At 43.0% G+C, this 144,179-nt stretch overlaps 1 protein-coding gene and 1 non-coding gene across 2 annotated transcripts; one reads left to right on the forward strand and one right to left on the reverse strand.

Annotated features, from left to right (window-relative positions):
- Positions 1-14,404: 14,404 nt before the first annotated feature.
- On the forward strand, positions 14,405-99,181 carry lrp5 (low density lipoprotein receptor-related protein 5). Its single transcript, XM_034196256.1, has 29 exons — positions 14,405-14,699; positions 29,598-29,798; positions 29,909-30,125; positions 35,838-35,906; positions 36,076-36,204; positions 40,544-40,740; positions 40,903-41,034; positions 45,787-45,875; positions 45,950-46,168; positions 46,333-46,421; positions 46,680-46,851; positions 70,637-70,853; positions 70,936-71,089; positions 72,637-72,772; positions 72,985-73,229; positions 75,459-75,643; positions 78,974-79,122; positions 79,624-79,801; positions 81,181-81,377; positions 82,965-83,170; positions 83,278-83,468; positions 85,048-85,257; positions 85,379-85,504; positions 85,900-86,136; positions 92,898-93,008; positions 93,106-93,339; positions 95,109-95,251; positions 95,384-95,481; positions 95,876-99,181. The coding sequence occupies exons 1-29, from the start codon at positions 14,621-14,623 to the stop codon at positions 96,198-96,200; spliced, it is 4,935 nt and encodes a 1,644-aa protein (XP_034052147.1). The 5' UTR covers positions 14,405-14,620; the 3' UTR covers positions 96,201-99,181.
- A 7,904-nt stretch (positions 99,182-107,085) lies between these two features.
- Positions 107,086-107,157, reverse strand: trnap-ugg. The gene has a single exon. It is a non-coding gene; the product is annotated as a tRNA-Pro (tRNA).
- Between the last annotated feature and the right edge of the window lie 37,022 nt (positions 107,158-144,179).

The raw sequence follows: 144,179 nt of genomic DNA on the forward strand, positions 1-144,179 counted from the left end.
TCATCAGACCATGGTAAAGTGGCGTTCATTGTGTCCCATTTAACGGGAAGAGCTGCAGCCTGGGCTACTGCAGAATGGTCCAGAGACACAGAACTATGTTACTCATTACCCGACTTCACAGACACTATGAGTCGTATTTTTGACCATTCATCACCTGCAACAGAAGCCAGCCGAAGACTACTCCAGATGCGGCAGCATAAGCGCCAGGTGGTGGATTATGCTATCGAGTTTCGCACGGCAGCAGCGGACAGCGGGTGGAATATTCCGGCTCTTCGCGACGCTTTTCTGACTGGATTATCAGATCCAATCAAGGACCAGCTGGCTCCCCTGGAGGTACCCCGGGACCTGGAATCTCTCATCGCCGTTTCCATCCGGATCGACAACCGTCTTCGGGAAAGAGAGAGAGAATGTCGACGCAGCCGTGACGGATATCCCAGTTTCCAGGGCTTTTCTCCACGAGCCTTTCCACCAGAGGAGGTTTTCCAGCCAGCGGATTCGGTCCGTTGGAGGACAGCACCTCCGCCTGATGCAGATAAACCCATGCAGTTGAGAAGGACCAGGCTTTCCATGGAGGAGAGACAGCGCCGGCTACGAGAAGGGTGTTGTTTCTACTGTGGCCAGCCGGGTCACCAACTCGCGTCATGTCCGGGAAAAGAGCAAGTTTACCAGCCAAGAGGAGGGCGCTGGTGAGCAAGTTTCCCACAGACTTCCCTCCTCGTCCAGTACATTTTTATTAATGATCAGGTCATTACCCAAGGAGTGCTAATAGACTCAGGAGCGGAGTCAAACAGCTTGGTATAAAGACTGTTCCTCTATCTTCCCCCATTAACGCCAGTGCTTTAGACGGACGTTTGTTGTTTACAGTCACCCACTGCACAGAACCTATCCAGATCACTGTAAATAATGACCACACTGAAGTTATGCAGTTTCACATTTTTGAATCGGCTCAGCATCCGATTATTTTGGTTTTTCCGTGGTTAAAAATCCACAACCCACACATTGACTGGCGCTCAGCAAACATTAAGGAGTGGGGAGAGGATTGCATTAACAGGTGTAAACATTCACACTCTGTTAAAGCACCAACAGACCCTAGTAGGATCGTCATAGATCACCCAGACTATCCTGACCTACAGAAAGTACTGTCATGTTATCATGATCTAAAGCAGGGGTGCCCAACCTTTTTTGAACCGAGAGCTACTTTTAAAGTTGCCAGTCTGCCGAGATCTACCAGTCCAAATAGAGAGGCGTAGCCATTACTGACAGCCTACTACCAGGTAAATACACACTTCTACTTGTATACAACTGACCTTTGTACGATGAATACTTCATAAAATACTGCAGATCCTTTATCTTACCTCTTTCTAATCTACACACATACTAGTATCTAACTGAAGTTACACAACAGTGTTGTTGATACAGAGTTGGAGTTTATTCACACGTCACTACAGTGGGTAATGTTTTCAAGAAACATTGGACAGTGCTGCCACATATGACACAGGGAAAAAAGAAAAGACTCTGAACCCTTTCTTTGCCATTATATAAAAATAGTGTTGCTACAAAAGTATAAATTAGGCTTACTAATAAGACAACTCAGATCTGAAGCTCCACAGGAATCTGCTGCAACAGTGCAATAAAAAAGACAAAAAAAATGTGTTGCATTCCATCCATCCATCTTCTCCCGCTTATCCGTGGTCGGGTCGCGGGGGTAGCAGTTCCAGCAGAGAGCCCCAAACTTTCTTTTCCCTGGCGACATCAACCAGCTCTGACTGGGGGATCCCAAGGCGCTCCCAGGCCAGCGAAGAGATATAATCCCTCCACCTGGTCCTAGGTCTACCCCTTGGTCTCTTCCCAGCTGGACGTGCCTGGAACACCTCCCTAGGGAGGCGCCCAGGTGGCATCCTAACTAGGTGCCCGAACCACCTCAACTGGCTCCTTTCGACGCGAAGGAGGAGCGGCTCAACTCCGAGTCCCTCCCTGATGACCGAACTTCTCACCTTATCCCTAAGGGAGACACCAGCCACCCTGCGGAGAAAACCCATCTCGGCCGCTTGTATCCGCATGTATCCGCATGTATCCGCTTGTTGCATTTTAGTAGATTATAAAAGGAAATGCCTTTAAAATAGGATGCAAGCAACACTAGTTTATTAACCTGAATTGATGATATAATCAATTTAAGTTTGCATTCTTATACCATTTTGTACAATAATTATAATGAATAAGTTCAAACAAACTAAAACTTACAGCTGATTAATAACGATATCTAACTTGAGCCTCCAGGAATGCTTCTTTCACAACTTCACCGTCTTTGAAAGACTTCATGTGTTTCTCAAGAACGTGACTGACACGTTAAGATGCTATGCCTATGGTAGCAGCCTTGCCTGGTGAAAATGGACTGCTGTGCATTTAGCTGTCCTTTCAGGCCCCTCCCCTTTTGGGAGCGTAGGGCAGAATCAGGAGGGAATTCCTTCTCGTAGCGTTTGTGCACTGTTTTGAAATGCCGCTCCTAAATTACCCTTCTTCGATAAAGCCACGCTCGCATTGCAGATGAGACAGATGGACTTTGAATTGGAATAGATACAAAAATAATCATCCTCCCACTCGGAGTGAAAATTATATATTTTGGGCTTTTTTGCTTCTGCCGTAATTGCGGTCTTGTGTGTGTGCGGACTGTCACTCCTGTTGACACGGACAACGTCAGCGAAATAATGCCCACTGCCCACCAGCAACGCCCCCACACATGGGGTTCAAGTGCATTATTCTGGCACGGGAAGATTTTGTTATAGGACATTAACGATAAAACAGAATATTGTTGTTCTATTTTTAGACACATCTCGCCATTCACTGGGAATCTCCCCGCGATCGACCGGTCGATCGTGATCGACTGGTTGGGCACCCCTGATCTAAAGGAAGCCTTTAACAAATAAAAAGCCATGTCGTTACCTCCTCACCGACCTTTTGATTGCCCCATTAATCTCTTACCGGGGGCTCCCATTCCCAAGGGAAAACTATTCGATCTCAAGGCCAGAGAGAGCGGCAATGGACGACTACATTTCCTCTTCTCTTAAATCAGGGATTACCCGTCCTTCATCTTCCCCAGCTGGAGCGGGGTTTTTCTTCGTAGGAAAAAAGGACGGTTCTCTGAGACTTTGCATAGACTACAGCCCTCTTAATGACATTACGGTGAAAAACCGCTATCCTCTGCCACTCATGTCCTCTGCTTTCAAGCTACTTCAGACTGCCAAGATTTTTACCAAGCTGGACTTAAGAAATGCATATCACTTGGTTAGAATAAGGGAAGGGGATGAGTGGAAAACAGGATTTAACACTCAGAGCGGTCACTATGAATACCTTGTGATGCCTTTTGGACTGTGTAATGCACCGGCTGTGTTTCAGGGTTTTGTGAATGAGGTTTTGCGGGAATTTTTGAATGTTTCTGTGTTTGTGTACCTTGATGACATTTTGATTTTCTCACCAGACTCTAAGTCCCATGTTCACCATGTCCGTGAGGTTCTGCAGAAACTACTCGAAAATCAATTATATGTCAAGGCAGAGAAGTGTGAGTTTCACGTAGAAAAGGTGGCCTTTCTAGGATATATAATCTCACCAAACCAGATGCAGATGGAACCTGCTAAAGTCAGTGCAGTTTCCAAGTGGCCAACACCAGACTCCAGGAAGAAGGTTCAGCAGTTCTTAGGGTTTGCAAACTTCTACAGAAAGTTTATAATAAACTTCAGTTCTGTAGCTGCTCCTCTGCATGTTCTGACTTCTTCCAAAGTTCCCTTCAAGTGGACTCCCCAGGCTGACTGCGCTTTCCAGCTCCTCAGGGAGAGGTTCACCACAGCTCCCATTCTCACCATTCCGTATCCCCAGCGCCAGTTTGTGGTCGAGGTTGATGCTTCCAATGAGGGAATTGGAGGTATTTTGTCCCAAAAAATCCTTGAAGGACAACAGGATACACCCATGTGCCTTCCTGTCGCGGAAGCTGACGACGGCAGAGAAGAACTACGATATGGGAAATAAGGAACTGTTAGCTGTAAAAGCTGCTCTTGAGGAATGGAGACACTGGTTGGAGGGGGCAGAACAGCCGTTCTTAGTTTGGACAAACCATAAGAACCTGGAGTATATCAGAAAGGCTAAACGCCTCAACTCTCGGCAGGCCAGGTGGACTCTATTTTTCAGTAGGTTCAACTTCACTCTCTCTTTCCGCCCCGGATCTCAGAATCAGAAGCCTGATGCCTTGTCTCGCCTTTTCGAACCAGAACCCTTTTCTGTAGAGCCCAAGACCATCCTTCCATTAAACCGTATGGTCGGAGCTTTTCCTGGCAACTAGAGTTGGACACCCTCTGGAGTCTAAGGGTATTTTCTCGATTTTTAGATGTTTTCTTAAATCACCTTTTAAATGTATTTCTTCTAACATGGCACCCATGTGTTACATATCAAAATGTTCAGGACAATCTCTAGTATTGCTATATATGCAAATTACTCACCTTAGAGCACTGTTTGATGAGATAAGTAGCTCAAAAGCTTAAAATTTGACATCCGATTTTCGGAAAATCTTCAAAACTTTTGTGAAAACACAAATTTACTCATGTGATCGAATTGTTTTGGTGTTTTAGATTTGGTTACCAAAGTCTTAGGATCACAAAAGCAGTGAAATATTTGAATTACACTGTATATAAATGTGTTATTCATGTCTAAAATGAAAAAAAGTTAAATTCGAATTTTGAGTAAAATAGGTGTTTATCACTCAACTTTCACCACAGCAGGGACTGAGATACATTAGGACTGAATAATGACTTCATAATACATAACAAGGTTCATGTGATGTGTACAAATACAAATTGAGCATTCAACCTTTTTTTTCAACCAACAATTTATTATAAATGTTTTTTTCAACCAACTATTTATATAAATATAAGAAACTGGAAAATCTAACTATTTACAATATTGAACATCAGAACTTTCAACCAACTATTCATTATAAATGTCAAGACAGTGTCAAGGTCTTTGTCTGTCTTCCAAGACAGTTGGTCTGGCTGCTGTGAAGATGGGGGTGATGGTGCATGGGCTGCTGTGTAGGTGGGGGGTACAAGTCCTCCACGAGACCTCCTTGCTGGCTGGGTTGAAGGTGATGGCTGTGGTGGAGCCTTTGTGCTGAGGTGTATCTTGACCTGGTGGCAGCCGCAGATGGAGGTGGAGGCAGCTGTAGTGATGCTGGTCTGCTGGTCCTTGGTGGTGATGGCTCTGGTGAAGGCCCTTGAGCCACGGTAGATCTTGACCTGGGGTCCGGCACAGATGGATGTTCTGGCTGCTGGATAAACGCCGCCTGTGGGCCACTAGGCCCAGGCAGCTGCGAAACATCTCTGTAAAACAAATTAAAACGTAGGACAATAATTACAACTAATTTCATTGAAATAAAGTTCAAGTAAAATGTTGCTCAAGCACAAATAACAATGCACACATAAAAAGAAAGTTTGGGAGGTTGGAGGAGTCTCTCTCTCTCTCTCTCTCTCTCTCTATCTCTCTCTCTCTCTCTCTCTCTCTCTCTCTCTCTCTCTCTCTCTCTCTCTCTCTCTCTCTCTCTCTCTCTCTCTCTCTCTCTCTCTCTCTCTCTCTCTCTCTGTCTCTCTCTCTCTCTCTCTCACTCACACACACACACACACACACACACACACACACACACACACACACATATTTCCAGTTACTTTACATTCAGTATAAAATCACAGACACACATAGGCTACATCTGATTACAAAGTCTCATCTGTACAGAACAGTATGATAAAATAATCGATGGCAAACACATGTCACTGTAAATGTCTCCGTTGTGGGACGAATAAATGATTAATTTAATCCTCTACACATGTAATCTCACTTTTACACACCAAAATAACGTTAACACAGAGTAAACGTTTGCTAATGGAGAGTCTATTTTGTCCAATAAAAAGTTCATGACTATCGATAAATAATATATATCAATATTGTTCATTTTCGCGGTATTCCCCACACATTGCCAGTACACTATTACTGTAATATTTACACTTACCCATGCCCAAATGGATCCTTGTTGTTGTCTTTGTATTCTTGTTCTTCGGAAGAGTCGAAGACTTCAGGTTCTGAGGCTCTATCTTCACTGCTGCTAGCGAAAAAAATCTCTAGCGAAATCGGCAACTGCAAAGTTTTTTTTAGCCATTTTCTCTGGCTCTCTCTCTCTCCTCAAAGACGTAAACTGATGGGAGACACGTGGTTTATGTTTTGTTTACTTGGTGGGTAGGTCCTTAGTGATTTCTCGATGTCCATTGGTCATTTCAGACCATGATGGCTGTATGGTTTCCTTGACGGACACACGAATCCACCAATCCACAGTGTAAAGTCAAGCTGCTTTGAGCGGCCATATTGGCTGCTGTGCCCTGGTTACAGTCTCACAGGAGATACCGCTGGAAAGCTACTCTTCCAGCGATTACGCAGATATCTGAATCATATTTCTACTCCTTATAATCGGAAATATATGATTAAATACGTAAAATTATGCGCACCTGTATGCGCCGGCGCGTCCACCGACTCCAGAGGGTTAAACAGGCTAACACATTAAACCCAGTACCTAGCAAGTGTCCAAACCACCTGCTCTTTGTTCCTGTGTCTCTCCACTCCAAGGTCATCCACTGGGCCCACACGTCGGTGATCTCGTGCCACCCTGGAGTTAAAAGGACTATGTACAGGATTAAGCAGCGTTTCTGGTGGCCAGCCATGAAGAAGGATGTGCAGGAGTACGTAGCGGCTTGTCCGGTGTGTGCCTGCAATAAAACCTCGTCCCAGGTCAAGATGGGTTTGCTCCAACCACTGCCGATTCCTCAACGTCCCTGGTCACATATATCTATGGACTTTGTGACAGGTCTCCCCTTGTACAGAGGCAAAACTACGGTTCTGACAGTGGTGGACCGGTTCTCCAAGATGGTTCATTTCATTCCGCTAACCAAGATCCCCTCTGCCAAGAGTACCGCAGAGGTCATGATGAACCAGATATTCAGGATCCACGGATTTCCAAATGACATTGTTTCCGACAGGGGTCCACAATTCATTTCAGCCTTCTGGAAGGAGTTTTGCAGACTCATAGGCGCTACTGTCAGCTTGTCTTCAGGTTACCACCCTCAATCAAATGGACAGTCGGAGCACCTGAATCAGGAACTGGAGACTACACTACGCTGTCTCGTTTTGCAGAACCAGACCAACTGGAGCGACCACCTCACTTGGGTGGAGTTTGCCCACAATACTCTTCCCACGGCGGCCACAGGCAGGGGCGGACTGGGACTAAAATTCAGCCCTGGAAACTGACCCAGTCCGGCCACATGAAATGTCAAATGTTAGAAATCCGCTGTTTATTATTTAAAGTTTTACGTCCGATTCGCTCCTTTTTTCATCTCAGTACACAGCTCCAGTTTGGGCATTGGCCTGTCATCAGATTTCATTTTTAGTTGCTGCTGTAGCGGAAGTTTAGTCAAATTATTTTTGATGAAATACTCCACCCTCCATAATTGCAATTGCTTCAGTTGCATGCTACTTTGTAAGGGCAGTGATGACAGTTACAGTACGAACTGAAGTTGATGCGATTTGGTTGGATTGTGAGGCATGACGTGAGCCTCATCTGATTGGTCAATCCCTCCATTTTTTTTCACCAAGGGAAGCCAATTTCGGCTGGCCTCCTCTCACAACAGAGAGTGCAATCTACTGTTTCACCATAACATCTAGAGGGGCGCTGTTTCACTCTTTGTAAAATACTCAATGAGAATGGGGGAGAGACGGGCCGGCAGCATAATTACCGAAACTAAACGAAGTGTTTTTATGTATTTATTAATATTATAACTACAATACAAAAAAACAGGGGAAGCCTGGCATCCCTTGGCCTCCAGGAGAAAACGCCACTGAGTTCAAGGGATAATTCTCACCCACCTCTTGCTCTTGCCCTGCACTTGTATACGTGCCAGTTGAGCTGGTTCTTCCACCAGCTCAACTCTGTCTCTCATCATGAACGCAGGAGGCTGGCTGTATATCTGAACTCGCGCCCTCATCACTCTCTTCATCATCTTGCACTTGTTCTAAGCTGCTGCTGCTGATAGTGCTTGTAGCTGCGCTGCTGCCAAAAAGGTCTGTCAATTTGCCACATTTATATGCTTCACCTGTGAGTGACTTCATCTTTTTTTCTCTTGCCTTCTCGGCCCACCTTTTTCTTTTCGTTTTCTTTGATTTTTAACCATGTTTTTTCATCTCCCTGTCTGCCGTGGCGTCTAATCCCTTCTCTTCATGTGGCCGGTCTTTTTTCTTCTTCGTGTGTGATTATTTGACATAAAAACCACACAACTGCATTAGCGGCCGCTGTCGCCCTCTGTCGGCTGTCAGCGCAATTTAAATGATGACGTTAAACCTTTTTTTTTTTGTAAGTGCCGGCCGTCAACGCCGCTTGACGACCGGCCGTTCTGTGGTTCTCCAGATTCTACAGATGGCCAGTCCGCCCCTGGCCACAGGTCTCTCGCCTTTCCATTGTGCCAATGGTTATCAACCGCCGCTGTTCTCAACCGACGAAGGGGAAGTTACGGTACCATCAGCTCACGCCTTGATTAGACGCTGTCGCCGAGTTTGGGCTGGAGCTCGCCAATCTCTGCTTCGAAGTTCGACTCGGATGAAGGCTGTAGCAGACGTCCTGGGCGTCAGGAGTCGGCCCTAGAGGGGGGGTACTGTTGTGCACCGTCAAAAGTGCTAGTCAATCATGTTTCATGTTTATTTTGTATTGTTTTTCACTTCCTGTTTTTGTTTTTGTCACGTCTCATTTCAGGTCCCTTAACTCCCTTTCCTAATGTGTTCTCCCGTCCTCATCAGTATCAGCCCCGCCCCTGATTGTGTTCACCTGTGTCTTGTTGTTGAGTGTTTAAATTCCCCAGTCTCTCTGCGTTCAGTGTCAGTTCGTCTTGTCCTGTCCTCATGACAGAGCTATGCTCTTCAGCTCGTTTTGATTCAAAGCCTATATTGGCTCCTGAAACTTATTATAAGTTTAGTTCCTCACGTTGTGAGTGATTTTCTGTTTTGCCTTGCTCAAACCTTTTTTGTCATCTCTTAAGAGTGATCTTCTTTTGTTACCTTTTTTTGTGCAAATAAAGTATCTTAATTGTACTTTACCTTTGGCTCCCGGGTCGTGCATTTGAGTCCTTATCCTTGTGTAACCAAGTTCATAACACACTGAAACTCTTGTTAAGTTTCTCCATCGTTGTGTACAAACCAAAACGCGGGCTTTTTCTTGTTGTTCAGGAGTTGATCTGTCTCTGCCCCTGCCCCCGCCTCGACGTAAGCGTGATGTATGTGGTGCTTTTGCTCTGGCCGGACAATTTTTTGGTGCTTGAAACGAACCGGATTCCGGAGCTAAGAGGCTGCTCCGCTGCGGTGTGAAGAGGAAAACCCGGTGCTTTTCAAGCTCCAGCTCCGAACTGGCCCTGAAACACTGTTGGTGTGAATGAGGTAAAAGTGTGGACTATTAGCTGAGGTGCCAGTTTGGCATTGCCAATGTTTTCTTGAGCAAGGCACTGAACCCCTTCCTGCTCCCTTGTGATAAAGATGGCAGTTCTGATATCTCTCCGTTAAAATGCATGTGTTTTATGCATGTGTGCAGGGCCGCCCCTCCCTACAGGCCAATCACGCAGGCTGCATGGGGCCCCGCCTTGCGCAGGGGGCCCCGCCCAGAGGGCCTCAGCTGCTTTGCGCAGTTCTCCGCGCACCCCCGGCTGACACGCGAGAGTGAGAGGTGACAAGGGGAGCACGTCTGTAACCCGACACCGTTGCAATGAATCGACATCTGACCAATAACGGCTTTGATACGGCCACTAGTGCAGGTGAAGAGATGTCGGTGAAAAGACAGTAGGCTTGTTTGAGACGCGTTGCGGCTCGCCTCGAAAGTAGACGAGAATAGCCGATCGCAGCTGGGGGAGGTCTCAAAAAGCTCACCTGAAGTCGGACAGCTCGGAGTCGGCTTCGTCTTCTTCTTCTTCTCTCGGTTATTTGACGGATTGCAAACAACTTTAAGGTGCATACCGCCACCTCCGGAGTCGGCTTGACTCGGTTTACATTTATAAAGAATGCACACATGTGTTTAATCGTTAATGTCAGATATGTACTAAGTAAATACATTTGTTCCTGCTCAAGATTAGATTCTACTTCATTGGTATTGCACATATTACAGGTACTGAGACAACAAAATGCAGTTTAGCTTCTAGCCAGGTGCAACAAGCAATAAAGTGAAAAGTAATGTACACAATAGACAGAATAAAATATAGAATGAATTGAATGATGAATAAACAGTGAGGGGTATGAATACACTAGATATCAGCCTGTGAGCAGTATGAACAGTGTGTATGAATATGCTAAGATATATAAAGTATGAAAACGGTAAGCAGTGCAAGTATAGTATAAAAATATAGATATTAATTTCATGATGATAAACATTGTGGAACAATGATGAACAATTTGAATGGAAGTGGCGTCGTAAAACTGACACAAAACAACAACAAACTTTTGCCGAGCCAATTGGAGAGTTTCATCAGCAGCACGTGGAAAAAACCACCAATGAGCGCTTAGCTCGAGATACCAGCGAGTCGTTTCCCATCAAGCATTTCGCTTCCGCAGCCCGTGGAGAGGAACTGCGCCGCCTCGCCGCGCCTCGCTCTCAAGGCTGCGGGCGTCTTTGTCCCGCGAGATTTCAACGTCTCATGTAGGCGAGCCTCCAGAGCAAGTCGGACAAAAATGACTAACCATCATGCAACGCACGAGCAAGACGTTGATCAAAATTGCGCAGGTCTGCGCAGGTCTCGCTTGTCTCAAACAAGCCTAGTTTCAGTCCGGCGCAAGCTAGAGGGGAAACAAACAAAACTTGAAGAAACTAGAGCATCACTCGAAGGTGGGTTATTGTCAAATGTACAACTTGCGAATGTTGTATAAGTCAAATTGCCAATTGCCATATTAAAACAGTAGCTGCAATTCACGACATGAAGAAGGCAGTCTCTGCATAGCATATAGGCCATGGGTCGGCAACAGGCGGCCCGCGGGCCATTGTTGGCCCGCCAGCAATAATATTTGGCCCGTAATTTTGAGAATCAAAAATAAAATATATATATATTTTTTTAAATTAAATTATTTATTTTGTTACAACATAGGACCAGAGAGTCGCACACATGGCAAATGTGTGGTTGTGGGTAACCAGGTCAATTAAAGTACTTATTTAACTATTAAATACATTGAGTTTGAGTAAAATACTTGGTTACTGATTAATTTAGGTTATAATATATTAAATTGCAAAGCAAAACATGCTGTAATTGATTTATTTTGTCCTTTGATATTTTTTAAAGGTTTTCAACCTGAAAGAATCCTAATGTGTCCTTGAAAAGTTGAAATAAAGAAAAGGAAAAAGGATTCTCTGTTGCCCCTCAAGCCTCTCAAATGTGGGCAAACACTCAAATAAATGCCAAAAACCCAGAGAACTAATCAGAATATGTTAAATACAGTAACACTGCTACCTAGTTAATAACTCTACTTTACTCAGTGGAGGCTCGTCCATCGAGGAAAGGGAGGACCATCCTCCCTAAAATCTCAGAGAAAAATCAACTTTGAAGAGAACAATAACTACACCTCAATTTAAAAGATAAGTCTGTTAAAATACAGATAATAGCCCTGGCTTTGGGACTGAAATGGGGCTAGAGAGGACGAGCCTCCCTTTGGGCGGGTCTAGCCAGAGGCTCTGGATTGGGCGCCTATTGAACCAATCAGCGGATCTGACTGCGCATCAGAGTGTTGATGGGGACGGTTATCAGCGATATCAGCGTTCTTTCTGAACCGAGGAACAGGGGCGCTGCGCCCTCTTACCAAAATCAATTCCTTGAATTAGGCTTTGATTATGTTCTGGCCCGCCATCTTGTGGCTCAGCAAAAAATTGGCCCAAGGCCAAACTTACTTGCCTACCCCTGATATAGGCTAATGGAGATGCAGTTATTTCCAGCATTCTTTATTTACCATTCATTCAAGTATGTGATGCCTTTTATCTGCTAATGTACAGGAGGAAGAGTGATAAACTGTCTGTCTAGTTGGCTTACATAACAGTTAAAGTTTACAGCCTAAAAACATGGAGCATTTTTTCCCCTTTTATTCATTTTTATGTCAATTTGCACATTTCATGGTGATGCTCAGCCTCCCCTTAACTCCTAACAGTCATCATCATGGTGATGCTCAGCCTCTCCCCTTAACTGCTAACAGTCATCATCATGGTGATGCTCAGCCTCTCCCCTTAACTCCTAACAGTCATCATCATGGTGATGCTCAGCCTCCCCTTAACTCCTAACAGTCATCATCATGGTGATGCTCAGCCTCTCCCCTTAACTGCTAACAGTCATCATCATGGTGATGCTCAGCCTCTCCCCTTAACTCCTAACAGTCATCATCATGTCAACCACAACACAGAGAAATACTGATAGGAATGTGTGTGTAGTTGTTGATACATTGCTGACAGAGGGAACTACATTTGAATACAGATTTAAGAAATATCAGTTTTTGAGCATGTCATAAGCATGTTTTGTCTTGACTATACAACTATATTATAATAAAATAATATAGTATTTATATTATTGAATTGATTATGATTATTATTATTAGAAGTTGTTTATTTGCATTAATTATATTTTAATCTTTTTGAGGCTAGTATTTGGCAGGAAATGCAGACGTATTCACCTGTAAACGCATACTGAACGACATACATGCACAACCATTTACCTCACTGCATAAAAAAGTGTTGATAATAATAATAAACAGGAATTATATTTGCAAAGTAGCCTACTTTGTTTCCAAAAAAAAATGTTTTCACTCCTGTCGGTTGGGGGGGGGGGGGGGGCCTCATCTCACAATGTCGCTTGGGGCCCCAAGTTGGCCAGGGGCGGCCCTGCATGTGTGTTTTCAATGGTGTGCATTTGTACTATGAAATGGATGGACTAACGGAGTGGATCACTGAATGTTCCCTATAGGGATTGATACAGTGGATTCTTCTTATACCACACCCATGCATTTACAAAGACGTAGCTTTTTAGAATGTCATATTTATTTTATATTATTATCTGACATAAGATACCTATGTTAATAATTGTAGCTCCATCCAATGTCTGCATTCATTTAATTGAATTGTTGGAAATGTTTTGAAGATTAAAAGATCTAAATATGTAGGTTTGATAGTGAGAAGTTGATTCACCCTTTTTTTTGTGGTCATATCTGAGGTTTTGTTGGATATTGCTGCTCAGCTCTCCCTTCACACAGTTGGGGTTTGCCTTTCAAACAAAATATGTTGAAGTTATTAACTAGATTTTGAACTGCTCTACAAGACAGGGCGTTATGGATCACTTATACAATTAGGCAAGTTTATTTAAGGCAAGGCAATTCAAGTGCTTTACAAAAATGAGAAGCATTAAAGTCAATTAGTTAAATGACCACAAACAATTTGCCCTACAATGCTCCCTTGTTGGTAACCCTGTTGGACAGAGCATCCTGTCCTCATCATGGCTTTGTTCAGAGTTATGCCATCATTTGAGGCTTCTTCACTATGAGGAAACGACTTTAGAGATACATGCTGTGAGTAACCAATATTCTTCAGTAAGAGCACATCATTAATACACATTGAAGACAAAGAGGATACATTCCTCTTGTACAGACTGTTTGACACTCCGTATGGTGATTGGGTCTTATCAGCAGGAAATCAAATCTACAAAGATAGCTTCTTGCATTCTCGGACATCTTTATTTCTGCGCAAAGTTTTCTCACTGGGTTATTAAACAATGTCCCCCACAAGACTGCATTTGCTAACTCTGTTTCTTCTCTTCTAAGGTGACGTTGTTCTGACTTACACAATACACAAAAACATGTAATTGATATTTATTTGCATTGCATTTGGTATCAAGGTATTCCAAAAGTAAACTATAATAATCAGGTAATATGACTTTAATGATATGATACTTAGACGAGGTTACTGAATATATTTTTAAAGATGTAATTGTAAAGAAATACATTTTAAAGTAACCCCCCCCCAAACCTGTACACACAAATATATTGAGATGTATAGGCTATATAGAAATAATATTAACAATTGAATTGTTGTTTCATTATAGACATGAACAATCACCAATTGAGCTATTTCTTACGAGGGCCCGGCAACGTTTTTTCTAAAGAACAGCCTATCTTTTACATCAAATACACAGATGTAACATTAACACAAAAGTCAATTTAGCAAAATAATAAAAATCTGGGTGCCTCGTGTTGGATGACGTCACACCACGTCCGCCTGCCCTTTTCTCTTCGTGCGCGAGCTCGACAGTCCAAAGTATAAAGTAGCGCGAGCGCATTAACGGGAAAAAAAGTATAGTCGACAGAGAGGAGCTCACACACTCACACACACAAACACACACACACACACACGCACACGCACACACGCACACTCTCATGCATGCAGACCAGACACGTATCTGCTTCCACAGAGGAACACCGGCCGATGTGTGAACACAAGCTTTACAACTTAATTAAGGAGTAAATATCCGAAAATGGAGCGGGAGCTATGGATTTAACGCGAAGGGGACTTGAAATGGGCGGTCTGATGCTGCTGCTGTGGAGCTGCCTGCTGTTGGCGGTTGACGGTACGTTGACTTATTGTTCACAACATGGATCCTCAGGGAACAAGGACAATTGATAAGAACATAGTAGTAAACTCAACATGCAGCCCTGAGTTGTCTGTGTGTGCTCCGCTCCCTGTAATGGTCCCCACAATGAGACGAACTCGCTGTGATTCCTTGTCTGGAAGTTGAGGTTTTTATGTCCCAAGGGTACAACAACACAATGAAAGTGTCTGAACTGTGCGTCGGTGCGTGCGGCACACTGGAGGATAACCCCGGTGTAACTAAAGTGTTCCTCATGCTTTGTACAACATTTGTAGATACACACTTAATGTGTCGGGGCATAAATGAAGTTTGGAGGCAGCCTGGGCTATTTTCTCGGGCCTCGGCAGCTCCAGCCATTCCTGCTCGGTGTCGGGTGTCACGCAGACGTTCTGCTTTGATAGGGGAAAAGAAGCCGGAATGTCTTATTGGCAAAGAAAAGGCTGCTGGACTCGCTACATATGTCCTCCTTTTGGGTCTAGGTCTTTATAAGCCTTACTTTCTCCACTGTCGGGTTTGTGGTCCTAATATTTAATCTCAAAGTGCCCAGCCAGAGGCGGGGCTTAGCTTCCTCTCTTATGGATGCGAGGCTTTTCATCAAGTCTTAAGGCTAGAATCAGAATTTTGAGGGACTTGTACTTTACTTGACTATTTTAATCGTTTCCTACTTTATACTTCTACCTCACTACAATTCAGAGGTATATCGTGTACTTAAACTTCACTACAGTAATGTAATACCTTTAGTTACTTTAGAAGAAGTACTTGTATAAAAGTAGAGGTGCCAGAGTGTAAGAATACTCTGTTAAGTCCTGCATTCAAAAGGTTTCTCAAGTAAAAGTACAACAGTATTACCATCAAAATATACTTAAAGTAACAACATTACATGTACTCTTTATGCAGATTGGCCCTTTTCAGAATAATATATGATATGTTTTATAATGATTGATCATGAAAGTGTTCTCAAAGCTGGTAAAGGTGCAGCTAGTTTGAATGACTTTGTAGACTGCAGGGTAGCTGGTGGATTGACCTCCTAATTGTAGGGCGAGTAGTTTCCAATGCTATTCCCTCAGTTAACTGTCAGCATTGTATCAGTGTGAAGTCAGTCTTCTTCATCGTGCACATCAGTAGTCTGATGAAACATCAGTTTGACGCCACTCATATCTGTAATATGCAAAGCATTTTACAGAGTCTGCTGGCTGAGTATTCTATTCAATGTATTTTACTCACAAACAGTATACAAATATAAGTACAATCATAAGCCATAGGGAAGATATTTGAAGTGGGACACCCCAATAAGTGATATGAAGCTTTAGAAAAGCAATACAAAGTACAAATGTATAATAGAGAAACATTACTAGCTAAAAAAAATACCTAACAAAACTTATAACCCAAAAAATGTAAGTTCGACCTTGTTAATTATGGTGTGTGTAAATTATTTGAAAAAAACTAACAAAGGAAATGTATAGTGTGCCCACGTGAGCTGCTGTAGCACCCAAACACACATGAAGACATTTGTATAGAAAGAAACACTCTAAGACATAATCAATACACACATCACTTTCTGTCAGGGGTGTACCAACACCGTAGGCCTGGGTGATGGGTTCTCATTTTTAAAAGGAACAATTGGAAAAGTCCTTTCTCCTTTTCATAGCCTTTGCCATTAGATGAGGAATCTCAGTTTTCTGCAGACACAAGTGGGAAAACTGCATCGTACTGAAAGTTGTCACTGAATGCATGCTCAGTTTCTTAAAGTTGTTCATTTAGATGGCTGCTTTTGCTTTTATTTTGAGGATATTTGTGTTTTTATCATTTTGCATAATATCCTACAGAAAGTGACTGCCATATTTTCCCTCTATTGTTAAACATGTTTTGAATAAGAACATCACGTCCAATGATGAAAGGCATGTATCACACTTCTGATGTTACTCACTGAATAACAGTATTATAGCCGGTAGGGTATCGTTAAGGTTTTAACGGTACTACTACTTTGATCGATACCGCTTATCGGTCCGGTCCTTTAACGGTTCTCTCATCGGTTCTTTTGAAAAGGTAAACTAACTAAACAAATTGTGAACAAAACTAACATTGCTTTTTATTTAAATAAAATAAATAATATTTCACATCAAAAGAAACAACAATGTTTTAACAAATCGTATTAAATAATCTGATGACAGAATTGTAAACAGAATAGCTGAAACTTTAACAAAATAAAGAGTAACTCTGTTTCCTTTAATCATTAATAACCCATGTTTGTATCATTGAGTTAACTCTGTGTGTTGCTGCTAGCATACATAACACCTGACGTGGAAACGTTACTCGTGGATGGGGCTACAGAGCTGCTAGAAAGACGGTCGAACCCGGTGCATTCCTCCGTCTGAATGTGGAGCACTTTTGATAAATGTTTAGACAAATTGCTCGTGTTACCGCACGATATTGGTTTTTTGAAACCGATACCGATAACTTCCTGCTTCTCAAGACCAATACCGATAACCGATAATAATATAATATATATATATTAGGGGTGTAACGGTTCACAAACATTTCGGTTCGGTACGTACCTCGGTTTTTAGGTCTCGGTTCGGTACGTTTTTGGTACAGCAGAAAAAATTATCACAAAACATAACATATTTCTTTAAAATGATTATTAAACTGTGAATAATGTATTCACTCAAATAAATACAAAATATAATAAAATAAACATTAAGGTGCAGCATTTCGATGAACTGAAATAATCTGTATTTGAACTGTACTGTACTAGCACCTAAGCAGCCAGTTTGACATTAGGACTTGCTTGTCATTGTATTTTCATGTTTTTTTAAAGAACAATTAACTTGTCCACATTGCTTGCTGAAAGGGCAGATCTGCTGGCACTAACAATGTCTCCTGCTGTGGAGAACACCCTCTCGCTAGGGACAGAGGTAGCAGATACAGCCAGGTAGCGCTTTGCTAACATGGCAACATAAGGATATTTGGCGTCTGTAATAGCTTTGGCTCGGTCTGAACTCTCTGCGAGTGGTGGAGGCTTACATGCTAGCGGGAGTTGGGTTTGCACTTCAGTCTTTTTTCTTTTGGTACCGGTGATATTCACGTTCGGGTGATGCCTTTTCAAGAGTGTGCAAGTTTGATGTATTGCAAGCCGCGTAACCAATGTTAGTTGAACAATGCCGACAAACAGCTTTGGTTCGGTCCACCTGTCTTTGTCCGTCATCCTTGTACGTAACTGCGAAACCAAAATGTTCCCAAACCGGAGACTTCAATGATGCTGGAGGATTTTCAGCTCAACTTTATCTGCGTTCGCCATTTCGACAGTTCCTCAAATTACTGACTACATTTGAACGCATCCCTGTGACCAGCTCTCATAGTATGCCTCTCGTCCAATGAAATGACTTGCTCGCTCTATGACGCGTTGAACCCAATGTGAGCAAATTACTCTGAATGCTGCGACGCAGCACCTGAGATTACTTCCAAGAAGATGTTCACGTTCTCAATTTTTTACGTTTAACGTTATATTCGTTCGGTACACTTCGGTACACACGTGTACCGAACCGAAGGGCCCGTACCGAATAATTTCGGTACGGGTACGTGTACCGTTACACCCCTAATATATATATATTAAATGTACCTGTAGTTTTTGCACACCTGGTTAAATGATGAACTAGCCGGCTGAATCCTTTATCTTCGACGAGGGAGAAGGGCTGGTCGTCAAGCGCCATCATTTCTATGATGAAGTTAGAGATCGTTTTAGCCCTGGGGTCGTCTCTGGCAATCTTCTTGCCTTTTTCAAAAGCCTCGTCGATAGGTAAAAGCCCCGGTGCCTTTGCAGCTGGCTTTGGATTCACCGCTAGTTTAGCAGCGCAGGCGTCTTCGTACGCTTTTAACACACCATCGTAGCGATGGCGATGTTTCAGGTGACTAATCAGGTTGGAAGTATTATAGCTCGTTGCCTTTTTCCCTCCTCGTGGAACTTCTGCATTTGTTAATACAAATAGCAAGCGAACTATCTAACTCTGAAACTTTGAAATAGTCCCATACCACCGACGACATGTTTGTTTACTGTCCTGGCTTCACGGCCGCACACCATTTACGTCACAGCCAGGCATGAGTTAGGGAGCGCTGGATTTGTGAAAAACTCCCCTCTTCCTAAACCACTAATACCACAGTACTGGCAAAACGGGAGGAGCCGAGTGAAAAACAAGCGCCCCTCATCCCAATCCACCCACACCGCAGTATGTTTTTCTTTTTTTTTACCCAAAAAATATATTGTATACTATCGGGGCTATTAATACTTTTATCGGGTTTATCGGGATGACGTCATAATTCCTAATATCGGACCGATAATTATCGGGCCGATAATTATCGTGCACCACTAGTTACCGCCCTTACATGATAAACTCTTATTGCACTTTTGGCAACGAGCATTGTCCACATCGAGACGGGTAAAGTTTAACTAGGAATGCTCCGATCGATATCGGCCGATACTCACTCTCTGCCGATCGATCGGTGCTCTCTAAAAATGCCGATCGCATGACGTAAAATGATGACGTAAAATACATGACCCTTTTCTCTGTGCGCGGCAAAACAAGCTCGCCAAAATGGCTTCACCAGTCTGGCAGTATTTTAAGGTGTCCGAAAAAGACAATAAAATAGCGGTATGCAACGTTACTGGATCAGTGAGCTGCATGAGACGAGGCTGTCAGGAGAGAGAGGGAAATATTTCTCCCGTGTTATTATCCAAGGTGAATGTAAACTTGAATAATGTACTTCATCTGAATGTAATAATTATGTTGGTTGTTGTTTGTGGAAGCGCCAGTGAATGAGCCCCATTAACTGAGTTTTAAACATCACTTTAAGTGGAAGATCCCCATAGGCCCCGCCCACTCGATCAGATCGGTATCGGCCGATATTGATTTCGGCGATCGGCCCCAAAATTGGCGATCGGAGCATCCATTAACCACACCTCGGAGCGCTTCTCTCCGCCGTGTGTGTGTGTGTTGCATGCATGTAGCAGAGCGTGTGTGTGTTGCATGCATGTAGCAGAGCGTGTGTGTGTGTGTGTTGCATGCATGTAGCAGAGTGTGTGTGTGTTGTATGCATGTAGCAGAGCGTGTGTGTGTGTGTGTGTGTGTGTTGCATGCATGTAGCAGAGTGTGTGTGTGTGTGTGTGTTGCATGCATGTAGCAGAGCGTGTGTGTGTGTGTTGCATGCATGTAGCAGAGTGTGTGTGTGTGTGTTGCATGCATGTAGCAGAGCATGTGTGTGCTGCATGCATGTAGCAGAGTGTGTGTGTGTGTGTGTTGCATGCATGTAGCAGAGCGTGTGTGTGTGTGTTGCATGCATGTAGCAGAGTGTGTGTGTGTGTGTTGCATGCATGTAGCAGAGCGTGTGTGTGTGTGTTGCATGCATGTAGCAGAGTGTGTGTGTGTGTGTTGCATGCATGTAGCAGAGCGTGTGTGTGTGTGTGTGTGTGTGTGTTGCATGCATGTAGCAGAGTGTGTGTGTGTGTGTTGCATGCATGTAGCAGAGCGTGTGTGTGTGTGTGTGTGCTGCATGCATGTAGCAGAGCATGTGTGTAAACTGCCCCGCCCCCTCGAACACAGACAGGAGAGAGATCTCTCGTCTGGATTGGAAAGATCGAAAATTACAAAAAATAATCATAGATGCATTTTGCAGTCCTTTTGCATATTACAAACGGAGTTGGCGACACTAAAACTGCAATATAATGTTTGTGTAGCATAATATATATGACATGTTTTAGATGTCTCCAGTAGCAATAAAAAGACCGATAACGTCGGAGCTTAACGGTACCACTGTCTTTAATAATTCAGCCCCGGGGCCCGTTTAATACCGGGGCTCGGTACCCATCCCTAATAGCCAATAAACCTATAAAGTGCCACAACAAACTTCAACCCTATGTCTCTTATCATTCAAACTTTGTCAGTTTTCAATGATTTACAAAGCATCATTGGCTACTATTTACAATGGTACTAGTGAACTCAGTCCAACCTCCATTCCCTCTTCAAAACAGTATGACTCAGATGAACTTTAAATCAAGTCAAGTTAGTTTTATTTAAATAGTTAAATATCACAAACCACAAATGTCTTTCTGCATTATGTCGTGTGCACCAACAAGTAAATCACAGTACACACAAACAGGACCACAACATGATTTATACAATGTACACACAGGCATACAAACTGGATGGGAGGACATCAAGCTACTTTCAGAAACTCCAGGCACTTCTATATAAGCACGGGGACTGAGGCCCCTAAAAAAGGAGGTGGCCCTAACTACAAAGCACCCCAATGTTTTGTCATTATTTAATATCCCGGTTTAATGTTGTATGAAATGCCCGGCTGTTGACATCTTGTCCAAATTTGGTGACTTTTTAATAATTATTTCCAGAGAATACTGTACAAGGCAGACACTAGATAAGCCTACATTTTCACTATATTTGGGTTTTGCAAGAAGAGATAAATAACTAATTTTGCATTTACATTTTTATACAACTATCCAATTCAGAAAGTAGACATAATACAGTAACGAGAAAACATGTTTTTTGTTTTGTTCTACATCGGGTAGGGGTATATCAAAAACTAAAGCCTTTTTTCTGGATTTGTTCCTCTACTATATTGCCATGACAACAGGCAGCAAAGCTTGATAGCTCTGTTTGATCATAGGGATCATGACAATTCCAATGTTTGTCTGTCTAATCAGTTAATGCTTAAGTTTGACCCAAACCGGGCGTGCGCAGGAAACGGGCCCTGCATGAACCAGTGGAAGTGAAGTCCTGCGTTTGGCACTGAGGTGACCACATGGACACACACTTCACACCCACTGGCCAAACATACCAAAGAAGTGACAGTACATGGCAAGACAAACTTCACAGGAGTGTGTGTGAGCGTATGTGTGTGCTTGTGTTTGTGGGCCATCTAAGCTAATTTACAGATGGCCCTGAGCCCAATAGAGATTGCCCTGAAAAATGCGCGCGGACGAAATGACGCACGAAGGGTTTGGGGGCCTCCCCCTAGAACATTTAGATGTTTGCAGGTCTTAGATGCCGTCTGGTGCATTCTCTAGACTGAATTATAAGATGAACACCACCATATTATATTGTTCAATTTCAATTTGATTCTTCATTTCACTTGTTTGTTTGTTCTTGTTTGTGTTTGCTTGCTTGCATGCCCTGCATAGCTATAAGAAATACTTAAGTTGTTGGTCAAGACACTTTCCATCTGATGAAGGCAAATGCCTTCCCAGATGTAAAAAAGTAGAAAACATTACATTCAGTTATAACTGCCAAAACAAACATTATTTCCACTATTATGGCCCCTGTTCAAAATGTTTGTAATGTTATCTACTGTAAGTTGGTCGAACGAATGCCTCCTCATCCGGAAGCTGACCGAGCAGCAGTCGAGAGGAGCCGAGCGCATCCGCGAAGCACACAAAATGGCGACGTCAGAGTTCCTGTTAGCCGGCAAATCTAAATCTCTTCGGTCAAAATAATTTCCCTTTAGCGCAATACCGCTTCAGTTGCGCCACTTATGTGACAGACAAGAAGAGTATGTGACAGACAAGAATAGTCAATTCTAATGTCTAACACTTAATGTGGAGAAAGAGATGTCCTGTGTGGGTTGATTGTGCGTTGATCTGTTGGTAATGCCTCGGGGTTCCGGTGGGCATGTAAACAAATGCATAATGCTGCGCTATACTTTGTGGCCTCACCCGGTTGCATAGCGACACTTATTGTTTAGGTGTCTTTTAATAAGCAGGTAGTCATATCATTAGCTAGAACTAGCTGGATCTGATCGATATGGACATAAACGCGAGTGAAGTCTAATCTGACGGGAGAGAGATCAGCTGCTGCTGACGAGTCGACACGCAGCTCTGCATGATCACATGCAGCGGTGAGCGGACAAAACACTAACACACACTTCAGGTTAGAATATCACACGTAGCTATTTTAATGACCTCTCAAACTACCTAAACTAGTTACAGATATGTTTAGTTTCACTGTCGGGTCACTCATCACTGATCCACGAGCTGCATGATACTGGCATAATAGATTGCCCGATCGGGCAACCAGCAGGTGAGGCTTCATTGCCCGAGCTAAACACTAGATGGCCCCGGGCCATCGGGCAGTCCTTAATGTTGAGCCCTGTATTATCAGCAAAATGTAAAAGTAAAATGACTCTTTTCACATCATTATACTATTATAGAATATTATATAACATGCTTTGTTGTATCACTAAGTACATGTAGGAGCATTTTAATATTGTAGTTTGTCAGTGTCGATCCAATGTAAGTACATTTTTGGAATTGATTAGTACAGTACTGCATCTTATCATAAAAGTATATCATGTTTTTTTAAGTTAACAGTCACTATAAACTGTGTTAAATACACATAAGAGTAAAAAGTGTAATATTTGACTGTTTTGGAGTAGAAGTAAAAAGTAGCATAAAATGAAAATACTCAAGTTCAGTATAATAAAGTGTAAAAAAAGTACTTAATTCACTACTTAAAGGTGGGGTAGGTAAGTTTGAAACCGGCTCGAGATACACTTTTTGTTATATTCCATGGAATGCTCTTAACATCCCGATAGCAATGAATATCTGAAGTGCTTTGACAATAAATCCATAAAAAACATCATCTCTGGAAGCCGTAGCGCTGTAAAAAGCACGACCAATCATCTGAGCCGGCTAAAGTAACTGGACGGCCTACCTGCCTGTGAGCCTTCCATCTGGGCACAAACTTACCTCGTGCCCTCATTGGTTATGTGCGCGTTCTTGTGTGTTGGAGGAGGGGCTCTGTAAGGAAGGGGCAGATTTTTTCCGGTTGTGTACTTTCGAGCGCACTCGAGCTGGTTTCTCCAAAATGACCTACCCCACCTTTAAGCAAATAAGTAAAAGTATACATCCATGGTCAGAAGTAGCATTATAAAGATGAAGTGAACGTGTAACACTGATGAAGTAAAGTAGCAGCCATTAACACATTTGAGTAAATGGTAGAAAAAGTGTATATTGCATACAATTCATTGTCTCTTTAACGATGGCGTTCGAGTCTGAGGCCGTGAAGTAGCAGCCAGTAATAACAACAATACATGATGGAATAAAGTACACTCTGCCCTTGTGCAAACATGTCATTTACCCGATCTTCCTCACTACTATCTCCTTTGACCAACATCCGGAACATGACATCACCTGGTGGAAATAAATCAGTTGACTGTGCCTCTGTCTGCTCGTGCTTCAAAGAGACAGGTCACCTGAGTGTTTCTGTGTTGTCGGGCAGCGATACATTCGGACATATTTTCTTCATTACTAAAAAGTATTGAGGATTGATTCCCAGCTCCACTAACTTCTTTTTGGGTGGGGGATCTTCTATTTGGGTGGGCGGGCCGCACAAAAACACTGTTAGCCCAGCCAACCTGAGTATTCTCTCTTTCCACTGCTGGGAACAGCCAATAGGTGATGTCCACACTCTGCACTATATGGACCAGTGCATTCAGTGCATTCAGGCTGCATGCACTGAGGCTGTTCTTTTGTCTGCGTGGAGGCACACTCCACACTCAACACAACAGGGCGAGACCTGCCGGAGGTCGACTGAGAACAGAGCAGCTCTTAGCACTTTCTACCCATTTAGATTTTTTATTCATTAGGAAATGTAGTAATACGTCTACAGCCTTGTTTCGACACCTGTCGCTGTTTTACCTTTCATAGAAGTTTGCTTATAAATTCAAGTCTAAAATTGGGAGAAATCTTTTTTTGTGTCGTCAACAGCAACGGTTGAGATTTGATAGATAACAAAATGCACGCAAATGTTGTTGGTAAGCTCAGGAAAATAAATTGGGCAAATGTGAGGGGCTGAAGGGGGGAGGAGAGATTTGGTGACTGAGCTCAGGAGAAAAAAAGGAGTGAGAACAATATGAATATTTGTTCCTGTTACTCTGGTGTGAACCTCCAGTACGTAGTGCGCTTTAGATTTGATACTAACCTGATGGGAAGAGGACAGAAGGAGAAGAACAAGACAGGTTTCAAATCCAAACACACTGAGGGAGAGGAAAGAGAAGGAGAGAGGCAGGACAAAGGGAGGAATGGGACTGGGGGAGCAGAGGTGGAAGAGAGAGGAAGTCTGTGGCAATCTACCTTGATTTCTCTAGGGCCCCCCCCCACACACACACACACACGGGCTGCATACACATGCTCCCTGCGCCCGTCCAACACATTTTTCTTGTCCCAACTGGGGAGGTGTGAAGAAAATCTCTTCCTTCCTTGCAACCTCCACACACACACACACAACACACACACACACACACACACACACACACACGCACACACACACACACACGCACAGAGTTCTGTTAAGATGGACTCTGATAAGATGTAAAGCGAGGGAGCCTGCTGGCTTACTCCAAGCAGAACAAAGCAGGAGGATTGGTGTGTGTGTGTGTGTGTGTGTGTGTGTGTGTGTGTGTGTGTGTGTGTGTGTGTGTGTGTGTGTGTGTGTGTGTGTGTGTGTGTGTGTGTGTGTGTGTGTGTGTGTGTGCGCAGAAAGGGGTGCAGCAGTGCATTGCCTATGCTTTAGAAACTTCTTTTGGGACCCTTCTTTCTTTTCAAGCTGCCACCTCAGTAGGCTACAACCTCCTCCCCCCAAACACACGCACACACACACACACACACACACACACACGCACGCACGCGCACACACACACACACAGAGGCTGAAGGAGCGTCTCCCCCCCTCGTACTTCGATTGTTAATCCCATTGACATACTCAGATGTAGTTTTTTGGTCTCTTCCTTTGTGTTGTGTTGCACCGATGTACTGACACACACACACACACACACACACACACACACACACACACACACACACACACACACACACACACACACACACACACACACACACACACACACACACACCACACACACACACACACACACACACACACACACACACACACACACACACACACACACACACACACACACACACACACACACACACACACACACACACAACACAGTGCCAGGTGCAGTGATGTCATCTGTCTTCACTTAACAACATGTAATAGCAGTTGGTATGTTTAGCTGAAATATTTTGCGTATTTTCTATTTATTATATCTATTTAACAACCAATAGACCAATTGGTTAGAATAACAATTAGATGTAGTAATTACTTTTGTTTTGATAAGTCACGAACAGGAAGTTAAAAGGCCAGTTGTTTAAATGAAAAACCTTTCTCAGACCAACTCCAACACTTGTATGATTGACCTGTCTGCTGAAGTAATGCCTTTTCATCCAGACATTCATATACACCATTTAGTATTACATGAATGTTTTGTGTGTCTTTTTTCATAGTTGGGTTGAAGTACATTTATGAAGAAAGAAGACAAAGTTACATTTTTAAAACCACTATTTGACACATTTGCTTACATGTTGTAAGAGCTTGGTAGGGTTTTGGTCAATGCTGTTGGCTTGGCATGTGGGTTTCATTTATCTCTCTATGCTTTCATTTGTTATATATTAAAGTGGCAGATAGGGCTGTACCCGAATATTTGTTCGTTGGAGTACTATTCGGGTTTCAATTTCGTTATTCGGATATCGTTTTTTTTATCGCACTGCGGCTGCCAAATTGAATTGATTGAAATCTCCAATATCAACGTAAGAGCTTGTGCCTCTTCGGGGGGTGCTAACACTTAACCATAAACGTTATCGTTTACTTTCTCCGTCTTTATATGTAGATATGACTTTTTCTCCGTTAATCTCCGTCACGTTGTTTCCATAGCAACAACAACTTCCTGTCAACAGCGCTAACTCTCCTTCAAAATAAAAGCATGTCCACACAAAATAGGAAGCCAAGCCAAATTACACTTAAGACATATATGACATACAACTGCAACGAAAGTAACAAACACAATGCAATATCCTTTTCAATTTCAGAGAACACAAATTGGGTTATTTACAAATAACTATAAAACAACATTACTGTAGAATAACAAAATGAATGCTGTGAATAAACCGAAATACACGCGTTGAAGCGGTTCGCTGCTGATTACTACCGTGTGTGTGTGTGTGTGTTGCCGCGCCACTACCGAATATCCGGAGCCCGAAAAATGGTATTTGGGACAGCCCTAGTGGCAGAACTGGTACCAGACTTGAGCCGTGTTTGAAGGGGTTTTTCTCATACAGAAAATCAACGTAAAGGCAAACATGTCAAATTGCCTGCACATTTATGTTGGGAAGTCATGTCCTAAAGTTCTGGTATAATCCTTTTCTTGTGGAACAAACATGTGTATGTATTCCATGAGTTAGGGCTGCTCGATTATGGCAAAAATCATAATCTCGATTATTTGGGTCAATAATTGATATCACGATTATTACATGACATGTCAGACGCTTTTATCCAAAGCGACTAACATTCAGTACTGTGGGCAATCCCCACAGGAGCAGTTTGGGGTGAAGTGTCTCAGGGACACAACGACTGCAGTGGGGTTTGAACCTGTGACCACCTGATCCGAAAACCAACACACAACCCACTGCACCACACGCCTCCTATTAAAAACGGCTATCAATTTATTGGAGAAAAAAAATGTGAACAGTGTGTTTTTAACAGTTGATTACCCTGAACTTTAAGTATAATTCAACTGAAAAACCAATAAAAAACAAATGTATTTGAAAATAAAAATAAAAATAATCGTTTTATTTCGATTACGTTGTTTTCGTAATCGTTGCAAGCCATAATCGTAATTGTGATTAAAATACGAGGAATTGAGCAGCCCTACCCTGAGTGCAATGTTTGGATCCAGCATGCAGTGGGGCTCTTCCTCTCTGTCACCAGGAAACCCAGCTGGCCCGAGGAGGTTAGCCAGCAGCACTAATCCACAGTGGAGCGTCTCTGTTAGGCCAGAGGTGACCTCAAGGGCCCCCCAATGTGTGCTCTGCCCCTCTCTCTGATATCCTGACATTTATTTTTGATATGTGTCAGTTCCTATGGACTTTTGATCTGTTCATAGATCAGCCTTTTCATTCGTTTTTTATAGCTGCATGATTGTGAAGTCACATTGCTGCGATCATGTTAGCTTCATAGATGGAACTTACCTCTATAGTGCCTGTGTTCAATGAATGTTTTCTTGTACGAACAAAACCAAAACATACAGCACAGTAAGACCTATACAAACTGCTTATTGAAATGTGTAAGTCAACTATTTGAAACCAAGTAGTTTAAAAATTAGACATTTTCTTTCTGTCGACTAGTTGATCATATGTGTTCCAGTAGTGAGGAACTCTACTGGAGGGATGAACAGTATGTCAATACATTCAAATAAAGAAATGACATTTGAATTTGAATTCAATGAGGTAGAGTGTGAGTACAACATAAACAAATAGTTTAGGGTCATATAAAGAGTATAGGAGAGTGGAATCTGGTTCTAAAAAGAAACTGGAGGGTTATAGCTGTTGGCAGGACATCTCGTCTGCATCGGTCCCTGTAACAGCAGAGCTGAATCAGTGTTAGAAAAGTAGCTCTGCTGTTTGTCCCGTAGCTGGTGGTAGTCCGGATTATCCATCATATCTATCCGTTCATTCCATTTTTCTCCTCTCCACAACAACTCCAAAAGTGTCCGCTTTGCAGCCTTTGACCAGCCTAGTCAACTCCACAAAATCCTCCTCCTCCCGTTCATCACATATACACTGCACAATCCCTTTTTTATTGTCCAATCAATGATTCATGAATTCAATGTTATGTTTGAATGACCTGGTGTTGTTTTAGGACAGCATCACACAGACAGAGGCCGTGTGTCTTAATGCTGGGATTACAGTAGACATGTTGTGCCAAACCACAGCGCAGCAGCTCTGCCACCCTGCCAGGCCAAAACCACAAGCCTCCCCAGAGGCTCTGCTCTGTGTGACAGCTACACACACACACGCACACACACACGCACAGTAATCTGCGCTCTGACATATACATACTCTGCAGGCGTTCTGTTCGGGTTCACATTCTTGCTTTCGTACCATGTTGATTAGTGAACTTTAACATTTCCTATACGTGTCGTCCAACTTTTTTGGGGAAAGTTTATGAAGCATTCTAGGACAGAAATATTATTGTAAAACTTGTTTGTGCATACAAAATGTATTTTTCTCTTTTCGCTGCTGATTGTTGCCAGATGGCAAACATGTTAGAGGTTTTATGTTTTTGAGCTTTGTTCTTGGGATGTACTGTCCAACTTTTACTGTTCTTTTACTGTTGCTACAACACGAACAGCTTTAGGGTCAGCAGGTCATGCTGTGTTGTCTAAAGGGGCTTCAGGGGAAATGGAAATGCTGGTTCCCTTCACTGTGGCTGATGCATACATAGTTTTCTTCTAATACTACAGTGTTGTTTTGTACACTGCCATGTTTGTTTGTGAGATGCAGCCTTAGTAATGTAACAGACATGATAGGCTTTTAAGCTGTCTCACCATATATTCAAAAACAAGCTGAGATAAAGATAACAACAGTAACACAGTCCAATACTCCAAACAAATCATTCATTTGCCCCTGAGGTAAATAAAGGAAACACATTAAACACAAGACAAATAATCCATTTCCTTCATAGCTTTAATAAAGCCATCCTCATAAGATTAAAGTTAGGAATGTCATCGTTGTTCAGAAACTGTAAAGAGTGCGGTGAAAACCTCTTTAAATAGCTCATCTTTTATCAAGCAGGGTAAAAGTGTCCTTCCTTTCAGCCACTGGGGAAATTCCAAAGTTTTCCATGAACGGGCCATACACAAACATTCAAAAGCCCTCTAGATGAGAATTTGAAACGCATACTTTGGGGTTAAGGAAACGTTTATATATATGAGTGTGTTACTTGATCCTCTTTTTAATCTCTTTTTCAGGCTCACCTCTCCTCCTGTTTGCCAACCGGCGTGACGTGCGATTGGTCGATGCGGAGGGCGTGCGGGGTGAGTCGGCCATCGTTGTTAGTGACCTCGAGGATGCAGCAGCGGTGGACTTCCTGTATTCCGAGGGCCTGATATTTTGGACAGATGTCAGTGAAGAGGCCATCAAACAGACGCACTGGAATCAGTCATCGAACTGTAAGACTACATCCTGCGTGTTGTGTTGATTCTGCTGCTTAATGAAGATTTACTCACAAAGGCCAGCCCTTCCTGTTACATTCTCACTCTGTGTGTGTTTTGTGTTGCAGCCCTCAAAGAGGCTCTGGGAACTGGGCAGACTGTGGTGGTGTCGGGGCTGGACAGTCCTGATGGGCTGGCCTGCGACTGGTTGGGTAGAAAGCTCTATTGGACAGACTCGGAGACCAATCGTATCGAAGTGGCCAACCTGGACGGCACCTCAAGGAAGGTCCTGTTCTGGATGGACTTGGACCAGCCCAGGGCAATCGCTCTGAACCCCGCTCAACGGTAACACCTTTGACATAAAGATAAAGACAAAGGACCTGTTAAGCCCGAGAGACCCCGGTACCGGGGCCTTCCCGCAACATCTTGCAGGAAACAGTGTCTGAGGGCATGTTCATTTAATAAACTATGAATGTTTTATATCCATGTAACGAGAAGAAACTCATCTAACTGATCATTTTTATTTTTGAGCTAACGCTGAGCCTCTGAATTAGCAACGGGCGAAAAATGCTAGCAGATGACTGCACCGAAACTAGTGTTGCACGGTGTACCGATACTTGAAAGGTACCGCGATACCCTGCTGTTTAAAACATTACGATTCCTCCGTTTCATTAGTATCGGTACTTTAAGAATGACGGGGAAAAGTACTCCGGTGAGAAAGCGCTGTTTTAATCCCTCCCCTCTCAAGCACGCTCTAAGTGCCTCCCCTCTCGTGCACGTGCTAGCTGCCAGAGCATGTGAGAAAACGAGAAGCATGGCTGCAAGTGGGAGTGCAACTGCCGCTGCGCCTCGGCTTGTTGACAAAAAAGACGCCAGAAGCGAAATTAGGAAGTATTTTAGCAATATCTCTGACAGTGAGGGCAAGCCTACGGACACCACGAGGCCTGTCTGTGAGACATGTTTTAGATCCCTGCAAACCAAGGGAGCCAACACATCAGACTTGGCTAAGCACCCGCCGACCGGCATCCAGAGCTGTTTAAAGAATTTAAAGACAGACAGGTTAGCGAATGTGATAGATAACATAATTACATCATGCTCAAGCCCATGCCCTCAAATCTAAGTCAAACAAGTGTAATTTATGTTGTGACAAACGAACGTTTTAGTAGTTTGACGAGGCAATTAATGGCAATGATAACTGTCTAATACGGCTATCTTTTTAGCTAACTTACCAATGTGGCTAACATCTGCAATGTACATTTGGTCAATAATTATTTATATTATATTACTGTACTATTACATGTTAATAAAATATAAAGTTAACTATCAAAGAAATCACATAAACTCAAGTATAAAGAAGAGACCATGTTGTAAGAAAACACTTAACAGATAAACTACAATTTTATTGATCACGAAAATAATAAAATAAAAGTATTGAAAAAGAATCGGAATCGCAATTCTTGACTTGGTATCGGTATCGAAACCAAAACGTTGGTATCGTGACAACACTAACCGAAACTCACTCATAAAACCTTATTATTTATCCATTCTGCCCATCCAACCCATCGATCTGATCGTGAGATGACACAGAATCGATGGGTACATACATTATCACTCAATGATACAAACTCGCGACTTTATAAACAAAAACAGACATCAAAACATGTGGCGCTAGGTAGCTAGAAACGCTAACATGGCTCACCTGTGTCGTAGCCTGGTCAAAAGTGGTCTTCAATGGCATTAAAACGATAAAAACGCTGCTGAAGTTAATCCATAGGTTAATCCAATGTGTCTGTGTCCCTTTGAAATGATTTCTGATAATCCATAAGCAATAAACCCTGCTTTTCCGTTTCCAGATGTCAGACCTAGAGACAGCTTCACTCTGGTGCAAAACTGGATGCGCAAAGCCCCCACCTTTTTGTTTTACCGTGTGTGTGTGGGAAAATCCCCCTTCGATTCTATTGGCTCTGACGGTCAGAAAGAGATGTCAATCAGCAAAATCGACAAAGGGGGGCCATAGATATGGAAAATCCACCCAAATGACCCCAGAAGTGGGGTTTTTTGCTAAATCTCTCTAAAAAGGTCAAATGTCACTTGTTTTGCATCAATCTTGATACAGGGTACTTATTATATGTTGTACTTTGGATTACTAAGGCTTTTAGTCTACTAACCCATCATCCAAAGTTAGTTTTCACTGTAAGTAAAAAAGAATTTTTGGACGGACACTATAATTTACAGTTTTTAACTATGTTCAATCTGAATTTTCTTTAAAATAAAAAACATCTATATTGATTCTGACTTTTCTACATCCAATTCACAGGTTTATCATTACTTTGAGAAAAAAGATTATTAATTTACCACTTTTAGAAGGGAAGATATGGTCATTTGTTCTGGGAATGTCATTTTCGAGCCTGAGACCTGAAAAACAGGTTAATGAGGTGTCTTTAGAAGTGTCCCTTAGATTGTTTATTAAAGGAAAAGTCACTTTCTTTAGCACCTCTTGTATGTTTTTAAGAGACTAACAGAGAAAACATCTTCCAAGTCTTTAAATGAAAGTCTTAAAATATATTAGCAGCACAGTTTAAACAATGTCCCAGGCAGCGTGGCACACCTGAGCTGGAGTACCAGGGTGCAATAAGAGTAACCCCCTGATCCCACCGGAAGCGTCTGCGCTGCGGCTGCGCCGCGCTGCGACCTCCTCCTGCATCCTAACCCACCAGGCGCGTTTCAAAACGTTGCGGAAGCGGAGCGTTGTGTGTGCAGCCTCGCAGTTGTTGGATGAACATTCCACTTCCTGCCTGCGCCGCGTCAAAAATAGGATTCATCCTATATTTTAGAAATTCCTTGCGGTGAGGAGCTTCTGGGACGCTTCGAGCCGTGGCGCAGCGCGGCGCAGCGTGTCTGGTGGAATAGCACCCATTGACTAGAGTGGCCGCGATCGCTAAAAACGCCGCAGCCGCAGCGCAACGCAGCGCAGCGCAACGCAACGCAGCGCAGCGCAATGCAGCGCAGACGCTCCTGGTGGGATTAGGGGGTAAGATATGAGTATGATCAAAGCCGATGGTTGAAGAGAAGGCCTGCTCTGCACCCTGTCCTGTCTCCATGGTTTCACCTCACACTGACCTCCCTCTTCTCTTACACACTACTTGATGGCTCAGCAAAGCCTGCTCCTCAGACGGTAGATCTACTGTTGTGGGTTTATTGAGTCCTGTTGGAATACAGTACAGCAGAGTGACTTATGATTGTGTTTTAACAAATGTGTGTGTTGGTTTGGGGTACAGTAGTCTCCAACCACGATTCTGAACTGAAACCAGAGGTTCAATGAGTCCACAGACCTAAGTTCAGGCTACATGTACTGCAAACTTTCCTTCGACTACATTAAACACTGTCTTTTTCCTGTATTACTCAAGCTTTATGTATCCATCATACTGTAAACAGACTGAATACCATGTCAGCTCCGGTAACATTTGGACTCCATAGCTTACATGTCTATAGATTACGATAACCACTGGGTGTGTCTGTGTTTGGAGTTGTTGACATATCTGTTGGTCATACTGTAACTGAACCTCAGTGGGTGCAGGGAGAAAGGAGAACAAATAAAGTTACTTTCAGAGCCCTGACAAATTTGGATATGACTTTTGGTAAGCTTGAGAATAGCATACAATTAGTTTAACAAGCTTGTATCAAGGCCCTGACACACCAAGCAGTCACCAGAGGACTCGCCGACGCCGGCTGTTGCGTCGCGTGTTCTCCTGCGTCTTGGCCATGTGTCGCACGGGAACACACCGCAAAGACTTCAGTGCGTGAGTGGCAATAACTCTCCTTACCAGCAGGCGGCGGTAGTGTGTATTTGTCATTCAAAATAGGCAACAACCGGAAGACAGAGAAGAAGAACAGACTGCGTGATATAAACAAACAACAAATAGCGTGTGCGTTCCATTTTCCCTCTCGTCCATCTAAAACATGTTTCGTGCGGCGCTGGAGCTATCAGCCATTGCCGTGTTACTTGTGGAAGACATTCTCAAGCAACAGTCTCTCAAGAAGCGGAAGAGCAGGTCTTCGTTTCCGTCATTCCAGAACGCCATGATGAGATGAAAATGAATATCAGTCTGTGTGTGCCTTCTTAAATCGTTTGTTTACGTCCCTCACTTCCGTTTCGCTTCTCATGCACTGATTCGCTAGCTGAACAGCCAATCAGAGTGATTGTTTGGTCAGGCAGTCCAAATAAGGCGTGTCACAGCCGCCGGTGCGGGACACACCAAATTGAGTTTGGGCGACAGGACACGCTTCGTCTTCCGACTTACGAAAACGGCCTGGTGTGTCAGGGCCTTTAGATGTATAAAATAGGTCAGTGGTATATGGAATTAAATCATCGGCTTAAAGATGAACATGACAAGGAACAGTGGCAACAATGATATTATACAGTGAAGCCAGGTCAAAAACATGCATCTTCTGATATAAGTCAAAATTATTATTTTGTTTAGGTCTTTTACTTATGAAATGCATTATAACCCATTTCTTAAAATGCATTATTATACTCATTGTAGATGTTAACATATTTAAACAGATAAATGTTACCCAAACAAGGCTTGGAAATTAAACATTTGTCAAATTGAATAAATGAGTGAGAAGAAAATGACATGACATTTAACAGAAACAGAAATGGAGAGTAAAACAATAACATTTGACATGGAAACCATGAAAAAAGAAAAGAAAACCGGGGGCAAAATGCAACATCTTGCAAGAAACAGTGTCTGAGGGCTTCTTAACATTGAACAAACTATGAATGTGTCATACTTAACGGGAAGAAACTCAGCTATCAGACACACAAGGGTAATATCAAGCCTCTGAATCAGCCCTCACCGCAGCTAAGGCAAACCCAGACAACACACAACTTAGCTTTACGGAGCCAAAAACGGCAAAAACGTTTGCTGTGTTTCTGATCAAAAGTTGTGTTCAAGGGCATTAAAACGCTGCTGAAGGTTAATCCAATGTGTCTGTGTCACTTTGAAATGATTACTGATAATCCATCATAAGATTTAGGTCAAAAACGGAGATTTCTTATCAAGCTGCTATTAGAGCTACAACCCAGCTTCCGGTTTTGGGCATTCTGGCTGTGCGTCACTCATTCACCTGGGGCGGTGGTGGCGAAGTCGATAGGGATTTGGCTTGGCAACTGGAAGGTCACCAGTTCAAGTCCCGGCAAGACCAAGTGCTACCGAGGTGTCCCTGAGCAAGGCACCGTTCCCCACACTGGGTGTTCACACTAGGATGGGTCAAATGCAGAGAAACAATTTCCCCACGAGGGATTAATAAAAGTCCATCTCTCTAATGTTTAGATGGATTTGAGGAACTTCCCCTCTATTCTATTGGTTCAAAACAGGTGTCAATCATCAAAATCAACACACACACGCCTCGTTGGAGATTTTTCTTTTTCCATTTTTTTCTTCCTGGTATCTTCCTGGTCATAGTGACGTAACGCTGCGGAGCTCCGCACACACACTCACTCACTCAGCCTTATCACACAAACACACGCTCGGAGCTCAGGCTGAGTTCCGCGCTGTCTCACAGGCCCCACGCAGCAACCAGGAAACGACACCAGTAATCCAGCTCACACTGTCCGCTCCTCGAGCCCCACTGGGCGGAGCAGCGAGCCCCACAACGTCCCGCCAACACGACACCCAGACCCCACGCAGCATTCTCATCTGTTTGTCATTACTGGTGTCATTTTCTGGTTGCAAATGCCATTGTAACACATAAACACTGATGTTCAGCTGTAACGGTGGTGGACTCATCAGAACAGAGTGGGCGAGCTAACAAATCAGAGCACAGTGGGCTCATAGGGAGGGGGGGCGGGGCAGGAGCAGGAGCTCCAACAAGGTGTGTAGGACAGAGAGTGAATACACATACTTTACAGAGATGCTGTATGAGAAACCAATGTCATTTTGGAACATTGAACAATGTAAATCTATTCTAGTAGACCTCAACAATGGAATTATGATCAGTAGAAATGGCCATGTCATGGGACCTTTAAACTATTTCCTCTCTGTTTCCCTACAGGTACATGTATTGGACAGACTGGGGAGAGGAGCCGAGGATAGAGCGAGCCGGAATGGACGGCAGCAACAGGTACTGAACCTTTTAAAGCCCTGAACCAAGCCAACTGAACACAGTTATACGTTTAAAGTAGAGTATCCCCAGTGCAGCCAGAATTATAGAAGCAGTAACAATTCTACAAGAACATCACAAAATGAAAGCAGCAATGGAATGACCTTTTTATGTCCTCTGTCTCCAACAGGAAAGTGATTGTGGTGACGGAGATATACTGGCCCAACGGTCTGACCATAGATCTGGTGGAACAGAAGCTGTACTGGGCAGACGCCAAACTCAGCTTCATTCACAGAGCCAACTTGGATGGATCTGCACGGTAAGGCCCTGCGCGTGTGTGCGTGTGTGTGTGTGTGTGTGGCAGAGTCCTGCACGGGTCTGATTTTCAAGACCCACTCCCGTGACGTGCAATACCGAACCCGTCACCCGCACATATTGCCAATTAGTTCCGCAAACCGACCCGTCGGCACAAAATCCGCAAACCGACCCGAACCCGCATATCATGATCAGTGAAAACATGCAATTATGAACACACGCAGTTGCGTATTTGGTTCAAAAAGCGTGGGATGTTGGTTATTTCCTCCATCTAGGATGACACCAAAAGCCTCCCAGACGTTGGATTTCGCTCTTGAGGAAGCGCTCAGCAGCAGATTGATGCGCTGCAGAGGTTATGATTATGTGCGGTCCCGAGGGGGAGAGGTCTGAGGATTTAAACATTAAACTAAATTATTATTATTTTAATATATTTATTATGCAACACCCGCGACCCGACCCGCATCTTCTTTGTTTTACCCAGAACCGAACCCGGATTTTTTTTCACTCTTTTTGCGGGTCACCCGTCGGGTACCCGACCCGATGCAGGACTCTGGTGGGAGGGTGAATATAGTTGCAAAATGACTTCAGTTCAAGTACCACAATGGACTGCGTACAGAGAGTGGACTGGTACCTTGAGAGGAGACCATTTTTACCCAGGGGCCTGCCGAGGTGTTGTAATCCTAATGTAAATGATTTTTCCTTAGTATGATTATAATGAATTTCCTCCAATATTTTAAAGTTAAGGTTACCTAAACTTATTTTAGGGTCTGGCTGGCTTTAGCTCAGGAGGTATATGGTTGCCTCAAATTGAAGGGTCGGTGGTTCGATCCCCAGCATCCTAGTGCAATATGCAGGAAAAAATGTATTTGTAGACGAACAATGACTTGTATCTACATAGCGCCTACAAACAAATAATGAAATAAAAAATGGGGGAAAATAGTCGGAAGCGGGGTTTTTTTTTTGTATACGTCGCTGGGAGGAGGCTCTGTCCACTGCCCTGCCAAAGAGGAACTATGTTTTCCATAAACATGAATGATGTCATCCAATACTGTTAGAGCATGTAACAGTTAAGGTGTCATTGTCACTGCTGTACTGTTGTCCAGAGGAAAACACAGACATTTCAGAAGAGGAGCTGTGTTGATGACATTTACTTTAACTTTGGATTGCTTTGTTTCCGGCCTCTCTGGGTCAGGTTTTGCTGCAACTAACTTGCTCTCTATTAATAGCTACTATTAATGGACAAACTTACATTGCCTTTTTGATTACGATGGAAATAAAATGAACTTGAGTTGTTACCGTTTAATAATACTTTTTCAGGATCCACTATTGAAACTTTAGCGGAGATCAGCCAAAAGGTTTTCACCCTGTTTAACTTCTTTCCAACAGAGAAAGGGAGGGGAAGAGAAAAAAATCTGTACTGACAGAATGAAAGAAAAATAGAGAGGGAGTGAGAGAGTTGTCCAACACAAACAGAGCTGTGGTATGGAGGCCCCAGTCAAAACACACACACACACAGCAACACACTCCCTTAGCGTCCCTCTAACAGCACAATCTTTCCTTCTTTCCTTTATTGGACTTCTTTCTTCATATGTTCTCATTCTCTGTGACTATGTTTCGACCTAGTAACATTGGAGTTGTGACTTTTAGCTGAAATGACTTTCAGTTGGTTGAGATATTTGACTGAGGTGTTATTTGACTAGAATAATGTAAAGGGGCAAATTCTTCTTTGCTGGTTATTATAACTGTAAGAGCTGATCACACTGTCTTTTATATACTGCCACTAGCAGGACATTTGTTTGCTTGTCTCCTGTCTTCTTTTAATTGTTCAATTGTCAGCTGTCAACTAAGTTCCCAAAAATAGTATTAAAGGGGCCCTATTATGCTCATTTTCAGGTTCAAATGTGTTTAGTGCCTCCACTGAGACATGTTTCATGCTTTAATGTTCAAAAAGGAGAAACTCCCTCTGAAGGGAACTCTGGGATTTTAGCCTCTGCAGACCATTAACATGCACAGAAAGAGGAAACACCAAATATCATGATAGGGCCTCTTTAAAACAGAACGTTTCTACACTTTATGTTTTATTCACCCTCTTATTATTTAACCAGTCTGCAACACACATTGTAAAAAAACCATGCCTCTGCCTTCTTAGAAACGTGCTAGTCTAGCGTTATGTTCTACCTGAAGGTAATATGCTCAGTTGTAACAATGTGGTGTAGAGGTTGAAATCCAAACCAAACTTAAGGGGAAATGCTTTACGCTGTTGAAATAATGCGGTATGCTCAGCCAGCAGCTTATTCCTATGACAGCAGCACATTCATTCTCCCTCTTATTACTTGATTCTGAGAAAAGCTTTATTTTATGTAACCATGGCACTCATTGTTCAGCCAAGATGTGTTCAAGTACGTTAGGAAGATCTGATATTCTTGGACAGAAGCTGCTCATAGAGTCACGTAAGAGACCTGTGCACATGCAGCTCAGGCAATACATACGTTTCTCATAGCTTTCAAATTATACTCATTTGCCATTTTTCCAATTAATTTGCACAAACACGTTCACACACACCAACATCTGAACAGAGCTTTGAAATCTGGAGATGTTTAAATTTGCTCTTTCTTTTTTTCCTTTAACCACTGCTGGCAGCCTTCTCTGCTTTAACAGCACACGCACTCACGCACGCACGCACGCACGCACGCACGCACGCACGCACGCACGCACGCACGCACGCACGCACACACACACACACACACACACACACACACACACACACACACACACACACACACACACACACACACACACCCCACACACACACACAGGGCTAAAAGGATGATTGATGAAAGCCAGTTTCTAGTGTGTTGATATTCTAAATACAAAACTCCTTTGATCCGGTGCCTAACTGCCTTTGTGTGAGTGCATTTTCCTGTAAGTGATTCTAACGTGTGTTTTAGGGAAAGAAACACTCTCCTGAGCCAATCTGTGACTTGCTCCGACCGACACTTCTCTAGAAGTCATGTCTTTGTAGTAGTTTGGCCCCAAGAATCAAGAGGGGGCATACCTTTTCCAGTCAGCATGATATTATAAATGTGTTCATAATAAAAGTAATAAAAGAAGTTGACGTCCACATTGCAGGAATGTGGTGTAGATAATCTGGGTCCCAGGGCAAGGATTCTTTTCCTCCACTATAGTTTGACTTATACAGAATACATCTCAAGATGATCTGCCAAGAGCTCTTTTCACTTAAATGACCGTATTGCCCTTCTCTAGTCGGACACATTTGACCTCTTCTTAGCTACACTGCTGATGAGGAAAAATCCTCTGTTTGTTGTTCAAATTCTTTAGTTGTTTAATGGGCTATCATGAAAATTGCATTAAAGGAGTTAATGCTGGGGCTTCAAACCTTTATTTAATCCAGAACAAAGCCAACAATAGTGCTGAAAAAGCTGTCATATACCGTCTTGCATGGTGTCTGGTTTCATACAATGTTGCCGATATTCTTCTGTCTTAATTTCACGCAAAGGTCTTGGGTGACAGCTGCTTGTGTTTTGATAACTTTTGGTTAAGTTAATTTATGGTATAATTAGGGTATTGACAAGAGCATCATTTTTGTCTCACAACTTTATAGTTGTTTTATACCCAGCGCGAGGTGGGTTGGGTGCTGAAGCTAATCTTGTGTTTAGGCTGCACCATTTGGGTATTGGTTTAGTCATGATATTATTGCGTTGTCGTACAGCTAACCTTAGTGCCAAAGGGTGTTTGTGTTAAGCTTAAGCTGGTTACTGCATCTGGTCTTCCAAAACACATTGGTGGGCGAGCATGTGCATCTGTGGGTTTGAGGAATAGGGTTAGGCCCTCTGTCGACTGAAAACAATTCATGATCGATCAAGTAATAATACAATTACTGTCCAATTCAAATTGATGGCATATGTTGAGTGTGTAAAAGTACAATTAATGGAACAAATTGCATGTAAATACAAATAATGGGTAATAACATTGGTGAAGCAAGCAAGAGTGAGTTTTTTAAATGTTCTAACAAAAAAACCCAGCCCAATGTGGCCATTTCTAGCTACAGTAGCAGCACCAGCTCCAGAAGTTGCTAAATCAGTTGGCAACTGATGATGCAATTGAACGTAAAAGATGAACTTGGCTAATGGAACTGAATGAAGCAAGTAGACGTACTTACCATCCTGAATAAATAACACAGATATATGTGTTTTTTTGTCCAAGCATTTGATTTATTGAACACATAATATAAAAACGTATACCAGACTTCCTTTCTATGGCAGACAAGTAGCATTTCTAAACACAAAACACTAACCTTCCTCTGGTTCTTTTTGTTCCTGCAGTGAGACTGTGGTGGAGGGCACCCTGACCCACCCTTTTGCCCTGACACTGTCTGAGGAGACCTTATACTGGACCGACTGGCAGACCCGCTCCATCCACGCCTGCAACAAAAACAGTGGAGATAAAACTAGAGAGATCCTCAGTGGGATCTACTCTCCGATGGACATCCAGGTCCTGGAGGCCTACCGGCAGCCTAACAGTAAGTGAATTGTGATCAATAAGATCAATATACCATCAGGCCTTTATATGAAAGTGGTATCATTGTTCTGTGGTGATTGATACATAATGAGACATTAGCTACATGAGCTAATCCTATGTTCTCCTTCACTTGTCCCTCTCTGTCTCTGATGTGTGACTGCAGTCCTGACTCCCTGCAGTGACAGTAATGGAGGCTGTAGTCATCTCTGCCTGCTCTCTCCAGTGCAGCCTTTCTACAGCTGTGCCTGCCCCACTGGAGTCCAGCTTAAACCAGATGGGAAGACATGCAAACCAGGTAGGGGTCTTCTTTCATCAGCCACTGGTAGCCCTTGTGAGAGGGCACTGCTAACAGTTTCTTATTGTCATTATTCATTTGTTTGTACGGATATTAAGGCTATGATTATTTGTCAATGAAGTTATAACTTACAAATGTTGAAAACAAAGGCTCAAAAGGATTTGATAAGTATGTGAGATATACAAAATACAAATAAACAAATGTGTGCAACACAACGTGTGTCGCATTCTGACAACCCGTAACAGCTGCCTAGCACTTCTGCTTTATGGCATACGGTGTGTTTTGGTTTTTATAACAGGTGTCAGGTGTAATTAATAAATACACAACGACACTAACAGAAGATCCATCATAGAGAAAAATACCCCATCTATAGATATGCTGCTAGAAATGATAGCAACAAGTACCTACTGATTCAAAGCATTTCTTGTGAACAATTAATATGGCAAAAGTAGTCCCGGTTTATGTTCCGCAACATTGAGTTTTATATAATGTGTGATCCTATTCTTCCATTAAATAATAAATAATACAAGTATTATTCCGTTTTATGGCTCTAAATCTTGTTATTGATTAGTCAGAATGGCTACAGTAACTCGGCTAACATCATCCATGTAATACGAGAAAAACTTCACATTATACAATCCTTTATTTACATGTTAACTTAAACTGAACATCTATGGGGAAACATGCATTAGGGGACATTACTGGTGTGACAATTATACAGAGGTTACCACTTTAAGGGTGCCATTAGGAAACGCTGATGGAGCAAGAGCAGCACTGCTATCCCTCAAGCAGTCAGAAAAATGTGCTGAACTATAGTAGCATACTGTGAGCCGCCACTCTGCAGAACAGTATAAAGTTGTCTTGCAATTCAATCTAGTTGTTGGTAAAGCAGACTGGTTCTTAACTGAAAACTAGCCCCGGAACGGACTAGAATAGCCGCTTTCACACCAAGTACTTTGCCGTACTTAGTGCCGGCACTTAGTACCCCCATGGAACTTAGTACAGATCGCGTTCACACCGGAATAAGTTCCCAGAGGGAAGATTACGCAAATGAAGCCGCTGACGTCAATTCTTCTTCTTCTGCTTTGGGTTTACTGGCAGGCCGCAAACAACTTCACGGCGTATACTGCCGCCCGAAGTCCCCGGCCGGAAGTCCCCGGAGTTGGGGACTGACTTCAGTAGAAGCTGCTGGGACTCCCAGCAGCTTCTACTGAAGCCTTCCGAGTAAATCGCCAGAACGCCGACACCTCCTCATCTCCACCGCTCCCATGTTTTATTTTGTGTTTGTGTTTGTGTTTTATAAGTTAGTCTCTCTGCGTTTGTGCGCGGGGCTAATGCTAATAATGCTAATGCCAGCAAATACAATGGCAGAGTTTTACGGGCCGTGGTTTGCAATTCGCCCAGCCAATCAGAAATTGGTACTTTTTTCTCCCCGGGATAGTACCACCTCTCTAGCAGGCACTAAACATGGGGGTAAAAGTTCTCGGAACTAAGTACTCTTTTTGGTGTGAACGCAAAATTCCAGGCACTAATGGAACTAAACAGGAAAAGTACGGGGAAAAGTACTCCGGTGTGAAAGTGCCTAATTAATGGAACTGATTTCAGTGGATAGAGGTATTACAAATGTTAAACAACTAAAGCTCAAAAGGATTGATAAGGGGGTGAGATGGTTAGAATTGATACATTCTATTTAAACCCAGCCATATCCGTTTTTGTCTTTGGTGAGTCATGTAGTGATACAGCATGGAGTGTATCAGCTTGAGAACAAGTAAGAGTGACCTCTTTGCTAGCAGAGTGGGACACTAACTGACCAGCCGCCATGTTGATTCCCACGATTCTAAAACAATAGAGCCTTATTCTGCGAAAACACAACAGTGTGTTCGAGTGCGTCTGTCTGCTAGGCTGTGTTATGTGAATGTATTACATTTGAATGAAACATGCCAGCCAATCACTTAGCCACCGTTGACAATAAAAAACAACAATGCTCTATTGTGTCAGCAGCTTGTGTGTGTCAGAGTGTGTGTGTGTGAGTCTTTGTGTCCGTGCTCCTAATTTGTTTTGCTTGGCTGGTTAAATTGAAGGCGTTTGTTATTACGCTGGCAGCAGAGCGTGAGCGTTTGTGTGTGTGCGTGTGACTGTTTGTCAGGGGTCCCTAAGTGTCTCAGAATGAAGTGAAGCGAAGAGGAGAGGGGAATCACAGATGCTTTCCCTCCTTCCTTTTCATTCTTTCCCTTCATTTATCCCCCCTGGCCTCTGTCATTTATGTAAGGATGGAACAACTTTCTGTGTCAAATCTGATTGGTGCCAAGGCTGAGAGATGCCAGAATTGGATTGGTTGGGAAAGAGCAGCTGGAAAAGAGAGGGAGAACATTTACAGGATTTGGAGAACTATGTGTTGTTGATATCTGAGCTATCTGACATTAGTGTAGATATTTAGATTATGTACTATAGCGTTAGGTTAGGGTTATAATGTTCTGTAGCGGAGACTTTTAAAGTGTCCCAATTATGCTTTTTGGGTTGCAATTTTTGCTGAAACGCCTCCAGTGGACTCCTATGTTTACTTCTCTAACATTATGACATCACTATGTAGCACTTGAGCTTTGATTGGCTAGCGCTTGCTTCAACACATTGTACGTGATAGGTCTGATTGTGTGGTTTCAGACAGAGGGTGAAAGAGGTGCTGCAGCACAGGCAGAATGAGAAAATGAAGAGCTTTTTGAACATTAAAGCATGGAGACATGTCACAGTAGAGACACTACATACAAATATGAACCTGAAAGTCAGCATAATAGGGCCCCTTTAACTACAGATATTTTACATTTTGAATAGATCTACTTGAACTGTCAGTATTATTACTTTACAGTCGAATCTTTGGCTTAAGGTGTACTGATCAGAAACGTGGGCCAAAGACAGGAAAGAAGGCAGTTCAGGGAATAGAAAGCGAGAGACACACTTTAAACTGCTTTCAATGCGAGCTCTGCAGAGTCAGAGGTGTGAGAGAAAAAGACAAACTTTAATTGTCTCCCGTGAGGTTAGTTTGGCTCTTGTTTATATCTGGACCAACAGCCAGAACACAGTGCAGGCTCCCTCAGGACAGCAGAGCCCTTTGTTTCCAGGCCGGAAGGAGCAAAGAAGAGAGAAGCGAAAATACTAAATCTATGTTTCTCACCACAGATAGAGACATCTTTTTTTTCTCTTTGACTTTATTTGTCTGTAGGAAATCATTATTGGGGTATATCGCTCTATTTTCTTTAGCTAGGATGTGGAGAAACTAAGTATATTCAGGTAAGTCTTGTACTGTACTGTACCATGCTCTGCTTGAAGTTAATGTTTTCATAAACCTATATACTTCTATTTCACTATATATTACCAGGAAGCACTTTAGACTCCAGTACATTTATGTCACCGCTGCAGTTACTACTTAGCTTTAATATTAATCTCTTATTACAACACATGATAAGCTCATAAAATACATATTCTTGTTAAAGAATGTCAAAACATGTCAGATGTCTATGAGTTGTGGGCTGTTCCACCAAAGTGGTCGTATTATGCTAAATGTCACAAATAAAGCAGAGATGAGGGAATGAAACCAGATTCTGAATGAAACCACTCCCATTGCTCCCTGGGCGTTGTACAATAGCTGCCCATTGCTCCTGGGTAGGATGGGTTCAAAGCAGAGAACACATGTCACTGTGTGTGCTCTGCATGTGTGACCATTAAAGAGGGTTTCATCCCTCCCTATTCTTCTTAATAGCTCTGAAATATTGTACAATATCCCAATGGAAGTAATAATGTCTGCTGTTAGTGGAGTTCATAATGATACCGCAAAACGTTCTACTTTCCTCACATTCAGATATCTGTATATAATGTAGTGAAAACTAGCTAGGCTGCTCTAACTGTAGCACGTCAGAATTGGCATCTAATAATGTGGTGCGTCTTTGACTGCTCATTACTTTATTCTACTTTTACTTGAAGGGAAGTGAGTTAACATGTGTATTGATACTTGAACTTTAAACACAATTTAGACATGTAAAGTATGGTGTCGTTTAATCGTGGGTGTGTTTGTTGTTGTTGTTGTTAAAAGACCTTTTCTTAGACTCGTTCATTTTGGTTTCTAAGCCCACGATACAACTGCATATTTCCATAAAAGCGCTACACTTAGACCTCCTGATTGAGAGCTGGGAAGCAGTCCATTCAGTCAGTCTGTGTGTAGTACTAATGTTAGCTCCAAAACCTAAGTGCACGGCTGTCAACAACATCATTAGGGGTCATTAGTCTGATATTAAGACCTTATTAGACATGACTTACGGTACCAGCAATTTGTCATTCAAACCATGAGAAACACAAGTACATTTCCTTAATTAAAAATAGGAGGGACCTTATAAAATGATTTGTTTTGTTTTAATTCTAAAATTCAAAAATGTAACTAAATATGTTTGGAAATATCCCATATCAAGCCTGGGGCCCATTTCCACGTGTCATCCTTTCTGTCTCACCTTTTCAGTTCGGTCTCTATAATGAAGGCGCTGGAGACCCAGCCAAATCATCTTTAAAAAAACAAAAAAGAAATGTGTTTTTTAATGGCTCAAATTGTACACTGTGCGAGTGTTCATATCAGTCAATCCAACTGCCTCAGAGCTGAATTTACTTCAGCACAAACCCTCCTGTGACCAATTTTGACTGCAAATAAGTGCAGCTTAGAATCAATATGAACTGACTGTTAACAACGAATCAAACGTGTCTGTTGTTCAGGAGCAGAGCAGGTTCTGCTGCTGGCTCGAAGGACGGACCTCCGGAGGATCTCACTGGACCTGCCCGACTTCACTGACATAGTGCTACAGGTAAGCCCACACACAACCGCACATACGCACACACTCTCTTTCAGGTATTTATCATTGTTCCTCTGCTCATGCAGGTCGATGACATTCGCCATGCCATAGCTATAGACTATGACCCAGTTGAGGGTTACGTCTATTGGACGGATGATGAGGTTCGGGCCATCCGCCGATCCAACATTGACGGCAGCAATGCCATGATGCTGGTTACCACGGAGATCAACCACCCAGATGGCATTGCTGTTGACTGGGTGGCCAGAAACCTGTACTGGACTGACACCGGCACTGACCGGATCGAGGTACATCTTTACACAACAACAGTTCCACCAGTTATATTAATCTTAAAACCAGTGTTTAAGCAACATATCAATATCTACAATACAGCTGTTCGACCACATTATTCCTGTGTATGTATATGCATAGGTCTCCATTCAGGACTAACGGGTTTAATGTGGCATTTCAGGTAACCAGGCTGAATGGAACGTCTCGGAAAATTCTGATTTCTGAGAATCTGGATGAACCCAGAGCCATCGTCCTGGACCCCGTCAATGGGTAGGGTTAGCCTCTGTTTATGCATGGGGTATATATTCTGGGGAGAGTGGACATTAAGATAAAAAAATATATATCGAAAAACCTCTTACAAATACTTACTACTTTTAGGCCAACAAACAAAAGCTAGTGTCGACAATTATTTGCAACATTTAGATGCCCATGTTGGGAATTAAAATACAAACCACAGTCTATAGAGGAAAATGTGTAAATTGTACAAGAAGTCATTGCATTTTGTCTCATTGCCTCGGTCTCTTTCAGCTTTATGTACTGGACGGACTGGGGAGAACATCCTAAGATCGAGCGGGCCCACCTGGATGGAACGGAGCGGCTGGTTCTGCTTAACAGCTCTCTGGGCTGGCCCAATGGACTGGCTATAGATCACGCTGCAGGAAAGCTCTACTGGGGAGATGCAAAAACTGACAAGATAGAGGTATGTCTTCAAAACATCTATGCATGTTAGCTGAAAGACAGGGCAGAGAGGAAATGATCAAGAAAAGATGAGGTGGAATGAGGATACATTAGATGTGTTATGCAATAGCTGGACAGCCTCATGAAGCCTTGTGTAAGGTAGTTGTCGTCAGCTCCCATGTGGTCCGGTTCGTCTCCTTTGTTTGATTGTTTGTTTAATTAGATCCCCATTAGCTACTGTGCTGCAACAGTGGCTATGCTTCCCGGGGGTCCCATTCAAAACTTTAACAGAAATACATCAATTAACATCCATAACATTCATACTCACAATAAGACTCAACCACCAAGACACACAGCAGACAACACCAATTCAAAGCCTTTCTGATACATCCTCTGACAGAGTGTCAAATGACTGTGTATTTGTTCTAATGAGACACAGGAGAGAAGGTCATTGAGGGGCTACAATCAAAAACATGTTTTTCTTCATCCAATATTAACACGTGACTCTTTTGACTGACAAAAGATCCCTTAAGTGAAACATATCTGATCATGAATGATTGAAAGATGACCTAAAACATGTTATGTCAGACAATGTCAAAATAGTGGCTGTGTGTTTGAGACGTAGCTGTGACACGTCAAGAAATGACTCCATGCTGACAGCTGTCATCTTGTCATTTATTCCATTGAGCAGGAGTGATTCAGACTGATGCATTGTGTTGAATGTAGTGTGTATTGGAGCTTTGAACCTACAGTACTACCCTCCAGTGGGACTGACCATGCAGTCTGTTACACACACTTTTATACCTCTGACTGTGTGGACATTTGATTTGATTTACATAACAGAATGAACGAAGGCATTCAAAAGTAATGCGTGTCTTGCAGGTAAATCCTAAGACTAATGCAGGCTGATATAGGAGCATATTCAGTTTTAGATTGTTTTAAATATTTGTAGGTACATCTTGTCATCTTATTTGTTTGTGCCCTAAAATTGAAACTATTTGGTGTTCCGTAATTTTCAAAGCCAAATTATGAAAGATATTTTAGCATGGTTTGAAAAATGAATGTTCATTTTGCCATTGGAGAGATTATCATATGTCTTAAGAGGAACTCTCCTGTCAGGAACTAGTCCCCAATAGCACTCAGGGTTTCCCCTACCATTGTCTTGGAGGGGTGCTGCGCCCCGCCAACGCCCCCTGAAATTCAAGGTGTTTTTGTTTTGTTTTTATCATTTTTTTTGTTTTTTTTAATAATACATATTTATAGCACCAAATTGCAACCAATCTATATCTACTGTCACTTTACACATTGAACATGACAAAAATATCCCAACAACACCCCCCCAGGGACAGACAGCACCCCCCCAAAGCAGTAAACCTAGGGGAAACACTGGCACTATATATGAAAGAGGAATGGTTGTAACTATGGGGGAGACATAACAGAACGCTGCCTCTGTTTGTGTGTTGTTGTATTTGTTGCTATGTTTTGTCAAAGGTCTTTTTATTGAATATTTTCTAAAGTAAAAAATATTCCACCTAAAGAATATTTGTAGGTTAGGTGTATAAAATGCTACTTGGTCAGCTTGACAACCAGTGCTGAGAAAACACCAGTCGCTTTATATAGCGACTAATATCTAAGCACTATCTCCTTTTTCCCAACAATTTATTAGTGTACTCTGTTGAGAAAGCAGTAAGAGTGTGGAGTTCAGCCCAGTCGGAGAGGTAGAGGACTGGGGGGGGGGGGGGGTTGTTCTCGCTGCCCTTCCCCCTCTCCCCAAGGCTTCCAGAGCTCTTTCAAAGCAGGTGCTCTCCATTCTCTCTATCAATATCACACACTGTCTATGTTTTAGACATTACAACAACTAAAGAGACCTCTTCGGCTCTCTCTTTACTTTGAGTGTAATCAGCTTCTTACTACTCAGTTTAGTTGTTCAAACTATTTCACACTCCTGTCTCAGATGTTGTGTGGTTATCGTTTCTCTGTGATGTGGTGGCTGTTTCTACGGAATTGAACAAGTTTACTAGTTCTATTTTCATAGCTGCAGAGAGAAGGAGAGAGAACACTAGAACAAAATAGTGAATGCCTGAGCTTTCTGGCTGAATGCTTACCAATTGGAAAGGGGTGGGTGCTCCCTCTGCCCCCCCTCTCTCTTTTTCTCTCTCTCTGTCAGCGTGAAAGGACCCACCTCAAAGGGTTTTTTACACGTTTCATCCTTGTTTTTATGCCGGTGAAAATAAATTAGTGCTGGGTGTGAAGAAATGTCTGTTGTATGTGTGCCTGCGTCTCTCTCATGTCCGTGTGGAGTGTGATTTGGTTCACAGTTTCTTGTTCCACGAGGCTACTGTACGATTTTAATACATTTCCCTTTTGCTGAAGGTACACCTCGATGACTAAACTATGGATTTACTGCAGATGAGCAACTTACCGTGTCTTATTTTTGCTTTAGTTGTCCATTATCCCTTTCAGTATTGGTGGTATTAGAGTGTTACGCTTGCCTAACCAATTGCTCAAAATGTTGTAACACAAGGATAATGACCTTCTTACTGGCTAAATAAAAAATGTATGACAAAGCTCAGCAACACTCAGGTGTGTTTGCATTTATATTCTCTATTTTGACTTTTGTCTCACTTGAGTATGTTCCATCTCTAAAGTGTGTCCATCTTTCCCAGAAGTGAGTTTGCATTAAAGAGCTTAATCACAGTAGATAATAACAGCTAAAAGAATACAATGTCACACAGACAACCGAAGTGTCTGTGTGACCACATATACCACACAACAACAAATCATTGATTCATTGGTTTGAATATAGTATTCAAAAATACAAATTCAATATGATTTTATTATTGATGGCAAAATAATAGAACAAGACATAATAAAATCAACAATAAAATAATAAATAAAGAAAGGAAACATGACTGTAAAAAGAGTGTATATGTGGGTATGTCCTTATGTTAGAAGGAGATATTGATTTATATATACTTGGATTTATCTCTAAGCAATACATGTTAAAGGTCACTATCTTTGGAACTAAAGCAACAAATAAGATCATAGAAATCTGTAACTTTATTTATATTAGTTTCTAATTATGAGACACTACTCACAACTTGTCTTTGTCTTAAGTTACATTTAGTTGATACCTTCTGATGAATTGATATATCTTAGAACATCATACAACATATGGTATTAGTGGCGTGTGTGTGTGTGTGTGTGTGTGTGTGTGTGTGTGTGTGTGTGTGTGTGTGTGTGTGTGTGTGTGTGTGTGTGTGTGTGTGTGTGTGTGTGTGTGTGTGTGTGTGTGTGTGTGTGTGTGTGTGTGTGTGTGTGTGTGTGTGTGTGAAGGGAGCCAGCTGAAAACTAGACAGCGCCCAGCATTTTACCTTTTGAGAGAAAGAAGAGAGGGAATGATAAATGACCGAGGCAGACCGAAGACTTTCTCCAAGAACCCTGGAGGAATGCTCTCTCCCTCTGTCTCTTTCTCCGTGTGTTTTCAAGTCTCTTTTAAAGAAATCTGACTCCCCCCTCTGCAAACTCCCACCCCTCCCCCTCCACTGTGGAAAAAAAACAAACCTCTGAAGTTACCGCACCCCCTGCCCCCCACCCCTCCTTCAAATAGAAGTGTGTGTGTGTGTGTGTGTGTGTGTGTGTGTGTGTGTGTGTGTGTGTGTGTGTGTGTGTGTGTGTGCGTGCATGAATGTGTTGGCGGCTTTGACTGATGTGTTGCTTTCTCTGTACTCACACAAAACGGCTGCTTTGTTGTGATTATGCAGATTGACCGTGTGTAGTGCAGTTCAATCACACTGCTCAGCCATATGGTAACTGCGTGTGTGTGTGTGTGTGTGTGTGTGTGTGTGTGTGTGTATGTGTGTGTGTGTGTGTGTGTGTGTGTGTGTGTGTGTGTCTGAGGTGGAGAGAAGGAGGTGTGTGTGTGTGTGTGTGTGTGTGTGTGTGTGTGTGTGTGTGTGTGTGTGTGTGTGTGTGTGTGTGTGTGTGTGTGTGTGTGTGTGTGTGTGTGTGTGTGTGTGTGTCTGAGGTGGAGAGAAGGAGGTGTGTGTGTGTGTGTGTGTGTGTGTGTGTGTGTCTGAGGTGGAGAGAAGCACCTTGTTTCAATAGCAACTCTTCTTGCCTGTGTCTTGTTTCTGTAGCCGTCCAACTTAACAACAACAACAACAATTGCAACATGTGTTTCTGTCCTGGTGGAATGTTATTAGATACAAGTACTGAGTTTAAGTATCATTTTGATGCATATGATTATTTAAAAATTTTTGCACAATTTGAAAATACACAAAAATAACAGATACAAAATTATATACAGTGCAGGAAGAGGCAGAAAACATCCACCTAAATAATGTTAAAATTCCCAATGTTAGAGAACACGATTATTATTCTACCAAAATAAACTCAAAAGTGTAAAACAACAACAACAGTTAAGATAAGATATGATTTTGACTGTGTTTGTCATCTGGGAAAAGCCATCCCATATTTAGTTTTTTCTAAATCTGACATAAAATGTAAATGAAACAAACCATAACCCAACCCACTGCAAACATAGGAAAGAGCCTGATAAATAAACATAATCTTATACAGAATAACTACTAGCAGTTTATATAACTACATTAGCGGTTAAAAACGTCAGTTTCTTACTGACTCAGAACTGTTAACTGACAGGTGCCTGAAAGCAGAGATGAGTCAGGAACAGCATCCATAGGTTTCACTGGAACTTATGGATTGGTTCGATAAAACATGAAGCTTCAAAAGAGGGTCCACGAAGTTGCAGTTGAAAATGTTGGAAAATAACTCAAAACCACAACTGAAAAGTACGACGCAGTGAGGGCTGAAATGGAGGCTACGAGGTACAAATATGAAACCATGCAACGAGAGAACAAGGAGCACGTAAAAACCTCAGAGAGGGAAAATATCTGCCAGAGCAGCCGAGGGCCTCAGAGATGGAGCTTCGAGATGAGGTGGACATGCTCCAAGTTTTTCTACAGGTGAATAATTCAAGTCAAAGAAAATGAGTATGGAACAAATTAGAATCCTGTTAACATTACAAAGAATTCTCAACAAATGTATGTTCACTTACTTCCTGTATTAGTATGTGCTGCCATGTAGGACATGTTGTGTGTGGAATAACAGTATGAATGAATCTACAAATGCATCACATTGACGTTGATACATTGAACTTGACTTTTTTCTGTCAGTGTTCTTCGTACAACAACAGTGCAGATCAGTGGTTTGGATCAGGTCTTTCTCTCCCCCTTTGAAGCTGCCTGGCAAATAGGGCCGAGCTGAATGGATCAATTAGATAAAAGATCGAAATGAAGTTTTGTGTGGACGTTGGCCTCTGTGCTGCCCTGATGCTTTATTCTCTGTGAGGGCCGTGAAAGACGATTTGTGGCAGCTTTGTGAGATGGTGGAGCTTCTCTTTAAAGCACTGGCAGTGGTTATAATGGAGCAGGCAAACACACACATCAGCTCCAACTCTCTGACAGGCAGCAAGAAAACTACGTTGGCTGTTCACTGCTTTGAGCAACCCCGTCTAGATGCTTGAGGAATATATGAATTACAACTCCTGCTGCTAGAAGTCAAATTGAGCTTTGCTCAAGTCCACTCTATTGGTATTTTCAAGGATTTGATCGTTGACGTTATATGTGGGCATTATTTAAGGATACATTTGCGTTAGGAAAGGGATAATAGGCAACGAGGTTGTCATTATTGAAAAAAATCACATCATTTGGATGCTTTGGGAAAGCAGAGGGGATCTTGATCTCTGTGGAACACTCCATAACCCGCTTATTATACGGCCACATACTACATTAAACCAACGACTTGACTCACAGTATTGATGTAAAACGATTTTATTGACTTAAAAGTGGTCGTATTGCATCCGCTAAAAGGAAAAGAGTCTGTTCCACGGCATGCCAACGTGACTTAAAATTAATGCAGCACTGATAAAGGTTTTCTGTAACTGTCCAAGTCTGTTAAAGTGTTCTATGAACCAGTCTTTAAACACTTCCTGAGCCAATACAGTGTTCCCTTCAGTGTTTTCTTCCTGTCTGTCTTCTTCTCTTGATTTCTCTGACGTCCGGCTCTCTGTCCTTAACCCAGTGGTTCTCAAAGTGGGGGGCGCGAGAGACCAGGAGGAAAAAAGCTAAATAAAAAAAAAAAATCATCATTTGAAAAATGTTTGATTCGAAAATAATATGATGCAGTACTATTACGTGTTTCATTAAAGCTCGGCTCTGTGTGTGTGTGTGGAACGAGCCATTTTGTGTGCGCGAGAGAGAGAGAGCGCACCGGTACCGGAGATCGTTGTTGTTAGCTTCTGGTGCTAGCGAGCTACGCTAACGGATATAAGGAGTTTTTTCAACAAAGTGGAGGAGAGTCCTCTCCTGTCAGACTGAGAGACTCAGTGAGCTAAAGGACTCTCTCAGTCTTATCTCTGTGGGTCTCAAACGTTTTGGTCACCATTAATGTAAACAATTATTTCCAAGGCACACATTTATATGATCATTATAGTTATAAAAAAATAAGAGAATAAATGAAAAACAGCTATGAAATACTATATGACAGTAAAACAAGAATAAAGTTTAAAAGGGTGATTTGTAAAATATCCATAAAGAAAAAGTAAATCTGTTTACAGTTCTGTTTCAAATGGGTGTTGAGAGATGTAACCATAGTGTCACAATCTTAAGGAGAACCCAAATGCAGCACTCGAGAAACCAAGGAGAATTGGTAATACACTTTATTGGAGATTCCACTGGATCTGAGGAATTCCAACCGAGCAGTTTAACGCACCGGAGGACAGCGGGCAGAAGGTGAGTCAGGGACAGGCAGAGAGTCAGGGAGTAAGCGAGGCGGTCAGCGGGGATACAGGCAGGGTCGGATAACAGGCCAGACAGGATAGTCGAGGGACAGGCAGGATCAGGGAACAGGCAGAGCAGGCAGATCGAGGACAGGCAGGGTCGGAACCGGGTAGGCAATCTAGTTTCAAACGCGGGAAAGACAAGCATGAGGCAAAGTACAATCTGGCAAAGAGTGTGTGTAAGGTGCGGGTTTAAATACTGGCAGAAGCTAATGGGCGCAGAAGAGAAAGAGAGTGAGCTAATGAGTGGGTGTGGAAAACAGGTGAGACAGGTGAATGGAAAACTACTGGTGAATGATGGAGCAGACTATGACAGAACCCCCCCCTTAATGGACGGCTCCTGACGTCCCTAAATGCTAATCTACAGAGGAGGGTGGGAGGTGGGATTAATACTCATCTGAAAAAGTTCTTTTGGCCTCCCTCTCCTGCCCCCTGTCGGAATCTGCGTCCTCATCAGAAGCCGGCTCCTCGCTGTCCTCCTCTGAAGAGCTGACGGTAAGAGGAGAGACTCTCCCTGTGTTTCTGCCCGTCGACGTGACGGTCTTAGACGGTTGCTCAGGATTACGCCGATGGAACTCCCTGATGAGCCGGGGGTCCAACACATGACGAGCTGGAACCCAAGCCCTCTCCTCAGGGCCGTAACCCTTCCAGTCCACCAGGTACTGGACTCCTCTTCCTCTGCGACGGGAACGAAGAAGTCGTCGGAGAGTGTACGTAGGCCCGCCGTCAATCATCCGGGGCGGTGGTGGGGGGAGGGACCTTAGGAACCAAGGCACTCTCTCGCACAGGTTTGATCCTGGAAACGTGGAAGGTGGGATGGATCCGCAGAGTCCGAGGCAGTCTTAGCCTTACTGCTGCGGGATTGATTATCCTGACAATCTCAAAAGGTCCAATGAATCTAGGTGCAAGCTTCTTCGAATCCACCCGTAAAGGAATATCCCGGGAGGAAAGCCATACCTTTTGGCCCACCTGGTAGACAGGTGCTTTGGAACGTCGGCGGTTGGCAGAGGAGGCGTACCGGTTGGCCGAACAAACGAGAGTTCTCCGGGCTTGATTCCAGGTCCGTCGACAACGACGGATGAAAGCCTGGACGGACGGACAGGTAACCTCCCTCTCCAGGGCTGGAAACAGAGGGGGTTGAAACCCGTAAGCACACTGAAATGGGGACAACTTGGTGGCCGAACTGACCAGAGTGTTGTGGGCGTACTCGACCCAGAGCAGTTGTTTAGCCCAGGCCGCTGGGTTCTTGGAGACTATACAGCGTAAGGTCGTCTCCATCTCCTGGTTCTTTCTTTCTGTCTGACCGTTGGATTGCGGATGGAAACCGGATGACAGACTGACCGTGGCCCCAAGGAGCGTGCAGAATTCCCTCCAGAACACTGAGGTAAATTGAGGACCACGATCGGAAACCACATCAGTAGGCAGCCCATGGAGCCGGAACACATGGAGCAGGACCAGCTCCGCCGTCTCTTTGGCTGAGGGGAGCTTGGGTATCGGCACAAAATGAGCCATCTTACTGAATCGGTCTACCACCGTCAAGATGGCAGTGTGTCCGTTGGACGGTGGCAGACCAGTAACAAAGTCCAGAGAAATGTGAGACCAGGGGCGATGAGGGATAGGCAGAGGTCGTAGGAGACCAGCAGGAGCTTGGTGAGAAGACTTGTTTTGATTGCAAACAGGGCAGGCATTAACAAATTCCCTGGTGTCCTCCTTAAGTGTTGCCCACCAGAACCTTTGCTGGACTACCTCCCATGTACGTTGGATCCCAGGATGGCAGGTGAGTCTGGAGATATGAGCCAACTGGATAACATCAGACCTCAACGTCTGCGGAACGAACAGGCGGTTCGGCGGACAGGCACTGGGTCCCGGCTGGTCCTGCTGGGCGGCCTTGACCCTCTCCTCCACCTCCCAGATGAGGGCGGCGACGAGCTGAGGAGTCGGAAGGATGGTGTCCAAGCCCCTGGGAATGTTACCCCCCTCTCCAAACTGACGAGAAAGAGCGTCAGCCTTAATGTTCCGAGAACCAGGGCGGTAGGAGAGGGAGAAATTGAACCGAGTGAAGAAAAGGGCCCATCTAGCCTGTCGGGAATTCAGTCTGCGGGCCGACCGGATGTACTCCAAATTCTTGTGGTCGGTCCACACCAGGAAAGGTTGACTGGTCCCCTCGAGCCAGTGACGCCACTCCTCCAGAGCCAACTTCACTGCTAGCAGCTCCCGGTTTCCCACATCATAATTTCTTTCCGCTGGAGTCAAACGCCTTGAAAAGAAAGCACAAGGATGGAGTTTTTGGCTGTTCATTGCTCGCTGAGACAGGATGGCTCCCACCCCCATATCAGAAGTATCCACCTCCAAAACAAACTGTCTTACAGGATCGGGTACTCGGAGGATGGGGGCGGAGGTGAACCTGGCCTTAAGGTTCTGGAACGCCTCCTCAGCCGAGGAGGACCACTGGAACATAACCTTAGAGGAGGTCAGGGCTGTGAGAGGAGCGGCCAAGGTACTGTATCCACGAATGAACCTCCGGTAGAAGTTGGCGAACCCGAGGAACTGTTGTAGCCGCTTCCGGGATTCTGGAACCGCCCAGGAAGTGACTGCATCAACCTTGGAAGGATCCATCTCGATACTCCCCTGTCCCACAATGTATCCCAGAAAAGAGACAGAGGATGTGTGAAACTCGCACTTCTCCGTTTTAACAAACAGCGAGTTCTCGAGCAATCTCTTGAGAACTGCCTGGACGTGGTGCACGTGTTCTTTCAGTGTCTTGGAAAAGATCAGGATGTCATCCAAGTAAACAAACACGTGTCGGTCCAACATGTCTCGGAGCACGTCATTTACCAACGCCTGGAATACTGCAGGGGCGTTGGTAAGCCCAAAAGGCATGACTAGGTACTCGTAGTGCCCCGAGGTGGTGTTGAAGGCTGTCTTCCACTCATCCCCCTCGCGAATACGTACCAAGTGGTACGCGTTACGCAAGTCCAGCTTTGTGAATATGGTTGCTCCCTGCAGCAACTCAAATGCAGAAGAGATAAGAGGCAGTGGGTATCGATTCTTGATCGTAATGTCATTAAGACCCCGAAAGTCGATACAGGGTCTTAGGGTCTTGTCCTTCTTCTCTACAAAGAAGAACCCTGCGCCAGCAGGTGATGAGGACGGGCGAATAATCCCAGCCGCCAGAGAGTCATTGATATAAGTCTCCATGGAAACTCTTTCCGGAGCAGACAGGGAGTACAATCGACCCCTGGGGGGGCTGGTCCCGGGATGCAGGTCGATGGCACAGTCGTAGGGCCGGTGTGGTGGTAAGGAAGTAGCCCTCGACTTGCTGAATACTTCCTTGAAGTCCAGATATTCCGGTGGAACCCCTGTAACATCTGGAACTTGGCTGGGGTTTACCGAACGCTGAGGCGCGGCAGCCTGTTTCAGGCAGATCAGATGACAAGAAGGACTCCAACCCAAAATGGCTCCCGTCTCCCAGTCAATGTTAGGGTTGTGGCGGCGGAGCCATGGATAACCCAGGATCAGCGGAATATGTGGAGACCGGAGAACATGAAACTGAATAGTTTCGTGATGGTTCCCAGACAGGAGCATGTGAACGGGTACAGTCTGATGAGTCACTGTCCCCAGCAGGTGACCGTCTAAAGCGTTGGCTGGAACTGGGCGAGACAAAAGAACCCGGTCTATTCCCAACTGCAGCATAAGCTTCTCGTCCATAATATTCGCGTCCGAACCAGAGTCAATAAAAACAGCAAGCGCCTGAGAGCTATCCGGTAATAGCAACCTGGCGTGGCTCAATGGTCTCTGAGTGGGAACAAATCCAGGGGTTTGGCTCACCAGTATGTTCCCCATTACTGCTGAGCCTTGCCTTTTACCGGGCAGTGAGAAACAAAATGGCCGGCCCGGCCGCAGTAGAGACACAGATTACGACGTCTGCGATGCTCACGTTCCTCCAAAGTGAGGTTGGTGCGACCCACCTGCATGGGCTCATCCCCCCCTGGTTGCGGCTCTGGAGTGAGGTGAGGTGTCGTAGCCGAACTCGGACGTCGGGGCGCCCAGGCATGTTGAACTCCCGCCGATCGTCGTTCCCGTCTCCGTGTCTGGATGCGCCGATCCATGCGGGAAGTCAGTTCAATCAACCCATCCAGTGAATTGGGCAGATCAAACGACACCAGCTCGTCTTTAATGTAATCCGCCAATACACGCAGATAGGCGTCACACTGGGCTGCAGAATTCCAGTTGCTGAGGCGGCTCCGGGTGCGAAACTCAATGGCATAATCCACCACAGATCCATTACCCTGGCTCAGGTTCAGTAGTCCTCCTGCAGCGTCTGGACCCACAGACACGGGTCCAAACACCTTGCGCAGCTCCGCAGAAAAAGCGGGGAACGAAGAGCAGGCGGGTGTTTGTTGCTCCCATTCCGCTGTGCCCCATAGTCGGGCTTTCCCAGTCAAATGATTGACCGTGAAGGCCACACGAGCAGCTTCAGAAGCGAAAGTGTGTGGCTGCAGCGCAAACAGGATAGAACAGTTCGTAAGAAACGGGCTGCAGCCCTCCGGTTCCCCGGCGTAGCGCTCCGGAGTTCCCACCCGAGGCTCCAGGGTAAATCCCATCAGAGGTGATGCAGAAGCTGGTGTCGACGGCATAGGAAGAGGCGCTGGAGCGGCCACTCCTGCCACTAGCTGCTGCACAGTAGCCGTTAGCTGCTGTAGCTGCGCAGCTAAATAGGTTAGCGTCTGGTCATGTGAAGAGTTAGCATGATGAGCCTCGGTGGCCAGGGCGGCTATCGAGGCTTCCTGCCTCTGGAGAGCGTCCTCAACTCTCACGAAACGGTCTCTAGGTGAAGAGGAGTGCGCTGGGTCCATGTTCTGGCCAGATTGTTCTGTCACAATCTTAAGGAGAACCCAAATGCAGCACTCGAGAAACCAAGGAGAATTGGTAATAAACTTTATTGGAGATTCCACTGGATCTGAGGAATTCCAACCGAGCAGTTTAACGCACCGGAGGACAGCGGGCAGAAGGTGAGTCAGGGACAGGCAGAGAGTCAGGGAGTAAGCGAGGCGGTCAGCGGGGATACAGGCAGGGTCGGATAACAGGCCAGACAGGATAGTCGAGGGACAGGCAGGATCAGGGAACAGGCAGAGCAGGCAGATCGAGGACAGGCAGGGTCGGAACCGGGTAGGCAATCTAGTTTCAAACGCGGGAAAGACAAGCATGAGGCAAAGTACAATCTGGCAAAGAGTGTGTGTAAGGTGCGGGTTTAAATACTGGCAGAAGCTAATGGGTGCAGAAGAGAAAGAGAGTGAGCTAATGAGTGGGTGTGGAAAACAGGTGAATGGAAAACTACTGGTGAATGATGGAGCAGACTATGACACATAGATCTCTTCATTTTGCTCTCAAAGTGCACGAGATTGATGCATTTTACTTCAATATTTTAAAATAAATCTTCCCGGGGGAGCTTGCCCCCGGACCCTCCTATGTGAGGTACACACACCACATATAAGAATAGCACTTTACCCCTGCTTACACCTATGTGAGCTGATTATCGAGCCTTCATTGTAACAGTTGCGGGAACACTGTATATGCGTATGGGGAATGTTGCAGTAGAAAGTTCCACTGTAGCGACCGGTACATTAATGGGAAACCCTACATGTTTGAGCTATGAAACATCAAGCTACCCCACAGCACCTCCAAAATAAATCTCTGGTGCCGCCACTGAGCCTGACTATTTGTGTTGGGGGGGGGCCAGACTTTTTTTTTTCTCCAAAGGTGGGGCCTGACAGAAAAAGTTTGAGAACCACTGCCTTAAAGGTGGGGTAGGTAAGTTTCAGAAACCGGCTCGAGTGCACGAACATTTGAAAGTACACAGCCGAAAAGAATCCGCCCCTTCCTTCAGACTTCCTTACAGAGCACCTCCTCCAACACACATGAACGCGCACATGACGTCAGCAGACTGGTGAAAGTGGCCGCCTGCTGCTGCAATGCACGCCCATTGACGGCACGAGATACATTTGTGCGTGCACAAGATGGAAGGCTGACAGACAGGACGGCAATCCAATCCGTTTAGCCGGCCCGGCTAAACGGATTGGTTGTACTTTTTACAGTATTACGGCTTCAACAGATGACATTTTTTTATGGATTTTTTGTCAAAGCACTTAAGATATTCATTGCTATCGGGATGTTAAGAGCATTCCATGGAATATAACAAAAAGTGTATCTCGAGCCGGTTTCTCAAACTTACCTACCCCACCTTTAACCCCTTTCCTTTCCTTGCACTGTTTTTCTTTTTCATTCTGGGGACAGTTCAACCTTAAACTAATTCAAAAAGTACTCCATGGTGTTTTCTGATGGATGAAAACTAATGTTTGTTGTCCACAGCTGACATCTTTCTGTGGATTGATATGACTGCACATTGTCCCTTGATACTCCTTAGCAACGGTCATGTTATGCTTAGCAGCGGTGTGCTAGCCAAGAGTATTCAATTTAGCAGTGTAATAAAGTAATTTAAAGGGGACCTATCATGCAAAATGCACTTTTGTACGTCTTTTATACATGTGTCCCCGGTGTGTCAGGGAACTCACCAAGTGTCAGAAAACACAACCCTCTCTATTTTCCTCCATACCCAAATCTCTAAAAACGGGGCTGTAACGGATCTGACACAGACTGATACAGATTTGAAAATTCTCTGACGTCAGGAACGAGGAGCTCCGCCTATATGGCCAACTCTCCACCTATCAGGGGAATGTGGGGTTGGGCCACGGCCGGCCTTTGCCGCTCGAAAGCGCTGGAGACGCTGTAGTACATATGCCAGGCCTGTAAGTGGCGCTGTAGTCTGCCACAAAAGCAGCGAAGAAGACTTCCCGCGCATGGTTTCCATGGTTGCCCTTCTGTTTATTCTCCGCTGTGGCTCTTTTTCTCCCTCCCCGAGGCAAGCGTTTGCTCCTGCTGCTGTTATTCAATGCAATCCTTCCCCGTTGAGGCAAGCACTGTAATTATCTCCGGTTTGCCACCAGCAGATGAAAAACACCCACCTCTCCGCCTCTTCCAAAGGAACGAGCAGAGTGCGGCAGGGTTTCAGTTAGATTTTTTTTCGCCGGTCAACATGTCCGTTAAAGTTTAAATCTTCAGGACAAAATTTGAAAAGTGCCGGTCAAAGGTCTTCTTTGTTATTTATTGAGCTTTAAAACAAATGAATAACGACTCTATATAATCATATAAGAATAAAACACGGAGGACGGAGATCTCTTTTTCTCCCCCTCTTCTGACAGCCCAGCAGCTGTTCTCAAAGCATGCTCCCCTCTCCTGCAGGGGGGCGTGGTCAGCTGCAGCTCATTTGCATTAAAGCTCCATCACAGAATCAGCCCCTGCAAATAGAGCGAAATGAGGCATGGCTAAAATGCAGGATCTGTTTGGTATTTAAAAAAAAAAAACTATATTTATATAGGTATGGCCCTACAATATATTGTTCAAATATAGCATGATAGGTACACTTTAATGTAATCCCAGGCTTTTCTTGGCCCAGTTTCTGAGACCTTTGGTATAGTTGATCTGGCGGTGCTGAATATTACTTTTCCAACCTTCTTTTTTGGACAGTGCACATGAAGCCTAAAGTGGGGCGATATTGACTTAGTTAAATGGATTGATTGTTCTTGTTCCTATTGTGTTTTGTGCAGCATCTAAGGAGAGAGTAGTGTCAGTGTGGAGGTCTCCAGTAGTAGAAACCTTTGGACAGCCTCTCTTCCATTGCGGCACCCAGGGCCGCCCCCTGGCCAAGCGACATTGTGAGATGAGGCCCCCCCCCCCCAACCGACAAGAGTGAAAACTATTTTTTTGGAAACAAAGTAGGCTACTTTGCAAATATAATTCCTGTTTATTATTATTATCAACACAGTTACTTTTTTATACAGTGAGGTAAAGGGTAAATGTGCATGTATGTCGTTCAGTATGCGTTTACAGGTGAATATGTCTGCATTTCCTGCCAAATACTAGCCTCAAAAAGATTAAAGGAGGCGTGTGGCGCAGTGGATAGAGCCTTGGGTGTTCGGATCGAATCTATTACATAGCCATTACATGTCTAACTCCTAATGACAGGAAGGAAGAAAGCGCATTATACAAATAATAATACTCATAATAATGATAATAGCAGACATTTTTTAACAATGACCACAATATCATTATTTTAATAAACCAAATATGAACAATTGAGGAAAATGAGGAAGAACTGATGATTCAAATGTAGTAGTACAAGTAGTAATGTAGTTTGTGCATACATTATTATTGCAACAAATGTGTTCATTTTCTTCATTATGAGTCGGTTCTTTGGACGAATGCTCTTGGGCCAGTGGTTACGGGCCTGTGGAATTTGACCCTTAATGTAACCTAACCCCTGACTGTACATAAAAGTAAAACAAGATTTTAAAAAAACACAGATAGAGAACTATTTTAAGAACACTATAGTAAGTGGGTTTAGTATTGCTTTAGCTTATATAGTGTTTGTGCAATATGACACTTGTATAACAGACTACAACCTCGACATAGCAAGTGTCCTGCCAACACTCCAACTGAGAAATTCAGGGCAAGTCAGATCAAGTCTAGTCAAGATTGTTTATACTGTCCATTATTACAGTCAGTCTCAAAGAGGATTACAGGGCGTTAACAGTGGGGGCTCAATCCTACACAACATGCAGTAGCAATCTTAAACATACAGCTATTACTACTGTATCTTTACATTGATAGTGAAAGCCTCCTGAACTTAATTCAGTATATTATACATTGCCTATAGAGTGGAGAAGTCATCACATATTTTTGAAGGTCATCGCAAATGCTCCCTCAACAAAAATAAATCCCATTTTGCCAATAATCTCAAATACTGCCCTGGATCAATCACCAGAATCACCAACCTGCAAGTTAAGAGGTTTACATGTATTTCTGGTCATAACACAATGACTGATTGATGCAGCTTTGACATGTTCTCATAAATCCTGCCTGAGTTCTTAGTGTTTCTATCTCTCAGGTTAGAGAAATAACAGAAACACCTGTTGTTGCTCAGAGTTTCCAGAGTGTGCTGGCAGCTCTCCTCCCTGTTCCTTCCATCCTGTTCCTCTGTCTATCTCCCTGCTCTTTGCTCTCCTCCCTGTCTACCACCACACAGAGACAGTAGCTGCATGTCTCATTTCCTCTGGGAGATCAGCCTCTGGCTCACATCTGTGTGTGTGTGTGTGTGTGTGTGTGTGTGTGTGTTGTGGCTGTTCTTATGTCTCCTGGTAATATGGTAATATTGCGGTCTGATGTAAGCACTGTTGTGGTGAGCAAGCAATAGCAGCTACTAGCCTGCAGCTGTGTGTGTTTATTTCTGCTGTGTCCCGTGTGGATGACACACAACAGAGGTCAACTTAACTTTCTATACAACTGCAGCTACTTAAATCCTTAAAAGGACCTTTTCTGACAACAAATTCCAACCAATAACAACCCAAAAACATTTGAACAAAAACTTAAGTCCCTTATTTACAAAGCAACAGACAGTAATAATAAAAGCAGATGTTATACTACTACGAGTTATACCAGGGTCATAAAATAATAAGGAAAACAATTTGAAAGTGTAATCTCCATGCTACTACAAATTAGAGCTGTGAAGACACGTAGAGGCAAGAGAGTCCACAGATATTTAACAATAGTTCCTAGTGGCAACAGTCATGTGTTCATGTAACACACTTTTAACTTACATTTTGTGTCACTGAAAAAATATTAAATCTTTAAAACTCTGTGTACATTTCCACCTTGATTTGAAATGTAAAAGTGGTATTTATATAGGTAAGCTTGCGTACTGCAGATTTACAACAGAGCAGCAGTGGAGTAGAGCTAAGCAATATATTACATTTGATCAATAATAAACCATAGATCAGAGGTTACAATCCTTTTGAGTAGAGTCTCCAAACTAGCGCACATGAGCCACACCTCTCTAGATGTGAACTAGAAAATAGCTGTACACTTTATGTGTATAATATATAATGTTATTGTAGTTTGGTTTTCTTCCTGAATTATTGTATTTGATGGTTATATGCTGCTGTCTAACTTAGAGGTGTCCGCAGGGTAAAACTGATCAAATACTGATAGCCTTATCTGTGCTTGTTACTTTCACCATTGTCTTTAAATATGAAATTCTTCCAGACAGTCGAATCTGTTTCCTCGTTTTTTTGAAGATATTGTGATTACTTAAGATGGCTACATTTAGCATCTCATTGAGAAACCTTTTGACATTAAAGGGGCCCTATTATGCTGATGTTCAGGTCCATATTTATATTAAGTGTCTGTACTGTGACATGTCTCCACGCTTTAATGTTTCTCATACTGTGCTGCAGCACCTCTTTTCACCCTCTGTCTGAAACCAGAGCCCAGTCTGCTCTGATTGGTTAGCTGGCAGACTCTGTTGTGACGGTCAACCGCTTAGAGATGTCCCAACCCTAAGCCACGTACAATGTGTTGGGTCGCTAGCCAATTGAAGCAATTGCGTTACATAGTGATATCACTATGTTACGCAAGTAAACAAAGGAGTCCAGTGGACTTAGCCTTTGCAGACCATTTACATGCACACAAACCTATAGACCACACTACAGGGAAGGGGAAACCCAAAAAGCACATGAGGGACCAGCAAAGACTTCCTGTTGATTCCACTGACCTCAGGTCTGCTTGTTGACTTCATGTGTCATGCTTATAGTCTGACTGATTGTGAAATTGTAAATGTGCCACAAACAGTATAACACAGATCGATACTGATTACAAGTAGTGCACTGTATGTAGTATTTGAATAATGCCACTCTCTGTCATACATGCAGCTTTTCCATACTTTTTACTGGTGTGTGTGTGTGTGTGTGTGTGTGTGTGTGTGTGTGTGTGTGTGTGTGTGTGTGTGTGTGTGTGTGTGTGTGTGTGTGTGTGTGTGTGTGTGTGTGTGTGTGTGTGTGTGTGTGTGTGTGTGTGTGTGTGTGTGTGTGTGTGTGTGTGTGTGTGTGTGTGTGTGTGTGTGTGTGTGTGTGTGTGTGTGTGTGTGTGTGTGTGTGTGTGTGTGTGTGTGTGTGTTATGGGCCATCAGGTTGACATAATACTGGTTTTCTTTGGACAAAGAAGACTATAGAATTGGATCAAGATCAATACACAGTGAAATAATAATAAAAGTGACTACATGTAAATCATGTCATTTAAAAACTCAATAAAGATGATTGATCATCTTGAAACTAGGAACAGGAAAGGTTCTGTTTAAAAGTAGCACTAGCATCACAAACTATATCGGATTATATGTTGGACAGGAGATTCGTTTGAGTAAAATCCTCGTAGAAATCAGACGTGCTAGCTTTTAAAGATGACTTGTATTCAAAAGGTGCATTTCCGCCCCGGTCAAAAGCCACAGGGACTCCGTGGTGGCTGCTGTTATTATCAAGCCGTCTTTTTCTTGGATGGCTGGTGTGTATCATCTGTCACACATTGGCTGCTCTCAGGTTGCACATTCCTGAGACATTCCTCCATTATGAAACACCCACACACAAGTAAACACTCCCAGGGTGTCTTCACGTCCTCTGTTTGCTAATGTAGGAAACAGATAGCAGCGCTGTTTGTTTATGGGTGTGTGTCATGATGTGTGTGTTTTTCATCCACAGACCAGCACGCTTTAAGATAATAGATATGTTACCATTTGAGAAGTTGAATGTTTTTGATTCCTTAAGGAACATTTAACAACAAAAAATGTATTTTTATTATTTATCAAAATGTTAATCAACATCTGTTTGATCAGAATCAGTTTGTACATACCAGGAATTTGCTTTGGTTTAAAATGGCGCTTACATAAACATGATAAAAGAAGTTAAGTTCTACAAAAAAAAAGAGCGAATATAGAACCATTTAAAAAGCTGTTTCAGAAACTAGTTTCAGAAAGTAATATTTCAAAGAAATATACATATACAAAAAAGTAAGCACAATAAGAAAATGACATCCCTCCGATTCTATTTTTTATTTTTTAAAGTGCGACAGTGTAAATCATTTCTCACAAGTGCAGACAAGACAAAACAGTGAATAATGAATAACAACAACATAAGACAAAACATTGCAATGTAGTTTTATAAATGGTTACCTCATTAGACAGTTAAATGTATTAAACTATAACAAACATCTTAAGCAAAATGTCTTTCTACCTCAAATACCTCCTGCCCCTGCTGGGCTGCCTCGGTGCTGCAACTGAGGCTACACTTCAAGGTTGAGAAGGGAGGGACATGTTGTCAGATTGAGGACAACATTCACCAGGAGAGTTTTCTTGACTAATAGAATGCATTCTGGGGGTTGGAGCTTAGACTTTCCCACTTTCAATTTTTAAGGACCACCCACATTTTAATTAAAATTAGAGCAAAGTTCTCTTGAATAAAAAACGTATTGCGATGAATTTTTTATGTTATTTCAACTGCGAAATGAGTCGGAGGGAATAAAACATTCAGAGGGAATCAAATATTTGTTTTAACACAATCTGTACCAATCAAGTATTTATTTGTTATCATATATGTAGAATACTGTGTTCAAATATTTGGATATATTTAGCTTTTACCAAATATTTCGCCCTCTGGGATTTGGATATTGCACTATATTGTGACTTGGATACAATTTGGATGAATGATGTAGCCCTATTAACAGAGCAGGGCAACATGAAAACAGTTTTTTGTTGGAGCTCTTCATCGGTGCACTAACAGCCTCCCAAAACTTGAAATGATGCCGTTTATTACTCCTCAATGAAAGTAACAGTCAATGGAACAGCTTGGAGTTCTACATCACACAATAAGCAGCCAGAGATCTGAACCCTGGGTGTGTGGGGCTTTGGGCTGTGGGTGAAAAACTGTGCAAGCGTCCTGTTTTGGGCAGGATTCCATTCAGCCTGTGTGTTTCATCATGTCCATCAGAGCGCAGCGTATGTGAACTGTCCTGCGCCGCGCTGACTTCTCCCTGCGTGTCCGATCAGACCTTTGTTACTTTTCTGTTTGCTCTCTTTCGGCCTTTTTGTCCTCTGTCCCCCAGTGTCCATCAACAAATGAGATGTTCTCACACCCAAAATGAAAAAAGAAAATCCCAGAGCATAACTCTTCCTGAAAAAGAGCAGGCAGGAGAGGGAACAGAGAGGGAGTCCCTGCCATCTTTTCACTGGGATGGCCATGTCTAATTGTGTCACAGTGATAAATGAATAGGTTTTTTGTCGAGGGGTCAGGAACCTCCCTTGGATCAGAGGCCCATCAAAGTGAATGGTCTATTTTTTCTGTTCGCTCGCCCCCACCCCCTGAATGGATATTCAAATGAGTATTCACTAAACAGATAGCTGGATACACTGCCCCTCTTCACAGAAACAACACTCGTTCTAATGCCGCATTTGTTATTCTAGGCATTATCTACGGGTTCATAGCAACCAAAGGGAGCTATGAAAGGAACAAATAAATCAAAATGTGTGGTTTGTTTGAGTAAATGCTTTATGAAGTCAGTGTAAATCATTGTCCAGCTCTTATCAACTAATCCTTCTTTACAGTCATGACTTTTGTTTTCTGTGGAAGAACATGGGAGTGTCTGAAGGCTAAAATGCTCTCTGTAGTAAGAAACATCCGTACAATAAAACAATACAAATGTGAATGAAGATCAAAACAGAAAACATTCAGTCAATACAAGTATATTGTAGGTAGTAAACAGAATGGAAGAGTGTAAAAGAAGGACTCTGATTTTATACTAGCCACGGGATTGTTATCATTAGTCAGTCTTTTATTTATCCTGAGGAAATAAGGTTTGGTGACAGTTGCACCATTTTAGAGTTAAACAAATACAAATGTATACAAACAAAATGTGGTAGATCATAGAAATCATAGAGACTGAAATGAAACAACAAACAAGTTCAGTGTACCCCACAGGCATAATGTGGTGATGCATAATGACACATGTAACATGGTGACATTATCTGATCAGTCAAATGAATTACTAATATACACCTTCCTTCCTCCCTTCCTTTTTTAAATGTCCCGTTTCTAAATATTTAAAAATCTGAATATATACCTCGCCTTCTTTTGACTGCCCGCTTTGATTGGATGATGCTGCCTTGCATTGCAGCCAAATCAGCCCTTTGCTCAGTCCAAACATGGCCTTATACCCTCATACTGCATGTACCAGGCCACAGACACACAGATAAACACACTTCCATTTCATAGATTGGCCTGGGATTTCACCACGTGTAAGAATCACTCTTTCTTTCCTTGTGCTTTCACTTAAGAAAAGCCTGTTATCATCCAAATGCTGGCATCATTTCCCTGCTATACCCCGCACCGCACTAAGCATACTGTATTCATGTATCTATTTGTACTGTCTCAAAACGTCCAGCAGAATTCCTCCCATTTCTAAATCTCTGGAATGGCACGCTGAAGAATGCACACACACACACACACACACACACACACACACACACCCTCACAGGGGCTGCAGATGACTGTAGTGTGTCTAAAATAAAAGCGTGTGTCTATTTCAGTCGACGCCAGTCCAGTAATAGCACAGGCGGTGAGGAGGAGGGCTGGACACAAGTTCTAATTGCAGCCTTGTCAATTGCAGCTCTCACTTTCGGCTCGTAGAAACATGCATACTCACAGCCACACACACACACACACACACACACACACACACACACACACACACACACACACACACACACACACACACCAACACACACACACACACACACACACACACACACACACACACAGCGGGGGGTTTGTTGGCAGAAGTGCCAGTATCAGTTTTCAGCGGTCTAGTAATAGATGCCTTGTGACCAATATACACATGCACACACACAAACACACACACTCATCTGTTACTGACAATGGTAATGGCAATTTGACAAAATATTGTAAATTACTTTTATTATGGGACTTTTACGTAGCAGCTTTTGTTCTGTCCAGGTTTCCTTCTGCGTTATGATCTGAGATCAGTTGATAGAGTTTGTTTAATAAATGACACCTGGAGACATGCCGAGGCTGTCTGTCCTCCTCCTGTCCTGCTAATGACAGCCATAAAGAAGTGTTTTTGATTGTTAAAGAGCTGACTATATTTATATATACTTTTATATAACTCTATAAAGTGGAAGATGACATGGTACCTACTCATCAGGAACATGAAAAGTTTGGTTGAAAGGAGCAATGTCCTTGCATTTTGCTGACTTGCAGTGTGTACAAAAAATGTCTTGTAAAGTAGGGAAATTGTTCTCTTGATGTTCTGGTCAATCTGGAAAGTTGTTCACCAGCCAAAGGTTAAGAGAGGTGTGACACACAGCAGCAATAAAGTGCAAACCATGGCAGGACCCTACAGCTACATTTGTATTCATAGGTTGGACCAACGTTCTGCCCTTCAGCTGTCTGAGCACCTTGTGTGGCACTGTTCCAACAGCATTCATCAATCATATTTCATTGGATCTAAGTCAAGTTTTCAACTGCTTCAATAGGGACAGGATGTTTGCCAATCAGCTTCTATTGTGCAGAAAGTATAACTGAAAGTATACTGTATACTGAATCATATATAGTATGTGCCCTTTTTAAGTATAGTAGTAGGCTAAACAAGTTAAAAAGGCTATAATATTATTGAATTAACGTATTCATGCGAGGGTAGAGCTGAGTCTTGCATCGGGTCGGGTACCGCAAAAAAAGTGATTCGCGGGTGGTATTTTTGTTCCGGGTTCGGTTCTGGGTAAAACAAAGAAGATGCGGGTCGGGTCGCGGGTGTTGCATAATACATATATTACAAATCATTTAATTTAATGTTTAAATCCTCAGACCTCTCTCCCGCGGGACCGCGCATAATCATAACCTCTGCAGCGCATCAATCTGCTGCTGAGCGCGCCACATTCAAAATGGCTGAGGTGAAGCTCGGAGAATACAGCATTGTCAATCTCTCTTCCTCAAGAGCGAAATCCAACGGCTGGGAGGCTTTTGGTGTCATCCTATATGGAGAAAATAACCAACATCCCACGCTTTTTGAGCCGCAACTGCGTGTGTTAATAATTGCATGTGTTCACTGCTTATGATATGCGGGTTCGGGTCGGTTTGCGGATCTTGTGCCGACGGGTCGGTTTGCGGAACTAATTGGCAATATGTGCGGGTTCGGTATTGCACGTCGCGGGCGGGAGCGGGTCTTGAAAATCAGACCCGTGCAGGACTCTGGGGTAGAGTCTCTCCTGGTGTCCTTTCCTTTTCTCCTTCTGGAAGGAGACTAGGAAAGGAATTTAGGATGTACAGAATAGAAATGATAATGTATGTTTGCTTCACTTTTTAGTGACCCCTTGAAACATTTTTCTAAATGCTACTCGTCAATCTGAGCTCTCTCGGTCATAAAAGTCCCTCTCGGTCGACACACCGGTGAAGATGAACTTTTAGCTGGTTTTCACATAGGCCATTCTTGGCAGAGAAAGAAATATGTTATTGGTCAAATGAATGGAATTCCCCTTTCTGCTGAAAATCACTCCTCAGCTCGTGTTTCCATTTTGGTCACATTTGGACACATACCTTCCTGTGGATATTCCTGTTTTCTGATTTCTACCTCACCAGTCAATATTTCTCTCCATCCTGTTTCCTCCTGCACTTCTCTTTCACAGTCTCTGTATCATATGTGCACTTTATTACTCTCTGGATGGAAAGGTCTCCTCCCCGGAGGTCAAAGGTCAAGTCAGCCACAGAATAGCAACCATTGAGCTGGTAGATTAGGTTTACTGCTCAAGGACAATTCAGTAAAGTTGTCACCACAGTCTTTGGGACATTAGAGGACCTGTTTTTTTCCTTACAATTGTTCAAATCAAATCATAATCTCTCATAGCTGTCTTTAAGAATGTAAGAGTGTAAGAATGAGTATAAATATGAACTCTATCCTTGAGAAAAGTCTCCTAAAGTTTTCTCTTTCTGTTGCTTCTCAGGTGATCAATGTGGACGGCAGTAACAGACATATTCTGCTGGAGGACAAGCTGCCTCACATCTTTGGTTTTACTCTGCTGGGCGACTACATCTACTGGACTGACTGGCAGAGGCGCAGCATCGAGAGGGTGCACAAAGTCACGGCTGTGCGGGAGATCATCATCGATCAGCTGCCAGACTTAATGGGCCTGAAGGCCACTAAAGTGACGGAGACATATGGTAAGGAGGACAGGTTTCAGACTGAAAATAAGAGTAGAAACGGAATGAAATAGTTGTTAAAACGTTCCCTTCTTAAATGCAGGTACGAATGGCTGTGCGGAGGATAACGGCGGGTGCAGCCACCTGTGTTTCTGGTGTCGGCAGGCGGTCAACTGTGCCTGTCCCATGGGGATGGAGCTGCTGTCGGACCTGCAGACCTGCGTGGTGCCGGAGGCCTTCTTGCTCTTCACCAACAGGTACGCCTACCCGTCAGCCTGCAGTGGAGCTGAACAGATCAGCTTGCTGTTGTACTGTTCCTGCTAAATGAGCCATTCAAGTTGGCCATATACATAACAAAATATGTGTGAAAACTAGGGATTCACATCAGCCAAACATTGGCCGATGTTAGCCCTATTTTTAAATTGACATGCGCCATTGTGAGCAGCCGATGTTAATCTGTTTTTCTGGGCCATCTGACTTTTTAAAGCATTCCCAGTTTAAGTCATTCACAACACATCTCCTCCATCCTCTCTTTGAGGCGATCTCGCTATAACCTTATAGCAAGGTTTTTCTGGAGTGTTAAATAAAATCCAACTTTCAGAGGGTTGTGCCCATTTCTGATCATTTCCCTGAGAAAAATGTTTTGTAATTTCAAAGATTTTATGAAGTGGCGCTGCTGTTTCAGTCTGCAGATTAGCAGCAGAGTGCAGAAGTCTTTGCCAACAAGTTTGTCTATTCGAGGCAGACAAACAAAATCTACCTTTGTCAAATGTATTTGTTAATATTTGACGATGCCTAATGGGTAAAAGGGGCATCCGCATTGACTGCAGGGAAACAAAATCTCTCATCCACTTTGTGTGTGTTGACATAAAAAGTGAGCCCACAGGCTGTTTATATTTATACTCCATGCCCTTATAAATGCATATAAAAACATTCCATATTTGTAATATAGGCTATCTAATTGAGTAAGTAATTGACCACAAAAGGTTTGGGGAAATGTGTGCTCATTTAAGGTTAGTGTGATGAAGGGCTGAAAGAGAGTTTATATTTTGTATTTGTTTTCATGTTAAAAAAGTGGAATCATTTGGAAACAAATAAACAGAAAAACATTGGCTGAGAAATGTGTAACTGGAGCATCCCTATTAAAAATCAAATAACAATGTCAAGGGTGGGGACAACACCGAACAACATAGTTTGACTACCATTGGCATCTCCCTCTCAATCTCTTCTTATTTGTATTATCTCACACTGACACCGGCCCTGGTCTGGTGCTTTCCACTCATACTTGTCTTGTTCTGTGCCAGCAGTTGTGATTATTACAACTTGTCTACACAGGCACATGTGTTTTTCTGTTGTTCCTCTAATGCACATCGATGTCCAAACCAAAACACCCCTTCTTTAGTAATCCAGTATCCATTTACACCCATTTGTTATCAGCTTTAATTTGACTTGCACCAATACATGTCTAGACTTGTGTTTTATGCACCTGACTGTTAGGGCGGCACGATTTTGAAAATATAACTAATTGCGTTTACTCCATATTGCAATTAAGATACAATTTGTATTATTGTGCCTGTGTGAAGCAGCTCTACTAACAGCATGCTTACATGGGTACATGTTGAAGAATATTGAAGCTACACTTTTGTTTTTGTGTCTTTAATTCCTTCATTGTATAAATCTTGCCTTGGTTTCAAATCTATTTTTTTCTGAATCTCAAAACTGTTTTAGTTTGGAATTCTTAGCACGCCTCTGTCGTTTAGTCGAGGTCTTTGGCATTCAAATTGCCAAATGTTTTTTTTTTCAGGGACAACATCAGGAGTATCTCTTTGGGTACTAACAGCAACGACGTGGCCATCCCTCTGACGGGAGTGAAAGAGGCCTCTGCTCTGGACTTTGATGTCTCTGAGAGGAGAATCTACTGGACGGACATACAGGCCAAGGTGAGCGGGAGAAACGTGAAGTTTAGGTTTAACACAAATACTGTTTGATTTACGAGATTGTATTAAAAATGAATAGCGTTGTATAATGTATTTGTTAAGTATTATAGTCAGAACACATGTTATGTTTGTTGTTTACTTTCCATTCTTCAATTAAACAGTTGATTATTTGGAACTTTGTTAATTAATCACGTACTCCGTTCTCTTCCTCTCAGACTATCAGCAGAGCGTACATGAATGGCAGCTCTGTCGAACATGTCATAGAGTTCGGGCTGGATTACCCAGAAGGCATGGCGGTTGACTGGATGGGTCGTAACATCTACTGGGCTGACACTGGCACTAACCGCATCGAGGTGGCCCGGCTGGACGGACAGTATCGGCAGGTTCTGGTCTGTAAGGACCTGGATAACCCGCGCTCGCTGGACAACCCTCGCTCCCTCGCCCTGGACCCAGCCAACGGGTAGGAACACAACCATCATGTGTAAAAGCTGCTCCACATATGAGTGGGATTTAATGGAAATTCTACAGCCTGAGCACTTGGCGTCCCTTATATCTTTTTTCTTTTCAATATTAATAAAAGCATATGAGCACACATGCAGCATGTCTACATAAATACATCATTACAATAAGGTTACATGGGCAACAGAATTATTGAGATAAAGTCATTTGAAACCTAACAACAGATTACCAACTCAGTAGAAGTAATCTAAAATTTTTTTTAAAAAAACATCTAAATAAAAAAGATAATTATCTAAGAATAATAAAGAAACAATTAAAATAAAGACTAAAAAAAGGAAAATATTGCTAATTCAAAGCTGTCGTTTAAAAATGTCCGCTAAAGTAGCACTCTCATATTTCCTGGTATGGTGTTACAAAGTTTGGGAGCCGATTCCCCAATTCTTTTTTCAGGGACTTATAGAATCAGTCGAAAAGAGAATTAGTGAGAGAAGAAGGTGCCACACCAATTAAGAGCTTTGTATACAGATAGAATGATTTTAGATGAATTCTACAAGAAACAGGAGGCCAGTGCAGTGTAGCTCATAAGGGAGAAATGCGCTCTCTTTTTCTTGTTTTTGTTAAGCCTAACTGTGGAGTCCTGAATTAGCTGTAGTTTATTTGTTCCAAGTCATGCAAAAAGAGCATTAAAGCAGTCTAACCTACTGGACATCCACACATGAATGTTTACTTCCATTACATGCGAGTGTATGAGATGGAGTTTATTGCAAACAAAATCTGCAGCTCAGCAGTTTATCTCTAGCAGTGTGTGGAGGTGAGTCACTGCGAGACACCTGTTTGATGCTGGAGGTCCGGGTCAAGGCTGCGGTGCCAAACAATGACTTCATGTAGCGTGTCTCCTCACTCTGTGTGAGGGAGTGAGAGTGGAGCCATGTCACACTGTTGGTATGTAGGTACACCAGCCATAGTCCCTCCCTCCCTCCCCCTTCACCTCCAGCTGAGAGAGGGAGGACGCTCTTATAGCTGTTTGTTGATCTCTGTTCATCCCTGGCCAAAACACCCCAAGACACACTGTGTGTGTGTGTGTGTGTGTGTGTGTGTGTGTGTGTGTGTGTGTGTGTGTGTGTGTGTGTGTGTGTGTGTGTGTGTGTGTGTGTGTGTGTGTGTGTGTGTGTGTGTGTGTGTGTGTGTGTGTGTGTGTGTGTGTGTGTGTGTGTGTGTGTGTGTGTGTGTGTGTGTGTGTGTGTGTGTGTGTGTGTGTGTGTGTGTGTGTGTGTGTGTGTGTGTGTGTGTGTGTGTGTGTGTGTGTGTGTGTGTGTGTGTGTGTGTGTGTGTGGTGTGTGTGAGCGGTAAGTCCTGTGCCAGCGTGTTAAATTCACCGGTGGTATCTTAATGATGTCACGGCACAGAGCTGTCAACACTCGTGCCTGGAGGCGTCCGATGTCATTTTATGACCACATACCATGCTCACTCATTAATAAAGACAACAAAGATGTGTTCTTACACAGAACTTAACCAAACAAAAGATACAAAGTGGAAACCGGTTCAACTCCTGCTTTAGATGATCCAATAAATATTGTAACGGATACAAATCAGAATCAAAATCAAGTTTATTGCCAGGTACGTTTAAACATACAATTTGCTTTGGTGTATTATGGTGTAAAAAGTTGTGAGAGTAGGTCAAGAATATAACAATAATAAAAATAAAGTATTTTTAAGAAACTATTTAGCATTAAAAAAAAAAGACTATAGACAAGTATATACACCTAATTTAAATATACAAAATAAACAAAAAAACTTAGGATAATGAATATATGACAGAGTACAGTGTATTATATTTTAAAGTGGAGGGCTGTTGTTGCGCACATATTTTCTATATAATATGTCTATTTTATTTATATGTATAGTAAGTCTTTATATTTTAAACGCACACTTTATCTTTAATTTGATCAGCACCACGTCGCTATTATTTATTTATATGTACAATTTTAGAAAGTTTTTATATTGTCCTGCTCCTGTAAGCCAGTACAATGAAATTTGGTTTTAATAGTACACTCTGTGTCTTGTTGAAATGACAATAAAGTATGTCTAAGTCTAGTCTGTGCAGACATGTGCAAAATATATTCAGAGAGCTGAGCATGAACAACCCAGTATTGGAAAGAAGAACCACAATAACTTTGATGATAAATAGCTTGTGCGTGTGTCCCATGCTGAACCAGTTTTGTCTCTGCAGCTTCATGTACTGGACGGAGTGGGGGGGTCGGCCTCGGATAGCCAGAGCCTACATGGACGGCAGCACCATCACAACTCTGGTGGATAAAGTGGGCCGGGCCAACGGGCTCACCATCGACTATGTGGACCATCGACTGTACTGGACCGACCTCGACACATGCATGATCGAAAGCACCAACATGCAAGGTGTGGACACACACACACACACAGACACACACACACACATACACACACACCCTCACACACACATACACACACACCCTCACACACACACACACACACACACACACACACACACACACACACACACACATACACACACACCTCTGCCTCATGACCTCACTCTAGATTTTTGTGTCAGCTTGTCACTAAAAACAATTGACACAAAGAAATGTTCTTCTCAAGAAGATTTGTTGCAATGTTGTTAGTTACACTCTATGTGCACCAACAGTACGACCTTCAACTTCTGTTGAGCTGAGAACTTCCTGATACTGCCTCCCTAACTTCCAGAATTCTCCTTTCATAATCGCTAAGCTTTAAGCCCACGTCACACTGTCCCGAAATTGACACCAGATGGACACACGAATATGGAATTGTGAATTTCGCACGAAGATGGCCCCGAACTTGGTCAACAGCCAAGCAACAGCCGAAGCAAGTACGATGCCTACCGAAGGCCACACGATGGCACCCGAACCACACACAAAAATATGGTCGTAGACTTTACTGATGATTTAGAATGTATCCAGACTCAATGTAAGAGCTTGTGCCTCTTCGGGGGGTGCTAACATTTTCTAACATTCTTTACTTTCTCCGTCTTTATATGTAGATTAGAAGATATTACTTATCTCCTTCATGTTGTTTCCATAGCAACAACAACTTCCTGTCAACAGCGTAAACTCGCCTTCAAAATAAAATCATCTAAATAAAACAGGAAGTTAACCTAAATTATATTTAAGACATACAACTGCAACGAAAGTAACAAAAACAATGTAATATCCTTTTCAGTTTCACAGAACACAAATTGGGTTATTTGCATAATATGTTTACATGATTTTGTTGTGCAATAAATGCAATCTCGATGTCATCGTACTATAATACGATGGCTACACGATGGCATTGCGAGGGCTTCACGTAGTCGTGTTGCCTTCCTAAGACAATCGGGCAGCTTCTTGTTTCCTTCGTATTGTCTTCGTGAGGCGAAAAATGCCCGATGGCACCGATGATCACACGAAGTAAAGACGAAGATGACACGATTTGACAAGATGCCCTCACGCTGGCCTTACGAAGGGCAAAATGGACACACAAATTCAACACGAAAATTAACCTTCGGCAATTTTTTGGCATGCCAAAGATTTTGCCACCGCTCACGAAGTTGCTGAGAAACTCCACCGGCGGTCATACGATGGCTTAAGATGCCCTCACGAATAGCCCAATGTTGTTACAATCAGAGCCGAATTTGAACATTTCCTTTATCGTGTGTCCATCTGGTGTCAATTTCGGGACAGTGTGACAGGAGCTTAACCGCCCTTTTCTCCTGTCTGCGTTTAAATATGCAACGCAAACTCTACTCCTCGTCTTTCACTCTGCTGACTGTATGCTCTCTGTAGGACTGACTGAACTTTCTTGCAAGAAATAAAATACCTCAAGGAATGGTTTAATTGTTTTATCCACATAGCGGTGGTGACATGCAGTGATGCGAACATGATGTAGTTAGTTTTTAGCCTAACAAAATCGCTTTACTTCTGAAGATAACATTTACGCTTCAATTATCACACAACTATGTTAAAATGTAGAGATTATCCTGCTAAACAAAACATGTTCAGCGGTTTAATGACTGAAAACTGCAGTCATTAAACCGCTCTTAAAAAAGAATAATCTAGATGCTTCAGTAATGAACAATTACAGGCCCATATCAAACCTCCCATTTTTAGGTAAAATCATTGAAAAAGTTGTTTTTCAACAGAAACCTGCAGGTCCGCTGCAACTCGTCTCTTACTACTTTTAAATCCAGGCTAAAGACTTTTATTTTTGCCGCTGCTTTTAACAATTGTGCACATGGTTTAGGTGTCCGGGACCCTAAGAAGTGTTAAAAATAGGAGTCAGGAGGACCCTATCGAAGTGTTAAAAATATGAGTCGGGGACCCTATCGAAGTGTTCAAAATAGGAGTCAGGGGGACCCTATCGAAGTGTTCAAAATATGAGTCAGGGGGACCCTATTGAAGTGTTAAAAATAGGAGTCAGGGGGACCCTATCAAAGTGTTCAAAATATGAGTCGGGGACCCTATCGAAGTATTCAAAATATGAGTCGGGGACCCTATCGAAGTGTTCAAAATATGAGTCGGGGAGACCCTATTGAGGTGTTAAAAATAGGAGTCAGGGGGACCCTATCAAAGTGTTAAAAATAGGAGTCAGGGGGACCCTATCAAAGTGTTAAAAATAGGAGTCAGGGGGACCCTATTGAAGTGTTAAAAATAGGAGTCAGGGGGACCCTATCAAAGTGTTAAAAATAGGAGTCTGGGACCCTATCGAATTGTTAAAAATAGGAGTCAGGGGGACCCTATCGAAGTGTTAAAAATAGGAGTCGGGGACCCTATCGAAGTGTTAAAAATAGGAGTCAGGGACCCTATCGAAGTGTTAAAAATAGGAGTCGGGGACCCTATCGAAGTGTTAAAAATAGGAGTCAGGGGGACCCTATTGAAGTGTTAAAAATAGGAGTCAGGGGGACCCTATCAAAGTGTTAAAAATAGGAGTCTGGGACCCTATCGAAGTGTTAAAAATAGGAGTCAGGGGGACCCTATCGAAGTGTTAAAAATAGGAGTTGGGGACCCTATCGAAGTGTTAAAAATAGGAGTCAGGGACCCTATCGAAGTGTTAAAAATAGGAGTCAGGGACCCTATCGAAGTGTTAAAAATAGGAGTCAGGGACCCTATCGAAGTGTTAAAAATAGGAGTCAGGGACCCTATCGAAGTGTTAAAAATAGGAGTCAGGGGGACCCTATCGAAGTGTTAAAAATAGGAGTCAGGGACCCTATCGAAGTGTTAAAAATAGGAGTCAGGGACCCTATCGGAAAGGAGAAAAACGAAGAATAGGGCAAGAAATTAGTGTAAAGAGCAAAGGATCATATTTTAAACTGCACTGTAACTTTTATTCATGCATTTTTTTCTTTTAATGTTTATTTTATTATCTTTGCTTTTTAATGACTGTTTTTAAATGCCATTTTCTGAATGTCTTTAATTTTTGTAAAGCACTTTGAATTGCCTTGTGTTGAAAGGTGCTATATAAATAAACTTCCCTTGCCTTGCCTTACCACTGATATTATTTTCTGCCATAATAATCCAATAAATCCCATTGTTTTTTGACGAGGTAACTCAGTTAAACATGGTTTAGCTGCGTGTAATGTTGTACACACAAATAAACTACGTGTACGTGTATACCAATCTCTAAGGATGATGTAAGTGTTGCTTGATGTTTTGATATTGAAGAGCAGGTGTAATCATGTTGTGGTATGTTGTGCAGGGCTTCAGAGGGAGATCATCGTGGACGATCTGCCTCACCCCTTCGGCCTCACCCAGTACCGGGACTTTATCTACTGGACCGATTTTAACCTGCGCAGTATCGAGCGGGCAGACAAACGCAGTGGACTCAACCGCACTGTGGTGCTGCAGGTATTAGCTTAAATATGTCTTTTACCATTATTTGCTGATTACGTGCTCTTTCAAAAATTTTATTTAAAATCTGGGGGACACACTTGAACAGTTGGGTTGTTAATTTTATATGAGGGGAATGTTTTTGCTGGAAAAGTACTTTAGTATTATATGATCATAGAATATTATATTATCCTGTTTTTTATCACTAACAAACACATGGAAGATCTTTTTGATTTAGTAATGTGTTAATGAGGAGCCAATTTTAGTAGTAGTATTTATATATTAGTAGTACAGTTCTGTAATTAGTAGTTTCAGTGTTAACAAATGTAATGGACTAAAAAGTATAATATTTGCTTCCAAAATGTTGTGGAGTCAAATTATAGAACATAACATTGAAATACTCAAATAAGATACAATTATGTCTAAATAGTACTTAAGTATGGTACTTGAGTAAATGTACCTTGTTACTTCCCACCACTATATTTAAGGCATTCACGGTTGTTCCCTCACTGTCCTCAGGGCCAGCTGGAGCTGATGCTGGACATCCTGGTGTTCCACTCCTCCCGTCAGGAGGGCACCAACGAGTGTTCCCATAACAACGGTAACTGTGCCCATCTCTGCCTGGCCACGCCCGCTGGGGCCCAGTGCCGCTGCGCCTCCCACTACACTCTGAACCCTGACGGACGGAACTGCAGCTGTAAGTAAAGACGAGAGAAACTCAAGCATGTTTTCTGTCTGTAAATACGGGAAAGAAACATCCCCTCCTTTAATAAGTCTACTCCAAGTGTCAGTTGAAATGGTCAGTAAAATACAGAACTGCTGTTCTCAAACTAAATCTGTGATTCAAATAATTGCAGAGAGTTTGCAACAGAAATAAAATACTAGGTTAAGTAAATAACCTCAGTTGCCTCTTGCCAAACAGCTGGCGAACACTATGCAAAGGTCAACACACACATTGCATTACATTTGATTTAGTTTATGCTTTTATCCAAAGTGACCGGATACAATTTTAAACAAGAAAAAATCCTAAGTACATTAGCTTTAAATAAGGCAAATTATTGTTGGTGCTTCTGCGTTGGCTTCAACTGAGCCAAACCTTTCTAAGTGTAAAATATAAGCATAAGTGAAAATTTTATATATGTATTTATTTTATGCCAAGAAGCAGCTGAAACAAGTGTTTTTTCAGTCTGAAGCAGAAGATTTGCAGACTTTCAGCTTTCCCGATCTCAGTCTCACACACACACCAAGCCACAAAAATGTATAAAACATACACACATACCTCATTCACACCAACGGTGTTTCAGGGCTGGTTCGGAGCTGGAGCTTGAAAAGCACCGGGTTTTCCTGTTCACACCGCAGCGGAGCAGCCTCTTAGCTCCGGAATCCGGTTAATTTCGAGCACCAAAAAATTGTCCGGCCAGAGCAAAAGCACCACATGCGTCACGCTTACGTCGAGGCGGGGGCGGGGGCGGGATCAACTCCTGAACAACAACAAAAAGCCTGCGTTTTATCCAGTTTGTACACAACGATGGAGAAACGTAACAAGCAGCAGTGGTCCACTGAAGAGACCAGCTACCTACTGGGAATCTGGTCTTCTGAAGAGGTACAGAGGAAGCTGGAGCACAATCGGCCATTGTTGTTGTTGTCGGTGTGAGCTGTGAGGGGTTTCGCGCGGTTTGGCTTTATGAAGCAGGCACGCAAACGGTTACGTCATGACGCAAACGATGACGCAATGACGCAGCACCAGTCGGACTCTGGGCAGTGTGAAAAGAGCCGGAGTTAAACCGAAGAACCGGTTCTGAACCTGAAAAGCTCTAGCACGGAGCTTGAACCGGAGTTGCGTTGGTGTGAATGAGGTAACAGAATACTCTTCCTTAGCTCTCTCTTGGGACCCTCAGAGCAGTTTTAGCAGTTCTGATGGGATGATGTGTGTTTGTGTGTGTTTAGACTTTGCCTTCTGTGTTTTAAACCAGCGTGTTTGTATTTCACAAGATGCATATGGCAAACTGCCATAATACAAAACACTGTGTTCTCTTCTCCATCTCTCACACATCCTCTCTGCCCCTCTGTCTGCAGCCCCCTCCAGTTTCCTGCTCTTCAGTCAGAAGGCCAGCATCAGCAGGATGGTGTTGGGAGAGCAGAGTCCGGACATCATCCTGCCCATCCACGTGCTGAGGAACGTCCGGGCGGTCAGCTACGACCCTCTGGACCGCCTGGTGTACTGGCTGGACGGACGACAGAACATACGCAGGGCCCGGGACGACGGAGCCATGGTAACACTGCCCCGATACTCTGAATGTTCACACAGCAACATGTTTTTCCTTGAGTTGAGATGTTTGCCATGGTTGAAACATACAAACTAACAGTACACAAGTCCGTACCTTCAACAATAATAAAATGTACATATAAGCTGAGGATGAGGCCTACAACAGAATTTCCCTCAGAGCACTAATGGTCATCCTCATCAAACAAAGTGGATAACAGAGGATTCTCCTCACTGAGACCTAAACTAATGGTGGAATAATCTGGTTTTTATCAGTTGGATTTACTGTAAATTATATATCGCATCAAGTGTTGAAACACCCACTTGCAAAATTCTATGATACTTGAGTTTACAGGTTGTATTAATTTAATTAATTGATTTGATAGACAATCAGCAAATAGTCTAATGGTAAATACATACATATTTGTTATGTTAATTATAGACATCTGTTTTCAAACTCTGCCAAAACAAATCTTACACAAAGGCATGGCTGCGGTAATTATTTTACCTTATCTATTTGTTTAAAAATGTTGGCCTGTTATCGTAGTATCACCGACTAAATGAACAGATGGAGACTCATCATACCAGTAGGATAACTGTAGAAGGGTTAATGTCTTCCCCTGGCAAGTTAAACTCCATATATTTAAATAAGTAAATAAATAAATGTTGCTCTGTTAACAACATTCTATAAAGACGTTTAAGTCCTTTCAGAGGCAACTAGACACCGGTCTGAAACGAGGGGTTACGTATGGTAACCCTTGTTATATAAGCACAGGCGGAGCCCTCTACTGGACTCTATGGGTACTACCCCTTGATCATATCATGCAAGCATTCATCCACTGAGACTTCTATAACCGTAGCCGGCCCCGGGGCGGGCCTACCTGAATGCGCGTGCATCTCACCGTATAAAAGGAGGCCTCACCTCCTGACTGTCATCCTACACCTCTCTTCAGCGAGCGGCATAGGACAGACAGTGCCCTGAGTAGAGGGCTCCGCCTGTGCTAATATAACAAGGGTTACCATACGTAACCCTTCGTTATATCTCTCACAGGCGTTTCAGTCTGTATACACACGCTGTCGTCCAACAACAACACTGTTCCATCTCACTGCCCCTGACCGGCTTCCTGGTTAGCAGCCGCTGAGTCCCCAGCCCTGTATGGGCTCACTGCACCACCTCTCCCGAGTCCCTAAGGAGCACGGGGAGAGCGCAAGTGCCCCATGTCCCACACTCAGACACGCTTACCTCGTGAAGAGCGTGTATGGACTATGATGTGGAGGGCTCTCCCCTCCTGCCCTAAAGCAGGGGGAAAGAGTCCTCCAGCCCCTTATGGGCCCAGTGCGCGCCACGGGGAGGGGGTCAGATGCCCACTGACCACAGCCCCCCCCCCCCTCCTCACTTTGGGTACTGCACGTTGTGATGTGCACTCAGGTAAACGGCAAGCAAATCATGTTTTGTCCAAATAACCATAACCCTACACAGCTTCATAGAAAAATGAAGTAGATGCAGTTTAATAGATTATCTTCAGTTTAAGACAGAGCCTGCCCAAACTCACAACGAGTCAGATGTTGAACTTGTGTCCTCGCTGTGTGTCTCCAGTCTTCCATGATCGTGAGCAGCAGTGTTCAGCCAGCGGACAACCAGCTCCATGACCTGAGCCTGGACCCCTACAGCCGCCACATCTACTGGACCTGTGAGACCACCAACACCATCAACGTCCAGAGGATGGACGGCCACACGGTGGGCGTGGTCCTGAAGGATGACACCGACAAACCCCGGGCCATCGTGGTCAACGCTGAGAAAGGGTGAGCTTATATGTGTTGGTTTACAAAAATAAAACAAAATGAATGACGTCTAATGGGGGATTTGAAATGTATTGCTGTGAACTCACTTGTGTGCACCCCCCCTGCAGGTACATGTATTTCACCACAGTGCAGGACCGCTCGGCTAAGATCGAAGGAGCCTCTCTGGACGGTACGGAGAGAGAGTCTCTGTTCACCACCGGACTCATCAGGCCCGTGGCTCTGGCTCTGGACAACAAAATGGGAAAACTGTTCTGGGTCGACGCAGACCTCAAACGCATCGAGAGCAGCGACCTGACAGGTAACCATCAACAGAAAAAATCCAATAAAGTATATAAATATTAGCATGTTAATGCACCGATACAATGACTTAAGTGAAGCACTCCCAGAAATGTTGAATATTTACATAGTATGACAAGCAAGGGACAATACAGTATGTTTACATGTTTACATGTTTTAAATAAGATGAAATATGTAAAAAAGTGAAGTAATATGCAGCGAGAACGTTTTCTTTTGCCACAACTTCCTTCTACTAATTAATATGACGGCACATAGTTACATAGTCCATCCAATGAATCAACAGCATCAATCACTATCAGTTAGATTACAAAAATGCCTTTAAATAAAGTGAAGAAAGATATTTTATATAGTTTGACACTGTTTGTAACTTTAGTAGACTGTCAGCTGTCTGTTACAGTTCAAACACATTTTTTCTGTTATAGGATTTAGATGCAGGTACGAGTGAAATGAAAAGACCACACTCCCATGGTTTATTCATAGACACATGCAGCTACATTGCAAACAAAACTAGAGATTTAGTGAAGCCAGGCCTCACACAGATCGATAGTATGTGTTGAGTTGAGACCAAGGAACACAGAGGCACTGCAGCACTGCATTGCGGGTGAAAAGTATTCTGTTGGTGACACTGTTCATGTAACAAAACCTCTGTATTTATTTACTTGGCTTATCCAACCACAGCCATAGAAATTCAAACAGTATATGTTAGGAATAAGAAATGTCAATACAAAAATGTGAGAGATGTATTTGTGGTTGGAATCATTGGGCCTCATTCAAGAACATGTTTGTGTTGTTCTCTCAACCATCTTACTGTTTCTATGAGGTTTGCTCTCACTGCGTTCTCCCTTGTTGTTAATCACTCAACATGAAGCAGTAGAAAATCACAAAGCAAGTTGAGCAGTGTCAGCAGGGATAGTGGTGTGCAGCTGCTGACTGTTTGTCATCAGAGCAGAGCAGTGGTTTCACATGAAGTTGAAGGGTAAGGCAAAGCTGTCCACTATATGAAAGCTGGTCAAGAGGATGAGATACATATTAGACAAGAGAGAATCACAGCCTACATTGGGGGATGTTTCAATTTCTGTGCAACTGAGGAGGATGCTTCACACATGAAAAATAATATACAAATATATATATATATTCTAATATAATATAATATCTAAAATATGCAAGGAGATATTACAAGATCATTAAAAAAAACCTCAGTTATTTTGCCAGACAGTATGACAGAATGTTGATTTTGCATTGCGCTTGTTTAATGTTTTTATGATTTATTTTGGTATTGTAATTCAATTTCAAATTAATAAACTTTTGACCGTTAAGTCAGGTGAGTCTCATACACGTCACATAATCTAATTTGTTTAAACGATTAGGTCTCCATCGTCAGAGGGCACTGACATGTTTATTTTTCATACGCAAAATGATCCGCTTTGTGCGTAACTTGATCATAATTAAAAAACATGTATAATTTAAAAGATCCTTATCAATAATATTAGTATAGTTAGATAGCAGAAGTATTCTTTTTTATTTAATTGAATTGGTGGAATTATTTTCTTATTCTAATGACATCGTTCCATCTACTCCAGGAGCCAATCGCATCGTCCTGCAGGACTCCAACATCCTGCAGCCGACGGGGGTTACTGTGCTGGGAGACCACCTGTACTGGATCGACCGGCAGCAGCAGATGATCGAGAGGGTGGACAAACTGACCGGAGACGGGCGCACACGCATTCAGGGCCGCATCTCCTACCTGACCTCCATCCATGCTGTGGAGGAGATGGACCCACAGGAGTTTGGTACGGACCCCCATCGCTTACTCACATTTACAAAATAATTGATTGATTGACTGTTTGAGTGGGGCTTTGTTCAGGTTGTGTTTTGGCAGGAAAGTGTGTAATGACTTCTTCCTCTCTCCAGCATCCCATCCATGTTCTCGCGACAACGGCGGCTGTTCTCACATCTGCATCGCTAAGGGAGACGGCACCCCCCGCTGCTCCTGTCCCATGCACCTGGTGTTACTGCAGGACCTGCTGCACTGTGGAGGTGAGACACAAAGACACCCTCAGCATTATGGTGCAGTCCATACCAGGGTCGCTCCACATTCTCTTTCCTTTGGGCTGAAATCATTCTGATGTTGACAGATAAAGTCCCAAGGCTCGCCAGTGTCCAGTCCGGGAGGGGGATAATGTCCTCATTAAGGAGATACTCTTCGTTTACATGAAAATAAACAGCAGCGATGGATAAAAGTCTGTGTAATGAGCAACTATGTGGTCAATTGTAAATGGATCTCATTTATATAGCACTTTTCCAGTCTTTCCGACACTATCTCCTGAAGTATTTGTTTAAGGCCCAACCCAAACTACTTCCTGTCCCCTCTGCCTGTCTGACTGTAGAGGGATCTCTGTTGCCTCCTAATGTGTCCTCTCTCTCTCTGTCAGAGCCCCCCACCTGCTCCACAGAGCAGTTCACCTGCTCCACAGGAGAGATCGACTGCATCCCCATGGCCTGGCGCTGCGACGGCTTCCCAGAGTGTGACGACAGCAGCGACGAGGAGAGCTGCCCCGTCTGCTCCTCCCATCAGTTCCAGTGTGACAAAGGAGGCTGCATCGACGCTCAGAGGCGCTGCAACGGGGAACCTGACTGCGCCGACCACTCTGATGAGCAGGACTGTGAGAGTAGGTTCACACCGGGACACACTGGAACTGAGAATGTTAGCTCAGTAAACGTTCATCCATAAAGTGGTTTTATCACTAATACATATAAATAAAGTTTAGAATCAGCATCAGACACTCTTATAATAACCATAGAATAATTGGGCCCAATGCTAAAAACTTGTTTCCTTACTTTTATAAAAACAGCTGCATATTATTTGTATTGTTTACTTTTTGTTTGAAGTAAGTCCAGTTATACATTTTTGGGAGAGCACTATAAGTACATGTTTATACATTACAATATAGTTAATGAAATGTACAATCCATGTTTTGACACCGTTAGCAATCACTAAGCTAAGGCTGCAGGATTTTGAAAAAAATGACTGATTTATTAATAACGGTAATTGCAATTGCCAACTAATTTCCGGGGGAATGTCTTTTATGTCTTTATTATGATCCCCATTAGCACTAGCATGAGCATTGGCTATTCTTTCTGGGGTCCTCACACACACAAAACATACATAAAGATACTTACAACAAAATTAAAACAAAACAGCTGATCATTTCATGCAATTTGCAGTGCTGTATGAATTGAAAAATAAATTGGTCATCCAATTATCGCCATCCTAAGGCCAAACAAAAAGTAAATACAAATAAGTGTACATAATAATATATGCATTGCATACATAGCCACAGGCACAGTTCAAATGTACTTTATAATACTTAAATACTTTTTTTGCTACCTTTTGAAACGTACTTGAGAAGGTTCCTGAATGATATGGACGGGTAAAGAGTTCCAGCTGACCATGGCTCTGTACATGACTGTTTTCTGTCCCTTATTTGATTTAGATTTGGGTAATACAAACCTTCCTTCTATTGTATGTCGTGTTTGATAGTTGGGCATACTGCGCTATAAACCTTTGTGATAATATATGTGGTGAGTGAGTCACTGTAATATTTCTGACAAAATGTAACTAAATATAAGTTGACCTCTGTCTGACACTTAGCCATTTCAGTGTCTCCAGCATTTCAGGTACTCTGGTTCTGCAGGAGCACTGCAGTGCACATCGTGCTGCCTTATTTTGTGCCACTTGTAGTTTGTTTAAGTCTTTTTCTGCAGCACTAGACCATATAACCAAACAATAATCAAGCTGCGACAGAACCAGAACTTGTCTACTGACATCCATTGGCAATTATTTTTACAATTATTTTTACAAGTGACACACCCCTTCCCATTTTACATACAACATTATCAATAGACCAAGATAATTTATGATCCAGGGTGTTGGAGATGTAAAGGGATAACTGGTCCGCTTTTCAAATCTCCGCGCGTCCCTATCAAGCTGGTTATAATACAGGAAGGAATCCAGAGCTACCAAGTAACCGTTAAACAATAATCTACTTTAATGGTAATATGACAATGCAATACAATCATTACAATACAACATAATATATTACAATTATATTGTAATGTTTAAGGAGTATGCCGGCCCACTCCTGCCCTGGTTCGCGTGCTGCGGAGATCCTTTCGGTCCTGGCAGCATGTGAAGAGAGGCCGAACGCCAGGGATCAACAGGAGATATACCAGAATAAGAAGGAGGGGTTAGGGGTTAGGTCAGCTGGTCATCTTTTCAGGTCATCTCATTGGGAGACGCAAAATATGCTGTATCACAGTGACTCAGCGCTGGCCAGCAGAAAACCAAACAGGCTCACTTTACAACAAAAGGACCATTGTCTTTCTTATCTGTGTGACTCAATTCTCAAGGCCTGCATACCTACACCTCCCCCACAGAGCAATAAAACCCTGTTTACTCCAACCAGCCCAGAATGTTTATAGCCATTTTTAGTCCTTACATTTATGAAAGGATAAAACAGAGAAATCAATATAAAACACAAACACAGGTATTGTTTGAACAGTATTCACTTAACTGCTACTATTGATAACCACCAGAGAAACCCAAAGGACCTCTCTTAATATCTATCTGGAATTTGCAACAAGACTTTCTGCCATTTCAAATGTAACACACTTCTTAAATATCAGATGATAATACTCTTCAATCCCCCTTTGTATCTCTTTCTCCAGAGATAAACTTAAACAAGGCATTTTGAAAGATACCCACTGTCATTCTTTTCTACTGTGTCCGTCCCCCAAACATTGTATAAATCCATCCGAAGCTGGTATTTAGAGTACTTGAAACCTTCATGGAGACAGAACACCACTTTCCATTTTTACTTCTTTACCAGGCTAGTTACATGATGTTGTCTAAATTAAATTCTGTCTCAATACACTACTATGTTTTAGCTTTAACTGTAATATGTTCTTTCTACATTTCAAACCTCAGTTACTCTAATGTCTGTTAAAATATTACAAAATTGTTTCATTATCACAGGTCAACTTCTTCGGTATTCTATTCTGGAATTACATCTCTCACAGTAGCCCCTTGGCCACTGCTTCTGTGTTACCTGTTATAATTCAAATCAATATTTAGAATTCATCAAACAGTATCTTATCCCCAGATATGGAGCAGGTTAATTACATTCAATGCTCAGTTTGAACATCTGGGTTGGGGCGGAAGGTTTCTGTCAATCCTTAAAAGAAACATTTAAATTGTGAATTTTACAGCCATGTTGACATTTATACATTATACTCACTCCCCCCTTTTTACACATGAAATCATGTGTAACAAAAGCCTGTAATGGGAGGGGAACAAAAACTGTCAGGTAATTGGTTAGGGACATAACGAACATTATTTACAATTTGACATCCATTATCATTATTTCCACAGTAAACACTTCAGTGAAAAGAAGTGTTCCTCTCCGTCCTTCAGGCCTAAAAGAAACAGAATCTTCAGATTTTAGTTTTACATTTGCAAACCGCCAACTCATGTGGGAGTAAAATATAATCAAGTAGATTAGAAACGGGTCACATGTGCGGTTTCCCCTTTTTGTGGATTTTTTAGGAAACCTCTCGTTTCCCTTGGAGCTCCAAAATAATATGTTAGTCCAAAAACATGCTTGGTTAGTTATTGTTTTAGAATCATGCAGTTACACTGATCACATGCCGGCATTCATTCACACTCACACTGTCTGGTTGTCATGTCAGGTTTGGTCAGGTACACCCCAGAGTCAGTCATCCACAGTGCCTTGTCAAGTTACACTGTCGGTCAGGGTCAAAGGTCATTTGGTCTCGGTCTTTTGGCCATGTCATGCTCTGCAGAGTCTTTTCAGAGGTATTTCAGTATTCACGATTTCAACTATGATTTTCAAGATGGTTCTAACTTTTCATTGGGACTTCTGCCTCCCACTTTTCCTGAAACTTGGTACAAAACTCACTTTCTTAGAGTACTACTACTACTGCAATTCATTTACACCTAATTAGTATTAAAATGTCTAATGATCTATTTCAGAAACTTGTGTACATAACTATTATCTTGAGTCAAAACATTACTAGGATCTGTGTCGCTCTGCATTTCATAGCTCATTATACTCATTTATCTTTAATTCTGGTCTACTTAAAAAACAATGTTAAACTCTTTAGCAGTGTGTGGAACCTTGGGTGTCCGAACATGCAACAATTACTCCCTCCTTTATCAAGGATTTAAAACAGAAGTCGTTTTATATTTCCATCTTAAAGCCCTCCTATGGTAATAACTATGCTACAATGGTGAAATCAACACTTTAGATTGGAATTTTATATGTGGCTTGGCACCAGCTCTCCCTTTAACATTATTTGTCTTATAGAGTGGTTCCTAAAACTATCCTTTTAATGGTGATCAATATTGTAACAAATGAGATCACTACTTTATTCACACGTGAATAAAAATCTAACATGATGAAAAGATTGAAGAATATGGTTCTACTCTGTCATGTCTTCCCCTTTATCCCTCAGTGTGTTTTAGGATGATTCTCATTCTACTTCAAGTTATTTAAATGTGCGTTTTGTGAATAAGTGTGTTTATGTGTAAACTCACTCATTCCCGTTCTCCTTTTCTCCTCCCCTGGTTTTCTCAAGCCGTGACCCCGGCCTCCTCACTTCTAATCGACCATGCCAACTCCTCTGATTCTGTCTTCTCTTCAGTCCATCAGCTTTTGAATCCATCCGCTGTAACCCTTTGAGGCAGCCCTTGGCCCAGTCACATCTGCAGCCCCCATCATGCCACTGTTGTTGCACTGCTTTGCATTTCATCTCCTCCTTTACAGTCTCTCTGCTGTTTTTATGGAGGGCGGATTCTGCTCTCATGTCTATTGTGCCAAATCTCGTGGCTCAGCTTGGAACTTCATGCCCTGTCTGAGGGACTGATGAGAGTATCTCTCTGTATGTCAGCATGCTGTTTGGTTCTGGATGCCACAGGTGGAGATAGTTTTGGCTGCAGTCTTGTTGTTGTTGTTGTTGTTGTTTCAGCTCTGGTTCTCTGTCTGTTCGATGGAGAAGGAGGAGTCTCCTGTTGGGTTAGGTCTTTTGTCTGCTTGGAGGGTCGGGATCGTAGCCTTTCTAACTCAGAGGGGGAGTCCAGGTCTCGGGACGCATTACCTATAAGAAGTCTAGCACACTGAGGTTAAATAAGTCCAACCCTTTCAACTCTGTCTCTGTCTAATCATACTATCTGTCTTAGTTGTTAAATGCCATCTAAACAACATAATTAATGTCTACTAATGATATTACAAAAACTTACTCTAAAAATTGTTTCATCCATTGCTACATATTCACCCAACACAACTCTGAAATACTTACATGTTACCAGCATCACATATTCCACACACTACGAAAGAACATCTCCATATTTTGGTAATATGACAATGCAATACAATCATTACAATACAACATAATATATTACAATTATATTGTAATGTTTAAGGAGTATGCCGGCCCACTCCTGTCCTGGTTCGCGTGCTGTGGAGATCCTTTCGGTCCTGGCAGCATGTGAAGAGAGGCCGAACGCCAGGGATCAACAGGAGATATACCAGAATAAGAAGGAGGGGTTAGGGGTTAGGTCAGCTGGTCATCTTTTCAGGTCATCTCATTGGGAGACGCAAAATATGCTGTATCACAGTGACTCAGCGCTGGCCAGCAGAAAACCAAACAGGCTCACTTTACAACAAAAGGACCATTGTCTTTCTTATCTGTGTGACTCAATTCTCAAGGCCTGCATACCTACACCTCCCCCACAGAGCAATAAAACCCTGTTTACTCCAACCAGCCCAGAATGTTTATAGCCATTTTTAGTCCTTACATTTATGAAAGGATAAAACAGAGAAATCAATATAAAACACAAACACAGGTATTGTTTGAACAGTATTCACTTAACTGCTACTATTGATAACCACCCGAGAAACCCAAGGGACCTCTCTTAATATCTATCTGGAATTTGCAACAAGACTTTCTGCCATTTCAAATGTAACACACTTCTTAAATATCAGATGATAATACTCTTCAAGGGTTATACCTAGCAATTTTGTCTCCTTGACCTGTTCAACTTGAATATGGTTTAAATGTAATTGCAATTTGGGTTCACCTTTTAACTGATGATTTGATCCTATTATTAAAGATTTTGTTTTTCCAGCATTAAGTACCAACTTATTATTTATGACCCCCTTTGATGTCAATTGTAGATCTTAATTCATAACATTTGTCGACTCTCTTATAGTCGATGCTGTATAATATATTGTTGAGTCATCTGCATACATTACAATTTTAGCTTTTTCTAACACTAATGGTAGGTCATTTGTAAAAATAGAAAATAAAAGTGGTCCCAAACAACTACCCTGAGGTACTCTGCAAGTGACTGTCTTCATCTTTGACAGACTTCCATTAAAAAAGAAATTAATCATCATTCACAGATACATTTAATTAAATGATAAAAAGTGTCATTTTTTGAAGGGGGTCTGTACTAGGGCTGCACGATTTGGAAAAATAATCTAATTGCGATTTTTCTGACAGATATTGCGATTCGATTTGCGATATTTGTTTTTAAGCGACCCAACGGATGTTTATTGTAAAATGCGGCCATATCTCCGGCTAGGAAGGTCGTATCAACATGCTCCCGTCTCTAGCACCCCCGCAGCCCGAGCTACGAGTGAAAGAACTAAACTTACATGAAACTTCCGTTGGGTTGCTTTAAAGTCACGCTTCAGTTTAAGATTCACCCTGTAATAGATGTAAAACATGTGATGGAGCATTACTAACCTGACTCAGATGGTTTGTTTCACCAAACCATCTAGGAAAGCTCCATTGGAAGCCATTTGGAAAAGTATTTCAAAAATACTTGGCAGGTGATTGGATCTATCTGTCTATCACCTTCTATCATGGGCCACTTCTGATTGGTTAACAATGACTGGTACATGTGGAGCACAGCACTTCTGATTGATGTGGATGACTGACACACAAGAAGAACACAACAAAAAACACAAACATTAAAAAAATCGCAGGCTTTGCGATTTGATAATCGCATCATTTAAAATCGTGATTTCGAGTTTGAAATCGATTAATCGTTCAGCCCTAATCTGTACCAAGGATTTTTTATGAAGTCTGTGGAATACCGTTTGTAGGCAGGACTTCCCTACAGCTCCACAATACTTTATTTAGATATTTTCACATTTGCCAAAAATTACTTAATGGAATTTAGATAGCATTATTAAATATTGCGATTCTGATAACATTTAAATTAGCTTGCAGTCCTACTGGATATATAAATGATTAATTATATAACTTTTGATGAAATGGAGCTGGAGGCTTTTCTCCAACATGTCAAAACTGACGTAGATCTCCTGGTGTGTTCCTCCTGCAGCCATCTGCCCTCCTAACCAGTTCCGCTGCGGAGACAACCAGTGCATCACGAAGAAGCAGCAGTGTGACAACTACTCTGACTGCCCCGACGGCTCCGACGAGCTCGCCTGTGGTAAACACATCAACATACTCATACAAAGTTTTATAGTGTTAGCACTCGTGTATTGTTTCTGTCCCTTACTCTGTCTCTTTGGTTCTGCTCCCTGTAGAGTATGTGTCTCCCCCCTCCGTCCCTAACACAGGGCCCAACACCATCGGCCCGGTCATCGCCATCATCCTGCTGGTCTTTGTAATCGGGGGAGCCTATTTTGTCTGCCAGCGGGTGGTGTGTCGACGCTACAAGGGCCCCAGTGGAACTTTCCCTCATGAGTACATCAGTGGGACGCCCCATGTGCCACTCAATTTCATCGCACCCAGCAGCTCGCAGCATGGCACCTTCCAAGGTGAGATCAGAGCCAGAGCAGCAGTGATGGTGTTTTTTATTTTCTACCACACAATGATACAACTTCAGTTCTACCATTGCTCTCAAAACCATCACTAGGCTTCTACGATAGCTTACGATTGAGTGGTGCAGTGATTACAGATGTGTAGACCAGGATGTTAGCTAACAGGAAGTTAGCATTACATAGGGTACATACACAAAAATAAATGGCATTTTTCGATTGCAGAAAAATGATATCTGTGGCAAACACACATTTATGACACTTGCAGGATTTGTTCAGCATGATAATCTCCAGGTGTATCACCACCACTAAACTAAAGGTGGCTAATGTTCATTATTATCGTGCTTATTGTAGCTCCTAATAGAGTGGTGCAGGGATGACGTATTTGTGTAGGCAGACCCGGAAGTAAGCTGCGCATGGGTTCCCTTGACAAAAAAGCAATGGGATTTCTCCATAGGCTTTTGGAAAATAGCTCGAAATAAGGTCTGTAGAAAACGAAGCTGTTTGATAAATGCACGTTTTGTTCAGCCGGATAATATCCACATGTCTATCCTACTTTTATCATTTTCAAAATCATAAATCTAATCGCCAGAAGCAAAATGCTAACGTTATGCTATAAAGGCACTACAGCAGGGTCGCTGCTTCAACGTCACGCCAACTTAAGATCCATATTCAAACATACAGATTCAAAATGGTACGAGTTGAAGTGTTTGTTTGAACAGTTTGCAGGAGGCAGGAACTTGCTTTCAAGCAGAACAGGGCAAACAAACTTAGCGGGAGTGTTTTACGTGTTCGGTGTAGTGACGTACAACGTCCTCGACAACTTCTGTAGTCCTATTCAGCCACTTGGTTACAACCATCGTTTTTCAGACACGTAAACTCTTCATAAATCACAAGTGGGGTCACTGCTGATGTGTTTAATGTCGTAGAACAAAACGTGATCCGTCTCTTAAATGTGTCTCAACCACAGACCTTATTTCCAGCTATTTTCCAAAATGCTATGGAGAAATCCCATTGGCTCTGAGACCAGGGAACCGGAAGTGGTGAAATGCTCACTTCCAGGTTTTAGGACTCGTCACTGCACCACTCTATGACGCCACAACAGTTCAACTCTATCTCACAATTTGATATCTTATAATTCATTCATCGCATTCTATTTCCATGTATATTACTGCTTTATTTTATTGCTATTTAACTATATTTTATTACGGTGTCCTTAAAGAGTTTTTGTTTTATATTAGATTTCTTGTTTTATATTTTATGTATGCACCATGACATCAAGTCAAATTCCTCGTATGTGTGAAACTACCTGGCAATAAACCTGTTTCTGATTTCTGATTCTGATTCAATGGCATGAACTAGAGAAAAATAATCGAAACAAAACAAGGAAACCAATCGGTCATAGCAACAACGAGAATCACACACATAACAACAAGAACAGATGTTGAAAAACCTTTCACCAAACTCATTATCTCTGAAAAGGGCCATTATTGAAATGATAAGGACTATTAGGGCCCCCGAACAAGGCATGAGTCAGCGAGGCACTTTGAAAACAATCTGGAGAAAAAAAGAAAACAAGTTGACACAAAATAAACAGAAAACAAAACCTTAGGATTTGTATTAGTACCCAAGACCTGAGTCAGCAAGGCCCTGTTGAATTCGCTCCCAAAAATAAAAATGTACACAAAATGAAAATAAACACAAAGAAGGAGTTAGAATTAGGCCGAAATGGTAACGATTATTATTCATATTGAAACGTGTGTTTGCAGCTATTTCCTGTGGGAAGTCCATGATGAGTTCAGCCAGCCTGATGGGCAGCAGCAGCAGCGGAGCTCCTCTCTACGACAGGAACCATGTGACCGGAGCCTCCTCCAGCAGCTCCTCCTCCACCAAGGGAGCCTTCTACCCTCAGGTACACACACACACACACACACACACACACACACACACACACACACACACACACCACACACACACACACACACACACACACACACACACACACACAGATGCACACAATAACATATGTTCCTGTCTCTTGCAGATCCTGAACCCTCCTCCGTCCCCGGCCACTGACCGCTCACTCTACAACACAGAGATCTTCTACTCCTCCAACAGTCCTTCCACCACCAGATCGTACAGGTAACACACTCAGTCTCACACACACCGTATCACACTCACCATCAAACATTTGAGGCAGCTGCATCGTGGTTTGACTCGATAACTCCTGCAAATATGAACAACTAATTCCAAACTGGAGATCCCACTTTTTGGTGCTTGGACATGTGAACTATTATCATTGGATGGGAAGGACTTTTACTTGTAACAAAGTATTTTTACAAGTATTTATACTTTCATTTCAGTAAAGGTCTTGAGTACTTCTTCCACCTCTGCTGATTATAATGGGATGGCCCCAAGTCAACAGAGCTGAAACCATGACTCAGCACATTCGATCCATATTGTAGTATGTAGTTTGAGATACACTGAGTGGAGATGAAATGTAATATTAACCCACTCTGTCTCTTCTCATTTCTAGACCCTACCACCCAGTCCGTGGTGCGGCCCCCCCCACCACCCCCTGCAGCACGGACGTCTGTGACAGCGACTACACCCCCCACCACCCGCCGGCCGGGCTGGCGTCCTCAGCGGGCCGCTGGAAGGCCACGGGCCACGGCGCCCACGGCAAACACAACAAGTACTACATGGACCTAAACTCGGACTCGGACCCCTACCCACCGCCCCCCACCCCCCGCTCCCAGTACCTGTCAGCTGAGGAGAGCTGCCCCCCCTCCCCTTCCACTGAGCGCTCCTACTTCCACCTGTGCCCCCCCCCTCCCTCACCCTGCACCGACTCCTCGTGACCCTGCAGCAGCCCAGGAGCCCCCTGAGGAGGCAGGGTGCAGAGAACTGGCCTCCCTTTCCCAGGGAGAGAACTCACGTGCCAACCTCCCTGAGCAGCTCCCCCACTGCCTTTATCAGCTGCTACGGCTCAAGTGCCTTGCTCAAGGTCCCTACGTCCCACATCCGTCATTTCATCATTCCAGTCGTCTTGGAGCCTTCAGGGTGACCTTCATCTGATCGGAGCTCTGAACACTCGCTCAGTCAGGACAGGTTGCAGGTTCAAGGCCCCCCCCCCCCACCCTGATGCAGGAGTTGATGAGAGCAGCTCCCGCTTACATTTTCATTCCATCTTTCACTTCAACAAAATATGAAGCCCTCCATCTGTCCTCACACAGTAACCTGACTCGTGGCCTGTGCTGCTCCTGAAAAGCATTGCACGGCCCCCCTCACAGAGTGCCAGTGTGGAAGCCTTTCCTCCCTTCCCTTGTTGGCAGACCAGCGACAGGACTGTACATAGTGTTAAAATAATATGAACGAAAAATAAATCAGAGAGGAATTATTTTACTATTTTATTCACGCTGGCTGATCCACCGCTCCACACAAAGCAAGGGACACACTGATGAGTGGGTGTATGCATGCTGGATGTGTGTATGAAACATGGACATATGTAGGAAATAGATGATGACTGAATTCATGCAGGGTCATGACCGAAAGAACGAGATCGCGGATACAAGCGGCCGAGATGGGTTTTCTCTGCAGGGTGGCTGGTGTCTCCCTTAGGGATAAGGTGAGGGACTCAGAGTTGAGCCGCTCCTCCTTCGCGTCGAAAGGAGCCAGTTGAGGTGGTTCGGGCACCTAGTTAGGATGCCACCTGGGCGCCTCCCTAGGGAGGTGTTCCAGGCACGTCCAGCTGGGAAGAGACCAAGGGGTAGACCTAGGACCAGGTGGAGGGATTATATCTCTTCGCTGGCCTGGGAGCGCCTTGGGATCCCCCAGTCAGAGCTGGTTGATGTCGCCAGGGAAAAGAAAGTTTGGGGCTCTCTGCTGGAACTGCTACCCCCGCGACCCGACCACGGATAAGCGGGAGAAGATGGATGGATGGATGAATGAATTCATGCGTAGAAGTGTGAGTGAAGGAGTGGATGGATGGAACAGGGCCAAGATCAAAGTGAAATCTTTTGTACATTGTTTGAAATCCCTCACATTTCACATTGTGAATAATTAGTAGTCGAGACAGTCCCCTCTGTGTCCCGTCACGTCACCAACATACCAAATGAATATCAACATGTAAAGCTATTGTACATACTGTGTGTGTAATGAAGTCAATGATTGTGCTTTTCGTCGTGAACCTCTTCCATCACTTTCTCTACCCTTATCGTCCCGTTTACCAAAAGTATGTTTGCTGCTATTGTGTTCATACTATATCAGTTACTATAATTACACAGAGAAGCCCAAAATACCACTCTCATACTGACATTAGAACATGAAGCTATTTTACAGTTAATAATTCTTATAGCGACTTTTGTTATTGGTAATTCTGTTTGTGTGTAGATCAATATGTATGTTTTTTGTGTCGCTCGCCATGTTTGGTTTGAAGGAGTCTTTTTTGGAAATACAAAGAGTACCGGCTGAGACATTTATTCAGAGCTGTCCCAGGAGTCATCGTGATGTCACTCCCACACATCCACACTTGGCCAATCCCAGCGGAGGGTTTAAAAAGGGGATTTAGGAACCGTCAGATGGGCACTTGGTTTGAAGCTCCTGCGGCCTTGCAGCTCATCACCTCCTATATAAAGCTTTCCCACACAAGAAACCAACATGTAAAGGTTTGACTCGTGATCATTACTTTCTGACCCTTAATCTATCTTTGCCACGTCATCCAGCCCTGCCCAATCATTACAGTGAGCTAAGCACAATGTCAGACTTTTGTTTTGTCTGGACACAATAACTCAACTCACTCTGGAAATACTAATCACTGCTGCTGCCATGTCAACTATAGGTTGGAAAACAATGTATATACTTCACTTACTCCAAATAGTAAGGGTGACGCTGGTTAAGGGGGTAAATGGTCCAGTCAGAGTGCCAGTAGGTCAGTAGGTTGATTGCTAGCCCCTGCAGTCGATATGTCGATGTGTCCTTGGGGAAAATACTTAACCCCAAATAACTCCCGTAGAAATGTGTACACTAAAGACGTGTATGTAAGTCACATAAAAGCGTCAGCAAATGACTCTAAATCTAGAATTGTATGTTATTACAATATTATTTCTTGGGACACTTTGAATGTGTGGTTCCACCTGAGGACTGACAGAACCTAATGAGAATCACTGAACCTTTATCTTGTTTTATTTAATCAGCGATTAGGAGAAAAACTGTGTTTTTAAGGGAAATCTAGCACTTATTATTAATATCTTATCAACACAGGACCTAGAAAAGTGGGAAGACATTTAATGCACTTACGATAAAAACATATTAATATTCCCCTGGATATAAATGAAGAAGGAGGGTGTGGGCTGTGTAAACCGACCTTAAGGCAGGTTTGATTATCTGAAGATGGTTTTAGGGGCCATCCTCTAAGCTTTCCTTGATGCCATCTGTGTAACACGGTAATGTGTGATGGGGAGCTACATACCACTCGCTCTGTGAGTGTAGCATGAAGTCACAATTGTGTCTTCTCTGGAGCAGACTGATGTCCAGAAGAGCTAATAAAGCACATACATAGGAGCTTGGAACTGTTGTAACTTGCAGTAAGCTTGTTGCTGTTGGCTGATGTACTTTCTCCTGCAGGGGAATCACAGCTGAAGTCCGGTGACAGATGTCTAAATGTGTCAGCAGGAACTCTTTCATATTAAGGGCTGAAGGCCCCGCCTCAAACCACTGTGTCAGTAAAACTCCTTAAAGCCTGTATTTGTTGTCTCAGTTAAAAATGCTTTGTATAATTTACACTTGTGACATATTTTGTATCAAAAGCATTTTTATATAATAAAGGTTATATTTTAAGGAAGTGTGCTGTCTATGTTAACTTTGAGTTGACCATCTCTTTTTGAGTAAGGCCGGGGCAGGTAAAATCAGTCATGGAGGCAAAGGGAAGCCTTCCCCTGTTTTTTTAAGACCGTAGTTATCGTTTTAATTCAAATAAGTATGGTTAATTATTCTGTGCTGCCATCTCTCCCCTTTTTTCAGAGTATTTTACAAAGAGTGAAAGAGCGCCCCTTAAAATGTTATCGTTGGTGAAACGGTATTGCACTCACTAGACGAATGTCTTGACTTGAACAGGGTTATGTTATCAGCAAGGAACAACATTCTCATGCCGTGTGTGGAGTGGAGTTTTGGAGTTTGAAAAATAAATCCCTTTTACTCAATTACATAGCAACTCCAAATGAAATGGTGTGGCAGGCCAACTCACAGACTACTAGAGCTTCGCACTGAGAGGACAAAGGAGGGATTCTGACTTTTAATTATGAAAATGTTGTCTGCATTGAGTGGCTAGCTTAGCACAAAACAGCTAATTTGCTAACTAACCATCTAATGTTGTGGAGGACCTGAAGACAAGTGGGAAATACTTAGGTATGATTATTGTCTACTTCACCACTATGTAAGACAGGAGAGGTGCCTTCCTCTACATGCAGCTCTGGAGACCACTGCAGCATTATCTAGTTTACTATTTATAGGTAGGCTATGTGTGCTTTTTTAAATTGTATTCTATAAACAACTGACAACATTGATCTCAACAGACACTGGTAAGGAATGGCTGCCATACATGTAGAGATTGAGATTTAAGAAACATTTTTGAGTGCTCCCTTTATTTTTCCGGAACTGTATAGTCTTAGTGAAATACACCCCCCAATTCTCTCTCAATTTGAATGAGTTAAAAGTAGGGTTTAAGACTTTAACGCGTTAATTAAGATTAATTAATTACACAAAAATTAACGCGTTAAAAAAATTAACGCATTTTAATCGCACTTATTTTTGCACCGCGGAACGTTTCTCACTGGATGAGTTTCAGGCGTACCGATTATACTGGAGCACCAACTAACGTTCATGACTTCAGACAACAACAAACCACAGTGAACAACAGTGGGAAATGTTGTTTTAAAAAACGGACGGATGGAAGCGTCGATAAGAGCACGGTTGTGTGCAAATTATGCAAAAAGGAATTCGCATATCACCGCAGCACATCAAGCCTCAAGTATCACCTCAATGCAAAACATATAGCAGCTAGCGTGGAAGCTAGCCTCTTTTATCGCGTTCACACCAAAAAGAGCCGGTACTAAAATTAGTTCATGAGAACCTTTTTACCCACACGAAAGTCCCTGCTAGAGAGCAGAGAGCTGCTAGAGAGCAGGGACTTTCGTACGGCTCTCTTGTGAGAAAAGAGCTATATTTCTGATTGGCTGGGCGGATTGCAAACCACGCCCCGTAAAACTCCCAAAAAGTTTTGTGAAGCCGCCATTTTATTATCCTCGCATTAGCATTATTAGCATTAGCCCAGCGCAGAAACGCAGAGAGACTAACTTATGGCAACACTAAATAAAACATGGGAGCGGTGGAGATGAGGAGGTGTCGGCGTTCTGGCGATTTACTCGGAAGGCTTCAGTAGAAGCTGCTGGGACTCCCAGCAGCTTCTACTGAAGCCAGTCCCTAACTCCGGGGACTTCCGGCCGGGGACTTTGGGCGGCAGTATACGCCGTGAAGTGGTTTGCGGCCTGCCAGTAAACCCAAAGCAGAAGAAGAAGAAGTGACGTCAGCGGCTTAATTTGCCTAATCCACCCCCAGGTTCAAAGAGTTCTCATGAACTAAATTCTCATGAACCTTTGTGGGAAAAGTACTGTGGTGTGAATGCGCCGAATGGTATACTAAAATCCATGTGAAAAAAATTGCTTCTCACTGTTCTCAGGTCAAATATTTATATGTGATTAAAAATGTGATTAAAAATGCGATTAATTTCGATTAATTAATTACAAAGCCTCTAATTAATTAGATTAATTTTTTTTATCGAGTCCCGGCCCTAGTTAAAAGTATATAAGTGGTCATGAACACATCTGTCCATCAGACAGAGGGCTGCTGTGCCTCCTGTCATCATTAATGGACGTCTCTTTAAAATGACCTCTCAGAGGAGAGGAGTTCTCATTTCTCTAACTGCCTGCTGCTTCCACTCCTCTCTCCTCGGTTCCCCTCCTCGGCTCCTCTGCTTGCATCTCCTGTGGGCGGGACTAAGACACGAGGATATGAGTCGAGGAGGGGAGTTAGTGAAATGAGAAAGGGCCACTCACACATGCTCACTCACACATGCTCCACGGCAGCAGGGGGCGCGACTGAGTCCATTGGGAAGGCGGGAGGTTGAGCAGAGCATGGAACAGCCCTTGCCAGTCTGATGGCAGGTGTTTCTAGTAGTGATGGGAATTATGGCTCTTTGAAGGGAGCCGGAGGCTGGGGAAGATATCCAGCATGTGGTTCAACATGTAATACAAGTAAGTATATGTACAACATAGAAAAGTAAATAAAATAAGTTTAATGTGGATTTATTTTCTCTCACCTTGTAATTACACAATCAAACAATCTATAATTTAGCTCTGACCTTCACAAAAACATTTTGTTGAATTGGACACATTTTCCGAAGCTCTATTGTCTGACATGCGATGACTGGGACTGATGGAAGAATCTGAGAGGAATTAACTAGGAGCAGAGAAATCGTCATATTTAAAAGACAGCAGCCCCATAAGAGGCCAACAAGAGTCACAAGGGCGTGTCACTTTGCTGAAGGATAGGGACCAGCTATCCAGGCCAGACTCTAAAGACTTTCCAAGGGGTAAAAATGCTGCTGCCGGAGTACTGACTGGAAGTATTGCTGATATCAAGTCTACCATCCTCTTAAAATACTCTGTCCAACAATATCAGTCTCATGAGAAAGGTGTTTTAACGCTTATTCAAAATAGCAGAGAAACATGCATTATTGTACTCAGGAGGGGACATTGACAGAGGATTACTCACAAAGTACACAGTAAAAGTACTGCATAGTACTTGTGGGAGTAGTTCCACTAGTACCGAGTCCAACAGTGTCCGTTTTATTAAGAACTTGTGGTAAAAAAATATTTGTATCACTCATTGAATATAGCAGGAAAGAAAATGAAGAGCAGCTGATTTGAAAAGACAAACTCGAGAGACGGATGAGTGACCACAGTGCAGAATCGCGGTATAGTTTAAATCTCTTTAGTTACAATGTTGTCCATTTTACCCATAGGCTTATTATATTTAAAGCCCCTAATAACATTAATTGTCTGGGCTCAATGGCTGTTTTCGTTGTGATCGCTAAATATTAATAATATTATCACTATAACACTGACCCAGATCGCTGGATCGCTAGAAACACCGCTGCCATCAGACTGGCAAGGGCTGTTCCATGCTCTGCTCAACCTCCCGCCTTCCCAATGGACTCAGTAGTGCCCCCTGCTGCCGTGGAGCATGTGTGAGTGAGCATGTGTGACTAGAGGCTTCTCAATTCTTACATTTCCCCTCCTCGACTCCCTTCCTCGACTCCCCTCCTCGAGACTTAGTCCCGCCCACAGGAGATGCGAGCGGAGGACCGAGGAGTCGAGGAGGGGAAATTTAAGAATTGAGAAGCCTCTATTGTGTGTGAGCACAACCAGCGCTATTATATGGCTCTGAGCACAACCACGGCGGAATATTACTGCCAAGTGACTTTTGGCAGTAATATTCCTCCGTGAGAAGAAAAAGTGTTGTACTTGTAAAAAAAAGTTGTGTAGTTGTAAAACCTATGCTGAATTTGTCTCTGAAACATGATTTATTAGAAAAATGTCATGTGTTTGTTTGATAGATACGTTTTTTCTTTGCAAAACTAAATGCATTAGTTTGTAGATGGTGTTTTGTATTTGCAAACCACATTGTGTTTGTTAGTGAATCATGAGGCATTTGTTTAGTTTGTTTGTGGAGTTATGGCAGGAAATTAGCTTCATAAGGTTACCTGATATGAGATGAAGTACTTTTTGTGTGTGTGTGTGTGTGTGTGTGTGTGTGTGTGTGTGTGTGTGTGTGTGTGTGTGTGTGTGTGTGTGTGTGTGTGTGTGTGTGTGTGTGTGTGTGTGTGCGCAGAGATGTCGATATCTGGCTGCAAGTCCTTCAGTATTGTGTATATGTTATCATTTATGAGTATATGCTGTCGATTGAAAAACAGACATCGGCTTAATTTCGGTTCAGATAAACAATGGAAAACTGTTAAAGGAATGGTATGCTCATGACACTCATTTAAAAATTGTTATCATCCGATAAAACAGACCAGTCTCTCTTTTTTTTTTTTTAATCCGATGACATTATCAGTGATTTTAAACTGATTAATTACCGAAATAACATCAACACTGTGGGCGGCGCCATTTTACCGGACGTGACGTAAACCATGTGTTTGGTTTCGAGGACACGTTGATGTTCATGTTATTTACTGTAGTTACTCTCTTCAAATATGCCTCATTGTATCGCGAAACATTGCCACAATTCTGATAGGAACAATCCACGGAATGCTCGGTTCCATCTGTTGCCAAAAGGTAAGCGTAGGAAGTACGTTCGGAGGCAGTGGCTAGCGAAATAGTCCCGGTGTTGCAGTATAACGTGAGTCATGACAACTGGCGACATTCTATTATTTTCGTCATAGGAATCCGGGGCGTGTACATTGAGGACCCATTGTTGACTTACCATGTCGATCGCCTCGTTTGTCGTTTACGTTCATCTTTGCTATATCTGCCTTCCTAAGATCACTTTGATGCACATTCAGTACTCGTATGTGAGGTTGTGGGTGAGAGGTGGATATCGTGACGCTTACAGGGAGGTATCGAACATTACAAAGTAGGTGACTGTGTGGATGCCTGTTCAAAATATTGCAAACTTGAATAAATCATTTAAATTATATATTTGTGTCCGACTTTCATTTGTACATCGTTCTTAATGTGATGTATAGTAGCTTTGATAGCTGTCCATACCTTCAGACAGCCTAAAAGTAAAACACAAGTTGTTTATTCACAGCCCGAACGCTCATCGACATGACTGGATCACTCATGACAAGTTGTGATCAGCTCCGATTAAATTGTGATATCAATGCTGTAGCTATTCTCCAGGGAGCACGTTTTTTTATGAAATACCTGTATCCCTCTCATCACAACAAGACTCTACACTATGCAGGAAAAACAATTACATACATGAAAATAACCTTGATGCATGGGAATGAAACACACAAACTATCTTCCGTGGCTATACTGATATGTCACAGTAACGGTCAACCACAGAAACGTAAGTCCTGCGGGGCACAAGTTGAATACATATAAAACATTTGTACATCGTTCTTAATGTGATGTATAGTAGCTTGGATAGCTGTCCATACCTTCAGACAGCCTAAAAGTAAAACACAAGTTGTTTATTCACAGCCCGAAAGCAGCATCGAGATGACTGGATCATCTGCAGTGTTGGGCAAGTTACTTCCAAAATGTAATACAGTACATTACTTATTACTATCTTTTTTAAGTAATAGGCTACGTTACATTACAATATTACTGTCTCTGAAATGTAATGACTTACACTACTTTTATATTAGACTACTTTTGATCACAAATACATGGATCCTGAGATTGAAGCTCAAGCCAGTGACCAGTGAGATTGTTCTAACAATTTCCAATAAATGTTATTCTGAAACATAACTATCACTGTTGTCTTTCCTTCTATAAATGAAGCCAAAAATATGTCAAGCTGGCGCTTAGCCCTCCAAAAAGTGCATGGTTGCAACTTAGACAGTTAAACATTTTATATCAGTGGGTCCTCATGGTGCAACACGGAAGGCAGACAGAATTGCTTAGACACAGGTGTCACATGAACTTTAAATGTTCTGGAAAGTTCCTTATACAGCTTTAGCCTTTTAAGTGACACACACTGAACAGTCTGGTGGGTTATGGTCCTTGTCATTTGCTTTTGTGTTCCCATAACAACATGTCCAAGATGTCCATGTGCCAGGCTAACACATGTGACAGAACTAGCTACAGTTGGAAAGGTTTTTTGTTGCTAAAGTTAACATTCAAGCCATTTAAGAATAAAAATGCTTACATGACATGTCATTTGTTAAACATTAAGCTGTCTTCGGCTCTTTTCTGATTCTGATTATATAACCTGTTGTAGAAACATTTATTGATTAAATTGATATTAAACAAATGCCATAAATATTGCTGTGACACTGATGTCACATCGGGACATTAACCCTAAACATTCACAGTAAACCCGGAGTGACATATATGCACAATTACAAATATGATTATGATCTGCTCAGTTAATTTAGCTGATTCAATTATATTTAGTTAACATATTCTTTATTATTCAATTCAAAGTATGTTAAAACAAATGTAAACCAAAAAAATCATCCTCATTAATGAAGTTATAAATAAGAGTTACTTTACCATTGAAGCCCAATGCCACATATATGTCACATTTCAGATATTTCACACTAGGGGGGGATATTTGTCAGAAATGTGTTCTAGGTGGTCTATTTAGTCTAAATGACGTTCCCCTTAATTTCCCCAAAAGTATAAATGGGTCCGGGTTCTTATGGGTTAAACGTATAGGCTTAAAGGCATAATAGAACTACTGTATTATATGTATTCAACGTGTGCCCCGCTGGACTTACTTTTCTGTAGTTTACCGTTACTGTGACATATCAGTATAGCCACGGAAGATAGTTTGTGTGTTTCATTCCCATGCATCAAGGTTATTTTCATGTATGTAATTGTTTTTCCTGCATAGTGTAGAGTCTTGTTGTGATGAGAGGGATACAGGTATTTCATTAAAAAAACGTGCTCCCTGGAGAATAGCTACAGAATTTATATCACAATTTAATCGGAGCTGATCACAACTTGTCATGAGTGATCCAGTCATGTCGATGAGCGTTCGGGCTGTGAATAAACGACTTGTGTTTTACTTTTAGGCTGTCTGGAGGTATGGACAGCTATCAGAGCTACTATACATCACATTAAGAACGATGTACAAATGAAAGTCGGACACAAATATATAATTTAAATGATTTATTCAAATTTGCAATATTTTGAACAGGCATCCACACAGTCACCTACTTTGTAATGTTCGATACCTCCCTGTAAGCGTCACGATATCCACCTCTCACCCACAACCTCACATACGAGTACTGAATGTGCATCAAAGTGATCTTAGGGAGGCAGATATAGCAAAAGATGAACGTAAACGACAAACGAGGCGATCGACATGGTAAGTCAACAATGGGTCCTCAATGTACACGCCCCGGATTCCTATGACGAAAATAATAGAATGTCGCCAGTTGTCATGACTCACGTTATACTGCAACACCGGCTAGTGGGTATTTCCCCCCAGTTTTTCCGGCCCCATAAAATCGTGGTTCTAGGGCCAGGGACAACGAGGCTGAGTATGCTAAACTAGAGAGGGAATCGCTAGCAAGGGTGGTACTACATGCATACATATCTAGTAATCAAAATCATTGTATCTACTAAGTAGTACTAAGTAGACTCGAACCTGTATGGCTGAATTCCCCCATCCAATCTCTTCATATTGCTCAAAACTTCGCCATGTTTTCGTGTGTTTACCATAGACTGTATATGGTGTTTACAAAGTGAACGCATGGATGACGTCACGACCATCACGTACTGAAAATGGGCAAAATGGCAGCGGCCTGACGGAATATACAGGTTTTGATAAAAAAGAGCTATAAAATCATTATTTACCGGGGAATATCGCTGATTTCTTCAGGGTATGGTTTAAACATAATGTTTCACTAAATACTGAAGTTTTGATTAATTATCTAATGAGTGGAGCATTCCTTTAAGTTTATCATGGCATCAAAAAACAAATGTTAGCAATATGTGACTAAAATTTGGGCTCGTCCGGGATTTGAACCCGGGACCTCTCGCACCCAAAGCGAGAATCATACCCCTAGACCAACGAGCCGCTGTGCCTATGGTGAAACAGTTAATCATTATTAAACCTACACATACTACACTTTGATAAGTGGTGTAATGCTGACATCTACTGGGCAAACAATCAATTGCAATTTGCTCTGACGTATTGTACTTTTCACACATTGCTCTGCATCTGTGGATTTTTCATGGGGAAATTATGTTATGAAGCCACATTATAGTTTTCTAACTATATCTATATATATATATATATATATATATATATAGGCCTAGTATAATCAAAAAGAAAATGATTTAAAAACATGGCCAGGACACTCTGGAAAAGCTGATTGTGCTTCCTGAGCATCACAGACACACTGAATACGTTGTAATATGTTGTAAAAGTTGGTTTGTGCTCGTACTGTGTCATTATCCAGAATGTAGGCCAAATTATTGTTAACCTGTTTATTGTGCAGACAAAAGTAATGGGATCAATAAAGTTATAACAGTTCCTCCTGCAGGGGGACATGAATGAAACATGCCTCAAATAATTAAGAGAGTGAATTCAAACCTCCCTTTCAAATGTCAGTTTATTTTTCCACCCTAAACCAATTTTGAATTATTTTGCACCAAAACTTTAATTTAAAATGTGATCAATAATAAACCTTACACTTGAGGAGGTTTATCTTTCAAAAAGAAGAAGAAGAAGCTGCCTTTCTGAGATGAATTGGAAATAACAAAGAAGTTCCTTGTTGAGAGCACTATATCTTCTCAAGACACCAGTTGATCTGTTATGGAACTGAACAAGGGTACTGGATTACACTCCAATTCATTTGCATTTACATCAATAAACCCGAATGAAAGGATTTGTGTGCTATAGAGTGCATATCTTTTTTTAAAAATCTGGATTGACTCGTTTTGAACCTTCTTTTGCTCGACTCTAATTCCTTTTTTGACAGTTTTTTCCATTTTGTAATGAAATAAAATAAAAAGATAAATAAAATGTTAACATAACAAATTAGAGTAAAATTGTGCAATAAAAGGATAAAAATAAACATATTTATATTAACAAAATAAGGCAATGTTAAATGCTGAATAAAAAATAATATTCTAATTTAAAGTTTAATGTGCATATTGTGCTACAATATATTACATGTCAAATACAATATAGAAAGTGGTAAGCTTGTGGCTAAATGAAGGGTATCTAGGAGACAAAGTCTAGACCACTTCTTGGCTCTTACATGATGCGTACAGACATAGTAAACACTGTGAAGGTGTCAGACACATCTCTTTAGATACTCATCTCAGGTGTTTCCAGTCTGCTCGCTTCCAGTGCTTTTCCACCTCCTCAGGTCACACCTCTTTCTTTGACCTTTGTCCTCTGAGCTCACTGCGCCCTCTGCGCCTCTGATCATGTCTCATGAGCGATTTGTTACAAATCAGGAGATTAAGAAGATGGCAGCCCGCCACAATCTCACGGATACACTGGATCAGCCCACCTGATAACATAATATGTACAACAAAGAAAGACATTAGGCCCACAACCTGAGTCACTGCTGCCATCTCTGATGAGCTGCAGCTCTGTGGCCTGATGACAGTCACTTCCTGTTGCAGACTTTCCATGGCATTACTCCTCCTCTGTTCCCTCACCTCCAGGCTACTAGTCTACAGTGCTGACAATGGATCCAGTCATTCACACTTCCAGGACATGTTTAAACTGCACACTGCAGTAGGTGCACTTCGCTATGCATCGGCCAATCACCACGCTTCTACCTTACTGCAAGTGTTACCCAGGTCCCCCTCAACAAAAACACACCTGTTTGCTATACAAGTCTCCACATTTTCTATCTATCACCATCAAGATGGCTACCGCTAGCAGCATGTTAACATTACTGTCCAAAGCAAGCAGCCATTTGAACGTTTAGAGGCTAACAAATAAGCAAGTTAGTGAGCAGGTAAAATATTTCAGGAAATGCAAAGGCATGATGAAAGAGGTCGTCGGGAACACAAGCAAACACAATCACAACTGCGCTGTTAGAAAATGTTCACTTGGTTTAAATATCACATTAAGGGGGCGTCCAAATGTACTCTTGTGAACTTGGTAAACACCACCCTAAGTGAAGACAGCATCAGTTCTATATTAAACGCAGAGCACACTCTTGGTGGTGTTAATAACTATGTTTTTGAACTTACTGATGGAGCTCACTCTTGCATCACTCTCCCTTTGCCCTCTTGGACTCCTTCGTCAACAGAGCTCTTTTGCTGGGTTTCCACAGTAACATCACTGTAGTTGTTCCGCTACCTTGAGACCGGTAATAATTGATAAGTAATTGTTAAGCATTATTAACCCATGCTAACGGCTAACTGAACCTGTGTGAGTTTCAGGTTATAGCTGTAGTTCAAAGAGGCTTTCTTATCCTATCATATCCTAATACATGCTAACAAACTGAAGAAAACTGAACGGTGGTCCTTTAGAAGACGCAATGAAATCTCTAGATGTCACTCAGTGTCCCCAAATGAACTCAGTTGACAGTTTACAGTGTGAGTTTGTGGAACAGGGAAGTGAAATGGGAGCAGAGTGGTCCAGGTGAAGTGGGAAAGTTCCAGTGAAGCCTGTCCAGCTGGTGGACAGGTGCTGAGGGCTGAACAGAGGCAGGGAAGAGGTGGAGACCGCCACTACTACTTGTACAACTTTTTGTTTTTTCTTCCCCTTTCTTCTCTCTGTGAGTTTGCCGCTCTATAATTACACCAGCTGCCTGGAACCTGTGGGTCCCTTTTCTCTTTCTCTCCCTGTCACCTCTGCTTTATCTCCCTCTCTTCTCCTGACATTCTTCTAATGTTCCCTCCCCTCCCTCTCCGCTGTTCCTCCCCCCAGGAGTGTAGCACCTGCCAGGTGACCACCCTTTGAGGCCTGCACAGACACACTGCAGCTGGACGTGAATGTGATATCTTCAACCTGTTGACTCTGTACAGCAGTTGGACTCTCAGAGACCTGCATGAGCCAACTTAACAAATCAATGGCTTTATAAAAGTGGTGCAGGAATGAAACCTGGAAATGAGCAGTAGTGAAAAGTAAGTAAGTACATTTACTTAAGTACTGTACTTAAGTACTGTACTTAAGTACCCATTTGGGAGACTAGTACTTTTCAATTGTTCTGCTTCTTTGTATTTATTTCTCCATTACTATTCAGAGGTAAATTGTGTACTTTTACTCATTCAAACTAGCTGCACCTTTCCCAGCTTTGAGAACACTTTAATGATCGATCATTAGAATCAGAACATATCATATTATTCTGAAATGGACCAATCTGCAGAACGACTACTTTTACCGTTGTTACTTTAACGGTACGTCCACACAGCAGCTTTTCAAAAATCTTGAAAATCTTGGAGCTGGGCGTGTCTGAAAGCTCGGGGATTTCGCGACCAACAACCAATCACATGAATCTCCCGCCCCCGACATACAAAGCAAAAAACCCCGGTTCTTCTCCACTATTTATTTTAACATTTTGAACATTTATGAGATGAATGTCTATGGTGCTATTTTATGCTACATTCCATGCTGGCTAATGATACTGTCTATGCTTGCTAGCAACGAAGTAAACTAGCAACGAAGTAAACTGGATATAAAATCCCCAAACAAGCGAAAACCTACCAGTTGCACCCACTGCCTCTGCCACCTCCCTCCATGCCTGGTTCCTCCGGTTTGTATCCCAGTAAGTAAATAGTCTGGTCATAAAGAACCGGGTGATTTGCTACCGCAATAACTAAGTTCTCCTCCATTTTTGTGGAATATAGAAATGAATTGCGGGTCTGGTTCTCCCAGCTTGCACGCGGTTTGATTGGCTAGCGCTTGAACTGTCAGATTTGCATAAACGGATCTGATTGGCTGTCGCTTCCAGCTCAGCCTCAAAAGTTGAACATTGTTCAACTTTGGAATCCTGAACATCCTGTAAATCCTGAAAATCTTCGCCTCGCCCCCCCACAATGCAGTTCGGCGACAAGCGAGGGAAAGTGACGTCATCCCCATTCAAAGTCAATGGGCGGAGACGCGCTGGAAGCGGTGGACAAATCGCCAAAAGCTGCTGTGTGTACGGGCCGGTATATTTTGATGCTAATACTTGTATACTTTTACTTGAGTACACGATCTGAGTACTTCTCCCACTTCTGGTAATGAGTTAGCATTTTACCACTTCCAGTGCGCTTGTTTTGAACTCAACTTTTTTGTCTGTGTAAGATCTGTGGATAACACAAGTTTATGTACTACTTCTACATCATCAAATATGTCAATAACTACTCCATTCGTTAATGTCTGAAGCTTCTGTGGGTCGTAAAAACAGCAGTTGCCAACAAGCTACTAAATAAGACTACCAAACATTATCATAGAGAACATTAGCCACCCTTAGCTTAGCTTAAGCTAAGTGGTGATGCACAGCCATGCAAGCGTCATGTAGTTTGTCTATGGCCTTATAACATTAGCTTTTTACTTCTGGATAATGCATTAACCCTTCAAACAAACTAAATGTGGTGTTAATATGTGGAGTTTCTGTCCAGGGAGCACTTGTGAAGCTTCCTTATTTTCTTCACACATTTCTGCTGCATGATTCGTTTATTTCAGGGGTGTCCAAACTACGGCCCGGAGGCCAACTGCAGCCCGCTGCCCATTCAGAATTGGCCCTCAGCTGATTCTAAAAGTATAATGGAATACGTCCCACACATAAAACTTGTGCTTGTCTTATATTGTACTTCTTAAATATATATGTAACAATATATTACACAGTTTCCCAATTTCAAATAAATTAAATTAAATGTGAAAACATGTTTTAACAAATCTTAGTTGATAAAAAAACGTATTTCCATAACAAGCTTGAAAAAACCCTTCATATTTCCCCTTATTATAAGCAGGCTTCTGTTCTAAGGAAGGAGCTCACAAAGCTTTTTGTAGCATGGCTGTTTTCTTCATATATTAAAGTATCAAGCATCATTTACCTTCATTTGATTGATTTGGCTAACTTATAACTTAACTTATTAGGCAATACACCTCAATATATATATAAGGGAATTATATATAACGATAAAAAAAGGTTACTGGATTTTCTTACAGTTAAGAATAAAAAGAAAACACCATCAGATTACTGGTATTTTTTAAAATGGGAATGATTACAGGATTACATTGTTACCATACGTTTAAGTGGTACACAGAATATATATTACAAAGTAAATGCATGGCCAAAACTGTGAAAGTAAGAACTAAGTTGTACATTGACAGAATAATAAGTAGAGGCCCTTTGACAAATTCATATACGTAACGGAATAAATTACCCAAGCTGCTCAATTGATAACTTTGGCCCTCTTTGAAATTGTATATTTGCATGTGACTGTTCGTACACCTCCATGAACCGCTCCCTGAAGTGGATCACTGAAGAGAGTGTTAACTGGGACAACCAGTCCTTAGAAAGCAGAGAGGGAGGATACAGCAGATCACATGTTCCCCACAGACGGGACATATGGTGGGAACTATGTGAAAGTCATCATTAGGACTACAGAGAGGATGGGACAGCTCGGGCTGCAGGAGTTAACATCACTCTCATGTTTCTTCTGAAGGACAGCAGCTAATCACACACAGCAGGCTCAGGGTTTCAAAGAAATGTCTCTTAAATCCTAAATGTTCAGGGTTGGGAGGGTTATTTTGAAAATGTTTTCCGTCACGACCTGTCAAATATGAGATTAGACAATGAATCCCTGCTGTATCACAATAATAAAAGAATGTAACCTGATTACTTTCTGTTACATTTGGACAACCTCAATATAAATAAATGAAATGCCAATAAATACAAGAGAAAATCAACATTATACATATAAAGCAAACAGAATTTGTGTTAAAAAGAATATATTTAAAAAAAGAAGAAGTTGCCAAAATAGAAACAAAAAGGCGAAATCAGGCAGTATGCCTATTCTAAGTATTGGACCACAACATTTGAGGAGACATTTCCACGCAGTGAAATGATCCTTTGAGCTAGAGAGATGATGGACAGGAAGATTAGGGTTTCATTTGCGACTCGCTTCACATGGTATTTTGAGACACGTGTGCTTTGTATTACATCCTTCTTTATCTTAAAATGTATTGCAGCATTGTAGTCCCACCAGTTAACTGTATTTTTGTTTTCAAAAGCACCAGTAATCTGATTACGAAATGTTGTATGCAACTGTAAAGGAATACTATTACCTTTTTTAGTTGCATTTAATCCGACAGTAAATAAAACCAAACTCCAATGAAAGCCTGAGTAAGTGAGTGTAGCCCTAAGGCTGTATTAACACTGCATTACATGGTCTTACTGTATCTATGTAATCTGTTGCCCTAACGCTTGATCCCCGTTCCCAAATCAAATGTATTATGGACCTGATGAAAAGGGATTTGAAAAGAGACCGGGGTTACCTCTCCACCCCTACACCACCTCTGCTGTGACTGCATGTCTACTTACTCACAATGTGACAACTGAGCAAACTCCACCTGCTGAGGATGACTGTGAGATACAGGTGAAGCTCCAGTAACTGGACTGTTGGTGTCTGCGCTGAGGGTGAGCGGATCCACAGCAGGGTGTGACATCCACAGATGGAGAGGGGGGGGGACTTCAGCTGACGGATGCATCAGTGCAGCAGCCTGTCTAGATCCATGATCTTCATGTTTTACATTTGAAAGTTCTCTACATTACTAACACTCATTATAGTATTTCTAACATAACATTGTTCAAATATAACATATAACAGAGGGTGCATTTCTGATGTAAAACAGGAAGTCCCGTATTAATCCTGTGTGGTGACCAGAAGGTCCCCCTCTTCAGGCTTAAGCACTGAGAGCTGCTGTGTGTGACAGAGAACAGACACACACTGACATGAGCGGGAGGGGGGAAGTTATCAAAAAGTCAATCAACCCCCACCCTCAGTTCAAACATCACTGACTGTTGCCATAGAAATAGATAAAGAGTCATTGAAAGGTGAGTCCTAAAACTCGTAAATTCATTAGCATCTTAGCACTAGCGGTTTCCTCAAATGTAACGTTTGTTTTTTCATGTTTTGGTTAGAGGCCTGAAATAAGGTCTGTTGTTAACACGAGCTTAAGGATCCGTGTATCTACGGACCATTTCTTTTTCTTTATTAAACAAGTAAACCCTCCCAATTACTGTGTATAGACTATTCTGCACTGTTCTATTATATTCTGTTCTATTTTATTTTATTTATTTGTACTATTTGATCTGTTTTATTGTTTTGTATTGTGTTGGCCTCTTATGATGCTGCTGTCTTTTAATATATGATTATTCCTCAGCCGCTAGTTCGTTCGTCACAGATTCTTCAGTCTCATCAGCCTCCTCCTTCCATCAGTCCCAGTCAACGCCTCCAGCACCCTTCCAGTGTCTGACTCCATATGATATTGTCCTGATGCTGTAAGGGTGCTGCCCCATGATCACAACATGACCCCTCTAGAGTCTGAGTGCCAAGGGCCTCATTATGTCTGTCATTAATGTTACATCATCCATTATAACAATTTGCTTTCCTTTTTCTCTTCTCTTAACTGAATAGTCCTGTCTTTAAGTATAATACAATGTAAAGTCCTTTTCCTGCACCATTTGAAGGCTTCAAAACAGGCATTTTTACTGTATGTGTTTGGAGAAATGACACAATCAATGGCCCAGAATTGCACTTTATAAACTATGAATCTTGTGGTGCTTGACAAAATACACACTGGCTAAGCCGATAACTTTTTTGGAGCCCTTTTTTGTAATCTTTACGTTATATTTCAACTATTTTAAGCAGGAAAACTTTATTGACTAAACATTTTTAAATAATTTACTATCATTTAGAAAGGTTTTTGTGACAAATAATTTCCTAAGTAAACTTTTTTCTCATTTTATATTTAAATTTGAAATGTTTACACACAACATTATTAATTTATACATTTGTATAATGTTCAGTTTTTAAAATTATGAATCAATTTATTTGATTGTATTTCCTTGAGGCTGGGAAAGATATCCAGCATATATTTTAACATGCAAATGTTGTAATACATGGAAATACATGGAAAAGTAAATAAAATAAGTTTAGTCGGAGGATGTGGATTTATGTTCTCTCCCCTTATAATTAAACAATCAAACAATGAATCTATAATTTAGCTCTGGCCTTCACTCACAAAAAAACATTTTGTTGAATTGGACACATTTTCCGAAGCCCCATTGATTGATGGAAGAATCTGCGAGGAATGAACTAGGAGCAGAGAAATAATCATATTTTAAAAGACAGCAGCTTCATAAGAGGCCAACAGAGTGACAGGGTGTGTCGGTGTGCTGAAGGACCAGCTATCCAGGCCAGACTCTAAAGACTTTCCAAGGGGTACAAATGCTGGGCTCAATGTATGTCTTGGCCATTTTCGTTGTGATCGCTAAATTCACCTTGTTTATAATATTATCACCGTTCCTTCAGCAGGATACTGCAGTGCTTCAAAGTGTATTTTAGCAAACGAGTGCTTTTGTTTTGAAATCACTTCCGTGACTTTCGCCCCGCCCCTCGCTCCAAGGACCATTAGACCATTTAGTAAGGTAAAAAGCACAAAGCAACAACGCCTCTCAGACGTTTACTTGTTTATTAAAGAAAAACAAATGATCCGTAGATACACGGATTCTTAAATCCCACTAGTGAATGTCCCCTTATATTTGTCTTAAAATCGGCAGTTGCAACAAGTCACTAAATGAGACTAACAAACATGGCCGAGGCTATATACAGGACGGTCCTGTACACAACGCCAAATGGCTATATACAGGACCGTCCTGTACACAGCTCTCTGAAATGGCTATATACAGGACGGTCCTGTATATAAGGTCTCTGAAATGGCTATATACAGGACCGTCCTGTATATAGCCATTTGGCGTTGTGTCCAGGACCGTCCTGTATATAGCCACTCCCAACAAACATTATCACCCCTGACATTAGCCACTTTTAGCTTAGCGACAGCGATTCTCAGCCATGCGACTGCGATGTTAGTTTTGATCTTTTAATTCCTGGTGATTGCATTACGTCAAAAAAATCATATAATGGATGTTTATTTGTGGAGATTATCCTGCTGAAAAAAACATGCAAGTATCATAAACGTGTGTTTGCCACAGAGCTTATTTTTTGCGCTACTTCAAAATCCAATGTAGAAATCCTATTACTGTTTTGTCGAGAAAGTACTTCCGATGCTAACTTTTGTGTCAAATAAACTAAAATGTATTCACTGCATCACTCTATTGAATGGACATTGCACCGTCTGCCGTGGACTAGATCTACACAACATGGTGTTCAGCATTGTGCCCTGAAGAGAAGGAGTTAGCTACAACGCTCACCGTTCTCTGCAATGCTGTTAAACTGTTTGCTACTTGGAAAGAGGACGTAGAAGAAGAGTTTGCTGGTTTTCTTTTGTTCAGGGGTTACCTCTAAATTATGAGATGTTAAAAAAGTTACTGAATAACTTACAGAAAATAATGCTTGAAATTGATATATGAGTCGGATCAGTTGTATTTATATTTCCACTATAAATATCAAGTGTGTGTTAAGTGTATGTTAGAACACATACTGGTAAAATAATCTAATGCCAGAAGTTGCATCCTTTTTTTCCCTCTCATTTTTGGAAGAGCTAGGCTAGCAGTTTCCCCCTGCTTCCAGTCTTTGTGCTAAGCTAGGACAAAGTCATCCCCCTCCTCTGACGATTTGTATTAAAATAATATAGGTACTAATGATAATCAAAAAGCTGTTCTACAATCTGTGTGTGAGCCTCTAGCTGTAAACATGTAAGCTACTGACAAACAGTATATTAGCAATGCTATCAACTTTAAAAGGCACTGGTGCTATCGTCTACTTTTATAAACCAGTCACTGTGAAAAACCTTTGAACCAGCCGGATGTCAAACCTCAGTTTATGACCGTCATCATCTTCAATAGTGAAACATTTACTCTCATTAAAATGGACTTAGGTTCTGGAATATTACATGAACAGTGTTACTAATCCATCATAAAAAGCAGATGGATAAATAGCACAAGAAAAATCTCTATTGAGATGTAAAACAGGAAAGAGTTCACTGCTACATCCCACAATAAGCTGTCCTGGTTTAGTGAATGGAGCAGATGTCCACAGGGAGCAGCAGGTGCTTCACTCAAACAGGAAGTGTGTAATCTATACTGTATCTCAAATACATAAATCCATCTTTTTCACATGAAGCAGGAAGTGAAAAGCATGTCCTGATTCTGGCACTACATGCAAATACTTGTTCATCATCATTTTTCTCAATTGAAGCATAGTTGTAAGTATTTGATATGTCTCTATGGCTAAACACAATATTTGTTAAACATAGCATATTCCAAATATGTATTTGCGTTGTTGTCCTTGTCCATACAAGTGCCCATACATCGCAGCATTTCTTTTACATTCAAACAACATCTATAGCAGGTCTGTCCTGTCCTAGTTTTTTTTCCGTTTTTTCTTGTTAATTGTGGCTTCCAGAGGGTTCCGTATGCTGTAGACACTGTAAAGCCTCCTGAGAAAAGTGTGTCATTTATGATATGAGGCTTCATAAATTACATTTGATTGATTGCATTTTTTTTATGAATTATGCTAAATTGAAACATCTCGAGCACAATTATGAAGTTGTAGCTGGAAAAACGAAGTACTAGAGAATAAAAGCTTCTTTGAGCTGAGGGAAACATGTGGTCATTTTATCCAATTAGACATTATGAATTGTTTGTGTATTTAAATGTTTCAGTAACACATGTTCAGTATTCTTTGCTTTATTACTTGTTATGTGTTAATTATACTGTATATTGCATTGATTCAGGAGCCTTGGACTTACAATTCCTTTGCCAACAGCTTTGCTCTTCCTGCTGTGCATGTGACGGTCATGCCTTTGAATTGTGTGCCAATGGTTCTCTGACTTAGCATATAAACAGTGGGGAAGATAGGTGGTAATATTGAAAGTAAAAGTATTTTCTTATCTCCCAAGTTCTCACACTGATTATCTTTTCTTCTTCACCGCTGTTACACTTTAACCCAAATAGATCTCCTGATTTAAATGAACCTTTAAACTATTCTTTCCTGGAAGTGAACACACTTTCTCCCTCTATTGATGTTTACTTTGCCTAAATCTGTGAGGTTGGTTTTGTAATCTGACCCCCAAATTCTTCCTCAGCCAATCAGCTCTCTGTCTCTTCTCCTGCCTCATTACCTCACTCCCCTCACCATCTCTCCACCTGCACTTCATTCACTCGTCAGATTAGCTTGCGTTTACGTTTTTAGTTCAGGCTTGTTTCCTTTGGTTTTTCAGTTTGCAAATAAGCAGTTGTTACTTAAACATTATTTTGCATGCTTTCTCCTGTTGTTTCGGTTCCAACTGATCCAGGTTAATGGCTTCAAAGGGTTTTAAGTGCCTGTATGACGTATAGCTCAAAGTATTATACCTGAAAATGTATATAATGAAGCAAATATCTGTAAGTATGATGAGTCTGTCTCTAGTTCGTAACAAATAACTAAATATTGTTTGCATAAAGCATGACTTTCTTGGATGTAGGACCTGTTTGGAAAGCTGGAAAGTGACTGCAACCTGATAACTGCTGCTGGTGGCTCCAGAGCCAGGGGGTAATGCTATGGGAACTCAGTTTATATAATTCAGCTATAAAGCTGTCATGCCCAGAGACTTGAAGCCACTTTTTGTTCTGATCCTGCAGTGTATCTTTGGTCCGAGCGGCATCATGCATTTATTTTAAAAAGTTGCACATCGAGATTGTTTCTGCTAAATAATTTTCTAGCAATTTCAGCAAGGCTGATGAAATCGCTGTAGCTTCATCTAACTCTCTGTTACATAAGGCGCTGAAATGTAAAATATTTCCCGACTAAATTAAGTCCAATATAATCATTTCAAAATAGGTTTCACATTTTTCAGAACTTTAAAAAACTTCCAACTTTGACGTCCAGCTGTAAATCAATTAGATCCACGCTCTGTGAAATGCAAATAACTATAATCTGATGAACAAAGCATAATTTGGCCTACTTCGTGTGTGTGTGTGTGTGTGTGTGTGTGTGTGTGTGTGTGTGTGTGTGTGTGTGTGTGTGTGTGTGTGTGTGTGTGTGTGTGTGTGTGTGTGTGTGTGTGTGTGTGTGTGTGTGTGTGTGTGTGTGTGTGTGTGTGTGTGTGTGTGCAGCATACACCATACACCATTGTTCAGTGAAATCTGTCTGGCCTGTATTGTCCTTATGTGATGGTATTGTTGCTGGTATTGTTTAAGCCAGTCGGGTTGTACTGAGTTCCTGTGTATCTGATGGCCATTATGCGGCTGGAGGCCAGGCCATGTCAGATCGATCGAAGCGTAGGGGAAACAAAGAGACAGCACAGCTTGGCTTGAAGCATGGGGTAATGGGCTGAGAAAAAAGAAAGATGATGGGTATGAGAAAACCCGAATGCTTGTGCTGGATGCATGGAGGCATCATATGGGTGAGAAGTGACACAGAAAGAGTGTGCTGTGACATGCCGAGAACACAAAGACAGAATATCTGCATAATAAAGTCCAAATGGAAGGATTTTTACCATTTCATTTTTCATACCCAAAAATTAAATGATTTGTGTTTTTTAAATGGAATACCTCAAATGATCCGTATGCTGATCTGATTCCACTGGGTTCTCAAAATGCCACTATTCTTTTCACACTTTTAATGTTAACCTTTAACTGTTAATGTAAGGTAAAGATTATCATTTTTTCTTATTTTAACTGATTATCAATTGTGTATGTGTAAATCTTCCACTCTTACATAAGACCATTATTGGAGTAAGCAGTTGCTGGCAATGACATTCTTATTGCTCCCTGCAACAACAAAAAACATTAAAATAATGCAGAAGCTTAAAGGGATAGTGGAAATGGAACCTCAAATAGTTTCGTTTTAACTTATATACAAGCATAATTACGTACCAAAACAATCACACCTGATTAAACAAATATAATAATTGCCTTACGCATGTTAGAAGCACTTTATTGCAGCTTCCCCGAAGTTTTTTAGAAACGAAATGTTCGACTCAGCCAAACCGGAAGTGACGAAAACTTAGGAAGACGATACGATAACAAACCATGGCGTCTATGCAGAATGAACGTGGAAGGGCAAATATACCAGACAAAGAAGAAGGACTGTACGAGGTATCCAGTGATGATAGCGAGTCAGAAACATCCTCTCGGCTTTCCTACGAAAATGTCGTTTTAGGAACTGAATCTGAATCCGGTTCAGTAAGCGACGATGGTGACAATATTGAGCCAGACGATGGACCATTACGTCCTTATTTGTTCGAGCCCGAGGTGATGGTTCACGGCATGGGCAATGGCGAGGATGACCAGGACCAGGCGCCAGATGATGCACCCCTACGCACAAATAATCTTGACTGGTAGGTCCCTAAGCATAGCTCACGCATCTTAAGATCACCTGTAGCCTTTACAAATATTAATCATTGTTAACCAGTTAAGGCCGAAGGTCCCCCCAGTGGACCCCTCCCACCGTTTTTTCTCTCTCACATGTCTCAGGGCTTCTTAACATTTATGAAACTATTAATGTTTCATACCCTTTTAAAGGTAAGAAACTCCGCTAACTGACAATAAGAACAATTGTTAGCTAGAAAAAACACAAGAGTAATACCAAGCCTTTGAATTAGCATTGAGCGAAACAATGCTAACGCTTTTTTACACACAACACACGGTAGAAATGCCCTTATTACTATCTTAACTGCACAAACAAGATATACGATTTAAAGCTGAGACTCCACAGATGTAATGTCATCACTGTAAGACCTCGAATTCCTGGAGCTATCAGCCAGAAAAGAGAAAGTAAACAACATCCGGTTCCAAAAATATTACGTCTTACCTTTTTTGATTTGTGATCAAAAGTTGTGTTCAACGGAATAAAAACGCATCTCAAGGTTAATCCAATGTCGTTGTGTCACGTAGAATTTTTCTGTCGCACTACAGCCATACAAAACACATCTATTCACCATAATAAAGGTCGGCTATTCACATGAATGTTATTCATGAATGTCTATTGAATGTCCGCCATTGTTTGTGCCCGTCTTCCTGAGCTCTCGTCATCACCCGAAGATTCCCGACGATTCCCGAAGTATTTCGTTTCATTGAGAGGGCGCAGTAAAATTGAAAATAAAATGAAACTAGGCGGATGAAATTAAAAAAAATTGTTTAATATGCTTCTTTTTAATAAAAATACATAAGTTAAACCCAAAATTCGCGGATTTCCACTATCCCTTTAATTTAAGACTCAAACACCATGTATGAAATAAAATATGATGAAAGTAGCAGTGAGTGATACACTGAAATAAGAAGGATACATTACATATATATTCACTTTATATTTACACCGGTTCCAGCTGGTTCAACTGGTAGTATTCTTATACGTGTGTATTGTTACTTTATGCGCCTCAACGATTTACTAGGATATACGATATGTTTATCTATAAGCTGTCGAGGAGACAGTGGTTGAGGTTTCAGCTAGAATGCATCCAAATCGTAAATCGTTATCACAGTTCCTTCCTGGATGGCAGCTCTGTGGACGCTCAAGGTTGAGGTCTGTCATATCAGGCTGGGAAACAGTCAGTCAGGATACTCTCAAAGGGTGCACCTGAAGATGTACACACATATTGCTTACTTACATTTGCTATTTTAAGTTATTAAGTGTGGCAAAATGCACTATTACTACCTGGATGGTGCACTCATAACAGTCAAAGAATTGGGTGCGGTACGCTGAACACTCAATGGCCGCCATCTTGGCTACCTAACAGTCGTTGTGGGATTAGCAGCGGTTGCGGTTGCTACATTGAACACAGCACTATAAAAATTGAAGGTATACATTTGATTTTAGATATAAATGTACCACTATACCGGTGTGGGAAAGAAGCCATTGTTAATTTCATTGGGATAAATGAGCAGGCTATAAAGATTTGATACTGCAGACGATCATTTTACTAGTTTGAAGCTCATAGCGCTGATCGTCTTTTCCACTGAGGGCACCGCTGCTGTGTTGATTTGAGACACTTCATGAACCAAATTCACAATTTGCGCACTCAGAGCCATCATGGCTACCCAAGATAGCTTCCTTTTAGATTACCTGAATACCATTTTAGGAGCACTTTATACTCCAGCAGACAGCAGAACAGAAGATTATACATTATATGTGGTATGTTCACTCAAAGGTCAGCATTCTCATGTCCAGATGTTTAAAGAGAACTGAATACTGAACTCCAAGATGGTTCCTCAATTTTACAGTCAACATATGCCAAGAAATTACATTTTCGGCAGAGCCTAGTGAGAGCCATCGTGTTGAAGAAGTCTTCCGGCTGCGCCATTGTATGAAAATAATGTCGTTTTTCATCACTAGCATATTAACATTTTAATATAATGAACCTAATAGGCCTTTTTTTACAGCAGACATTGCATTGGAAAGCACAGCTGTTACTACATGCAAACATACATTGGAGTATCCGAGTAAACCATGTCAGGGTGGGGACAGTCTGTCAGAATAAAGACTCCAAGGACTCTTAACATACCAACTTCAGCCACTAGGCAAAATGATTTAGCTCCAAATGCTGACAGACTTTTGAAGGCCTTTCTATTTAAGGTCAAGTTTAACGTGTTATTTCAAGCCAGCCTGGCAGTTGTCTCTCTAAGAGAACAATTATGATTATGGTGCTGATAGGGTGGGTACTATAACCAGGGGTGCTACAACAAGTACTTGCAATTTTGGTAAGTAACAAACAGATGATATGTTTTCAGGTAAGGAGCTTTTCATGAAGAATACAATGATGATTTCTACATTTTGCCTGAAACTCTATCCTAAGAAAACAACTTAAGTTAACAAGAGATGCATGAATAATAATTAATCTGGACGACATGCTGATGAGCATGATGGCGATGCTGGTGGTCCTCAGGAGGAAAAGTTTATAAAGTCAGGCAACACTAACCAGGCTTCGTGTGATTCTGTTTATTTGTACCTTACTTTGACCATCCGTTCACTGTTATTGATCATTGTGGAGAGAGGCAGACGTGTTGTTTTGTATTATAGCAGCTATCGGATGGAATCAATACATGGGCTGCACAGGTTGTTGTGTCCGACTATCACAAGTAGAATCATAATAAAAATACGCCGGTAAAATGTGCCTGTAGAAAACGGTTTATGCCACAATAGGATAGCAATAGCAAGTAGTCAGTTTAGCTTCGGTTGCTATGCTAACATCACCCATTTCATACCAGAGAAACTTTCATAACAGCGTTGTGATACCAAACAGCGTCAATTCAGACTGACACACATTCACTTAGGCTAAGGGGAACTGGGGATATGTATCAGCTGCTTGTGTGAGTCGGACAGTGAATACTTTAGAGCGGCCGCAGCAGTGTGAGCTAACCGGGAGCTAACGGAGGAGAATAAACTCCCGTGGAAGAGCAGCCAACAGTGCAGCAGTTTGATTGATTGATTGATTGAAAAGTTTATTAACAGCTTGTATATTGGGTACAGTACAGTACAGCTCAAAACATACAATTGTTAAGGGGATGCAGACCAGAGAAAGACTTTCGTCTTGTTTACATCAGGGTCCCCCATTTCCAATTCATCATGTCATTTAAGACATATAAGACATATTTGACATACAGATGGCTTATTTACAATTTACATACAGGTGGTTTTTTTACATACAGATTGCTTGTTTACAATTTTCATTTTAGATTTCGTTCTAATACATCCTAACCGGACATTTAAGACATACCAAGTCTACAGATATACAGTTAGTAACAGAGTCTAAAATGCGAGTAGATGGGGGGGGGGGGAAGCTGTCCATTGAACGACAGGTTGAGATTTGTACCATTACCGGGGCCAGTTTTGCAATGCTCTCCCCCGAAGGTGCTCTTTAAGAGAGGTTTTGAAGGTAAGTATAGTTTTACTTTCCTTTACAGTTGTGGGAAGAGCGTTCCACCTTGATGTGGCATAATTGCGAAACGTGTATTCCCCCTTTTTTGTGCCAAATCTGGGTTTCACATGATTTGTGGAGCTCCCTCTGGTGTTATGATCATGGTATTCCTTGACCTTTTGGAAGAATTTTGACATGTACATGGGTACCATAGAGGTGTAGTGGATCTTGTAGACCAGGCCCATTGCAAGTAGCTGTACTCTGTCGTCTACTCTAAGCCATCCTAGGTTGTCAAAGTGGGCAGAGGTGAGGTGGGTTCTAGATGAAAGGTCAAGCAGTAGTCTGACCAGTTTATTTTGCGATGTTTGAAGTTTTATTTTTAGCGCCTTGGAGGTGCTATGTTACCATGACGTGCAAGCATAGTCATAGTACCCTTGAATGAGTGCTCCTGCCAGAGTTTTCAGGGTGTTTTTGTTTACCAGAGAGGAGATCCGGTATAGGAATCTAGTTCTTTGATTGATTTTTTTTATTACATTGGATGCCATTTTGTCACAGGAGAGGTTGGTAAATGCTGCACTCTGGAGCAAAGTATAAGGTTGGAGAAGTCGTTATTCAATTTATTCTGGTTTCGTGTGATTAAAAGCAACACGATCATCGACCTGACGCAGTTCCCCGTTGTTGTGAACGCCGTAATGCCGTTGGGGAGCAAATCAGCGATGTAAACGGTGACGTCATGACGCAGCAGCGGCAGCACCAGTCGGGTGCTGGGCGGTGTGAACAGAGCGGGAGCAGAAAAGGGAAACCGGAGCTGAACCAGAAAAGCTCTAGCTCGGAGCTAGAAAGGGAAAAGCGCTGGTGTGAAAGCCGCATGAGAGGGAGAAGGGAGCGCTTGGCGTCAGAGGATGCTGCTTGTTGAGCCTCAGCGGGTGGCATGGCCTGCTTCATTATCAGCTGAATAATGTCATATAAATTAATGTGTCTTATCAAGCATGTTCTACAGCTTTGTGATGGACTTTCCCATGCCTTTCTCCACACACACACACACACACACACACACACACACACACACACACACACACACACACACACACACACACACACACACACACACACACACACACACACACACACACACACACGGCCCTAAGGAACCTTTAAGGATGTTTTACGATCTATATCTGCATTGTTCTCCTAGCCCCCCACAGGCTAAAAACCTTAAATGTGTGTACTCGTTTCGGTATTATAAACATGCTTTTAATTGAGGGAGCCTTAATATGCTAACGCCCGGGGTGGCCTAAAAACGCATCATCACAGCACCTCTCTACTTCAAAGTCCTTCCGAATGAAAAAAGATGGTGTACCTTTTTTATTTCAGGATTTACTGTTTCAATCCAAAACTTCTCCCATGCCTGTGTTTTGTATGTATATACAGTATATGTCTGTATGTGTTGCACAACCAGGTAACTCATAATCATGGTTTTGTCTAAACCGGGTAACAGGGGTGCTGTTCACTCTTACTTTGGGTGTTGGCCCTCATACCAAAATGCAGATTTTCCCTGTAAAATGTTAAAGGGATGCCGGAAAACTATTTTTCTGTTAGTCGAAAACTGAAATATAGCTCCAGAAATATGAAAATTGTGTGAAATAGACCGTCAGACGCCAAAAGACAGCTTTGTTTTACAGAGCTCCGAATAAATAGAGGATCGATGTCTGGTCGGTCTGCCGATGGACGAGTGGCAGGCAGCAGGCTTACACTGAAACTGTGATTTCTGAATTAGATCGTTTCCTTTACTGTCCTTGTTTCTGTAGAGGTAGTAAATAAACTATAACTTGGGATGTATTTGTTGTTTGAGGTGCAATATATGACTCAGCAGCTTTAAGAATTGAAGAAACTATTATTTTCCGCTTTGCTCTAATGCATAATTTTCGCTGGTCAAGTGGGCGTTGCCGTACTTTTGTCCGGAAGTGACGTCAGCGTTGCTCTCATCTATCGCCCTCATACTATATGTTTCCAGGAAAAACCCCGAAAAGGGTCGACCGATTGGGTGTATCCAACACTCTGGTAAAACCTGGGTAAAACATGCTGTAGTGCCGGGGAGTTTAGCGGGTCAGTGAATGCAGATCTGTGTTGTCTCTTTGCGCAGTGACTGTGAGGATTTGTTCAGCATCGTATCACTAGGCCACCAGGGTGGGTGGAGGGGGTCAGGAGGACGGGACTGAGCTAACCGCCCAGGGGCACAGCAGAGGACCAGGAAGGGATCTCGGGCGGACGGCCCGGGGGCAAGGCAGAGTTCAAAAAGGGGAATTCGGGCGGACGGCCCGGGGGCAAGGCAGAGTTCAAAAAGGGGGATTCGGGCGGACGGCCCGGGGGCAAGGCGGGGTCTAAGGTGGGGGACTCGGGCGGCCGAGCATGAGGGCGAAGGCAGCGGCAGGGAGAGTCAGGGGGCCGGGCACGAGGGCAGCGGCAGGAAGAGTCAGGGGGCCGGGATCGCGGGCGAAGACCGTGGCTCACAGAGGGCCGGGATCGAGGGCAAAGACCGCGGCTCTCAGGGGGCCGGGCTCGAGGGCGAAGACCAGACAGCTCCGGAGGCCGGGCAGGAAAGCGCTGACGGGACAGCTCCGGAGGCCGGGCAGGACCCGGTGTCGGCCGGACAGGAACCGGAGCCGGTAGGACAGGCTTCGGCAGGATCCCCCACGGAAGAGGATCAGGAGTTGGCAGGACCCCCAGCGAGACATGTGATGTTGAGGCCTCCAACGAAACAGGACATGGGGTTGGCAGGACCCCCGGCAGGAGAGTAGTCGGCGGGGCCTCCAACGGCACAGGACATAGGATTGGCAGGACCCCCGGCAGGAGAGTTGTCGGCGGGGCCTCCAACGGCACAGGACATAGGATTGGCAGGACCCCCGGCAGGAGAGTAGACGGCGGGACCTCCAATGAGACAGGACAAAGGGTTGGCAGGACAAAGGGTTGGCAGGACCCCCGGCAGGAGAGTAGTCGGCGGGATCCCCAACGGGACAGAACATAGGGTTGGCAGGACCCCCGGCAGGAGAGTAGTCGGCGGGACCCCCAACGGGACAGGACAAGGAGTTGGCAGGATCCCCAGCGGAACCTCCAACGGGACAGGACACAGGGTTGGCAGGAACCCCGGCAGGAGAGTAGTCGGCGGGGCCTCCAACGGCACAGGACATAGGATTGGCAGGACCCCCGGCAGGAGAGTAGACGGCGGGACCTCCAATGAGACAGGACAAAGGGTTGGCAGGACCCCCGGCAGGAGAGTAGACGGCGGGACCTCCAACGGGACAGGACATAGGGTTGGCAGGACCCCCGGCAGGAGAGTAGTCAGCGGGGCCTCCAACGAGACAGGACAAGGAGCTGGCAGGACCCCCGGCAGGAGAGTAGACAGCGGGACCTCCAACGGGACAGGACAAAGGGTTGGCAGGACCCCCAGCGGAACCTCCAACGGTACTTGAGTAGGGACTTGAGTGGGAACTCGAGAGAGGGCTTGAGAGGGAACTCGAGAGGAAACTTGAGAGGTAACTCGAGAGGTGATTTGAGAGGGGACTCGAGAGAGAACTCGAGAGGTGACTGGAGAGGGGACTCGAGAGGGAACTTGAGAGGAGACTCGAGAGATGACTTGAGAGGGATCTTGAGAGGGAACTTGAACGGAGACTTGAGAGGGGACTTGAGAAGGGACTCGAGAGGAGACTCGAGAGGTGACTTGAGAGGTAGCTCGAGAGGAGACTTGAGAGGGAACTGGAGAGGGGACTCGAGAGGGAACTTGAGATGGGACTAGAGAAGGGACTCGAGGTGGGACTAGAGGTGGGACTAGAGGAGGGACTAGAGAAGGGACTAGAGAAGGGACTTGGGAAGGGACTAGAGGAGGGACTAGAGAAGGGGCTCGGGAAGGGACCAGAGGAGGGACTAGAGAGGGGACTAGAGAGGTGACTAAAGGGGGGACTGGAGAAGGGACTAGGGAAGTGACTAGAGGAGGGACTTGAGAAAGGAATTGAGTAGGGACTAGAGAAGGGACTAGAGAAGGGACTTGAGATGGGACTAGAGAAGGGACTAGAGGAGGGACTAGAGAGGGGACCAGAGAAGGGACTAGAGAAGGGACCAGAGAAGGGACTCGAGAAGAGACTAGAGAAGGGACCAGAGATGGGACTATGGCAGCTGGGGCCAGAGCTGAGTCTGGAACCATGGCTGCTGGGGCTAGAACTGAGTCTGGAACCATGGCTGCTGGGGCCGGGACTGGGGCCGGAACCATGGCTGCTGGGACCAGAACTGGGGCCGGGACCATGGCTGCTGGGGCCAGAACTAGGTCTGGAACCATGGCTGATGGGGCCAGAACTGGGGCCGGAACCATAGCTGCTGGGGGCTGAACTGGTTCTGGAACCATGGCCTTTTGGGCTCGTGCTGCTAACCTGGCCTTGCGACTCCTCTTAGGAGCCGTTTGGAGGCTCTGTGGACCTCCAAAAGCCAGACGATTACCAGCGAATGGCTCCTGGACTGTAGCAAACACTGGGTGAGAAGCAGGGGCTGACGCCAGACGGACCATACCGATGCGTGTGGTATCAAAAAGGGAATCTGGAGACCTGTGTCTATCAGGATCGGGAAAACAAACCGTGAGGTAATCCAAAAGCCAGGCCGGTAAGAATTTAACCAAATCTTGATTCCTCAGCGTAAGGTGGACTGCATCTGCCAGAGCAGCATCTCGCTGCTGAACCCTGACCGCTCCTCTCCATCGATGAGCGCAGTCAGACAAAGAAAAGGTATAATCCACTAGTTCCTGCTCAAACGGATCTGCTGGGCCCATATCGTCGGTCGGTTCGTAAAGTTACAGTGTGTGAAGCAGGCAGGACCCAAATGCAGATATAAACTGAAAAACTCCTTTATTTCAAGGTTAGGTGCAGATAAACAAAGACAAAACAGAACACTCACCGAAGAACTAGTCATGACATGAAAAAGACAAGACAAAATACAATACAGACAGATCGTGACAAGTATGAATGTTTGTTACTGTCACTGACACTTCTTTTGATTGTAGATTGATTAATTTCTCTTGAGTCACCCATCATGATTACTGATGGGTGACTCTTCTGATGTGTTTGTGTTAAGTTTGGCACTGAAGTCAGGACAAGGTTAGCCTAGTTTAGCATAAAGAGATACATCTGGAATAAAAGCTTACCTAGCTTTGATTCGACCACAATCAGAATATCAGAATCAGAATTCATGATTCAAAGATTCAAAGATTTATTGTCATAACACAATCTACGGTGTATTTATGTAATGTTTGAAAAACTTAGATCGCAGGTTCTTCAACTGTGCAATTTACAAGACATACAAAAATAAATATAAAAAACAATACAAAAACAACAATACAATTTAAAAAATAGTGCAAGTTCAGTTGTTTAACAGTCTTATTGCCTGTGGGATTAAACTGTCCCTGAGTCTGGTGGTTTTAGTCCTGATGCTGCGGTAACGCCTGCCAGACGGCAGCAGACAGAACAGTTTGTGGCTGGGGTGATGGGGGTCTTTTATAATCCGGAGGGATTTCTTCCTGAGCCGCTGGGAGTAAAGATCCTCCATGGATGGCAGCTCCGTCCTGGTGATTCACCACCCTCTGTAGAGTCTTACGGTTGAGGGCGGTGCAGCTGCCGTACCAGGCCGTGATGCAGCCAGTCAGGATGCTCTCTATGGTGCACCTGTAGAAGGTCAGGATCCTCTCTATGGTGCACCTGTAGAAGGTCAGGATCCTCTCTATGGTGCACCTGTAGAAGGTCAGGATCCTCTCTATGGTGCACCTGTAGAAGGTCAGGATCCTCTCTATGGTGCACCTGTAGAAGGTCAGGATCCTCTCTATGGTGCACCTGTAAAAGTTCCAGAGTATCCTGGAGTCCATGTTGAACCTCCTCAGCCTGCGGGGTAAGAAGAGCCGCTGTCGAGCTTTTTGGTGATGGTGGTGGTGTGATGAGTCCATGTCAGGTCCTCAGTGATGAGTCCATGTCAGGTCCTCACTGATGAGTCCATGTCAGGTCCTCAGTGAAGAGTCCATGTCATGTCCTCAGTGATGAGTCCATGTCAAGTTCTCAGTGATGAGTCCATGTCAGGTCCTCACTGATGAGTCCATGTCAGGTCCTCAGTGATGAGTCCATGTCAGGTCCTCAGTGATGAGTCCATGTCAGGTCCTCACTGATGAGTCCATGTCAGGTCCTCAGTGATGAGTCCATGTCAGGTTCTCAGTGATGAGTCCATGTCAGGTCCTCAGTGAAGAGTCCATGTCAGGCTCTCAGTGATGAGTCCATGTCAGGTCCTCAGTGATGTGGACACTGAGGAACCTGAAGCTGCTGACTCTCTCCACCGTAGTCCCATTGATGCGATGGGGGCGTGTCCCTCTCTCTGCTGCTTCCTATAATCCACAATCAGCTCCTTGGTTCTGCTGATGTTGAGATGGAGGTTGTTATCCTGGCACCAAGATGTCATGGAGGTGAATGCTACTGGGCGGTAGTCGTTGAGGCTGCTGGTTTTAGTGACCTGTTAAATATGTCCGTGAACACCTCTGACGTCATTGTTTACGTTGCTTTGAAGACGATATGAATATTCCTCACAAAAACAATATCAGAGCTATGCTCATGATGCTTCTAAATTTACAGGACCAGATTCAATTGTAGCCACGACTCCTATAATTTTATACTCTTCTCTAAAGTCATGTGGCTAAAAGTACCATAAATAAAGGATTGGATAATGTGAAGTTCCTCTCATGTAAGCCTTTGAAGCTAGTCTGACTAGTAGAGGAAACCAACTAAACAGTATTTGTAGGGTTCGGTCACACATATGCAGCTCTTAGTTGTTGGTTCCTGTCAAGCAAATCGCTTGTTCCCGAGTTAATCCAAATTTCGTGCCGAGACACACAAAAACCTAGTTTGCAATAGGCACCGGCTTGGAACTGGCCCTGGAACTGCCTCTGTGGAAAGGGGTATAATAGGGTATTGTTGAACCCTAATACACATACAGTACAGTATTTTCACTGTCATGGAATGTGTCTGCTACAGTAATAAGTGTATAATAATGATATCCTCTATTTGTTATTCATTTGAAATAATGGTGTTTTGGTATTCTAGACTTTTAACAAAGGCAAAACACAAGGACACCCTTATCTGAGATCTAAAACATTGACGGTCAACAATAGTACTTCCTTTTTTCTGCTTTATTGTTTTATTGGCAGTTCCCTGAATCTAGCTGTTAAAGCACAGACCACTGAGAATAAATGCATGACACGCGCACACACACACACACACACACACTCACTCACTCACTCACTCACTCACTCTCTCTCTCTCTCTCTCTCACACACACACACACACACACACACACACACACACACACCACACACACACACATTTGTAATGACGGTTGCTGTCAAATGTTTAATTCTATCTCCAATCTTTGAAATTATCATCTCTCAGATGCTTATTAATTAGACCAGATAGGGTATTCAGAGCACAACAATAAACACACACACACACACACACACACACACACACACACACACACACACACACACACACACACACACACACACACACACACACACACACACACACACACACACACACACACACACACACACACACACACACACTCACACACAGAGAGTGTTATACAGGCAGTGAGCCTCCTTTTCAGAAGGGCAAACCCAGCTATGGTTCAGTGGGCAATATAAAACTTCTCCTCCTCCAAATGACATGCCACAAGCCAGGCGGGTTGCCAGGCAGGCAGCTGGCATCAGCTGGCATCATTGTCTCTGATTGTGGTGAGGGGAGAAGGCTTGATGGGCTCTTTCTTCTCTGTCCTCTGTGTTCAGCTGCTCCACGAGCCCACACGCCGTGTTACCACAACAAAGAGCCCAGAGAGGGGCACCCGCAGGGGGACCGTGAGGGTGAAAGAACCCCGCTACATTCATTAGCTACTGAGCTGCTCCACAAGAGAGGCTTTACTGCCCAGTGACTCGCTTTAAGGACGACTCAGTGACATCATGTGCTTACCTCTTACACACAGCTAGCTATAAACGTATAAACTGTTCATTTAAATCAATGAGAACATGCATCAGTTTGATCAGTAATCCAGTTTTTGAGAAGACAAACCCCTCAAATTACCATTTGTTTCAATTACTTTCCCATTGTTAGCCTGAAAGTTTTTCTTTTCAGAAACTCAGTTAAGATTTCTTAAAGAATTGGGGTTACTTCTGGTAAGTCATATGTTTGTGAAGTAGTGAGCATATGACTGTATGAATGAGACTTGGATTACTCTTCACTACTTATATAAGACTTAGTAAATAGGTGTTTTAATATAGTTTTGCTGTTGTTAAACAGGCCACATTAACTTTAATTCCTCAAGAGATTTTTCAGTTTTTGATAATTCGTTCAAAGTGGAGAATTGAGAAAGTAATTCCCATGTTTAACAATCTCATAATTTCTACTCTCATGGCCGTTTTCATATTACAGTTACCCCAAACCTATATCCATGTTGTGTACATTGTTTGATTATATTGTATCCAACTGTATTAAAGGTCCTATGTCATGCTTTTCCGGTTATTACCCGTCCCCTTGTGTGTTATGTAGCTTTGTATGCATGTAAACGGTCTGCAGAGTCACAAACCCTCAAAGTACACCCTGTAGCGAGTAAAACTCTAACCCCCAGTTTCCACCGGGTCCGTCTGCGCCGCGATGCGCCGCATTACGGCCGTGCCGCGGCGGTCGTAAGGATCGCGGCCACTCTAGTCAATGGGTGCTATTCCACCACACGCGCCGCGTTACGGCTCAGACGCGTCCCAGAAGCGTCCCAGAAGCGGCTCGGCGCAGCGCTTCTCTAAAATTAGGATGAATCCTATTTTTGCCGCGCCCCAGCCGTAACATAAGGTCGGGCAGGCACACACACAGCACCCACACAGACTCAGCCAGGCTGCGGGTGTGTGTGTGTGCTCAGGCTGGTTTCGGGCTGGGTTTCGCTGTGTCTCGCTGTCTCACCGAACCTACACAGCAACCAGGAAACCACACCAGTAAGCCAGCTCACACTGTCCGCTCCTCGCAGCAGCGAGCCCCGCAATGTCCCGCCAACACGGCACCCAGACCCCACGCAGCATTCTCATCTGTTTGTCATTACTGGTGTCATTTTCTGGTTGCTAACGCCATTGTAACACATAATCACTGATGTTCCGCTGTAACGGTGGTGGACTCATCAGAACAGAGTGGGCGAGCTGACCAATCAGAGCACAGTGGGCTCACAGGGAAGGGGGGGGGGGCAGGAGCTCCAACAAGCCGTTTAGGACAGAGAGTGAATACACATACTATACAGAGATGCTGTATGAGAAACCAATGTGAGTTTGGAAAATGTCACAATGTAAATCTATTCTAGTAGACCTCAACAATGGAATTATGATCAGTAGAAATGGCCATGACATGGGACCTTTAAGTTTTGAATATGTGATGCAGAGGAACTCTACTGGAGAGATGAACAGCATAACTTTTGTCCAAGATCTAATTTAGCCGTGCAGGTAGAGCATGAGAATGTGAAGGTCATGTTCTGATTCACATCATCTTCATCAAAGCATTCAGGGGGAACTGTGAGCTGAATGAGATAATCTGTATTTAGAATGCCCTCTTCCTATCTTTAATTTGTCACATTTCTTACATAGCAAAGCCGTTTGAGATTAGAATGAGTGTGTAAGTGTGTGGATAAAAGTATTAGCAACTGATACAAACAGATTAAAAACTCATGCAAGCATGTTTGTTTATACATCTTATTGTCTCCTTCATGAACAATTCTGTATATTTTACCTGAAAATAAAACAAACTTAATGCAGGGTTTCACAGATTTCACAGATTTTCTGCGATTTCTTATCTCTAAATCGTTTTTATTCTGACTGGAGAGAAAAAAAAGAGCTAATTTTACCGTCATGTCTTAAAATAAACATGGATGGCACATAGCATACAGTTTTGTCCTGTAATGCAGTGTATTTGTCTTCTGATTGATTTCAATTACATTTGGATCAGACATTTATGGCCCTGTCTGAACCAATCCCAATGGTTTGTGATCCTGTGATTGCTGTATGCCATAAATCAGTAAAAAAAAATGAAAGTTCTTCATATTTTAGGTACACTTTTAAATCATCCACCATGATAAGCATATGGTTTCCTATGAAAAAACAAGTGATAAAGAGAAAGTTGAAGGGACTCCATATATGGGCGTCCTACTAATTAAAAGTGTTTTTGCTGTTTCAACTTTAGACAATCACACAAACACACCCTATTGATATGTAAAGGTGTTCTTTTATGAATGGAGGTTCTTTAAAGTGGACTGATAAGATGAGATAACAGAGGACACGCCGGCAGTTCTCCTTTGTGATGCATACTGCACTCATTTCCTCTCACACCCATTCCCATGCATTCCTCCCACCCTACTTTGATCTCTGCGACTCATGGTTTATTGTAATCCAGACCCATTTAAATGGAAAATGTGTTTGGAAATGATTTACAGTACAGATCAGACCACTTTGAAATCCATTACACAAAATAAAATTAAGAAAAAACAGGATGAAGAACTAGAAACATTCACAAAAACAACAGATATACACCATGATAGTCCAGATATTTATGTATATATTATTACAAAAAGCAGTTTTGTATTCCACTGTACAGTATTTCATTTTGAATTTTGCTTTATCTTATACAATTTTACATTTATTGCATTTTACTTGCACCATTGTGACACTATTTCCTGGCCCTATTATGCTTTTTTGATTTTTTTCTTTCCCGTAGTGTGTTCTATAGGTTTGTGTACATGTAAATGGTCTGCAAAGCCTAAAATACCTTTGTTTCTCTCCCACACATTCACCTGAAACGACTCCATTGGACTCCTTTGTTAACTTCTGTGACATTATGACATCACTATGAAACACTCATGCTTATATTGGCTAGCGCTCAAACACATTGTATAGGCCAAGGGGGTTGGGACATCTCTAAGTGTTTGTCCAATCACAACAGAGCCGGCCAGCTAACCAATCAGAGCAAACTGGGCTCTGGTTTCAGACAGAGGGTGAAAAGAGGTGCTGCAGCACAGGCAGTATGAGGAAAATAAAGAGCATTTGAACATTAAAGCATGGAGACATGTCACAGTAGAGACACTAATATGGACCTGAAAATTATCATAACAGGGCCTCTTTAACGTCTGTTGATTACATTACATTACATGTTACTTGTTAGACGCTTTTATCAAAAGCGACTTACATACTCAATACTGTGGGCAATCCCCACAGGAGCAATTTGGGGTGAAGTGTCTTGCCCAGGGACACAACGACATGCTGACTGCAGTGGGATTTTAACCTGTGACCCCCTGATCCGAAAACCAAGGCACTATCTACTGCGCCACAGCCGCCCAGCTTGGGATTTAAGATTATTGCCAACAATTAGCAATTGTTCATGTGACAATAAAACCATTGAATCTGGAATTAGATCCAGTAATTTGTAAAAGGTTGTACTGAATTGTATAATTATCATTATCATGTCTTATTACAAATAACAGTTCGGAAGGGACAAGAAAACAAGGAGTCAGACAGGATTCAAAATTGTGTAAAATGACACAAACAAGAATTTGAACCAGTGGGAACACACAAAGTTTACGAATATTTGTATATGTATCCACTCTGGGAAGCATACATTTCTACAGCAAAGTTTTGGGTAATTCAGCCATTACTGTTCTATATATCTTGTCATGCATGTTGGTGAAGAGGACATTTTTGCCGATTGGTGGTAAGGTCAAAGGGTCACTTAAACATAACAACCATTAATATTTACAGACAATTATGACTGATATCAGCATTGTCATGTCTTCCTCGCCTGGGATCCTAAATCCCCCCCCCCCCCATCTTCCACCTCCCAGCCCCTTCACCCACCCATCCCTCCAGCCTTCACCCTGTCTTCCCACAGTCTTGTGTATGTGACCTTTAGTCTGCCTATTGTGCTATAAGTGGGCCAAGAGGAACCAGTCATCTGCTTATTGAACCACCGTTTAGGAAAAAGGGGCCGTGCTTATGCCAGTTATGGGATTTGTGTGTGTGTGTGTGTGTGTGTGTGTGTGTGTGTGTGTGTGTGTGTGTGTGTGTGTGTGTGTGTGTGTGTGTGTGTGTGTGTGTGTGTGTGTGTGTGTGTGTGTGTGTGTGTGTGTGTGTGTGTGTGTGTGTGTGTGTGTGTGTGTGTGTGTGTGTGTGTGTGTGTGCAGGATATGAACCATATGTTGTTAAGTGTTAATCCCATAAGGATATCCCATTGTTTATTTAAGGATTATGGATAAGGAGCATATGCATATGGACTGTTGCATAATGATGACATAACTACACAGTAATCTCTTAATAAATGGTGATTCTAACCCACTTGGACACATTGTGCTGATGTCGTCATATCTCCAACCACTCTAACATTGGAAAACATCTGCCATTTTTAATAAGTGTCACTCGTCACTTTCAGTAATATGAACAAAGTAAAGTGGTTTCACATTGATGTAAAGTGTTAATCTCCATGTTTTACTAATTATGACTTTCATTTAAGAGCTCCAACTGTTTATCACATTTCATTTTTATTCTTCTATAATTCTGGATGCCAAAAAAAACCTCCCAATTTATTACACATGAGCCCATGTTGCACTACAACTTTTAACACACTGAAATTGGTTTAAACGAAAAAAGGCAGGAGAAAGGTGGATTACAAAGAAAATAAAAGAAAGTTGTAAGAATGTATGTGGGTTGCGTAATATGCATTCATATAGCTAACGGTGCTACGGCTTGTTGCTGCCGAGCGCCATTCACAAGACGTCTGATCTTTACTTCAAGCTATATTGATTGTTTTTGAGAAAATATATTACTGAAACAATAGAGAACAATACATACTTTGAATGTCATAAGAGTGGATGCTCCTGTGCCTCAATTAGCTGTGCTTTTAGAGAGAGACACACAATGCGTCAAAGATGGGTTAGCCTAGCCTAGCTTAAAGAGAGGAAATGTTGTGGAAATGCTAACCTAGCTTAACACAATCATAGGAAACACTGTGTAAATGCTAGCGCAGTTTAGCACAAACAAAGTAAACATACAGTAGTGTAAATGCTAGCCCAGTTTAGCACAAAGACAGAAACACAGTGTAAACTCTAGCCTAGTTTAGTACAAAGAAAGGAAACACATTTTAAATGCTAGCTTATCTTAGCACAAAGATGGGAAACACAAGAAAATAAACCACAAACACAAAATAATTGTAAACACAACAATAATATGTTATTGTTGTGTCCTACGTTCTCATTACATTTAAATGTGTCTTTTATTTGAAAAACTCATTGCGGTGTCTAACTTTACCAAAGAAATAACTGGAAATGAGGATAGTGGTGAAAAAGGGGGTGTTAGGAGGCAACCCAGTCTCATGGCATTTCGCGTTCACCAACACGATTTTTAATCTATTGATTCGTGTTCACCAACACGATTTCCCCCTTTTTTTCGTGTTGCACAGCACGATTTTAAAAGCAATGTATTTCTACTGGTAATAGGCTTGTTTGAGACGCGTTGCGGCTCGCCTCGAAAGTAGACGAGAATAGCCGATCGCAGCCGGGGGAGGTCTCAAAAAGCTCGCCTGAAGTCGGACAGCTCGGAGTCGGCTTCGTCCTCTTCTTCTTCTTCTCTCGGTTTTTTGGCGGATTGCAAACAACTTTAAGGTGCATACCGCCACCTCCGGAGTCGGCTTGACTCGGTTTGCATTTATAAAGAATGCACACATGTGTTTAATCGTTAATGTCAGATATGTACTAAGTAAATACATTTGTTCCTGCTCAAGATTAGATTCAACTTTATTGTTATTGCACATATTACAGGTACTGAGACAACGAAATGCAGTTTAGCTTCTAACCAGGTGCAACAAGCAGTAAAGTGAAAAGTAATGTACACAATCTACAGAATAAAATATAGAATGAATTGAATGATGAATAAACAGTGAGGGGTATGAATACACTAGATATACACAGCAGCCTGAGAGCAGTATGAACAGTGTGTATGAATATGCTAAGATATATAAAGTATGAAAACGGTAAGCAGTGCAAGTATAGTATAAAATATATGGATATTAATTTAATGATGATAAATATTGTGGAACAATGTGGAATGTGGAAAAATGTGAATGGAAGTGGCGACGTAAAACGGACACAAACAACAACCAGCGAGACGTTTCCCATCAAGCATTTCGCTTCCGCAGCCCGTGGAGAGGAACTGCGCCGCCTCGCCGCGCCTCGCCGCGCCTCGCCGCGCCTCGCTCTCAAGGCTGCGGGCGTCTTTGTCCCGCGAGATTTCAACGTCTCATGTAGGCGGGCCTCCAGAGCAGGGTTGCATTCCAATAGTCCATTTAGCTTAGGAACCTTCCTAACGGAGTGAAATGACCCGGAAGTACGTCACTGGCAGCCATGATAAGTGCCGTTCCAATTCTCCAAATGAAAGGAAAGGAGGTTTCAAACTTCCTTTATAACCTCCTTTAGCTTAGGAACCACTGGACCTCCCTAACCGAAAGGAGAGGAGAAAATGCTGCCCCACAATGCATTGCAGCCGCAGCATTTGCCATCACAACAGTCGGCCGTTCACGGAAACAACCGATTATGACGGAGAAATTATATCATGAAAGTTACGGTGCTTATTAAGCATTTTAAAACGTATGTGGTAAGTTGCCAAAGTGCTTTGTTCTGGACGTTCATCAGTATTATAATCAAAAAGAGAAATATGAACGTTTTTACTGAAATGATCAAATAAAGTCAACATTTCACAGTCTTTACTGAGCTGTGTGGTGTTTGTTCAACTTTTAAAAGATGTTTGAATGGTGATATACACAGTGATAGATGTTAAGGACTAACGTTTATAATAAATACATTTGTATTGATTTTAAGATATTTTCATACAATCATACGTATTGGGATCATTTGTATTAATGTGGACCGGAGGGAGAGGGTGACGAGCATAAGTTTCACTTTCCTTTTTTATTTCAATTCCAACTTTGGTCATGAAGAATATGTTTCTCTGTTGTCCCCGTTCATAAAGCATAAAACAACAGCATCAGAGCACGGTGCAGAGTCTCTAGATGAGTTTACAGTAGTCCCTCGTTCTTATTAAACATCCATGTTGTAGTCCGCTATAGAAAACTGTAGTTTCCATAGTTTCCACACAGCAGCAGACGCACATTCATGACGTCCGCTGGCGCATCATAAACACGTCGGATAGTGAAAGTGCATTCGGATTCTCTAAAGTACCGCAGTCTCTTCTCCTAAATCCTTTTGAATTCTCCTATCCACTATCCCTTAACCCCGTGACGTTTCACTCAGAGGTCAAGGAATAGGATATAGGGTTAGAACTTAGGAGCTGATTTTTGGATTATCGGAACGCAACCCAAGTCGGACAAAATGACTAACCATCATGCAACGCACTAGCAAGACGTTGATCGCAACTGCGCAGGTCTGCGCAGGTCTCGCTTGTCTCAAACAAGCCTAGTGTGTTTCTTGCCGGCTGCAGCACGTCTTTTTCTCCGGTCGGGTCGTGGAAGACCGGAAGCTGTGTGGTTCATAAAAACATGTTCTTACTCAATATCAAGCCACAATTATTGCTTTTATTTTAAATCGTATAATTTCGGACTTTTGTTGCCGTCTGTGAGGAAAATAAATGGGGCTCAGAGCCTCAGAATACTGAAATCTGTATTTTTAAACATTTTTTTCCTTCTAATTTGTTATTCTTTTCAAAATAACACACTGTTATTTACTCACCAATAACACACAATTATCCTTGCTTTTATTTATTGGTTTAATTCCATAATCTCTGGCTTTTTTGGCGTCCGTGTCACGATCTGTCTTTGTGGTGTTTTGTCTTGTCTATATCTGTTTTGGTTTTCTGTCTGCGTTGTGTTTTGTCTTGTTTGGATTTGTCTGTGGTTCCCTGTCGTTAGTTTCCCTGGTGTGTCTGATTACCCGATTGTGTTCACCTGTGGCCCCTGTGTTTTCTCCTCCCTCCTCACCTGTGTCTTGTTTGTGTGATTAGTCTTGTGTGTATTTAAGTTCTGGTTTTTCTGTCTGTCTTTGTCGGTTCGTCTTTTGTCATGACTAGTTCGTCGGTGAGTGGTCTGTTTTGTCTTTGTTGTTCACCTAGCCTTAAAATAAATGAATTTGCACTTTAATCTGCATTTGGGTCCTACCTGCTTCACACACCGTGACAGTACGAACCAACCACATTATGGACCCAGCAGACTCAGCCCTTTTGATGCGACAGGCGGAAAGTCTTGGATACTCTCTGGAGTACATTTTTTATACATGGAAAGGCGCCTCATCTAGACGGGGTAGAGAGGCTGCGTTGAAGGAGGCACGTCAGGAGGTTGCTCGCAAGCCCTGGCTCTGGAGCTTGTTGCCCGAGTGGCTTAGGGTTTTCTCACATAGCCCTGAATACCAGGCTTCATGTTCTGACCCTTTCCTGGGGTCTGGTCTGGTGTTTGGAGGTCCACGAAGCCTCCAAAAGACTCCTAAAGGACGAAAGGCCAGGGTTCCAGCGCCAGTTCCGGCTCCAGTGCCGGACCCAGCAGCCATGGTTCCGTGCTCCAGTACCATCCCACATAGCCATGGTACCGTGCTCTAGTACCACCCCACACAGCCATGGATCCGTGTTCCGGTTCCTTGCCCAGCAGCCATGATTCCGGCTCCAGTGCCGGCCCCAGCAGCCATGTTTCCGGCTCCAAAACCGGCCCACACAGCCATGATCCAGGCTTCAGCTCCGGACCTTACAGCCATGTTTCTGGCTCCAGAACTGGATCTTACAACCGTGGTCCCTGCACCAGAGCTGGCCCATACAGTCATGGTCCCGACTCCAGCACCTCGTCTCCTGCTGGCTCCCCAGCCGACGCCAGCTCCCAGAGTCTTGTCGGAGTACCGGTCGACTCCAGCACCTCGTCTCCTGTTGGCTCTCCAGCCAACACCAGCTCCCCGAGTCTTGTCGGCGTACCGGCCGACTCCAGCACCTCGTCTCCTGCTGGCTCCCCAGCCGACGCCAGCTCCCCGAGTCTTGTCGGCGTACCGGCCGACTCCAGCACCCCGTCTCCTGCTGGCTCCCCAGACGACGCCAGCTCCCTGTGTCCTGTCGGCGTACCGACCGACACAAGTTCCCTCTCAAGTTCCTACCCGAGTCCCCTCTCAAGTTCCTACCCGAGTCCCCTCTCCAGTTCCCTCTCGAGTCCCCTCTCGGGTCCCCTCTCGGGTCCGCTCTCCAGTTCCCTCTCAAGTCCCCTCTCCAGTCCCCTCTCCAGTCTCTTCTCAAGTCCCTTCTCGAGTCCCCTCTCAAGTCTCCTCTCCAGTTCCCTCTCCAGTTCCCTCTCCAGTCTCCTCTCAAGTCCCTTCTCGAGTCCCCTCTCAAGTCTCCTCTCCAGTTCCCTCTCAGGTCCCCTCTCGAGTCCCTTCTCGAGTCCCCTCTCTAGTCACCTCTCAAGTTCCTACCCGAGTCCCCTCTCGAGTCCCCTCCTTTAGTCCCTCCTTTAGTCCCTCCTCTAGTTCCCCTCGCGAGTCCCCTCTCAAGTTCCCTTCTCTAGTTCCTCCTCTAGTTCCTCCTCTAGTCCCTCCTCTCGTCCCTCCTTTAGTCTCTCCTCTAGTCCCCTCTCGAGTTCCCCCTTGGTTCCCCTCTCGAGTCTCCTCTCGAGTCACGTCTCAAGTCCCTACCCAATGTTCTGGTCCGTTGGAGGTTCCGCTGGGGGTCCTGCCAACTCCATGTCCTGTCCCGTTGGAGGCCCCGTCGACTACTCCTCTGCCGGGGGTCCTACCAATCGTATGTCTGTGCCGTTGGAGGTCCCGCCGTCTACTCTCCTGCCGGGGGTCCTGCCAGCTCCTTGTCCTGTCTCGTTGGAGGTCCCGCCAACTACTCTCCTGCCGGGGGTCCTGCCAACCCTTTGTCCTGTGCCGTTGGAGGCCCCGCCGACTACTCTCCTGCCGGGGGTCCTGCCAACCCTTTGTCCTGTCCCGTTGGAGGTCCCGCCGTCTACTCTCCTGCCGGGGGTCCTGCCAACCCTTTGTCCTGTCTCGTTGGAGGTCCCGCCGTCTACTCTCCTGCCGGGGGTCCTGCCAACCCTTTGTCCTGTGCCGTTGGAGGCCCCGCCGACTACTCTCCTGCCGGGGATCCTGCCAACCCTTTGTCCTGTGCCATTGGAGGCCCCGCCGACTACTCTCCTGCCGGGGGTCCTACCAACCCCTTGTCCTGTTCCATTGGAGGCCCCGCCATCCTCTGTCTCGCCGGGGGTCCTGCCAATCCCGTGTCCTGGTCCTCTTCTGTGGGGGATCCTGCCGAGGCCTGTCCCACCAGCTCCGGTTCCTGTCTGGCCGACACCGGGTCCTGCCCGGCCTCCGGAGCTCTCTGGTCTTCGCCCTCGAGCCCGGCCCCCCTCGAGCCGCGGTCTTCGCCCTCGATCCCGGCCCTCTGTGAGCCGTGGTCTTCGCCCGCGATCCCGGCCCCGGCCCCCTGACTCTTCCTGCCGCTGCCCTCGTCCTCGAGCCCAGCCCCCTGACTCTTCCTGCCGCTGCCTTCGCCCTCATGCTCGTCCGCCCGAATCCCCCTTTTTGAACTCTGCCTTGCCCCCGGGCCGTCCGCCCGAGATCCCTTCCTGGTCCTCTGCTGTGCCTCTGGGCCAGGGCTCGAGCTTAAGGACGTCCCGTCGTCGAAAAAAATAGTGTCGGGGAGGATAAAAAATAATTTTGGGACGAATTTGGGACGAGAGTTAAAATAAAAATACCCTGCTAACTCTACTACAAACGGCGATGAAAATGAAACCGACTGCACGTTTTGTGTAGCACACAGTTATTAAACCTCCTTGTCAACATAAACACACGCCCAAAACATTTAGCAACCCGCAAAATACACACACATGTAGCTACAGCTGTGCCGCTGGCTGTTAGCCAGCTGCCCAGCTGGCTGTGCTCGTGAATTCCTGGGTCTAGCTATGTACTGAGTGAGTGTGTGTATTTCGCGGGTTGAGTGATGTACAATGACAATGGCATCCCGTGGAGGAATTCTGAAATGTTTTACCGTTACATCACAAAAACGCACAGCAGAACCAGACCCTGGAGCGCCGGCCTCTTTATTTACTTACTCCTCTTCATCCCCTATGGGTAATAAGGCTGAGAAGAGAACCCTCCATCGTATTTAGTCCTTAGCAATATGATGCGCCTCTCCCCATGTAGGGATGGGTACCGAGCAGTCTATGGTACCGAGCCCCGGTATTAAACGGGCCCCGGGCCGGAATTATTAAAGACAGTGGTAACGTTAAGCTCCGACGTTATCGGACTTTTTAACGGTACTGGAGACATTTAAAAAATATGTCATATGTATTATTGCTACATACACATTATATCGCAGTTTTAGTTTCGCCAACTCCGTTTCTAATATGCAATAAGACTACAACATGCGTCTATGATGTATTTTCGAGCTTTCCAATCCAGACGAGATCTCTCTCTCCCGTCTGTGTGCGAGGGGGCGGGGCCGTTTGTAAAGGTCTCCTGACTGTGTTACAGACTGTCATCCTGGTTAGTGGTTACTCTGGGTTCTGTCTTCAGGACACAGTGTTGGATTTTTTTGTTAATTGGATGGGACTTTATTGGATTCAATATTGGAGTGATTTTCTCGTTTGTGTGTTTGTTTAAATATATTTGGCCTTTGTTTATGTGATTGAATGATTTACTCAAATAAAAAGGTTGATGAATTATCATCTAATGATTTGTATGATGTTTTATTCATGTTAAAGGTCACTTTGAATGATTTTAACTAATGATAATGTAGAAAAAGTAACATTTTATATTCGGGACGGTCCACGTTAATTTCGGGACGGCTTAGATTGTATTTCGGGACGGTTCCGGGAGGATGGTGAACAAAGTTAGTCGAGAGCCCTGCTCTGGGCCTGTCAGCTCAGTCCCGTCCTCCTGACCCCCTAGACTAGTTCGTCGGTGAGTGTTCTGTTTTGTCTTTGTTGTTCACCTAGCCTTGAAATAGAGGAATTTGCACTTTAATCTGCATTTGGGTCCTACCTGCTTCACAC

This window comes from Gymnodraco acuticeps, unplaced genomic scaffold (genome assembly GCF_902827175.1).
Source record: "Gymnodraco acuticeps unplaced genomic scaffold, fGymAcu1.1, whole genome shotgun sequence".
Lineage (NCBI taxonomy): Eukaryota > Metazoa > Chordata > Actinopteri > Perciformes > Bathydraconidae > Gymnodraco > Gymnodraco acuticeps.

Coding starts and splice junctions, on each gene's coding strand:
- lrp5 (XM_034196256.1), top strand. CDS start 14,621: ATGGATTTAACGCGAAGGGGACTTGAAATGGGCGGTCTGATGCTGCTG. Junction 46,852..70,636: donor CAAAAACTGACAAGATAGAG/GTATGTCTTCAA, acceptor GTTGCTTCTCAG/GTGATCAATGTGGACGGCAG. Junction 83,469..85,047: donor CGAGAGCAGCGACCTGACAG/GTAACCATCAAC, acceptor CATCTACTCCAG/GAGCCAATCGCATCGTCCTG.